Here is a 120,860-nt window from a genome sequence, read left to right as displayed (position 1 = left end):
GTAAAAATGTGATGATAGCAGTCACAGCCATTCCACATAAAAAAGAAGTGGGATTCCATCATATATGGCTGTGGCCATAACCTTGATTTTTTTTTACCCCACCTGCAGAGATCCTTGAATGTGGATTTGGCTGTTCTCACCACTTGTGAAATGAAGGTACTGTTGCTGCAGGCATGAAAGCATCCCTGGAGCACATCTTTATACCCGGTGTACATTTTTTTTCTTGTATGTTTTAACACTTATTAAAATTCTTTTAATCATTTAATCCGGGGTTTTTTTTGGTGAAAATTCAAAAACAAATGGGAGAAGTCAACCTGTACGTCAAAAGTAACTTGACGCTCACAACCAAAAGCTGTGGTAAAGCCCAGCGGTCTCTTTAATATGCAGACATTTCCCCCTATCTTTTCTTTTCTTTTTTTTTGGCAAATCATACAGTCATTCTTGACTGATACATCACATAAAAATTCTGTTCCCTTTAAAACCTGGAAATCAGGAAAACAAAAATCCTGCCATGGTACAACTACCTGTAAAATGGAACTGGTTCAGATAATCTTCACAATGAGAATACTTTTGAATAAAAAAGGAAAAGCTTTTTGTTCATTTATTCATCTTTTGTATGTCTGGATTGTATGTCTGGACTGAGGATGGGAGATTTCCAGAGATTTAGAAAAAGAGAAGCCATGAGTATCTCCTCTGGTAAGATCATTTCTATGCATGGATATGATTCATCAGCTTTCTTGGACAAGCCCCACTGAACTGAATGGGAAACTGTTGCACAACTTCCGTTAAACATAAAATAGAGGCGAGAACAATTTTCAGGCTGGCTGGGATCCTAATAATCATTAAGACACAGCTTTCCAAGAAACTGATTTGCAGTGTTACATTGTTTTGGCAAAGTTACAAATCATCTTAAGTTCACTTTGGATAACTTGGAGGCACAGATATCTGGGCTCAAAATCTGTTAAGGCATATACCAAAACCAAACGTGTAACTAATCCTCACCTTAATCTTCAGATAATAAATCTTAAATGGGATGAGGAGTACCACTTTAAAAATCTATGTTGCATTTTGATCTCTGGCACAAAGCAGTGTAGCTATCACAATTCAAAGTTAGGTTGCCTTGGCAAAGTTCTCCTTCAAATTCAGAATATTCCCACAAAAATGTAATTTACCTATACTACAGCTAAGGAAAAAAATGTCATGTTTAAATTCTTTATTATGGAAATTTAAAAATACAGAGGTCTCTCCAGATGATGGCCTTAGTTGAGCTTGTCACTTCATAGTTTTTGATTCTCCCCTCTTCTGATGCTTCCAAAATTCTTCCAAAGATCCATAATTATGAACAATTCCACCTCCCACAGCATATTTAACCTCTTCTGTTCTTTCCTTCCAACCTATTTTTAAAAAAAAAATAGAAGAAAAAAATCCACTTGAAGTGGAAAGGTTTGCTTATTCCCATTTTAAGAGAAGAGATATTGTCATACACCAGATATGGGACTTAGTTACCACTTCCATTCAAGAAAAAAATGTTTGGTAGGCCTGGGCTCTGACTTTTTCTGACCTCACTCAATCAATCACAAGGCCACACAGCCCCTTTCTACTCCTTCATGATCGAGTGAAGCTAAAGAAAATTTTCACCTGCTTTAAGTGTCTCATTAACTTTAATGCATGGATTTCTTCTGACAGACATGATTGCTTTGCAGGCCCGCAAAGAAGCTTGAAAAATGGCAGCTTCTTTAACAAATAGCAGGCTTCTTACAAGAGGTTCAAAGCACTTTTTCTAAATTCTTTTCCAAGTATACACTGCTTTCATGTGGAGTCCTCACTGAAGAACTGGCTATGAGATCCCTGGGCATCAAGGTCAATTGTGATGATAAAGATAAAAAGCCAAGGCTACTAGCTACTTTCTGCCCATTTTGTTATCTGCTTGCCATCACTTCTTCCTCGTCTCCATTCAGAACTGGGAGGAAAGCTTTGTAAACTGAGTGAAAGGTTTGCCATTTCAAATGCTACACGGAGATTCAGCTCCTATAATGGCAGTCTTCCTAGCTCAGGGGTAGGCAACCTTGGCTCTTTTATGACTTGTGGACTTCAACTCCCAGAATTCCTGACGTTGCCTACCCTTGTCCTAGCTGAAGGATCCGGTAAAATTGGTTAACGCCATTTATATATAATACCTCAAGTTCCATTCTTAAAAGCTCAAAGAAGGTGAAATAAACAATAATTCATTTGCATTATGTGTCATTTTTCTCCTACAGTGCCAATTTTAGAGTTAGTTTTGACATTCCAACATGAAATATTTATAACGGTATCAGCTGCAACAATGTCACATTTAAAGAAAAATACATTCTTTTCAAATATTAGTTTGAACTAAATATGACATAAATGAAGAAGTGACAGCTGATCCATGAGTTTTGGGAGGTAACATGATAACTATTGCAAAAATGAATTCTTATGAATCCCCTGGTAGCATGAAACAATTGTATGTTTCAAATTTCCACTGGGTGTTGGAAATACAAAAAAAATGTAATACATGTTGATATGTGTGCCCTATATTTAAGAATGCTTCCAACCCAAACTGATTTTTCATGATCCTGTTGTTGCACCTGGAAATTGCAAAGTTGTTACTATCATCCCTTCTTGATGATAGTCTACAACATATGCTCATATATCCTTATCAAAGCAGACAAGCTTAACTAATTGCAGAGTTGCTAGCTCAATGACTCGATAGCTTATACATGTTTTCAATATTATGTGGCCACAGAGAATCATTGTGGTAAAAAAAATAAACCAAGACAAAAAAGAAATCATTTTTACCATGAAAAGACTGGGGATGCAAACTAACCTTTTCATTTGCCAAAGAACAATGTAATCCAACAAAAAAGAGCTTAAATTCCTCTGTGTATGCATTTGCACGTGAATTTCCACTCCAATTTTTCTCAGGGCAGTGCAAATGATTTTATACTGCATAATTTTAGTACCACTCTGAACTATAATGTTTGTAAATAAAAATTAAAAACAAACCTAGTCAGAAATAAACTGACAAAATGTACATTCTTCTGTTAAAAAAGTAAATAAAATAACACTATTTAAATTGTGAATTATCTGTAAGACATACATTACAATTACATAGATACATATCAATACAGCACATTTAATCTGCCCAAAATGATTACAAAGCCTGTATGGATGCTGTGAGATACATATACATATACATATCTCACAATGATTATAGCATTCATAATTGCACTAGGCCTACTTTTTTAAATTTACAAGATTTCATGATTAGGGAACAAAAGCAACCCAAGTTTTAATCAATTTTAATATAAAGAATTAAGGGTCAATAGAAATTTTATTAGTAATATGTTGTAGATTATCCATGAAGCATTATTTTAAGAATGTTACACTGGGAATCTGGTCCTTGTGCTGATAATACTAATGCTTGGCAGATTGCTCCTACACTTGAGGTTTAGTTGTAATTTATCGCATTCATTGTCTCCTCTGTGCCCCAAAGTGTAATGCAGATAATTTATTTTAACCCTACAACTGCAAAAATCACCTTTTAGAAAAATTAGTTGAATTTCGTATTTTCTACCTCATGTGTACAATTTTCCAAACTGACAATTTTTATTTACAGTTGTTTTACACAAAACTTTAAAAATCTGATTTCATCCAAAAGAGAGAGGCAGAGAGACAATGTCCACCAAAACAGGTATAGTGGATTCCCCCCCGCTCCCATTCTATTATTAAAACATACATTTACTCAGAAGTCATTCTTCTGAATCCACTGGACTTGTTCTCAAACAATTATATATAGGTTTAGCCTTCCATTTTGTCATTTCACACACAAATATAGCTTTTATGTACATTTTCTCTCTTTTCTCTCTCTCTCTTTTAGCTATTTTGTCTTTTTCCATTAAAAGTGCCTTAGTAAAGAAGGAAAATAAGAACAGTGTCCAATCTTATAGCACTTTATACAGTATTCAAACTGTTTTTGAATTTGGCCATATGCATATGTATGTAGCACCATTTTTTACTTATAATGTTATGGGGGAAAGCTTGGCGTTGAGAAATGGAATGCTTTTTAGTACAAAGAGGAAACAAAAAAAAATCTCTTTTCTTTAATATTTGGCAGTTGTCTGGAAGAGATTCTCAATCAGTTAACTTGGCATCTTAAATCACCATCTTACATTTTGCAGTCACTATGTTTATAAGAAGAAAAGAGCCAAATCTGGCCAATACTTTCTGCACAATTTTTAAAAATCTGAAACTGGGATGAGAAATCTAGATAGTCTGCTTAATTTAAAAAACAGTCATTCCAGGCTATAGTATTTCCAAGGTATATATTTGGCATCTGTGATTAAAGAACCAAAAAAAAAGGGGGGGGGAGATTTTTTTTAAAGGTTGGTTTTAGAAGAGAGTAAATAGATCAAAAAGCTAATCTGCTTCAAAAACGTTCTCAGTAATTTGTTGCTGTGTTCTACATAGTTTGTTGAATTTCTATGGTACTGTTATGGATAAAAATCTATAATATTCCCAATGAACAACATTCCTTCAGTGCAAAGATGATACCAAAAGGTAGGTATACTTTACATCTGCCAAAAATTAAACAAAATCAGAACACCAGATTTGATCCCTCACAAAAGCAGTTTCCTATGGCTTAAATTCTAGTGATGGGGTTCCCCCCCCCAAAAAAAAACCAATCTAAAAAGGAAACCTGAAAATGAAATTTGTGGGGATAGGTATTGTACCTGAAAAAAATAAATCAAGACAGACACAGGCAGAGACAATAGGAGGGAGAGCCCAACTTGATTTTGCTTCAGTCACAACAACAACAAAAAATCAACCCAAACCCCTATCATTTTGTGAGTGCACAACTGAGAATTTAGAACACACTAAGTCACAAAAGTTTGACTTAAAAAAGAGGAAATGAGCTGTGAATGTAGTTCAGCATCTTTTGTTTCTTTTCCTCTGTAAAGTTTAAATAAAATTGTAATATTTACTACAAACTCTGCAAATATTAACAGAGTCCAGGCCAGCAATAAATTAGTATTACGCAGATCGTTTTCACAGATAGTACAGTCCCTCTTGAATATCTTCCAATTGCCCGAAGTGGGTGGGTGGAGATCTAAGAGGCACAGTTAGACCAAGTTGTACTCCTTCAGGTTTAACTGTAAGATAGTGTCCTTGACGGCAGCAAAGACAAAGCGGATATTCTCTGTGTCTGTAGCACACGTGAAATGGGAGTAGATAATTTTTTCACTCTCAGGATTCAGGTCAACAAACATCTTCAAGATAAATTCTCTTGCTGCCTGCGCATCTCGCTGAGGTCCTGTTACACCAGAAAAGAAGTATATTGAATTTATCTTCAAAAAAATAAAGGTAGTCCTTGACTTACAACTATTTGGTTAGTAACCACTGGAATTCATGACGGCATTTTAAAAAATGACTTGTGAACATTTTTCAGTTTATGACATTGTAGTAACCCATGGTCATGTGATAAAAATTTGGACGCTTGGCAATTGGTATGTATTCATGATGGCTGCATTGACCCAGGGTCATGTGATCACCTTTTGCAACATTCTGACAAGCAAAGACAATGGGAAAGCCAGACTCACTTAATGACTGCAGTGATTCCCTTAACAATTATGGCAAGAAAGGTTATAAAATGGGGCAAAGCTCACTTAACAACTGTCTTGCTTAGCAACAGAATTTTTGGACTCACTCTGCTCATAAGTCAAGGAATACCTGTAAATGGCTATTATTACACTGTGGTGATATCTAAGGAAGAAATGAGGACTGAATATTGAAGGATGGAAGAGAGGTTGTGGACTGAAAAATGATACATCCCAACATCTTACTCAACAATCATGGTAACTTGGAGAACTGACATTTAACCTTTTAAACTAAAGATGGTTAAAAACAAGCCAAAAGCAAGAATTTCATAGTACATTAAGATGGGAGCTACTATACTGGCATCTTTAAACAAATAGAAAGAATATACACAGAGAAATGATTGAGAAAGAAGACAGAGGTTTCATTTTAAAACAAGATTACAGTGACTGTCACTGGGAGATGGATGAGTATTCAGCCTGACCTCAATACCTGGGAAGATTCTGGAAAAGATAATCAAACAACAAATCAGCGAACACCTTGATACGAACAAAGTTATCACTAAAAGCCAACATGGGTTTGTCAAAAACAGATCATGCCAGACAAATCTTATTGCATTCTTTGACCAAGTGAGAAAACTAGTGGACCAGAGGAATGCTGTAGATATAATTTACTTGGACTTCAGTAAGGCATTTTATAAAGTAGATCACAACCTACTACTTGATACGATAGAAAATTGTGGGTTAGATAGCATCACCACCAGATGGATTCGTAGCTGGCTGACAGGCCGTACTCAGCGTGTGGTCCTCAATGGAACTGTATCTACATGGAAGGAAGCGTGTACTGGGGTGCCCCAGGGCTCTGTTCTGGGCCCAGTGCTCTTCAACATCTTCATCAACGATTTGGATGAGGGGATAGATGGGGAACTCATCAAATTTGCAAACGACACCAAGCTGGCAGGAATAGCCAATACTCCAGAAGATAGGCTTAAGATACAGGAGGATCTGGACAGACTCGAACACTGGGCACTATCTAACAAAATGAAATTCAATTGTGAAAAAAGTAAGGTTCTACATTTAGGCAGGAAAAATCAAATGCACAGGTATAGTATAGGTGGTACCTTGCTCAATAGTAGCAACTGTGACAGAGTTCTCGGAGTCCTAGTGGACAATCACTTAAATATGAGCCAGCAGTGTGCTGCAGTTGCCAAAAAAGCCAACACAGTGCTAGGCTGCATTAACAGAAGGATAGAATCCAGATCGCGTTAAGTACTAATACCACTTTACAATGCCTTGGTAAGGCCACACCTGGAATACTGCATCCAGTTTTGGTCACCACGATGTAAAAAAGATGTCGAGACTCTAGAAAGAGTACAGAGAAAAGCAACAAAGATGATTGGGGGACTGGAGGCTAAAACATATAGGGAACGGTTGCTGGAATTGGGTATGTGTAGTTTAATGAAGAGAAGGACGAGGGGTGACATGATAGCAGTGTTCCAATATCTCAGGGGCTGCCACAAAGAAGAGGGAGTCAAGCTATTCTCCAAAGCAACCTAGAATTAAGGAGAAACTTCCTGACAGTTAGAACAATTAACCAGTGGAACAACCTGCCTCCAGAAGTGGTGAATGCTCCAACACTAGAAGTTTTTAAGAGACTGGCCAGCCACTTGTCTGAAATGGTATAGGGTTTCCTGCCTGAGCAGGGGGTTGGACTAGATGACCTCCAAGGTCCCTTCCAACTTATTTATTATTATTATTATTATTATTATTATTATTATTATTATTATTATTATTATTATTATTATTATTATTATTATTATTATTATTATTATTGGCAATACAGCCATTGGGAAAGAAACATGTGAGCTTTCAAAGGTAGAGGGAAAAGTGAAGGGAAAAACCCTTCTCTTTGCTTCAATTATTGGTACATTTTTCAGCAGGTGCACTCTCTCTCTCTCCACTTCTCAATAAGTAGAGGTACAAGGCATAGAATGTATAATTATCAATTTAACAAACACATCCTTTTAGTAAGACACGCAAGTCTCCCTGCACTGCCTCTGAATTTGACTTACCGGTACCCTATTCTGTTAATCCCATGAGATTAGGAAGAATGACAAATATGGTAAACTCCATCACTTCAGTTATGTACACAGGCACAACCAGACAGTTTTATTAAACAAAACATCCTCCAGTCATATGGATAGAATTTCTTCCTCCTCAAATCTTATTCAGGTGAACTGAAGACACAAACCATGGTATGTTCAAGGGCTGTTTTTCTGGTTAACAAATAACAACTGACGCTCTGAACGTGTAGTTAAGAATGCACCATTTAATTAGAAGTATGGGCATGGTGGCCATAATATTACAGAACTACAGAAGGCAAGCTTGTTCTCACTTATCCACTCTATAATGTTGTCTTATTGCTGTCATACTTAATTCATACTTAATTCATATAAATGGAATTAAAATAAAATAAAAATAAAAATAAATACTACTTGCACACAACGTCTTATTAAAAACAAACAAACTTACCATCATACTCCGGGAAATAGTCAACTAGATGTGAATACATTATTTTCTCCTCTAAAAGGTCTTTCTTATTTAAGAATAGAATGACTGAAGAATTCTGGAACCAGGGATATGTGATAATTGTCCTAAATAGTGCTTTGCTTTCCTCCATTCGATTCTGGAAGAGCAAAAAATAGTCAATTAACATTAACGTACCTATAGCGATTGTTTCAAAAGCATAATCTGTGCGTATGTTTTTGTTTTGTTTTCTTGGATAGATGCACACAATTCATATAATTGATAGATATATAGGCATATGTATAGATACACATATATGAATGGATGAATCTGGAGTTCTGTTTAAATTCCAAGGTTCAATTCATCCAATGAATTAGAAAATAACTGGAGGTTTGCATTCTTTCTCATCTTGCCGTTTAGCATAACTCTTCCGTTTCTTGTTTAGTATTAATCATAGGCTGAAGTGATTTCAAAAACAGTTTACTACAGAATGTTTTTTCCCCAAGTCAAAAACTTCTGGGAAGAAATGGTGAACTGTTCTGCCTAAAATGGATGACTCCAACAAAATGAAGACCCAGTAGTTCCTCTTCAAACAAGGAAAGGACCCAGGATCATCCACAAATGCTCCTTATAGTTGCTCCTCACAAAGAGGCTGCAAGATATGCTTAGAGCTCTGAGAGACTCACCTTACTCAAACTGCAGTCATGATCTTTGAAAGGACACTGGACAAATATACTTCCTTTTTACATCACTTTTGGAAATGGTTGTTATTGCTTTTCTAATCACTTTTGGAAATTGTTTTTTAACTGCTTTTCAGCTAGTAGAAACCTTTGGATTGACAGGTTTTACAGCACTGGGAAGGTTTCCTTCAAACCTTAGTAAAATAATTTTAAATAAGATTTTGGAATTAGTTTTAAGAATCCTTCCCACAAGAAAATTCTTTTATTTTAAATTATCTTTAAAAAAAATGATAGGATGAGACTTCGAAAGTGGACACTAGAGGGAATCAGAAAAGAGCTAAAGATTAAAGGAGAGTAACTCTTAAATGTGATTTACAGTACTAATGTAGAATGAAGCATAACATTGGACATGTTGAAGGATATTTTTGAACAACTGACCCAAAAGATAATTTTAAGACTGTCTATGTTGGGTGTGAAAGATAAGGTCCACACATGAAGGTCCAATTAAATGGATTCATTGCTACTTGTGCCTAGGTATAGGAATATTCTGAATTAGCACCTGGTAGTAGTTAGTTAGAGGGACATGGTGGCTCAGTGGGTTAGGACGCTGAGCTTGTTGATCAGAAGGTTGGCAGTTTGGCGGGTCGAATCCCGAGTGCCACGTAACAGAGTAAGCGCCTGTTACTCGTCCCAGCTTCTGCCAACCTAGCAGTTCAAAAGCACGTAAAAATGCAAGTAGAAAAATAGGGACCACTCCGGTGGGAAGGTAACAGTGTTCCGTGCGCCTTTGGCGTCTAGTCATGCCGGCCACATGACCACGGAGACGTCCTCGGACAAGCGCTGGCTCTTTGGCTTTGAAACAGAGATGGGCACCGGCCCCTAGAGTCGGAAACGACTAGCACGCATGTGCGGGGGAACCTTTTAGTAGTTAGTTAAGGGTCAACAGAATTCAAGTGGGGTTGTTTGACTTAGTTTACTTATGGCTATGTAGATTCGAGGCTGATCCCACTTTTAACTTTGCCCCCAGTGTTTGCCATTCCTTCCTCTACACTCTATCTTTAGAGATAGACTGTGTATAGAAAATGTTAAGGGATGTATAAATAAATAAATAAAAATCAAAAACAAAAAAACAAAATGGGATTTACACCAGACCTGAAATGAAGAGGTTTTAAGGATTTTTTTGTAGATAAGTGATGGGATAGGGAAAGAAAAGATCATCCCAATAAATATTAAATGCTCCCTGAAGGATGTTCTTTTCTATTTTTGACTGAACCCTATGGTCCCCCACTTTTCTTCTAATAGTTTATAAATGAAGAAATATCCTATCTTTAAACACTGTATTATTCCAGTCAGGGATTATTGCAGTTAGACAGCTGCAAGGTTCTAACAGCATAAATGGAAGAATCAAAATTAGTAAATGCACATATACACATAAATATATTTTGTGCCTTAGTCTGTTCCTTAGTCTATCCTTCTAGATAGGCCTTTTAATATTTGTTGGCAATAGTTCCATTACAATAATTTCATAATGCATCTAAACGTCTCTATCATCTATTAGTCATTAGACCATCTGTTTTTTTTCTCTTGATCAGGATTACCCATTTAATTAGCAATACCAAGAACAGAAGCACAATTCTTTGTACACAAGACTGTTCTTTAGTTCTTTGCTTTCATACATTTTAGATAGAAGTTGCTTTGATGCTATTCCCTGTTCATTTCTTCAGACACAGCAGCTTTTGTGAACATATGCTCTGCTGGTCTAGATACTTGCATACATACCTCCTAAAAAGTTATCCAAAATTCCTGGATTTAAAACTACTCCAAATTCATATTTTTGAATACTCGGTGCCTTCTTTATACATTTCTACCTTTTCATCTTTACAAAATAAAACTGTAGGTGTGGGGCTTTAGAATAGTGGAGAGCTTATCTGCAAATACCAACAAATACTTTATTATACAATGGAATCTTCCAAATTAAGATATTTAATCTTTGCCAATCAGCAAATTACGACCCCCATGTTTTTCATCCTAAACTAAAATAAAACTCTCTCTCTCTCCTCACAGTTATAGTTAGACAATGTAAAACTTTATTTTATGCTGAACCACACAAGTAGGGCATTCTTGTGTGCTGCCATTATGTTAAAAATGTGAGCACTAATTGCAGAGCATTGCAGAGATAACCAGTTTTCAAAAGATAGTTTAACCTAATGGTATTTTTTTTGAGACAGTTTCTATATACATTACTTTGCCTTAGCTGACTTGAGGTATCCTCAGTAGCAGTTTCAGGTAGGTAACTATTTATTTATTTCATTGTTAACAAGAATACTAAAATTCCATTAGGCAGACTATGCAAATACACCAAGTACCTAAAACTTCTGGAACATGTAGCAGAGTGGAATCAATATTTTACCGTAACTTTAATGGCAAGGCCAAGTTTAATCCTTGTGATCCTAACACTTGCAGCTTTTTTGATAATGAGTAGAAAACTACTGCAAAAAATAAGTATATCTACTGTGTAACAATCCTGGTTTGAAAGATAATTTATCATGCTTTTCTTCTTAAAGAAGAAAACTGTTATATTTTATTTTTGATCCTCTAAAAATATTAGGAAGATTTATGGGTGTTTTGACTCAATGTTGAAATGTTTTGTGGATTTCTCAGGAACATTTGTCTTCATATTGGGCGCTAAGATTTAAGTGCGTATCTTTATGTTTGGGAGCCTGTCAAAACATCTGATGATACCTACCATATGACAGATACTGCCTCATTGAGTTGGTCACAAATTATTTCAATTCCTTTTTATTTGAAACACTATTCAAGGCAGATTGCTGATAACTCTATCCTTATAGCTGAAAATGCAAGCTCTAGTACTAAACTCAAAAAGCACAGTGGGGAAAAACAGACTAAATTTAAATGTAAACAAGACCAAGCTAATGACAACAGGTAGCACAATCAGCTTTAGAATAGACAATGAAGACATCAAAATGGTGGCTAGCTTCTGCATTTTAGGATCTATTATCACTAGTATAGGAACAAGTGGTCAAGAAATACGCTGATCCAGGCTAGCCCTTGATAGACCAGCCACGAAAGCCTTGGAAAATGTATTCAAATACCTGATGTGTTTTTATATCTACCAAGATCAGAATCATACAAGCCAAGGTATATCCTGTGATACTCTATGGAAGCAAAAGATGAACTTTAAGAAGCAGGATAGGAAGAGTATCGATATTTTTAAACTTTTGTGTTGGAGAAGACTCCTGGACAGCCAACAAAACAAACTGATGGATCTTCAAACAAATCAACCCTTCAAGGCACAAATTGCCAGGGTCAAATTATCCTACTTTGTACAGATTATGCTAAGGCCAGCTCTCTGGAAAAGGTTGTAATGCTAGGAAAAATAAGAGAGGAAGAGAATGGCCAACAGGAAGATGGATAGATTAAATTTCACTGGCGATGACTACACTATTGGGAGCCTCGAAAGAACAGGCTAGGGATAGATTGTCATGAGAAAAATCTATCCATGTGGTCAACAGGAGTCGAAAATGACTTGATGGCATATAATCAATCAGGACAGATCAATATTACTGTACATTCAGTAAATGTGGCATCTATTGTAAATATTTTTGTTACAAACTGAATGAAAAAATAATACTGTATGGAAAATGGATAGGATGGAATGGAATAATGTGATACTGCACACATGGGGGAGGTTTTTTCAAGTAATCTTATTCAAGATTATAATTACTATAGTAAAAATGAATGCACATTATAAAAAAGAAAGGAAAACAGAACAAGTAAAAGTTACAAAGGGAAAAAATAAGAAAGACATAAAGAACAGAAAGAAAAAAGAAAGAAAAATATTAGAATAAGAAAAATTTCCTTTCTGTCAGTTTTTGGTCCTAGTGAAAGTTACCCTGAAGTCTATACTTCCCGTTCTCACAGATTTTAGGCAAGAAAGTATCTAAACATATAAATTATTCCAGGAAACTTGAATTACATACAAGCATAAAAATAATAAATAAACACAGACAAATGCAAACACCACATGCCAGATATCAAATCCTGTTTAGAGTCAATCCCAGCTTTCAGTCTTTGGATACTGTCTTCCATCCAAATAGAACAGGGAAGTCCTTGAAGCTTTCCAGAAACTTATGAAAGATGAGGCCAATTGGATTCCCATTGGGAGTTCCAACTAGTTGAGGCAGCCAATCAGAATGGCTACCTTTGAAGCCAGTCAGAGGGTACAATCTGGAGTAAGTTGACCCTATTTGATCTAACTGAATGGATAGATTTATACAGATTTTTGTCAAGGAAAGTCCCATGTAGAGGTCATTATAGGAATCAAAACAGGTGTGACTATGGCATGAATTACTGTGAGCATTCTGATCCAGGAAATTGCTGCAAAAGATGTAGCTGTATAAAAATCCTCCTATCCACAACTGCCAGCTATTCCTTGAGCAGGAACTTGAATTTAGTAGAATTCCTAAATTGCAGATTCTAAACTCACTTAGAAACAGAGACTAAACTTCCCTGGAATAATCTCAAACTCACTTTGTCTTGGAGAAATTCAGCTGAAGATTCTTCCTATCCATCCAAATCTTGACCTACTCTAAGCACTGGGTCGGCACTTGTACCACATCATCAGTTTATATTTTATCTTGTCTAGGGGCAAGATGTATAATTGTGTATCATGCACATGTTCATAATACTAAACCAAAGGAAATCTCCACAAGTTCAAGATGGAGGAAAACCACTGAAAACAGCACTCTCTCTTCAATCCCTTGAAGACAAACCAAAAGGGTGACATGGCCAATGGAATCAAAAACCACCAAGAGGTTAAGCAATGGCCATGGGGGTTGCACTGTCCTGATTGTGATCTCTCACAACCATAACTGATGTAGATTCTGTGTTGTTACCCAGACTGAGTGCCATGGATACAAATTAACTGCTTTCTCTAGTCTAGGATCCTTTGCATCTTATGGGATGAACAGAACTGAATATGACTGTCTCAAAATCACTAAGTGAAATACATGAAGACTTAATCATCTCTGGTGAAAATCTCATGCTACAAGTACATTGATTTCCATATGAAAAAGGCATAGCATTTTATAGACAATTCTGGGTTAAATTATAAAGGAAGAGATTAAAATAGATAAAAAGAAAAGAAATGGAGGAAAATATAAATATTTACAATTAGCCATTCTACCCAAAGGCTTGTGGAGCCCTCTAGTGTTCACACAGTGGATAAATGAAATACATCTAGTTGACTTGCAATTTAATGAGGCAGAAGGACTTATGGAACTGCATCTGTGGAATGCTAAAAATTCATGTAAAATAAAATAAAATTGGTTTGGAGAGATTTGCAGATAAAAATGTATTATGAATTGATATATCAAAATTTCATATGCTTGTTTTCAGCTTTGCTTTAAATTGTTGTTTTGGAAAATTTTTTAAAATGGAAACATCTCCCCAAATATTTGTTTTAATTTATAATTTGTACGATGGTCCATGTCTGATATTTGCCATTTTTTTCATTGATGTGCACATTAAAATTAGGCATAATACACATAAAATCTCACTCATCTTTCTTTTGCAGATCAGAATATTTCTTGATATGGTCATTTAAAGTCACCCAATGCAAAATACTTTTAAACATATTTTTCTATTTTGGATAAAAGCTATAAAGAAAGTATCTTCCCCAAAACTACAGGAATGCATCCCAGTCCTATATGGAGAGTAAATGTTTCTTTAAAACACAAGATAAAGAAAAAACTTGGGAGTATATATTCACTTAAATGAGAATAGGAATTTGTATACTGTATATTCACTTATTGACTAAAATATAACAAATTTCTCAGTTAGAAAGTAAAATAGATAAGTGAATCCTCAAAAGGTCACACATTTCCTAATGTACTTTATTAAAGAGTTTGAGGTTTACAGTTTATTTGGCAATAAATTATTCCATCAGCCTTACTAAATATAAAGCAGAGAGACAGATACAGAAAATTGACATTATCTAATTTGTGATGTAGTTATTTCCAAGCAATGGTGCACATAGTTTTGGAATTTTGGGTATCAAAACTAATAGGGCAAGCTATTATACACAAAAAATATGGGCAGCAAATCTCACATTCACTTGGACCAATGATGTTAGCTAGTTGTATAATAAAAAACCTGCAAGCAATAACCATGCTCAGAAAATACCATGAACACAATTCAACCAGGAGCTAGATACATTCCCTTCTATTGGAAGTACATGTTTTTATTGTCACCGTTATCCTAATCACTTATTCAATTTGGACTTTATGCAGACAAAGTATGTTGTTTATCACTGAACACTGAGCTGTTCCCAGGAAATAGAAGATTTCCATTTGATTGTGGCAGGTAAAAAAATGTAGAGTGAGAAGAAGGGTATGTGGCTGTTTAGATGGCAATATACCGTATTTTCCGGCATATAAGACGACTTTTTAACCCATGAAAATCGTCTCAAAAGTTGGGGGTCGTCTTATACGCCAGGTCGTCTTATACGCCGGAAAATACTATTCACCTCTCTGATCTGCAGTCCCTGGCAACGTGCTCCGAAGCCGCCTCCCAGCCAGCATGTCACCGCCAAACTTCCCAGCCCACACCGCATCTAGGCACTGCAGCCCGGATGGGTCCGGTCCCGGTCAAGGACGCCGCGGAACCCGCTGGCACTGGGCGAGACTCGGCAGAGTTGTCCTGCGCGCGTGCGCGCTGGCCAGCTGCCGGGCGTCGGTGTGTCAATCACTCATCAGATCGGGGGAGGGGACGGAACGACTTGGAGCTGAGCCGCCGCTGTTGCCGTCGCCACCGGGGTTTGGATGGGAGGGAGAAGCCTCCTCTTCGCGAGCCTCCCCTGCCTCCGAGCCAGGCCGGCGATCGCTGGAGGGACGGACGCAGCGTTGGACGGTCGGAAGAAGCAGCCGACGCGCGGAAGGCAGGCTCACGACGAGTCGAGGTGGGCCTGTGTCTGTGGCGTGCAGGGATGGCGGGGGTGGCTCCCATAGTGAGGGAGGCGTGTCCATGGGGAGACGGGTGAGGCCCGTGCGGCGTGCTACGAAGAGGGGCCCCGCTGAATGTCGCGCCCGTAGGCCACGACAGACAGTAGGAAGGGAGCACCTTTGCTCCTGCCGAGGCACCGCCTGACCCGCGCCGACTGGAAGAATTGCTTGCCTGGTCACGGAGTGCAGAACAGCGGTACTTGGCACCCCTCTTGCCCGCAGAACATGCAGCGGCCCTCGCCAGCCAGCCTCGGCATGGCCGCCCCAAGCCCGGCTCTTTAGCGCGTCTTCCGGGCCCGCCTGGCCAACCGTCTCCTGGGCGGGGCTTGGCTCCAGACGCGGCGGCTGCTCCGTCTGCAAATGCTATCTCAAAGCCGAATCACGCTTGGCCGTGCAGACTGCCGAAAGGCGGGGACTCAGAGTTCCCGTGGTGGTTGCGGCTTCTGGTGTGCTGTTTGCAGAGTCTGGCCTGGAAGAGCGCGTGGCTTTGCACCATTTGCATCAGACGGGGCTGAATCTGAATCGGGCTTGTGTCGGACACTTGGCAACTGGCATGTAAGTATTTTCCGGCGTATAAGACGAAAAACCTTGAAAATCTTCTCAAGTCAGGGGTCGTCTTATACGCCGGGTCGTCTTATACGCCGGAAAATACGGTAACTATTACGTCTCCAGTATAGCTCTTAGCATATTTGCAGGATCTTAGCATCCTTTCTCCAATGTCTATGTTCTCCCACATCTAAAGAGGCAGGTTCACCATTCCCAATATAAAAGAATTTTAAAATCTTCCTATGAAGACCCAATCAATCTAGAATAGCAGTTCTAAGTAATGTCAATCAAATATGCTTCCTGTGTCATTAAAAAAGAGGTTTTCACAGGCTAAAAATGCTACAGAAGTCAGAAAGCAGTAAGGTCATGAGTCATAAAAGAGCCGAGGTTGCCTACCCCTGCACTAGACCAAAGCGGTTCTCAATTTTAGTTCCATAAATATCTCATTCCAATAGATTTGCATTTTAAATGACATTTTGGGATAAATTGTGTCAACAGAAAAATTTCAGAGTGGAGAAACAAAAGAAACTGATGAGAAATGTAAATACTAGGGTTCTGAAGTGCTCCAGATGTGATGCAGAAGAAGTGCTTTGGAATAGGCAAGAATATCAACACAGGAACTTTTTAAAGCAACTGCTATTATTTGCAGGATCTTGCAGCTTCCCTGCAGAAACTATGCAATCCTAGAGAACAAAATTCTACTTTAATGATAGGTGCTTACAGCCTATTTAGTACCACCTCTTCCAAACTAAATCCAGAATTTTCACTCTCTTAATATTATGCCTGAATTAGGGGTCTGAATGCTCTCATTCCCAGGTTCTAAAAAACATTTTCGGAAACAGAAGCTAGTCTTCTTCAATTATGACCGAGTCTCATAATTGATACATGATTAAACAAAGCTCTATTGTACTACTTTGTTCTTTTGGTTACGTTTTAAGAGGATGAACAACTAGCAATAGTTTTCCTTATTGCTTTCTGACTTCTGTAGCATTTTTAGCCTGTGAAAACCTCTTTTTTTAATGACACAGGAAGCATATTTGATTGAATTTTAACATATAAGCCATCTCTAATCTGCCTAGCAAGGAAAGTTAACAAATTTCCAACTTGGAATTTTATGCATGTTTCCGTTTATTTTTAACGGTATTAACAATAAAGTCTATATAATTATTCAGGCTTGAAGGATTATTAGTACAGGAATATTTCCCCAAGCTGTGAAGAGAAGAGTGTGAGACCTTTGACCTTTTCAATTAGCACTTGCCAAAGCAAAGGGCAGGTCACGTGGCAAAAGACTGTCGGTTCTTCCACAGAGCAGCATTAAAGTGCCATTATCCCATGTAGGAGTTGGAAGAAAAGTACTATGCTAATTTAGAAAAGTACTCACATACCACAGTCCTCAATCCATTTAAAGTGGGAGGGGACAAGAGGGTAGGGTGAAGTGGGGAGCACCTCCTTCACTGCCAGTTACTATTTGTAGAGCCATTGCCCCATATTGCCTCACCCCTGCCCTTCTCTGGAGTTGCTGGAGAAATGAGAGAAGAGGAATGAGGTCTGCTATCAGTTCAGAGGGTGATCATTTTGTGTAATCAGAGAACTGAGGGGAAAGGAGCCATTTCCCTCCTCTCTCCTCATCCCTTCTTTTGCTACTCAAGGCAGGAAGAGAGAGAGAGAGAGAGAGAGAGAGAATGAGCAAGTGATAATACAGCACTTATGAGGAACGTAGAAATGGAGAAGAGAGCTCAGAGTTCCACTAGGCCTAAGAATGAACAGGGGTCCAAAGTCATATAATAGATATCTATTAATTTTGGGGTTATTCTGCTTAGAGCTTAACTATCCTCTACACTTACTAAAGGAGTTATAAATAAAAATATAATTTTGGAGAAGCAGAATGTTTTAGAGAATAGGAAATATTAGTTAATGTCCAAAAGATTGAAGTAGAACCATATGGACCAATGTCTCTGAGACCAGTATTTCAAAACCAGGATGAAATCACAGAATTTTTTTTTTCCTGGCACTAGGTCAGTCATAGAATACTACCACAGTTATATGAGAGATTTTTGTGAAAGCAATTATTGCCTTAACTACAAAAATACTTCTGGATGGCATTTGATAATGGCCTACCTCATTGTCTGACTCCACAAGTACTTGATCATATTCGCTAAGAGCTACTAGAAACATAATGGAGGTGACATTTTCAAAACAGTGTATCCATTTTCTTCGTTCCGATCGCTGTCCCCCCACATCCACCATTCTGAAATAGGAGCAAAATTCACAGAAGTTAAAACAATGTACAAATACTAGAATGGTTAGGGAAATGTTTTCATTATTATATTATTTATATGCTATGTCTCAAAGATCATGACAATAGAGTGAATACATCTACACTTCAGCATTCTGCAAATGCCACAAGCCTACTGTTGATTTCATAATATTCTTTATCCTCAGAGACTTTGTACTTATGGCTCTAGGAAGTTAGAAATTCTTGTTTTCCTTATATGATTCTCTGACAGGTGCTTTGCTCTTCCAATTTTTTTTCCAAATGTAAGGGTCATATAGACTAAGAAAGCCAAACAACATCTTTACTAACAAAAATGACCCTCTTTTTATTTTGCTTCACGACTACAGTTAATGAAACTCAAAATAAAAAAAAAACTTCAAAAAAGGTTCTTCAGAATACTGTATACATTTGTATGGAACAAGAACCATTTGTCAAACTTTGTATTTCAACAAATCTACAAATGAATTTCAACAAATCTACAAAGTAGCAAGTTTATATAGCCGCTACCATTACACAAGTTAAACACAACACCTTTAAAAATGAGTGTAATTATTTAAATTTGAACAGGAAGGTTTTATGCTCAATAAGGGCAAGAGTCCAATATTTTCCAGAGTAACTGTAATAGTAATAATCTTCTATGTATAATGACATAATAATAAAATAGGGGAATTCTTATAAGGACATGTATATTATTTTTCCAGTTTACGTTCTTACATAAGATGAAGCAGAATTAATAGCTAGGATTTTTATTAGAATTGGTGGACTTATAAATATATAAAATACCATTTGTCTGCAATTATATTCTATATTCATACCTTACCACACAAAAAGGGAGTGGGAGAAAAGAATACATTTCTAAAAAAGCATTTTCTATTGGTACAATTATTTAAATATATATTTTTTCTCCTGTTTATGACTTAACACAATACTCTGTTTTGCATTTTCCATTTTTGATCAGTGTAAAATATTGATCTAAACAATGAACATCTCAGGGGTTGAATTGTTTTAGCTGAATTGCTACTACTAACCCAAAAGAAGGAAGGGAGTGGGAGAAAAGAATACATTTCCAGCATAGCATTTTCTATTGGTACAATTTTTTAAATATATTTTTATGCTCCTGGTAGGAAACTTCTTTCCCCCAAAACAAACTCCTCTAAAGTAGCACTTTAAAGATTAAAAAACCCTTTTATCTACCTGAAAATAACACTTTGTAAGTCAAATGGGTATTCAATGATTCCTGTAGTTGGAACCCGAACTCTAAGAACATCTTGTTGAGTGGGTAGATATCCAGAGGTTGCTATGCGGTCCAAATCGTTAAGATAACTATAGATAGAAGAGAAAAATCAGGAGTGAAAGATAATGCCCCACTGACAGAAGGAATTATATAAAGATAAAAAAGCCAAAGAGTTTAGATAGGGCACACTTGGGGAAAAAAAACTCTTGAAAACAGAATTTTATAGAAGAATCAAAAAAATGTCTATATAGATTTTGTAATTTTTACACTAGAATTTTTACTAGAATTTTTCATGATCTATAGAATGTTCAAAGTATTAAGGGCAACAATTTAAAAAACATTATCTTGTCCTGGTTGTACAAATTATGTTCAATGTGAAAGAGATGTGGACTGGTTAAGATTCAAAATCAAACGCACATAAAGTGAATTGGATCAAAGTGCTGAATGCAATATAGAATAGTTGTTTGCTACAGAGTAAAGTTCTGCCTTAAACATAGAAGTTTTGTCTGTTCTCTTTCTATAAATGTACATCTAGCAGTGGCATTAACAAATAAGCTTAGTTATTGTTAGAACAGGTTCACTGATGAATTGCAATTCATTAATGAATTTAATACCACCTAATTATGGCTCTTGAGATGGTTCACCATCAACTGGCTCAATGCAAATATAGTATGACAAATGATCACTGAACTGTAGTCCTCAACTTACAACCACAATTGAGCCCAAAATTTACGTTGCTAAGTAAAACATTTGTTAATTGAGTTTTGCTCCATTTTACCACTTTTTTTTAAAGTGAATTATTGTATTTGTTAAGTTAGTAACGTTGTTAAGTGAATTCTGGCTTCCCCATTGACTTTGCTTGTGAGAAGATCACAAAAGCCGATCACATGATCTGGGACACTGCAACTGTCATAAATATGAATTTTGATCATGTGACCAAGGGGATGCTGCAATGGTCATAAGTGTGAAAAATGGTCATAGGTCACTTTTTTCAGTGCCGTTGTAACTTTGAACAGTCACTAAATGAACTGTTGTAAGTTGAGGACTGCCTGTAGGTAAGTAATATGATTTTCTCCCCAATTTCCATGCTATTCTATATAGCATCATTTCATTTTTACTGGCTTTTATGGAACTATGATCTTATATTACCTGCCTCTCGGCAGATCACTTACGTAACAAAACAACAACATTTAGAATAACATCTCAAGTATTCTATACCAGGGCTTTTCAACCTTTTCACCCATTGGTACCACTTTTAGGATAAGGCAATATCCAAGTACCACCAGTCACCCAGCAAGAAAAAATGATATTACTGGTAGTCCTCGACAATTCACTTAGTGACTGTTTGAAGTTACAACGGCACTGAAAACGTGACTTATGACCATTTTTCACACTTATGACTGTTGCAGCATCCCCAGGGTTATGTGATTTACATTCAGATGCTTGGCAACTGATTCATACCTATGACGGTCTGTGTCCCAGGGCCATGTGATCAACTTTTGCAACTTTTTGACAAGCAAAGTCAATGGCTGGGGGTGGGGAACGTGTCCAGCTCATCACTCAGGTTGCAGGGTGCCTGTGTGTGCGTGGGAAATCTGTGGGTCTCTGGTGGGGGGGGACTGGGGTGGGTGCCTTCCTTCCCTCCCTCTCTCCCATTGTCCCTACATTTCTTCCTTCCTTCCTTCCCTCTTTGTCCCTTCCTTCGTTTTCTCCCTCTCCCTTTCTTCTTTCCTTTCTTTCTTCCTTCCCTCCCTCTCCCACTGTCCCTCCTTCTTGTTTACTTTCTTCCTTCCCTCCTTCTTTGTCCCTTCCTTCCTCCCTCCCTCCTTTCCTTCCCTCTTTGTCCCTTCCCTCCTTCCCTCCCATTGTTCCTACCTTTCTTCTTTCCTTCCTTCCTTCCTTCCCTCCCTCTTTGTCCCTTTCTTTTGCAAGCAGGAAATCTTGCACAAGAATTGCAGCCGGGGATTTCTCCCCCACACACACACTCTTTCCCTGGCTTGCCCCCACATCTGGGGTTTCCTTCCTGGCAGTCCGGGTCCTGTGAGAGGGCAAGCGGGAACGAAGCAGCCCTCAGGTCTGTGCTGCAGAAAAGCCGCAAGTACTGGTGTCGCCTGGGCTCCTGCCCAGCTCACTTGCTTGTGGGGAAGGCGGCGGCAACGGTTGTGTCGAACCCTGAGAGGGGGGTGTCCAGTTCTCGCTTTTCCCCTTTGCAAAACGGGCTTCAATTGAGGTGTGCTCTGACTTTGGGCACCGTTCCTGGGGAATCCTCTCTGCTCCCCCCAAAAGTAGGGCTTTTATTCACTTTTTGCGCTGCCGCGCTTTGCATGACTCACCCTTTCACAGCATGAAAAGCTCCCCTCAAAACTGAGCAGGGGCACCGCTGCCTCTTTCAGGCATCTCTCTGCGGCCGGAGTGCGTGGCTGCCCCCATAGAGCGTCCTGGGCATGGCATGGAAAGGGTTAAAGCCCCGTGAAGCTTCTCCACATGTTCAAGGCGCCCCAGGTGAACACGGAGCTCCACTAATGGAAAGGGGGGCGGCCCCCCGATGCTCCCCCCACAAGATGAAGTGAAGCGGCACGCTTGTGACGAGGAGACCGAAGCAGGGCGGGAGGAAGCTTGATGTAAGTAAAGATCACCTTCAGGCAGGCAGAGCCAAGACTGGCTTGCGCTGAGAGCCACCGCCAGCCTCTCGCCTTTCTGGGTGGTCCAACCTGCTGCACCCTTCCTGGGTCCCTCGTCGGAGGTACCCACGTCTCATACCCCTGCTTTCCTGAACACGGCATGCCAGGGGCTGGCATGCACACCGTCCTGGGCGAAGCCCACTCTCTCCGGGGCCCTGCCGGCTGGCTGGTAAACACACTTCCCCCGCAACCCCCCCTCCGCTCCCTCCAGGAAGACACGGCAGTCCCACCTCGCCATGGTCACTCCTTTGGCCCTGGGGAGTGTCCTCCAGGAGGAAATAAAGTCGCGCCCATGCACTGGCCTTGCTGCATCAACCCCGTGCGCCCACCTCGGGAAGAGGAGAGGGAGAAAAGTCTCGAGCCCCAGGAGGCACCGTGAAGGGTATCACAAGCTCGTGGGGGGGAAGGAAAAGAAGATGGAAGGCCGCAACAGAGAGAGAGAGAAGGGGGAAAAGAAGGAGGGGGTGGTTGTGAGGTTGGCTCTCAGGGCCGCGACGCGAGCGGTCTCAAACACCTACCTACCGAGGGAGTGGATGGCTCTGTCCCCTTACTTGTGAAGTAAGAAGAGGGGGGAAAGGGTGACACGGATCCCGCACGAGAAGAAGTCAATTAGGTTGCTGCACAACGAGTCCCGGGGAAGGCGGGGCCTTGCTCTGCGCCTGAGCTCTTTGTGCGCCTTCGGTAGGGTTCCTGCAGGCCGCTGCCAAGCAGCATGTTTTCTGCAAGCGAGCTGGGAAGGAGCGGAGCAGGGGGGGAGGAAGGCGATGCCGCATACCACCAGCCAGGTGCTTGCGTACCACCAGTGGTACGTGTACCACCGGTTGAAAAGCCCTGTTCTATACTGTTATTTTTCCATTTAAAAAGGAGCACACTTGATCCTAGCAGCTTGCCAGAACTTTATAGCCAAGATCAGCTCTGCTTTTCTACAGTGTCCATATCTGTACTGTACCTAGACAAATCTTGACATTCCTGAAGCCATTTGCTCTTATTAGAGTTATCCTTGCAGCCCCATGATGAATTAAGATGTCTGCTCTACATTTAAATAAGGGCATGGTCTCTGTAAATGCTAGATTTCGGCATTATCTTTTTAACTTTTGGCTAATGTTAATTTCTTTCCCATGGGTCTGCTCAATCTGATTCTTAGAGAGACTTTCAAATCAACTTTGTTAAAAAAATATTGGCAAGCTTTACTCCCTGAGACTCTTAAGGAAAGATTTATTCTTTCAAAGATTGAAAGATTAGGCTTCCCAAATACCGGATGTATCCTTAAGTAGTGTATTTGGGACAGTGACCTTCAAAACAAAATGTGGTTCCCAGTTTCGCAACACAAGGGGTCTTTCCAAGTGAGTGACATACAGATGGGAGGTTGAACAACTGACCCTGTGGTAGAGCTGGAACAATCTGGAGCTGAACAGACTTAAAACTGTAGAGATGAAAATGGATTTTAGGAGGAACCCTCCTATTCTACCACCTCTTACAATATTAGACAACAGAGGATCAAGTGTAGAGACCTTGAGGTTTCTGGGTTCTATGATCTCCCAGGACTTGAAATAACACCTAATGTTAGAACCATCATTAAAAAGATACAACAGAAAATGTTTTTCCTGCGTTAACTCAGAAAGTTTAGACTGCCCCAGGAGCTGTTGATAGTGTCATTTGTACTTATGTAACTGCCTGGTTTGGCATAGCAATCAAATAGGACGGGTAAAGACTTCAATGAATAGTTAGGATTGCAGAAAAAAAAACCCATTGCAATCAGCCTGCCTTCCGACAAAGACCTGCACGGGTCAGAAAGTGGACTAAGAACTTATCTACGGACCCCTCATATCCTGGACATAAACTGTTTCAACTTCTTTCCTTTGATGCTGCGATAAGGCACTGCCTGCCAAAACAACTGGACTCCAAGACAGATTTTTCCCTTTTGCCATCACTCTGCCGAACACCTAATTACCACAGTACTGTCTTAAGTGTAGTATGGCTGCATTATTATTATCTTCCTCATCTTTCCTACTACCTTCTTCTATTAGCATCTTATATTACCTTGTTATTTGTATGTACACTGAGAGCTTATGAACTGGAGACAAATTCCTTGTGTGTCCAATCACACTTGTCAATAACTCTTCTTTTCTTCTATGCTGTGCTATCCTATGCTATACTCTGGCTGGTTTTATCCGATTACTGGTCTTAACTCTTAATAAAGGTTTGACTGACTGAATTGAAGCAATTTTCATTACACTGATTCCATGGTTTTTTTTGTTTTTTTAACCAGGATCCTCATGTTCCTCAGGTATCTTAGTATAACACGTATACGGGTTTTTGATTGGGAGCTTGGCTACATTAAAATGTTTTATGATATTCTATGTTTTTATTATTTTGTGTGGTCAGCTGCCTAGGGTCACAAGGTATAAGGAATATGAAAATGGAGAAGTCATCCAGAAGCTTTAAGATGGGCAGTGAAGAAATGTGTACTAAGCCCAAGGAGGTAGAAAAACATTTTAAAAAAAGATTGATACTGGCTTTCCCAATTCTATTAGATAAGAGCGAGGGAACAGAAATCACAGGGGGACTTGCAAGATTGTGTTAGTATAGTACTGTAGAAAAGAGCCCTGGTAGTGCAGTGGTTAGAATGGAGTATTGCAGGCTAATTCTGCTGACTGCCAGGGGTTCAATCGACTGCTAGAAGGTTGACTCAGCCTTCTGAGATCGGTGAAATGAGGACACAGATTGTTGGGGACAATACAAGTAGTCCTCGATTTACAACAGTTCATTTAGTGACTCTTCCAAGTTACAACGCCACTGAAAAAAGTAACAATGTGACCGTTTTTCACATTTATGAACATTGCAGCATCTCCATGGTCACATGGATCAAAATTCAGATGCTCGGCAACTGATTCATACTTATGACAGTTGCAGTGTCCTGGGGTCACGTGATCTCCTCTTGTGACCTTCTGATAAGCAAAGTCAATAGGAATGCCAGATTCACTTAATAATCGTGTGACTAACTTAACAACTGCAGTTATTCACTTAACAAGTGTGGCAAGAATGATCATAAAATGGGACAAAATTCATTTAACAACCGTCTCACTTAGCAACATAAATTTTGGGCTCAACTGTGGTCGAAAGTCGAGGACTACCTGAATGCTGACATTGTAAGCCACTCAGAGAGTGCTGTAAACCATTATGAAGTGGTATGTAAGTCTAAGTGTTATTGCTATAGTTTGTTTCAACAAAGTATAGTTCTAGTCTTTCTGTGAAGTCAGTTCCTTGATTGGTCTATCTTGTAGTACTAACACAAAGGTGAGATGGATTGTTGTAAACATGAAATTAAAAAAAAACAAGTGAAACAAACAAATAATGGAATCTACACTGCAGGAAAAGACATATGGGAGCAATTGTAACTCTTGATATCTTATAGATATCTACTATATTTATGTATTTCTCACATATTAATCATAAACAACATACAATACAGGAAGTAATAAAAATGTTCCAATCACCTACAACACTGTTCCCCCCATTCCATCACTTTTGATATAAAATCTTTCTACATAGAACAGGAATTGGACAAATTACACTGCAAAAAAATTATACAAAACAGCCATGCATGACAAAGTACACAGAGGACAAAGTAACTAAGTTATATACTGGCAAAATTGGGATATTAAATAAAATGATTACTAAGCATAAATCTAAAATTAAACATCAGTAAATGGATGACCATTTGGACTATTTCAATTAATAAGAGGTATTTTCAGAGAAAGCTAGGAGGTGGCTGGCCCCCAAGATTTTGCTGTATTGATTTGTGTAACTTTTCCAGATACAAATTTTCATATTTTGTATCAGAAACTGATCTACATAGTGTATCTTGTCCTTTTCCTTTGGCATGTCTCCTTTTTGCTATGAGTGTCTTATACATGACACCAGCTTCACTTTCCTGAGCCTATTTCATTATGAATTCAGGTGGATCAAGATGGAACAGATCAACAGTATCCAATTATTCACTCGAGATGAGTCAACTAAAAATATGCTTCCGGCTCATCATAACTGCATCAATTGTGTTATTTTTGTAACTGATGCCCAGATTGATCTCCATCCTCAATCCAATTCAGCTGCCAAGCAGGGTGACACATAATACAGTCTTCTCCCTGTTAAATGAAATCACAGGGAGCTATATTTATCCTCAGGAAACTAATGTATATGGGCATAAGTCTAACTGCTAAATTTCAATTCTGATCTAAGTGAAAGAAAGAAATACAAAGATGGAGACAGAACACACAGATCTACTGGTAAGTCAATGAATGCATCGTCTCAAATTAGCATATCTTTTAAAATAATTTAACTTTAGCATTAAAATATTTATTTATCTAAACTGAAACTGGATTCATGAATATGAATCTTCACTATTAAAGAGCCATATAGCTATATTAAATTGCTGAAAATGAAGCGTTTGGATCAAGAACCTATTTTTTCTTTTTTCCTATCTCAATTTTAGATAATTCCTTTTGCAGACACGAATGCTTCCTTGGAATTGGATAGTCTTGCCCGGCTTTTAAAGTATTTCTAGCAAAATGATTACTGCCTTATTTAAGAAGTTTTCAAGCTCTGGGTTACATTCTAGGTAGCTGCAAGCAACTGGCAGATCGTTGTTTAAAGCTGACCAGGTTTCTGCAGGAAAAGTGAGCCCAATGTCAACCCTCGTTTCCACTTTGTCTTAATAAGGCTGCAATAAACTTGCTCGGGAAAAACAAGAGCAGGGGGCATTCTAAGAAATGGTTAACCCCACTAGTGCTGTAATTGGTTTTGGTAGCTTTCATCATGGCATCTGGAGTATATCTATAGGCCAGGGGTAGGCAACCTTGGCTCTTTTATGACTCGTGGACTTCAACTCCCAGAATTCCTGAGCCAGGCTCAGGAATTCTGGGAATTGAAGTCCACGAGGCATAAAAGAGCCAAGGCTGCCTACCCCCGTGGTGTTGGAATTTCTGTAGAACTGTGTTAGTGAAGTACAATGTTTTATCCAGTATTTTAAATTTATATTATTTCAAAATAGGGAAATATGGGAGCTTTTTTATATTTTTACTGAAGAACCACAGCATTTAATATTACAGACAGATATAAACTAACCCTATACCAGCATAAAACTAAGCCAGGAAAAAAAGAAAAGAAAAAGAAATAATTATACTGTGGGAATACAGAATTATTTGTATAGTGAAGCCGTGATTTAATGGACTTGGGGAAAGCCCATTGTTCCTCATGGTCTGTATAATAAAGCATGTGTCATCACAGTAATTTAAATAATTTGTGTGATGACAACATAATGTAAAAGATAGATAACTGACACAATGACATCATCACATAAAATGATAAAGAAAAGCTAAAAACGGCTTATTATGGTCTGCCATTCTACCCTTTAAATTTTCTAATTGTGTTTTGTTTAAATTATTTTCTGAAAAGGATTAAATTATTAAATAATTTATTAAATAAATTGTTATGTCAGAGTTCCATTGAGATTCACTAAGTTCCAACTCTTAACTCCCAAGTTTTTAATTTCTTTCTAAAGTACCAGTATTTATCAAATATTATTTTTTAAAAAAATCAATGAAGTATACTGCTAAAAGTTTCACCATTTCTCAAATATTTCAGTGAAATTTACTGGTACGATTTCTGAATAACTTGCTCTATCTGAAATTAAATGGGGACTTGTTTCCATTCCATCTACAATACATTCTGCGGTAACCAATTTATTACCTATGATTGGGACACTAACTAGTAAGGCAATCTATCTTCCCATTCTTCAGAGAATTGAACAAATTTCTCCTCTTACTGAGTATTGCATGATTAAGAATTGGAATATAAAGAGGCAGATTAGAGGTCAATATGTGTTTCTATATTATTCAAGGTTCTAAGGACAATTTTAAATACTGTATGAACTTATCATTGACATAGTGGGCATTGAGTTTCAGCAGACTCAAAGAGACAGTGGAGGATAGGGGGACCTGGTGTGCTATGGTTTATGGAGTCATGAAGAGTCAGACATAACTTAGTGTCTGAATAACAAATGAACTTATACTGGTAGTTATTAAGAAAACTGTGACAGTTCAGTTGGTTCCTTTGTATATTTGGTGGATGATGAATAAGCTCACTATGACAAATCTATCAAATTGGTTGATAGGAGTAAATCTATGCTAAGAAAATACAATGAAAATTACAGGTCTTTCAGTTAGCTTTTTTTTCCTTCCAGTTAGTGTTTGGCAAGAAACAATATACCACTTTGTTGTTGTTGTTAGTTGCGAAGTCATGTCCGACCCATCGCGACCCCATGGACAATGTTCCTCCAGGCCTTCCTGTCCTCTACCATCTTCTGCAGTCCATTTAAGCTCACACCTACTGCTTCAGTGACTCCATCCAGCCACCTCATTCTCTGTCGTCCCCTTCTTCTCTTGCCCTCAATCTTTCCCAGCATTAGGCTCTTCTCCAGTGAGTCCTTCCTTCTCATTAGGTGGCCAAAGTATTTGAGTTTCAACTTTAGAATCTGGCCTTCTAAAGAGCAGTCAGGGTTGATCTCCTCTAGGACTGACCGGTTTGATCGCCTTGCAGTCCAAGGGACTCGCAGGAGTCTTCTCCAGCACCATAGTTCAAAGGCCTCAATATACCACTAACCTGAATGAAGTTACTGGTTTTATTCATGGGAGAAGGCTGCACAAATACATTTAGCATTTTAGGGGTTGAAGTATTGCAAAGTTTGAGTAACTGCCTTACTGTTTTGAAAACTGTCTATTCTGAATCATAGTTACTCCCAGAAAAATCTGGATAGACTTACAGCCAAAATGGATGCTAGCAATTTTCTATTTTTAGGTTATGCGCATATTATACAATTGTGGAACTACAGTATGTCAACTTTTGTTTTTATTTTAATACTGAATAAATTACAGATAGAGGTTCCTTTGAAATTACTGACAGTCAGCTCTCCTTCATAATACAAACCTACGACTTGCAATGGGAATTTACCATTATTTACATAAAAATAGGTACCAATCTGTTCAACTAGTCTTTTTCTTGAAGCATGCAGATATACCACTTAAGACAGTGCACTTTACAAAAAGGACAACTGTTTAAAATGTATCTTATAAAAAGAAACAGGCCCCCCACTATACATATAATTCCTATTTTATAAGCTCATAAAATTGTTTAATGAGCCCAATAAAACTGAATAGGACTCATTATGAGGAACAGTTAAAGCATTTAACCACAGAACTAAAAAAATAGAATAGGGAAAATGAAAGAAATGATGAGAAGCTTTTAGCACCTTTGAACATGACATTTTTCTGGACCAAGTTCAAGCTTAAGGAGTGGGAAGTACAATGGATCTAGTCAGTAACTGGGAGGAGAAAAATCTAGCCCATCCACCGCTTCTTTGTGGAATCTCTTAGGGCTTACTTTTCTTTTTTCTTTTTATTCTTATTTAACATTTATATTAAGCCAGCAGGAAGTCATTCATTGGTATGGGGTCAGGTATCATTATTATGCTAATGAAACTCATCAACACATCACTATAGGATGACTAAGCAGTGTTCCGGCATCTGAGGGGCTGCCACATGGCAGAGGGGGTCAGGTTGTTCACCACAGCACCAGAGGGAAGGGCGAGAAACAATGGTTGGAAACTGACCAAAGAGAGAAGCAACCTGGAATTAAGGAGAAACTTCCTGACAGTGAGGACAATCAACCAGTGGAACAGCTTACCCCCAGAAATCATGGGTGCTCCATAATTTTTAAGAAGAGACTAGACAATCACCTGTCTGAGATGGTATAGATTCTTTTGCTTGAGCAGGGGGCTGGACTAGAAGACCTCCAAGGTCCCTTCCAGCTGTACTGTATTGGTTCTTTCCCAGTACTGGAGGCTGTGGGGGTGGGGATGGGGGAGAAAATGCTTCAGTCCAATACATGATCAAATGGCTGTGGGTTTGAAGTGTCCTAATTCTGGAGATTTTCTTCTTTCAGTTCAGGATTGGATTGCATTTCCCAGTCAGAGACGGTATGCAGTTTAGGTGGTCCTTTTGGGACTGTTGGCTCTTGTTGAAGACCAGACAGCAGCAATGGCCAAGAGAGCCTCTTTCAATAAACTATTATGTGCTCAATTGTGCTGTTCCTAATTTAGTTGGCCTTTGAACTGTGGTGCTGGAGAAGACTCCTGCGAGTCCCTTGGACTGCAAGGCAATCAAACCAGTCAGTCCTAGAGGAGATCAACCCTGACTGCTCTTTAGAAGGCCAGATTCTAAAGTTGAAACTCAAATACTTTGGCCACCTAATGAGAAGGAAGGACTCACTGGAGAAGAGCCTAATGCTGGGAAAGATTGAGGGCAAGAGAAGAAGGGGACGACAGAGAATGAGGTGGCTGGATGGAGTCACTGAAGCAGTAGGCGTGAGACTAAATGCAATTTCTTTTCAATAACTGTATGCCACCAAACATTAATGATGAGTTTAAATGGTTAAAATATTTTTTATGATAACAATCTACAATATTTCCCAACAAAATATGGTAAATAAGGGATTAGTGGATCAGGAGAAGCAAGGACCATGTGCTTCTGTGATACACATCTTTCAAAGGTGACTAAAACCATCTCACTAATGAGAATTTCCAGGAAAAAACATTACAGTGCATTACTGTAAATATAAATTATGCAAAATAAATAGGTCATTTCTGAATTACAGAAATCCACAATTTTCTATGTGTCTCAGAATGAAAGTCATGATATTTTGGTAGCATAACAAAAGAGATTTAGAAGCCTCAATCCCCTTTTCCCATTTTGCCATATATCTATAGTTGTTTTTCAGGCAAGTTACATTGGCTTCTTGTAGGCTTTTTGGTTATGTTTCAAGATCCTAGTTATCAATAAAACCCTTAATGACATAGGGCTGATTTATTTGTTGGATCACCTCTCTCCAACTGTTTCTGTTTGCTTCATGAGGTCCACCAGGATAGGTGTATTTTGGGTCCTCTTCTTGAAAAATGTCACTTAATTAATCTCCTTTTATGTTTTGGTGCCTGCCTTTTGGAACAGTACACCCGGTGAGATTTGGCTGGCTGTAGTATGCAACAACTATTGAAATCTGATCCTGCTGATGTATGCATTACTGGGGTTTTAGTGTATCAAAAGCCACTCTTAATTTATGCTCTTTTGTTTTCTGGATGCATTAAACCATACATATAAGTACGAAAGAACCACTAATGGACTGCACATTCCTAGAATAATAGCCTTTTTTGTTACCTAATCATCAAGCAGTGCAAATTGCTTGATAAAACTACTCAACTCTGGACACAACTGGCTTGTGATCAAATTTGAAATTATATAATTATAGGTTAAAATAAATACACTATGTGACTATAATGCACAATGTAAAATTGAACCCAGAGTGCAGAGTGGCTAGGGTTAGGGTAATTAAAAGAGGAGTGCACTGTCCCAGTAATCCTACTGCACTGGACAACGTTAAGGAGATATTGCACCTCATACCCATCATTTCACTTGGTTTGCCTTGAACATCCTGTCCAACCATAACACTAAGAATCAAGATCTCAGACACTGTCATCCACTGTCTCACACTTCTCAGCTGTTCTTCATTATCATTTTTGTTACACTTTTCCCCCCCAATTTGATGATGCTGAATGTGACTACAGAATTCTCAGCCAGCTTGGCCATGCTATCATGGCCATTCTGTTATCAAACCAAATTCCTACTAAATGGTTTTAGAGCTTTTTTAAAAAAATATTTTCCTTCTAAATTTGAGTGAGTCAAGACTTTCCTAGACATGTTGAAACCACACATTTCATTTTAATCACCAGGCACTCAACTACCTGAACTTGCTGTTAGAAAGAATATAAAACATATACGTATAAAACAGATCCGTTTTGTATGTACAATTTTTCAACTACAATTTGCTGCAAATGAAAAACAGTATTCAAGGTAATACATTACTTGTATTCTCTATTCTGTACATACTGTGTATAAGAAATCCTACACAGCATTTTAGGATGCAAGTATGAGGGGCAAGACCAAAATAACCAAGCATGTATTTATTTTTTAGTGCTGTTTAACTAATTCAGCTGAGTTTTTGAAGGCTAGAAAGTGTAACAGACAAATAAATATATTTTGCAAATTTTGCCAAATAAACCTTCTGAGCTTTTATATCCAGACATCTTGGTCTAGGTTCAAAATGTTCATGTTCATACACAGCCATTTGCCTTATCAGTCAGATTCTGTCAGTTTTGACTGCCAATTCTACTTCTTGGTCATATGAAGAGGAACCTCTGGAAAATATACCGTATTATCTCCAAAGGAAGTAACCCTATCTTCTTTATTCCAGAAATTCTGAAAAATAAGATATTATTTCTCTTCTTGCCCTACAATCATGTATTGTTTTCCCACACATAGCAACAAGTGTGAACCAAAGTTCTTTTGCCGCAATATTCAATGCATGAACATCATCTCTTAGTCTAGCTTTCACTGGGTAAGGAAAAACAAGAAGAGAAGAGAAAACAATGCATGTTTCTTTAACATCTTTGGAGAAAAGGTAGGAGACATACATACATACATACATACATGATTATACAAGACTCAGAATGAGAACTTCATTATTTGAAAAACAGATTATTTCTTATTTTTTGAAGGGTAACAACATAATTTTATAATAATGAAATAATTCCCTGTTGTTACAGCTATTGTAGCTTGCGAAAAATAGAAAACTCTTGATTTTTAATGAGATAAAAGAAAGATAACTAGATAAAAGATGATAAAAAACTGGGTTCTGGAAAGAAAAGGATAAGTAAGGTGGCATATTTATGTATGCCAGCTATACTAACAGCATGATAATCATTTGACAAGAAGGTTTAGGATAATACTATCACCATCAAAGCATTTCAAAAAGCATCTCATACTTGCAATATACATCTAAGTAATATCTGATTAATTCAGCATGTTGAAGCACCAGTTAAAAGTTACATTAACTAGCTTTCGAAATTGAGATGAGAAAATCAATATTAATGTGTGTACATTTATATGCATTTTAAAATTACATTGCTAAAACATCTAAACTTACTATTTAGTAGAATCTGACAACTGATATTCCCGTCGTCTGTCATAGCATTCTTGAATACCAGGATCGTTCCATAAGCTCTTTATTGCATCTACATAGGGGTTCTCAAATGAGGACACTTTCTCTATATCAACTTCTCGAACTAGTTGTGCATTGACCTATTGAAATAAAAAAAGAAAATCAATACATATTTGTCATATAAAATATACACAGACCAATTTTTTATTGAATTCTCAGTTCAAGAACTGATTTGCGGGTAAGGAATATATTATTATAGCCTTATAGCAATACATTTTCACTATAGATAGGAAATGAAAGTAGGGCAGTCTTTTTCTAGAAATGCAGTGAGATTTTTTTTCATGGTTTTGATCAGCCATTTTAATTAATTAATTTCCTAATTCCTTTTTTGCATCATAGGTCAACTCCCTTGAGACCTGCTGGCTCTAAAAAAACAAAACAAAAAACCCCCTAATTTTCAACAAAAAATTACCTCAAAATAGTTTTAATCTGGACAGGGAAGTAAATGGGAGACCCAGAAGCAGCTGTTATATTATATTAACAGAAAAATTCCTAATAATTCCCTTTTTCTATGGAAAACTGGACCCAAATATTGAATATGCATTGTTAAATTTTTGTATACCTCCTTAGGATTCCAAATTTACATACCCCCAAAGTGCATATTTTCTTTCCAATACTATGTGATTTTTAATTTTAATTTTGCACATGTGCTTCTCATTTCAATGAAAAACAATGCATTTTGGAGAAACTGAATTTAAACATAAAACAACTTACATAATTTAAACTTGCATCTGAGTACAAAGGGAGAGTTCATTAAATGGGGTTTCAAAGCTATCTCTGCTAGTCTTTTACAGCAGTGGTCTCCAGCCTTTCTGGCTTTGCAAAGTGGTGGGTGAGAGGGGATGATTCTGCGTGAGGAGCTCCATTTGCGCACTTGCACAAATTGAGCTGCGCACGTTCACTTCTCCCACAACCCAGTTTTAAATGGGCCACAGCCTAGGGATTGGGACCCCTATTTTACAGTATGCCCCTAAAACACCTCCCCCCCTGAATCACACTAGACAACACAATCAATATTATTATTATTATTATTCCTGCTACTATGCTTTGCTTTGTACTGTTGCTGCTACATTTTGATATTTATTCCACCTTCAACAGCTAAATGAAAAATGGGATAGAAAATAAATAAATCCATCCACCAGTAGCCATGAGTTTAGGAAGATGCCTCAAGCCATAGTCCTGTTCAAGAGCCTTGGTGGAGCAGTGGGCTAATGCCTCCTTAAGTAACACCAGCTGCCTGCAATTAGTGCAGGTTCGAGTCCCACCAGGCTCAAGGTTGACTCAGCCTTCCATCCTTCTGAGGTAGGTAAAATGAGGACCCAGATTGTTGGGGGCAATAAGCTGACTTTGTAATAATGCCGCTTGGGGGGGGGGGGCAAAAGCCCTAACAAGCAGGCATATACATAGAATGAAGGCTACTGCTAAGCTTGTAAGCCGCCCTGAGTCTTCAGAGAAGGGCGGGATATAAATGGAATTAAAATAAATAAATAAAATAAATTTAAGAGTACCGTAGTGCTTCACCATGCAAAGAAGAAAATGGGTCTAACAAACCACCACAATTAACAGCTACTCTACTATATGTTGTTCAGGTTCAACCTTACTGTAGCTTGTTTCATCCTATCTGGACCCTATTACAGGTATCTCTCAACTTACAACCATTCATTTAGTGACCATTCGAAGTTACACTGGCACTGAAAAAAGTGACATCATTGGATTTCACACTTATGACTGATCATGGTCATGTGATCTAAATTTGGGTGCTTTGCAACTGGTATGTATTTATGATCAATATTTGTTACCTTCACAGATGGCTTCTGACAAGCAAAGTCAATGGGGGAAGCCAGATTCGCTTAACGACCCATGATTCACTTAACAACTGCAGTGATTCACTCAACCATGGCAAAAAAGTTTGTAAACTGGGATGCAATTCACTTAACTGCCTTGCTTAGCAATGGAAATCTAGGGCTAAGTTGTGGTCATAAGTTGAGGACTATCTGTATATTAAATCAAAATCAAATTAACCATGATACAGCACTACATGTGATGTTTTTACTTAAAGAAAGTTAGAGATACACCTACAGTCCTCAGATATAATAGCAAACCATTGCTTGGAGCTTATAAATGAGCTTTCTTACTGCTGCATCTTCACTATCCTACTTTCTTTTGACCAGAATCTCTTTTCTGCAGCTTCAAAGTCAGCACTTGGACCGCCTTTAATTTCAAGAGTATTGTTTAAATTTCTATGGAGATTCTCAGTTATCCAGGTCATAGTTATCCCAAAGATGCTTTTACACGAGGCAACTGAACTTTCTTGTTTTTCTTTGAAGATGTTTTGCTTCTCATTCAAGAAGCTTCTTCAGCTCTGACTGGATGCTTCTTCTTTCCATTCCCCACCATCCAGTCAGAGCCTGAAAAAGCTTCTTGGATGAGAAGCGAAACATCTTCAAAGAAGTCCAGTAGCCTTGTGAAAAAGCATCTTTGGGATATTTTTTAAAATTCTATAAAATATGGAGGACTGCAGTGGGATGATTAGGTCAAAAATATTTTTAATATCTATAGAGAACCCCAAGTTTCTGAGTGTGTTTTTTATATGCTGCATTTATATCCTAGTTTATATTATTAATTGCAAAATAATCTCTAGAGAAATGGCAGCAGGGGTGAGGAATGGGAAGGATTGGAAGGTAAGAAAATGGAAGACATATAGCAGGTCATGTCCCAGCCCATAGAAATCACAGACATAGGTAAGCTTTACTAAAAAGCTTTTCAAACAGAACTCTAATAGAAAAAAAGGTTGAAGAAAAAAATCGGTGATCCTCACATCCAAAATACCCAGCCCACAAACCCAATCGTAAACAAGGTAGTAGAAGGTCAAACAAATGTGGTACGGGGGTCCAAGGTCATTACTGGAGAATGCAGGGTAAGGAGTTAACGAACACAGTGGTGAGGTAAACTGAGTTGCTGCCAATGGATCTGTGAGGCGCGCAGTGCCCTTTATATAGAGCTGGTGTCACCAGGATTTATCCCTTTGGCAGGGTGGGATCTTTCTGGCTCTTTCTGCTGAGCATTTGTTCAGCACTCCTCTCCTCATGGCAGGGAGTGGGAGGTGATGTTAGCTCCTCCTCTTTGTGTTCAGAGGCTAGTGATAGCTGTCAGTCTTGGTTGCTAGGTCACACTGCTTTCCTGGCCTGCTACTCTTCCAGCTGAATTCTCTCAGGCTGATGACTCTCCTTTAACTTCTCTTCCTGGCTGAGTTGGTTATGCCACAGCAATAGTAGCTTGGGATAGGGTGAGAAGAAAATAACCATGGAGGGAACAAAGGATGGCTATTTATGCTACAAAAATATAATATCAGAATCTTGGGATGGAGTTTGAGGGTGGGCTGCATGCCACCAATGAATTGCAGGCAATGTGCACCTATATGCACATAGTATGTAGATAGTATGTACATTTCTATTTGGACCACCAACAAAATGCATGTACCTGCTTCACAAAATTGCATTCTTTGTGAAGGTGTCTTCTGAATGTTTTGCACAATCCCAGTTTCCAGTATCTTGAGTGTATATATCCTGTGTGGATTGCTTATCTACTAGTGCAGGGGTCCCAACCCCCGGTCCATGGACCAGTACCAGGCTGCGGCATGCCAGCAATCGATCTGCACAAACAAGCAAAGCACCATCCGCGAGATGCAGGCAGCACACAAAACCATGCACCCTCTGGTCCGCAGAAAAACCTCTCTCCACCGAACCAGTCCCTGGTGCCCAAAAGGTTGGGGACCTCTGTACTAGTATGTCACATTTTTTTATTATTCTTTATCTCCAAAAATACAAAACAAATAAATAAAACTAACAGATATCGGACACTAATAATGAAAACAAAACATACATATGTGGAAACAACCCCCCAGATATCAAATACATCATAGCCAACTAACATTAAACATAAAAAATCTACCCTAGCTGAATGCTAACAAATGCATCAAAAATCTAATGTATTTTCCTCCACTTACATAAAAGGTCTACAAATGTGTAATAATCTTGGAAAATTGCTCTTTAACTATTTCTAAGTGACCTTTGGAATAACAGATTTGAAAATGCCAGGTGAATCTAATCCTCTATGAAAGAAAATTTTAATTACAAAATTAAGCATTTAAAGAATCTAAAAAACAGCAAAAAGCTAAACAAGATTTTGATCCTAAAAAGTTAGAAAGAGACTAAGGATCCAGATAAAACTGGAATATTGAAACTTTTACAATAAAATTTGAAATTATGAAACTAACAATAATATTTTGGAATTAATTGTAAAGTACAAACAGCTTCTTATGTGAAATAGATCCTATTTTAGTTTTTCCAAAACATAATACAAAGAATTCCATGATTTCAAAAACTGGACACTAGAGAGGAATGATGATTCTGAATAACACTTTTAAAGAAAAGAATCAGAAACAGTAGCCATAATACAAATAATGGTAATGATGTCTGCTTCTATGAATAGACTATAAAGCCATTGAAGACATGTTAGATACAGAACATTTTTTTCCTGTTAAGATAAAGATGGCATCGTAAGTGGATTTACAACTGATAGGTGAAAATAATGATTTAGAAAAAATGTCTCAATGGCTCTACAAAAAAAATATAAATGACAAACAATGAGAGTGACCTGGATAATATTTTTCTACTGGATTTACAATAGAAGCTTGTTAAACCTTGAAGAACTTTGTGCAATGGAACAAGGAAGAAATGAAGAGAAATCAAATCTTATGACTGTTAGTTGTAAAAGGAAACAATATAATTTTGGTTTATTTGATCAAGATTAAAATAAGATACTGTTTGTTATTATGTCTGGCTATTCTGCTAACATCAGGACTGAAAGGATGTTTTCTATGGCTTTCTTCATAGAGAAGAGATGGGATATGTAGTGGAGAGATAAATAACTTACAGAGGGTGAAGAGTTACTAAATTTGTTTATACTTGTGATGAAGAATATATACATACATATAAACATATAGATAGGGAAGGTAGATATAGTCTTCTTTTCCTTTTTTTGTCTTGCACGTTTTACTTTTCCCTATTTTCTTTTCTTTGTTTAGTTTATATTAAATTTTAATATTATAATCAAAATTCTTAATAAAATTATATATAGGCACACACACAGAGAGAGGGAGAGGGAGAGAGAGGGAGGGAGGGAGAAAGAGAAGAGCGGGAGAGAGAAGAGAGAGAGGGAGGGAGGGAGAGAGAGAGAGAAAGAGAGAGAGAGAGGGGGGGGGGTTTCTTCTCCTGCCCTGAAAATTAAATTCTGGAGACAACAGTTGTCCCCAACAAGGTATTTTCCAAGTGTGGACACTGAAAATATTTCTACAAACAATTGAGATCACATGTGTAATTTATTTATTTATCTAACATGATTCTTAAACACACCTTGTCTAAATCTTGACTTGTGTAAAGCAGTAAATGCTTGCTAATTATTTTCACACACCTTTCAATGAAGATATTAGCTCAACCAGCTGAAGTGCTAATTTAATTGCTTGAAATAATTATAGTCTGTACACATATCAACTCTCTTCTTATATATGTAACTCAGAAAGGATCCTGTAAAGAAAATCCTGGACAAAAAATATGGATACCTAGATCCAAAAATAAGATATCAGATCAAGAAATATGATTATGAAGTGATGAATATAAAAGCCAAAAGTTTCAGACAATATGTACACACCATCTAAAATTCATTGTCCACAGGACACAGCTGTATATATTTCACACACAGTTTTTTTTCCACTGGAGTATTAGGATAAAGGATGTCCCCAGCACAGGCTTTCAAATTCATGAAGGGGGGGGGGAAGACAGGACAGCCCATTATAGACAGTAGTCTGAGCTTTAGGGGGGGGGGGAAGCCTTCTTCAGGCAAGGCAAATGAAATAACAATTACAGAAAAATTGCTAAATTATTTGATAACATTATAAGCCTGCAGGGACTTAGTTCAGGAGTCACCAGAAGTCAACAACTATAAGGCAAGAAAAGAAAAAAGAAAAAGGCAGATAAAATACAACACTAATTTTCTACTTCCACCAGACCAAATAAAAAAGAAGCAAAAACAATAAAAACAAAACCCTCTGAATAATTCCAAATCATACTGTTAAGGAATTTTGCTTTAGTAAAACTTAAATATAGCACCCACATTTTCACGGTTGCCAGATCTGTGACTCATGTAGACATGCACAAATATTAGGAGAAAGAACTCATGCTTGTAAACTTCACTTTAAATATGTCATTATTTATGTAAAAATTAACTAGGTTATATTGCTTTGTACATTTTCTGCTGGAACATTTATTTTGTTTAATGCTTCTTTTTAAACAAAATTATCACTATTTTACTCTATTAACAATGATAAATAGTGGCAAAAAGAAAAGCTATGACTAGAAAGGGTACAGAGAAGAGCAACAAAGATGATTAGGGGGCTGGAGGCTAAAACATATAGGGAACGGTTGCTGGAATTGGGTATGTGTAGTTTAATGAAGAGAAGGGTGAGGGGTGACAGGATAGCAGTGTTCCAATATCTCAGGGGCTGCCACAAAGAAGAGGGAGTCAAGCTATTCTCCAAAGCACCTGAAAGCAGGACAAGAAGCAACGGATGGAAACTAGTCAAGGAGAGAAGCAACCTAGAACTAAGGAGAAACTTCCTGACAGTTAGAACAATTAACCAGTGGAACAACCTGCCTCCAGAGGTGGTGAATGCTCCAACACTGGAGGTTTTTAAGAAGAGACTGGACAGCCATTTGCCTGAAATGGTATAAGGTTTCCTGCCTGAGCAGGGGGTTGGACTAGATGACCTCCAAGGTCCCTTCCAACTATTATTATTATTATTATTATTATTATTATTATTATTATTATTATTATTATTATTATTATTATTATTATTATTATTATATTATATAATCTGAATTAACAGTAGAATATAGATAACATTTAAATTAAAAATATCTAGAGATTTATACCACAGATAAAATAAGTCTAAAATATTAACCAGATTATTTAAAAGCCCTATTTTATTGCCTTTGATTACAAGGCTAACATATCTAAGCTGCAGAAACCCAGGGTCAAAATCAGCTTAATCAAGTACTCTTAGTTATGTCTTTGCTGACATCAAGATTGTCTACATTTTGGCAACCCAGATTTCAATAGCCATCCCTATTTTTAAAAAAGACTAATTAAACAGCACATATGAGAATTCACTGCTACAAATCAGGTGTAGATTTTTCTTTTGAGTCTTGTATTATAGTATCTTGGCTATTCCCCAAGGATACTTAAGATACTCATCTTGCTAAAGCTATACAGGAAACAGAATGGTAAGTGTTACGGAGATCAAGCAAATTCATCTCGAATTCAGTGGAAGATTATAAATTAATGGAACTTGACTCGTCAGATTGGCATGCGCACGCACGCACGCACGCACACACACACACACACACACACACACACTCTTCCAAATGAAGAAGAAGATGTCTACAAAGGAATCTTTCCTTCATATGTGATGGTCCAGTGATCTCTTTTGGTGTAAACTTTATAGGCCCATAAGTATCATTATTAAATAAGAAATTAAATGCTCCCCAGAGCTAGGGTTACTGTACAGGATAAAACCTTAAGCTTAATAACAAAGAATATTTTTTTCTCAGCAGCTAAAATAATGATGTTTCAATGTTAGAAAATCTTAGATAATTTAACGATTGAAATATATTATAGATTAATAGTAAATAATAATAGTAGTATTAAAAATAGATTAACAAGTCCTTTTCAACTGTTATGTTAGAAAAAGCTTATAGAACAAGTTAAAATGAAATATTAGTGATAGGAACCACAATTTTATTCAGCCTGAGATGATTTTTTATCTTACCTTAATTGCAACAGATCTATAATCAACAATACTTTTGATATACAGTAAATACTAACAAGTATATTGTCTTTCTATTTCTTTTTTGGTGGATTTTACATATTTTGGGTGAGTCACTTTGGTATAGTGGTTAAGGCATCAGGCTAGAACCTGGCAAACTTTGAGTTCTTAGGCACAAAGCCAGCTGGGTGATCTTGGGCTACTCACTTCTCTCAGCCCTACAAAGAAGTCAATAGCAAATCACTTGAGAAACCTTACCAAGAAAACTGCAGTGACTTAATGTCCAGGCAGTCCCCAAGAATTGGATTCGTATGAACAGAAGAAAAATAATATTTTTAAAATGTGCATCATGGGTTCAGGTTATTCAGTTATTTGATAATGTCTGTTAATCACAGTTCAATTTAAAAAGTAACTAAAATATGTACATAGGTTCAAACAATATAAACAAATGTTCCAACTTCTGAATCTCATTTTACCGAATATTTTCTAAAATTCCCAATATAACATTTAAAAACACCCAGTTTGCAAGAACACATGTTTATTATTTCAAAGCTAGTATAAATATTTGATAATAATTTCAGATGTTACTTAAAGCTTCTTACAAAGATGAGGTTTTGTCTCTGGAACTAAACTTCCAGGACCTTTAATGAATACGATATTCAGAGGCAGCAATGCTATCACAATTAATGAATTTAAATAATACCTTGAACACTGTGCCATTCTGAAGCATGGGGGGTATGTACGCTGGGGTAGAGAGGATGGGGTAAAAATTGGCAAAATGGCAGATAATTCATTGAGTTGTAAACACTGCCTCTTTTTGTTGGTGGGTCACTGAAGTATGCATAGTCAAAAGGATCAGAGTTTGTATCACAATGCTGTCTACCATCCTGCTGATTTACAACCCTTTGTGCAGATTCTATTGCACTTAAGCATCTCAAATGTTAAAATCTGCTCTTACAATTAAGCTCTTTCAGGATTTCTAAGGTCCTTTTATTGGCTATCTGCTGTTTGGTTTGGGGTCTTTGGTCTCCAGTGAGATACCTTTTTCTTTAGTACATTGTTTTCTTTCAGTTTTTATCTGTAAACTGCCAAGAGCTGAAATTGAAATGATATGAATTAAATAAAACATCGAATTGAATAGGATGCTGGGGAGGTATCTAAGGACATGTCTCCAGGCACACTAGGGATGCTAATCATCACTACTTTTCATTGTAAAGGGATCAAACTGGATACAATATTTTTTGATAAACCTTGGAGGATTGAAGACTGGTATATAAATACATGCCCTGTGATAAGACTGGGGGGGAATAATGAAAAATTCAACCATCCTTTTCAGCAAAGAACTAGAAAATTCAGCAACTCTTTAGAAAAAAGGACAAAGAAAGCTTTTTCACAGCTATGAATAATATCATTCCCAGTTGAACTGGTCCTTATTGTTGTTTTCTTGACAATAATATGGAAATGGTTACCATCTTGCTATTTTCAGTTTCTTATTGTCTTTTTAATTTTCCAAGTTTATTCTATGTCTCAAGCCTTTTGTGGTACCTTTCAATTCAGGTACTAACTAGATCTGATCATTCTTAATTTGACAAAATCAGCCAATATCTGTTAAATGAATCAATCAGACTTGGCTAGCAGCTTAGACATTTGCTTAAAATAGTGTGAAGAAATAAAAATAGGAAGAATAGAATAGAAACAAAACTACTACTGTGCTTAAACCCCTTTTTAAAAATTACCACCACTTTAGACCATCTCATTAATTAGGATTAAATAGCCAATCATGCCTAAATACCCTAGACCTCATTAAACCATGATTGGCCTCTTGGTTTCATCCAAACTAAAGAGTACTTATAAAGCAAATGCATAGCGCTTCTACTAATGATCCAGAAAGCAGGTTTGTTTAGTTTAAGAAATTAGGTTCAATTTTCAGTGGAAATTGCATTTGTGCAACTAAAACAGTGCTCTATTTTAATATTTAATGTTTTTTTTCTAGATTGACAGCATGAACAGTAATAAGACTAGATAGGATTGAAAGTAAAATTAAGAAAAAAAAATGAAAAGTATAAAAACAGTTCTGGACTTGTCTTTTAAATAATTATTTAGGATGAAATGCAAAATATCTACAATGACTCACTTTTTCATTGTCATCATTAAGAATCAACCGTTCCAGTCAATCAAAGTTTATTATTATTTTGAATGGGGATCTATAAATACATACAAGTTCCAGTAAATGACTTCCAACATTTCTTGCCCTAGACCAGGGGTCGGCAACCTCGGCTCTTTTATGACTCGTGGACTTCAACTCCCAGAATTCCTGAGCCAGCTACGCTGGCTCAGGAATTCTGGGAGTTGAAGTCCACGAGTCATAAAAGAGCCGAGGTTGCCGACCCCTGCCCTAGACTAATTCCTTCGCATATAATAGCACATTTGAAAAGGTACATTTTCTAATTACTGTGTGGTGAAATTACATGATTGTATCCCTGTCCATTATCTAATAGTACTGTAAAAAACTTTTACACATATGATAGCACTATACAATGTTTTAACATTGACAGTGAGTTTTATATTAACAATTGTTAAAATTATTATAGTTAATGTTTGGCAAACATCTATTTTGATGACAACTGATCAACAGGAAAAGAAGTTACGTGATAAATTAATAGCTGTAAATTATTATGGGATAGAAAAATAAGCTCTGTACAAAATGTTTTAAAAATGTTTGCTTCCTATTTTGGATCTGTATACATATATAGTGAAATAATGATTTTGTTATGCATTAAAAATTTTGTTTCTAAAATTATCAAATTGTTTTTTATAAGAGCTCAACACTTATAAAATAGAATACGGTCCATTGAAAAAACTCCATAATGGATCTAATATTCAAATAAGCATCAATAGGATGCAATTGTTAACCTGTAACTGGAAAAAGGTTCTAAAGTGTAACAAGATGGCCAGTTTGGAATTAGCAAAAATAGTGCTGGGAAAAAACTGATTTATGTAAGAGACAAAACACATGCTGTACTTCCAAAAGTATCTGACAGTATAAGATTAATGGACCACAATATTCAGAAAAGTGTGTGATGTCTAATGCTGACACAAATAAAAAATATATTGTAGTCTATTCTAAATAAAAATTGCTCATATTTTAGATTGGCGATTAAGCCCAGTGTGTCATTTCTATATTTGTTAGTACTAGTATTAGAAATTTTCCTTGTTTAGGAAGAATTTGTGTCATCTTTTTTTTACTCTAGGTAACAACAATACATTTGTTCCCACCAATTCTGTTATCTTGTCTTCTGCATATTATAGATGAACATTCATGTCAATATATATTAGAAATACTGTAAATAATAGGTAAAAGTTAAAGAAGGCCCTGCGGATTTTACTCTGCTACTCATTGCTGACTGTGCTCATCTCTGTTTCAAGGCCACTGAACCAGCACTGTCCGAAAGACATTTCTGCAGTCAAGTGGCCAGTATGACATCATGGAGTACTTTCCCACCAAAATGGTACCTATTTATCTACTCTCATTTGCATGCTTTTGAACTGCTAGGCTGGCAGGAGCTGAACAAAACAGGAGCTCACCCCGTTATGTGGCGCTTGAGTCTTGAACCTGGGCTGTTGCCTTTTCAGCTGACAAGCCCAGCATCTTAACCACTGAGCCACAACACCCTGTAAACAATATTTTATTTTTATTTTTATTTTAATTCCATTTATATCCCGCCCTTCTCCATAGTGTAATAATTTCCTGGGCAACTCAGGAGAAAATGTCTTCGTAACCACTTAAGCCCTTTTTAGTAGCATTGCACTACATTCTAACAGTCGTGGTAGCTGTGCCCAGATTCATGACTCTTCTTGCCCTGCAATAATGTTAACTCAAAACATATAATGAAATAATAGTATGAGGATAAAACACCAGCATATCTTCTAATCAGGAAAGACATTAAAAGCAACCTTCTCCTTCCTTTATGGCATGGCACTGATATGTTTCTCTTTATCTTACAAAAACTATTGTAAATTCATCTTCAGGCATGGAAGACGGAATGGGAAGGGGATTGATGTGGTACTAAAAAGTGTTTTAACTAATTGTACTGTTATGATGCAAACCCTGTCTCTTTTACATATCCACTGAGACCATGTATGGCTACGTGAAAGGGGTAAAGTCTGCAGGGTTATGATTATTTTGATGAAAACATCAGGCCCGGCACATGGCTGTATTTAGGAGCTATTCATTGCTACTTGATTTTCATGTTTATCTTTTATTACTTTCATCTAGGCTGTTGTCCTAGAGTATGAATTTTTTTTTAGATATTATTTCTAGTAATCCCAAAGGAGAATACTATCCCAAAATCATGCCCCAGCTGATCATCCATAGATTATCTACTTGTTCCAGACAGAATTATTCTTCTTTCTTATTTGTTACCAAGACTAATTTATATGAAATTATTAATAAGCACATGGTGTTCTGCAATTATTCTTGGCAGTTTGCGTCATCAAAAATTAGGTTACTGCTTATATAATATTTATTAACGTATTTCAATGATTTAGACCTTTAGATACAGGAAGAAAATATATTTGTGTATTTTAAAATGAAACTACCTTTCATATATATGTTGTCTCTCATGTTTCTATATGATTTCTATGCCTCACTTTTAGAATTGTCTTGCAACTGAGGTTAATCAGCTGGAAAAACTCTTTAGCTGGTTTAACAAAGCTGATGAAAAATAAAGCCTCAAGCAGAAAAGAGGAAGATAATGGAGAAGATATTTGAGAAGGATCTGCAGGGAGTAGTATGTGATCCTGCAGATAGAAGGCTGGCCTTGGGGAAAATGATAGCTTTCAAGGTTGTCAACCTTAACAAGTAAGTTCTAAGATGAAAGCTAAGTATCATAAATCCTAGTGAGGCACAGTCATTCATTTTTTCAGATCTAATTCACAGATATTGATGGTACAAGATTAAGAGATCTAATCAGATAAAAAACACTTTGGGGATAAGCTTAAGCTGCAATATGTCTCCTTTTAAAAATCTGGTATTTTATGTTACAAGTAACAAAAGGAATGAATAATTAATTTTTGTTTATGCTTCATGTGGATGAAAGTGTTTCTTGACAAATCTCTCTCTAGTGGGCAATGTAAATGGCACTTCAGTTTCTAATAGAGAACATTCATCCAATAAATCTTCCACAAGATTTCTTTCTCGCTGCATTTTGCTTAATTAATATGTTATGCTTAAATTTCAGTAAAAATGCTATAGGTTTTGGCCATATATTGTGTCAGAACCACATGTTCTCTTTGTTAATGATGAATAAATTAATAAAATTGCTGCATGCAAGAAGATAAGCTACAAAAGCATTTTTTTGCATCTTGCACCCAGAACCAGATACACAATACTCTACTAAAAATTGAAAAATGTAAAAAAAATACACATCATGGTAACAGAGGAAAGGCTATAATAGAATTTTTGATTTGTGTCAAAGAGAAAGCAGAACCCCTTGTTCCATTTCTGCTCTAACAAATAATAGATTTAATTTTTAATATAGCAAGTTTCTTGCCTTCAAGTTGCAAATATTGGCTTGCAAGTATATAGTTGAACAGGATTTCCTATGTTCACATAAGACTGTCATGTTCTGACTAACTTCATATTCCTCCCCAATGATTATATATGTAAGATGCAGATTTTCAATTTGTATGGTTTACAATTGGATGTCCAACGTACAGCGTGTTCTAATTTTTCTCATGCTACACACAACATGTCATAGACATGCACTGTGCCACAAAAGTATGCTAAATACTCTAAACTGCAAAAGGAAACAATTAACCTTAAAGCCTTTTTTTAAGCATTTAGCAGGACTCATTGGGAACTATGTTATTTTTAAACTCTATGAAATTTTATGTTCCCACTGTAAAGCCTGAGAACTTTGTAAGTCTTGATTAGAATGCCAGGTAGAACAGAGTAGACCCTATTATGAATATTATTATAGAGAGATAAAATTGGAAGAATTTCTTTTGGCTTTATGTAATTGCCTTGTTGAACAATGGTTTCTACACTAGTCTCTGAATAATTGATTCCATAAGTATAAAACACTGCCAACTCTTCAAAACTACTACAAAAACATATGAAAGTTTAGAAGAAAAAGGCCAATGGCTGAAAGTATAGTTTTGAAAATCTCGGTATAGTTATCTTTAAAAGAATTAGCTGTGTATTTTGTAATTTCAAAAGAAATTCAAGAATTGCACTATAGTACACTTAAGTGGAAATAATTATTTTCAAAGGCTTTGCTCTATGTCAAAGGGTCCCCAACCCCCAGGTCACGGCCCACTACTGGGCTGTGGCCTATCTGGAACTGGGCTGTGCGAGTGGTGGGCCAACGTGCATGCGCACAGCTCGTCTTGTGCAAGTGGCAGGCCGGCGTGCATGCACACAAATGTACAGTGCAACTTGCAAAACTTGAGCTGTGTGCACATATCACTGGTCCGCTGCTCGTGCAGCAAGGTTTTCCTCCCTCCCAGCCGAGTCACCAAGCTGCAAAAGTTGGGGACTGCTGCTCTATGTGAGAAGAATTTTGCGATAACTGGAGAAAATGATCCCCCCCACCACACACAGACAGGCAGACAGGGTATTCCTATGTAATGTGTCTAGCATCCCTAGCATGGGGCTTTGATAACAATATACATTTAAAGCCAATCCCATATTTTAAGTATTGGTAGTCCATGTACTCACCTTGGTAGGTGATTTATGCAAGAAAAGAGATTGGAAGTGGGGGGGGGATGCAACTCAAATAAACTTCCAGGACTTCAGTACCATTGACCATGGTAGCCTTCAGGGACTCTTGGAAGAGTTGAGTACTGGGGGCAGTTTTATTGTCGTTCTGTCCTGTACTATAAAGTTGAGTTCAAAAGGTGGTGTCTGAGGTCCATTGTTCAGCACTCGGGTTACTGATCTTTGCAGTCCCTACATAGTTCTGTATCTTTTCTGCTATCTAACAGTGACATTGCTGGGAGAGATCATTGAGAATTTTGGAATGAGGTGTATTCAGAATGCTAATAAGAGAACTACAGCTTCCTACTCTCGAATTCCAAAGAAGCATTTGGCATCCTTGAATTTTGGCCGAGCTTGTAAATGGCTTGATGAGAAGAGAACAAGATGAAATTATATTCAGAGAAAACAGAAGTGCTATTGGTAAAGAGGAAATTGGACTTGAGAATTGAGGTGAATCCTGTTTTGGATGGGGTTGCATCCGCCAAAAATAAGTTTAGTTTAGGAGTGCTCCTTGACTTCCAGCTGTTGCTGGATTTGCAGCTGTGACAAGAGGCACATTTGTACAACTATAGTTAATATGCTAACTGTGGTCACTACATAGCTGACTTGGTGATACTGTAGTTATCTATGCCTTGATTACAACCTATCATTGCTACTGTAACATGTTTTTTGTGGGGCTGTTGGAAATACTCTAAAGTTGCAATTGGTATGTATCGTGGGAGCTAACCAGTGCAAGACCCAGGGATCATACAATGTTTGCACTAAAAGACCTGTATTGGCTTTCAATTGCCTAGTGGGCATAAGCTTAGCCTGAATTAGATTGTACTCCAGGATAATGAGAAAATAGATGACTTAATTGATTGCTCAGCTACTTAATTCCTCTGTGAGAAAATGCTTGTGCTAGTTCTGCACATTATGTCCTTTAGTGTCCTTCAAGTTGAGCTTGATAGGATCTTCAAGAAATCCAGGGGCCTTTAAAAAAATATAGGTAGTCCTTGATTTACAACCACAATTGAGCCCAAAATTTCTGTTGTTAAGTGAGACATTTGTTAAGTGAATTCTGCTCCACGTTATGACATTTCTTGCCAGAGTTGCTAAGAGGATCACTGCAGTTTATAACTTAGTAAAACAGTTGTTAAGTGAATCTGGCTTCCCCATTGATTTTGCTTGTCCAAAGGTGATCGCATGAGCTTGGGACACAGCAACAGTCATATGAACCAGTTGCCAAGGATTTGAATTGTGATCACATGATCATGGGGAGGCTACAAAGATTGTAAGTGTGAAAACTGATCATAAGTCACTTTTTTCAGTGCTATTGTAACTTTGAATGGTCACTAAATGAACTGTTATAAGTCAAGTCAAAGGACTACCTGTAAAAGGAAAACCTTTCTGGAAGAAGACGGTGACAAAATATTTCCATATTGTTTCCAAGAGAATGACATGGGCTTGACCATAGTTACCAGAAATCAAGCTTAGCTTGAAGGACACTGAAGGACACAGTGTGCAGAAGTACTGGCCAGGTCCGAGCTAATTTCGTTTTGTCAGTTCAACCAGTCAGAGAATGCTGCCCCTACCTGAGCTTGTCTAATACAGACATGTCAAACCTGAATAACTTGCATATTAAATTTAGGCTTGGCATATAAAATATCAAGGCCAATGATATAGATGGGAGGAAATGCATTCTTTAAATGTGTCAGTGGGGACTGGTTTAGGTGTATCCATATACTGCAATTTTGGAAGAATTACATATGCCATTCAGTAATTCAGGGTGTGAACAAAACTCAATTCAGTAATGGGTCGGAGGTTAAATAGAGGATTTGCCTTTCGATTTCTATTTTGAAGATCTCTAACCTGTGTTTCACACCTTTTCAATTTAAAACTCTTGTCTTTTTGCTCTCTTATAAGGGACAGAGCTTAACTAGCTAGGTGTTAAAACAAGTTTAAGATCAAATCTTAATTGTTATCATGATTCATTGCTGTCTCCTAGAAACTAATCAAATTTATCTGTGTAAGATTAAAGTAGATGGCCTCAAGACATGTAGCAATATAATTCAGTTATTAGACTGAAACTACTATCCCCAACTCAGATATTCTTATTGCATGCCCAGAGAGATAATAAATCTTCAGGAAATATCAAATTAGCAATATTCAGCCAGAAGTCAGAACCCTTTCACATTGCTACCCAAATCTTTAGAAACATTTGGAAGGGGTATCTTTAGTCTTTATTTCAGCCAATTTGAAATGATGAGATCAAGCAACAAAAATTGGTTTGCTTCAGGTTCTGAACTAAGGAAAAAAAATCATTCATCCTCACTCTAGAGCAGGGGTGTCAAACTCAATTTCATTGAGGGCCGCATCAGCATTGCGGTTGCTTTCAGGGGGGCGGGTGGGCGTGGCCTGGGTGGGCATGGCCTACTGGGTGGGCATGGCTAGAGTGTGTATGGCTTACTGGGTGGGCGTGGCCAGCTCTACATCATTCGCATCAAGGGTGCCTATGGGGGCCTGGGCAGGAGTGGGACAGATCTGAGGGTCTCTGGGCCAGGGCCAAGGCAGTGGGGGCCGTTCCCTCACTGTTTCCAGGATGGCTTCGCGGGACGCATGAAACCACTTCGCGGGCCGGATCTGGCCCCCGGGCCTTGTGTTTGACATGTCTGCTCTAGAGGACTGGACAAGAAAAGCACGGGGCTAAAGACAACTTCACATTTTGTCAATTTTGCACCTGTTCTTTTCATCTTGGTTACTTGGGGATGAAGGGTAGCAGCAAAGCCATCGGGGGTAGCTTTCCTCTTACAGAAGAACCTCAAGGGAAGCCAAATGAAGATATGAGGCAAGAATTCCCCTAATGAGAGAAGGGAGCTACAGCATCTCAAAAACAAAACAAACAACTTAAAAGTAAATAGATTCCTCCCCACCCTTTCAAACTAGGCTGGAAATAAATCAGCTTAGTTTTCCCACTCATTTGACATCATGGGAATATAGAGGCCCAGAGCTGCTTTCAAATTGGCACAGAATCCTCACGTGGAAGGGTCCTTAGAGAGAAGCAGCAAGAGAGACTGTATCTGGGAAATAGACAATTAAAATTATTATCCCCATATCAGGATCCAAGACAATCGCAGGCCTCTGGGTAAAGTGAATGGTGAATTTCAAATGTGAAATGTACTGTTTAACAGAGTTGTAAGAATTGAGCACTTGACCTTCTGGTGCAAAGGGATCAGCTTTAAAAGAGTTTTCTCTCAGTACTTGATAGATGCTATTCCCGACTAGGCAGAGAATTTTTCTGACGCAGAATTTACTAAATATGGAGCACACATATACCATCTTTGTATTCTGTATTTTTCCTGTTCATCAAGTAGTCTTTATTGCTACATATCTAACTCTACAAGATCTGTGATACAATTAGAGGTAGTCTTTGATTTACAACAGTTCATTTAGTGACAGTCGAAGTTACAATGGCAGTGAAAAAAGTGACATGCCAGTTTTTCCACACTTATAACCATTGTAGCCTCCCCATGGTCACATGATCAAAATTCAGACGCTTGGGAACTGACTCATATTCATAACGGTTCCAGAGTTATGCAAACACCTTTTGCAAACTTCTGACAAGAAAGTCAATGGGGAAGCCAGATCTGCTCAACAGCTGTGTTACTAACTTAACAGCTCCAGTGATTCACTTAACAACTGTGGCAAGAAAGGATGTAAAATGGAGCAAAACTCACTTAACAACTGTCTCATTTAGCAACAGAAATGTTGAACTGAATTATGGTTGTAAGTTGAGGATTACCTGTATTTTACAACCTGTTCAGACCAGTGTGTGCATATGTACACATGCATATAATCAAACCTCTGAAAAAGGCAAGGCATATGCTTGGGGAAATGCCACACTCTAAGAAATTTCTGAAAAGAAACAAATAAATGTTGCTATTTAACTAGGGTTGGATTTTGCCTAAGAGGATTGTGTATGTATGTATTTGTTGCACAGAGGATAGAAAAATATGGCATAAGCAGAGATATAAATTATATATAAAGGAACAAAATCTGTTTTCTAAACTGCAAGATCTTTTTTTTTTTGCTAGAGTGGGTAAATGTCTGTTGAATGTCTAAATCTATATTCTTTCATCATCTATTAATGCTGCATTTTGTATTAAAGGGCTGAGAGATCTCCCAGCTTGGCTGGCTACTCTGACCTAAAAGCTAGTCCAAGCTTGCCAGCAATCACATGAAACTGGACTTTCTTTTGAGGACAAAATCTCTATTGTTTGTAAAAGGGATTATTCTAATAGTCCTGGTAGGAGCAATTGAGGTGAAAAAACCCCCAAATATTCTCTCTAGGTCATGTACTGCTAATAGGTATAGGGTATAAAAGGGAAAATGAAACAAGATTATTTCTGTTGCAGTTATATTTTAGACAAAACAGAAGCCACTTTCAGTACACTACCTTCTTACTATTAATTTGTGACCTCATTCAAGAATATCCTTGTAGTGAATTACTTTTTCTCACGTTTATTGTCCTCATATTACAAATGTATGGATTAAATATGCAACTGTAACTGCTAAAATATAACTCTTTTCAGTAATATATAAGTCTCTACAATAAGGAATTCTCTCGCTAACCCTACCTTTAATGGGAACCAGCTATCTAAAATGGAACGTCATCTCCCAATTTTAAGGAATCATAATTACATTATGGTACAGTTAAATTAAAGAATTTCAACTAAAGTTAAGTGCATCTTCTAAGACAATCATGCAAGTCCTTTTATCATCTGAACACCAATGCAATTTTTCGGTGAAGCAGTTGTTGGCATAAGATACATATTAAAAGGGTCCTTTTCAAGAGCCTATTACCAAGTCAATGGACAGAAATTGCACCTAAAAAAAAATCGTACTTGGTTGAAGATGCACACATGCTTGTGCGTGTGCACGCGCACACGCACACACACACACACATCATACAGACATTCTCTGTGAACAAAAGATAATTTATTTTATGTCATCTGGAGCAAGTTGATTTGAAGAAAGAAACTATATACAGTAAATACTGCCGTTTTAACGTTATCTACTGTCAAATGGACAAGCCACCAGACACAGTGCTGAATCACATAGTGTCATCAATGTACAAGGAGCACAGGAAGCCCAACAGGAAGACAGAAAAGAAGGATGCACAACTAGATTTGACTTAAAACTACAGAAGGGCCAAAACGAGGCAACAGAGTTATTTTGGGAAGGTGAGAGGAAAAAGCAGAAAGATGGCTAAGTTGCTTGCTTACAGAATTCTTTAAAAATGTCCTTTTAAATAAAAACAAGATAGGGAGAAAAAAGTGTTTAATTAATTGCCTAAAATGACAACAGACATTGCATCTTGCTGATTGAAATTTATGAAACAGAATAAGGGGGAGGGGGGACTCAATAGTAAAATGTATCTTATAAGGAGAAAAAACTTGTTCTCAGCTTCTTGATTTCCTATGTATGTCCCAGACAGCCACCATTTCATATTAGCACATATATTTTTCATGACCATCGTAACTGTGAACAGTCAATAAACAAAGACTATCTGTACTTATATACTACCTGTATAATAGCACTTATACCATACAACCTACACAATTATTGCCCTGCAGCATGACCCACATTAATTGAAGCTTCAGCTCACAAACAGTGCTTTCTTCCAGCTATTTTCCCACACCTATCATTCTTGTCCAGTGCCTTTCTTATAATGGGTCTGATATATTGTAGAAAAGTGATCTGCGGATCCTTTGTTTTTACCCTGGGTTTCCTATCATATGGAAATGTATTAGAATTATGTGTTTTCCCAGAAGTAATCATCCAATGAAAATCACCCTGGAAAAATACATATTATTCTAATACATTTCCTCCACTATCTGTCTAATCATGGTCTGATGGATACTAAAATCTTTTGTGATAGTTTTGTAGCTCTTTCCAACCTTGCAACCGTCAAGTACCCTTTTTGGAGGTCTTCCTGAGTACTTCTACAAAGTGGTCTCCAATGGAGCAATCAATACATTCTTTATTTTTTTTTTAGGAGAAGGCCTTTCAGTTTCAAATCTGATTGCTGTCTCATTTATTAGAACACTTGATTTAACTGACTCCCTTAGGAAAGTTGATTATCCTACAGTGAATGTTAGATCAACATACTACACAGCACTACTGGGAATACTGTTTGTTTAATCAGAAGTTCCTTTATTAACTTAGATGAAGTTCTGATCATATTGTGAAATGACAGTACTGTGGGATTATCAATAGCAACACATGGTTCACTTCCTCTCACTGTTGCTGAGCACAGTATTTTTCTAATATGGAATCAATCTTTTCTTGATGATAATTTTGGAAAAGAGGAAAACAACAAATGTTCACGTCCATAGTACACACAGAAATGATGAGTAACACCATGCCATAAATATGTCAGGGATCTTAGTATCTGCATATAGTATCTGCATCTGGATTATCTATCTATCTATCTATCTATCTATCTATCTATCTATCTATCTATCTATCTATCTATCTATCTATCTATCTATCTATCTATCTATCTATCATCTATCTATCTCTCACACACACAAGCAACGTACTTGTCTCCTAGAAAAGACAGACATGGTCCAAGACAAAGACATCCACAAAAGGTGAGATCTTGTAAGCATGTGAGAGAAATAAATTCAAAACTTTCTTAAACATTTCAGGTAAGTCGAGATAAAGAGGGAAAAGAAAAAAAACATCACCTGTGCAATCTGTACAAGACTAAAAGTCTCCGCAAAATGGCAAAAGGCTATCTAATTTCTCACATTTCAGCAGTAAATTTGAGGTTCACCAAAAGCACAGGGGACATGACTAAAGCTCCCGACAGCCCCTTAGCTTTGGGATGATGTTCCTGATGATGATAAAAAACAGTGGAGACTTTCAAACCTGCTGGTTCTTCATTCACTATCCAAAGAATGACACTGCTATACCATCCTGATGCGGTGTCAGCAGCTAGCCCTTTTCCATTCCTTCATTTAAATAAGAAGGGACACAATTTCTTCAGCCTAATGTAAAAACCTACCTGTTCTCTCTGATGTACAAGAAGACATTTCTGATCATCTGTCTACTGCCTTTGTGAAACTCTGGAGCCATCCTTATCTCTATGCACATTACAGCTCAAAATAAAACAAAAAGAGAGAAAGAAGTTCCTTATGAAATAAGCTACTACAAATCCCATAAGAAACTATTCCAGTGCTTTTCAGGGACAATAGTTCTCTTTCAAGGGGCAGGTGTAGCCATACATTTCTTCTTAAATGGTTACAAATGATCCGGAAGGAGATTTTAACAGTGCTTTCCTCTTTCCTTTTTTATAAAACAACAACAAAACCATTATTTTAAGCTTCTTTTGAATCAGCTACAATGACACTTTCTAAGCATCAGACAAAATATAAACTGGTCTGTTGAGGGTTGTTTTTTTAAATATAAGCAACAAATCAAGATAAACGTAAAAATGCAGAACAAAAAAGCAAGAACAAAAGCAAAGCAAATGCAAAATTAAAAAAAATCCAAAAGATGTATCTCCTTCACTTCCACCACTGTCAGCGTTCCAGCTGTTTCTTATCCACTGAATTAGGCTGCAGTCCTAAACATGCTTCTTTGGAATGAAGCCTCACTAGGCTATGTTATATAATTTTTTTAAATAGTGTACAGTATTAGGAGTTCACTACAATCTGGATTCATTATGGAAAACAAATAATCAGTAACTCTTTGTTATTTTATAGTGAGACTGCTCTCGTGACAGTAAAGGTTAAATTTGTATATATTCCTGGAACTCTTTGAGCCACCTTCTTTAACCTATCAGTTCTATGCATCTCTCATCTGGCATCTCTTCTGTTCAAGATTTGGGATGGACAATATTTCAGAGGCTGCAGGGCCACAACTCATCTGTTTCACTTTCTGAAGAACTGTAAAGGCCATCTGGTAAGGCTGTGTGGTAATGACATGGCCGTGTGTGTGTGTGTGTGTGTGTGTGTTTTAAAAACCAATTCTGTTACCACCCTTAAAGCCTGAAAGATCCAAAATGGTGCCACCACATTTGTCAACTAAATGGTTGAATTTTAATGGTGTGACTTTGGGTGATGTATGCAGTTCACTACCTTTCTACCTAGTTCTAGGCCGTTCATGAGTGCAGACATGACATTTTTCATACAAACATGTTCCCCTGATAATGAACAGGTCAGGGCATTCAGTTCACATTTTCTTATTGCTAAATGCATATTTTGCAAACACATATTTCTCCCTCAGAGCATATGAACCTTTGTCCCTTTGTTTCATGGTGTTTTACCAATCTCATGAGCCAGCCCTGTATTTCCTCTATGTGACCAAGGTCAAGAATTGCTTTGCTCATTCAGTGAGATGTTGTACCCAAATAATACCCTACAAAGTGAGAAATGCTATATAGTGATTATCTAAAGCAGAGGTCTTCAAACTTGGCCCTTTTATGGCTTGTGGACTTCAACTCCCAGAATTCCTCAGCCACGCTCGCTGGCTGAGGAATTCTGGGAGTTGAAGTCCACAAGTCATAAAAGGGCCTAGTTTGAAGACCCCTGATCTAAAGCGAGAGCCAAAAGTAAATCCCCCCCAACACATGCTCTCATTTCATCCCAGAAGAAACTGAAAACCACCAAAGTGTTACTGCATAATGTTTTGTTTTCAGAAAGCAAATGCTACATTTTTCCTAATTTCCTAAGATTTGACCAATCACACATGCACCTACTGTAATTGCTTTTACAATGGATATCTCTGAACATATGAATTGCTAAAAGACACCTAGTGATCAATTAAATAAAGCAGATATATTTAAAAGAAGCTGTACTGCTAATGAGTGTACAACACTTAGAATATAGACTGCATATAACAATACTAATGGCAATCACAAAAAGATTTTGTTTTGTTGAAATTCTTCTAAGCTATATCGTCATCAGCTTATTTTAACAATTGGACTAAAAAAAATAACAACATGGGATAAATCAAATGGTGTTGATTTGATTTCTCCTCCCATCTTCTTTTTTCTTTACATAGGAATTCTAAGGACCCAAATATATGCATAATATTTTGACATTTATTACCCTTCCTCTTGGTCAAAAGCTTATTAACAAAATCAGGACTTTTCCTAGGGATTTAGGTAATCAGCACCAGTATTATTATATAGAAACTATTCCCAGGTCAGCCTATAAAGATTCACGTACTTCATCTATGCCGCCAGTTTATAGTACCATCTACCTGAAATAGCAATAGCATTTAGGCTTATATGCCGCCCCATGGCACTTTACGGCACTCTCTGGGCAGTATATAATAAGCATAATAAAAATGCCTCTTGAGCAAGCCCCTTATATTCCATTTTTCACCCCCTCCTCTCTAATCTGCTCTTTTGCCTTTGCTTCTTCAAGCTGTTTCCAGAATATATTCTCAGATACTTCTGGGATGCCATACATCAGGATTGAGCAACTTGTTTTCTGTTTAAAAGTAATAGTTCCCAGCAAAATTATTTGTTGGAAGTTGCATCATATGTCAAGGCAAACGCCAAAGGGAACAGGACCCCTCTCTGCTCTCTCAGATCCTTTTCACTTCTTCTCTCTTTTGGAGACACTCTTTTCGTTCTTTTCCTCCTCTTAACCATAGCACACTGCAAACAGCTGGCGCCAGAAGTCTGCATTCATCCCTAACAGAGGGCTTCTTAAAAAGGCCAAGGGTTGCAGGGGGTCCAGTCTGCCTCAGCAGTAATAACGTTGTTCTCACAAAAAAGAGTGGAATGTGGACACCGTGCCATTTCTGATTTCTTTTTGACCGTTCTTATTTTCTGTTCTCCAACCCCATTCCATTTGCAAGAGAATCAATCATCCAGCAAATCAGAATTACATTTAATGACAATGGAAAGGTGCTCCGCTTTTGCCATTTACTATCTTCAGCAGCTGACAAGTGATATTTTAGTTAGCCTCATGGCAGGAGGGGGTAAACTTTTCCTTTCGCTAAAGTGTTGGCATATAAGCCTCCAATATTTTTCAAAGTTAACATTTCTCTCTTTCCTTCAAACTCAATTACAAATAGTCCTCAACTTATGACCACATTTGAGCCTAAAATTTCTGTTGCTAAGCAAGACAGTTGGTAAGCGAATTTTGTCCCATTTTATGACTTTTCTTGACTCAGTTCTTAAGTGAATCACTGCAGTTGTTAAGTTACTAGCACGGTTGTTAAGTGAATCTGGCTTCCCCACTGACTGCTTGTCAGAAGGTCGAAAAAGGTGATCACATGACCCCAGGATATCGCAACTGTCATAAATAGGAGTCGGTTGCCAAGCGTCTGAATTTTGATCATGTGGCCATTGGGATGCTGCAATGGTTGTAAGTGTGAAAAACGATCATAAACCACTTTTTCTAGTGCTATTGTAACTTTGAACAGTCACTAAATGAAATGTTGTAAGTTGAGGACTACCTGTATTTAGAATTCTGAAAATTGTTCTGAATAACTAGCAGGAAATGCCCATAATTGTTTCTTCCGCAGATTCTTAAAAGATCAGAAAAACAAAATAAAAAAAATAGACACAATTTTTCCAAGCACATTTCAGCAGAAATTTAGGGGAGATACTAGGCGGAATCAAGACAAGCTTCTGAATACAATCCAAACTGTTTCTCCATGACCTTATCATCAATGAGCAGATTTCATGCTGCCTAAGGGCAAAATTCTTGATGTGCTTCCATGCAGCTTATATTTGTTAAGTTATTTTTTAAGCTGTGTTCCTTCAATCACAGATTGGTTGTTTCTAATTTCCTCAATCTTTGGCATACTATGATACCATAAACTGTGAAACTGGCACCACTTCTTGAATCTTTTTATATTAAGTAAACACTAGACATTCCCCTTTTGGGGGAGCTATTCTTATGGCCTGCAGAAGTCATTCTGGATAAGAAGATAGCAAAAGACTCATTCACCTTTTTCCTACTTGCTGGAGATAAATGACAATACTTAAAGACTTAAAAATTAAGATTTCCTTCCAGACACTCATTCTATGAAATCCTGTTCTGTTTGATAGATCTAGTTTATACAGATCTCCTAATTTTTCACCCAGGTGGTAAAAATATTTGGGTACTACAGTATAGCAATTTAGCATACAAATCGGAGATCATATGATTCAATATGACTCTACAGAAAAAGATTTCTTTACATACAAAGCAAGCATGTTAAGCTTAGATAAGGAGAGAGAGATAAGGATTATTTTCTGTGTGAAAGGAAGAGTGATTAGTCATGTGATTTCCCGTTTAATACATATGCATATTATTATTATATTATTATTATTGAAAAACCAATGAAGATTAAAAAATCCAACAGAATAGTACTTAACAGAGACTTAATATTTTTATCAACATGCTTTAAATGTCACAGGATGTATCTTTCTATTACTTTCCACACTAGATGATAGAGTCTTTTGTTCTTCAGAACTGTGAATCTATAAATTCAAAGTCATCCAATTCAGTTCCCAGATTAATAATGGAAAATATTTTCCGGTATATTTAAAGCGGAGAGCCTACCTTATTATGCTCATAATTATATGGGATTCTGAGTGTATCCATAGCTCTGATCATGGACTGCATTGCTGTAAATATATTCTGATACACAAGCTTTGTGAACCCTCTTTTGTCTTCATCAGAATATCCTGAACCGTGAATGATTCTCATTTGTTTGATAAATGTGCTTTTGCCACTTTCTCCTGTACCTGCAAAACATTTGAAAATAGATGCATCATTAGATTACAATGGTTGTAGAAAAAGCATCAGCTCCACAGCTTTACTTGCCTAATTTAAGAATTATACTGATAAAATAATATAAACCCTAACAATTAACTTATTCTATTTCACAATACTAGGTTAATGAATTAAATCAAATCTAAAACCTTGTCACATTAAGCGTTACTTAATCTCTACCTCGTTGTCATATGAAAAAAAAGAAATAATTTGAACCTAACAATGAAACATTTTATATACAGTGTAAATCTCATTTTCCAAGTGAGAATACTCTGTCATTAATAATCAAGTAATTAGCTACTTCATCATGGTACCACTAGAACCTTAGGTGATAATGAAATACAAAAAAATATCCATATCATCACAAAATAGCTTTAGACCCCCCCCAGTGAATTTTAAAAATATTTTGCTCAAAAATCCCCAACTATGTTCACACTTTAGAATTAAGTTTTACATTTTTGTTACATTGCATTTGAAAGTATTTATGTGCCCTTGCCCCTTTCCTATAAGGGACTCAAGTAAACATCCTTTTCTACAACAAAACATTTTACAAACATACGAAGTGTAGAAGACGCTATTTAGATGACATAACAGCAGAGAGGCAATGCTTCTATTTTGGTGTCACAATGAACAAGCTCATGCTCTAAAAAATAAATAAGCTAATATTCATCCCGATTTCACTCTAGATCAGAGGTCTCCAACCTTTTTGTTTTGGCGGCCCAGAAAGGGAGGCAGGCACTGCTACATGCGTGCATGCAAATGGGCCACACGCGTGTGCATGTAAAATGACCCCGTGTGCATGCATGTGTACAAACAGCTGCATGCAAGCTCATGTGCAAATGGGGCTACATGGGTGCGAGTGCTGCGAATGGGGTGGCGTTATCACTGGCAGAATGCTATGGGTAGCACTTGTACCAGTGGGACGCTTGGGGGTGGGGCAGCGCTAGCGCTGACAGGATGCTCAGAGCAATGCTAGCGCCGGTGGGATGCTTGGAGCAGTGCTAGTGCCAATGGGACGTTTGGGGGTAGCGTTAGCACCAGCAGGATATTCAGGATGGTGCTAGTCCCGGCGGGACACTTGGGGGCAGCGCAGCAGTAGCGGGTTGCTTGGGGTGGCGGAATGCTGGTGAGACGCTCGGGGTGGCGCTCGTGCTGATGGGTTGCTTGGGGTGGTGTGGTGCTAGAACCAGTGGGATGCTCAGGGCGGCGCAAGGACAAGTGTGGGGTAGTGAGTGCCGGCACATGTGTGCATGCACTGGCCATCCCTTCACACAGCCTGGTGGCCAAGGGGCTGCGGCCCGGTAGTGGGCTATGGCCCACAGGTTGGGAAGCCCTGCTCTAGATGTTTAAAGTAGATGCCCCAAAGGAAAACAATTCTATACATCAGCCATTTAACTATATTTTTTTATATCCAGGATGAAAATTCAAAAAATAAGAACATCCAAAATTTGATTTAAGGACATCTAAATTGTGACCAGGCAGATAGCAGGAAAAAGAAATTTATCCCCACATGAAATGAGTGACTTTTAGCAATTCTGCAGTTTATGTACCCTCAACATTATTTTGATATGATATGCTATGGTGTGATATATGATACGGTACGATATATATGATGTTATATAATATTATGTTAGGCCTGGGAGTTCAGAAGGTGTTATCAGGCAAAGAGTAGTTTTTTTAAAAAAAGTGAACAAAGTATAATTTCTGTAGTTCTCTAGATTCTATCCAAAACGTACTACTCATAAAGACATTATGACTAAACTGGTTACACAGCAAGCAGTGGCAAATCCATCTAAGGGAAAAATATGAAATATACTCAATGTGAACAAAGATATACACTTGCATGAGTGGCAGGCTGGCACACATGTACATGCATGTGCAGCTCAACCTGCTGAGCTGCTGCTCACACAAGTCTAGCTAAGTGCGCGTGCTGCCCTCCTACGTATACGGCCTGGTTTTTTGTTTTTGTTTTTTTATTAAAAAGTTTTATAAAGATTACAATATTATCCCCTCCCCAACCCACCCTTAAACCCCCCCTCCCCCTCTTCCCAGAGCTGAATACAGGGTTACAAATATAATAATCATAATCTAACTAACATTAACCAACTATATAAATAACCAAATTCATAATGTGCTTTAACTCCCCTATAACATAAATACAAATAAGATAAAAGTATCCAAGTTATTAAACAATACTAATACTAAAAATAATAATAATACCATATAATTAGAGCTAATAATAAAAAAATAAAAATTTCCACTATCATAAACTATAACAATCTAAAATTTACTCATAAGCTAAATGGAACTTTTTAGTCCCATATTTATTCTGAATATAATCTATCCATCTTCTCCAAACTGAAATGTATCTTTCTTGTGAATGATCCTTCAAATAAGCAGAAATCTTAGCCATTTCTGCTAAATTTGACACTTTAAGCATCCATTCCTCTATAGTAGGCAAGCAATCCTTCTTCCAATATTGCCCTACCAATAACCTTGCAGCTGTTATCAAGTTCAACGTCAAATAGATTTCTTTAGTATCACAATCTGTGATAACACCCGGTAAGAATAATTGTGGAGTGAACTTTAACTTTCTCTTGAAAATCTTTTGAATGTTCTACCAAATTTTAATCTAAAAAGCTTTTATATTTCTACAAGTCCACCAAATATGAAAATAAGTAGCATCCAAACTACCACATCTCCAACATTTGGGCTGTAAATTAGGATACATACAAGACAACTTTTTAGGATCCAGATGCCATCTATAAAACATCTTACAAAAATTTTCTCTTAAATTTTGGGCCTGGGTAAATTTTACATTTCTAACCCAAATTACCTCCCATATATCCAATGGAATCAGTTCTTGAATATTTTGAGCCCACTTTACCATGCAATCCTTAACTAATTCCATTTCCGAATCCAATTCTATTAAAGCATTATAAATTCTCTTTATATGCGCTTGATTTTGATCTTTAATCTGTTTTACCAAATTTTCATCCATTAATGTAATACCAACCTTCTGATCTAACTTCCACCTAACTTGCAATTGAGTATACTAGAACCAAGACTGTACAATATTTCCTTGTTTTAACTCAACTAACGACCTTAATTGCCAATCATTTTGAACAGGCCGTGGCCCTGGGGTTGGGGACCCCTGCCTTATATGATTCAGAGAGAATCAGAAGTAGACTTCAAATGTTTCTATCACAAATGCTCAGATTTTTACACCTCTTAACATTACATGTTAGCAACCAGCTACTTTCAGAAAATTGAGTCTTAAGACTAATTACAAATATACTACAATACCTTCAAAAGGTAAATCTACATAGTATTTATTGTCAATTCAGTATTTTAGCTGGGTTTCAATTTTCTCTGAACAAGTTGCACAATTAATAAGTCAAACTAATCATAACAATTACAGAACATGATTCTTAATGTTATTTTTCAAGATCTCACGAACTGTCTAATAAGGAATTATTAACCGTCTCGTTTGCAATTCAGCCAAGATGAGCCACGTATGTCACATGTAGGTAATGCTAGCTGTTGATAGATTACAACCAGCTTTCTTCCTTATAGTGAAGGATGCTTGAATGGAATGCAAAAAGCATTCAAACACATTGCTGATTTGCAAAGCAATACAACATAAAAGATAGAAACTTTGGTTGTTGTGATCTAAAAGAACCATTCCAACAAGTGAACTTAATTTGCCCAAAATTCAGAGATCCATTAATCAACCAGAGCTGCAAAGATTTTCAGGGTTGATAGAGTAGCTCACTCAAGTTAATAGAATTTACTTCTTTCATAAGATTGCACTGTAAGTCTCTCAATGTATTTGTAAACCTGAAGAGAAAATTTGGAAAATCCAATTTTGATGGTCATTGTTTATTTTGAACATTAGTGAATAATGCCAAGCTTGCACAATATACAATCATTTTTTCAATTCTGGAAGGGAAAAATGGTACAATTATTTCGCATATGCTATTTTCTTTGTTCCATATTCTAAAAGTTATTTAAAACTTCAATAGATCTGAGGACTTCCGGTTTTGTGTGGTAGTGACCGGTTGTGGGCTTGTGGATTCTCTGCACCCTTGTGACTAATTTTGCCCTGCCTGGGGACCCTAAATGGGTCTAAGTTGCTCCGGAGAGGCGAGGAAGAAAGAAGGGTGCTCCAGTGATTTTGGAATGGTGGTGGCCGTTCTGTTCGACTTGGGGAAAGCCTTCTAACCCGACAGGAGAAAGGCGGCTGTATTGCATCAACCAGCCCAAGCTACTAGCAACCGAAGTCCAAAAGCACTAACCAGCACAACTGTAAACAGCGTGCTTGAAACTGGGTGAGGAATTCGATCTTCCCTTTTCTATTCTGCATTTAATTTCCTGGAAAATATCCCCAAGAAGCAAAATACCTCCGAAAGGGAAGGAGGGGGATTTCTGTCCCACCCTTATACTAACGGAAGCGGCGAATTAACCTTTTTATGGAGGATCAAAATATATGGAAGTGAAATAATAAAACCTGAAATTTAAAACTTAAATCTGGATAAATTTAAAATTGTTTTAACGGTTAAGACTCATTTTAAAGATAATTGTTTATTTTGGAAATTGAAAAACAAATAGTTGCTAACACCTAGTGGTGGATGAAGACTATGGCAGCTATGACTTTAATGTAAGACTTGGGAAAAACTCATCTGTGTTTGTGACCTTCAAAGTTTTAACAACAAAGAACAGCTGTGACAAAAAAAGGACAATAATCTGGGCTGTAGACAAAGAGAGAATTATAAATTTCAGGAAAAAAACTTTTTTTGAACTATTTGGATTACAAATATCTATTTAATTGGGACTCTAAAGCTATTTGCAGAGAAAAGAAAGGAAGAGAAAACTCAAATTCTTGGTCATCATGGATAAGAGACATGTAGAAAGAACATATCAAGAAAACATAAATACTTCACAGGAGGAGATATACAGTATACTGCAACTAATTCAAACAACAATGACTATAAACTGCAAAGAAATCCAAAATAACTTTGAAAATATAAGTCAATCTATTTCTAAGTTAACTCTACAACAAAAAAATCCCAGAAAACAACAACAGAGCAGATAACACAGATAAATGGATATAGAATTGAGAATAGAGACTTAAAGATGGAACTTAACAAAACAAGGAAACATGATTTAATCCTAGTGGAAAAATATTCACAAGAATTGGAAAAAACAATTTATCCCTTAAGACTACAAAGTAAATCTGAGGACAAGAAAACAGATTGGATAAAATGGACTGTAGAGATGTCAGGAACATCGGAGAGAAAGAAAATGATAAGAGAACTGGAGAGAAAGAAAAAGATTTTCAACAAACGTGGAAAGGCAGAAGTCCCGTACAAAGACACTTCACCTGATTTACTTTTTATATCTACAGCAACATTTACGAACATACGGAAAAACTTTTTGATTCAGCAAAATACACTGATTAAGAAAGACACTGGGCAAAGAAAAAAGACTAAAGTGGAAACCAAGAAAATAGATGATGGGGACTTACCAGAGAGAATACTTAAAAAAAGAAACATTTGTTTGACTATGGTTAAATAGAAAAGTTTTGGAATATATATGTCATTCTAAGAGGGATGAATTCCCTAAATAATATAGTATGCTTTTTCCCCTTTTATGTACTCTTTCTTGATATGAGTAATATAAAAAAGTTGAAATGACTTAGATAAAAGAAATGTTTTAGATACTTAAATGTGATTAAATTTTAAAAAATATAATGGATAAAAATGTTTTGAATAAGAGTTAAAGGAATAGATCAGACATGTCAAACTCGTGACGTCACAAGACATATCAGGACTGTTTTGCCATGGCTGGCAATGGGGTGGGCATGGCTTCTGGATGACACGTCCGGCCCACGGGCTGGCAGTTTGAAACCCCTGGATTAGATGACTAGATGTATTAAATGGAATGTTTAAAGATTAAACATATTTTTAATTAGGGTTAAAGCTTCCTGTCAGCTCAGCCACGGCTTCTGTTATGCTACAAAGATCGCGGAGCTCCTTTTTAGAGCCGGCGCTCAAGGTTTTTGGTGTCTGGGTCAGGAATGGGGTTCTGTCCCATCTCGGGGATCTCCTCAAAGGCTGCCAAGCAAGGCAGCCGTTTAATGGTGTTTTCCCAGAGCCCAACTCCCGGATGTAGAAGAATGAGTCGTATGGCGCTTCTCTGTATTAGATCTTAATAAAGGTAAAGGTTCCCCCGCACATGCGTGCTAGTCGTTTCCGACTCTAGGGGCCCGTGCTCATCTCCGTTTCAAAGCAGAAGAGCCAGCGCTTGTCCGAGGACGTCTCCATGGTCATGTGGCTAGCATGACTAGACGCCAAATGCACACGGAGCGCTGTTACCTTCCCACCGTAGTGGTCCCTATTTTTCTACTTGCATTTTTATGTGCTTTCGAACTGCTAGGTTGGCAGAAGCTGGGACGAGTAACAGGCGCTCACTCTGTTACACGGCACTCGGGATTCGACCCACCAGACTGCCGACCATCTGATCGACAAGCTCAGCGTCCTAACCCACTGAGCCACCGCATCCCTTTAGATCTTAATAGGTTCCTCTTAAAAGTTTACCCCGCTCACCCACATCCACCAAACCAAGATGTTTTTATTCAAGAATAGTTTTATTTGACCTGCCCTGCTATTTCTTTAAGGAGATTGTACATATGTATGTTTCTTTTTAATAATAATAATTAGGGTTAAAAAGAATAAGAAATTTAGGAAATAAATATATATTAGCTTAGGAAGGATATATATTAAGTACTGTGTTATTTTTTATGTTTCTTTACTATTGCTCTCCTTTTTTCATTTCCTTAAGAAATGTAAAAGTGTGAGAAGGTTCATATGGAAAAATAGAATTAAATTTTTTAAATGTAATTAATTTTTGAGAAAATCTTAACCAGTAAGAATACCTAGAATTTGATAGCAGAAACAAATTAAAACAAGGACTGTTAACAGGATCTATGATAAGGCAACCAGAATGATTGGATAGAAAAGAAATATTATATTGATGTGATTATTTTTAGGAATATTGGGAAAATATATATTTAATTGTTATCTATCAAAACAATAAGAATTGTATTAACTCAATGTTTGCAAAAGAGGATATTTTGGGAAAAGAGGAAATCAACTAAAACCATTATGTGGATTACGGATTATAGAAATCAATTGTTAATGATTGTTTTACAAATGTAACCCAGACAATACACTGTTCACCAATTATTACCGTAAGTGATTTATGTTTAAAAAATATATCAATGAAATATATTACAAAAAATAAAAATAAAAGTAAAACCTCAATAGATCTGGGGTTCTGTTCTTTGATTTTTTTTTGCATTAAAATTCTATGCCAACAGAAATCACCATGCTTTCTACAAGAATTAAAATAAATAAAATAAAGTATAAATCCTGTAAAATGATAACTTTGGGATACTGTTATATACTTTGGAATTCCAGCTTATTTTAACATTAAACTGCTATTGTAAATATTTGTAAACTCTCAGAGACAGTGAGATGGGTGGTATATAAATGTGATTAATAACATAAAAATAGTTGACCCAATATAACCTGCCTTTTTGTTTTAAGATGGAGTAAAGGGAAACTCTGGCTGGTTTTCTTTGATAATGTCTCTGGTCTAAAGTTCATCAACAATAAATTGCAGCAAACTTTGTTCCATCTATCTAAAGACGAAGTGTCAGTAAAGATAAAGGAGTTGTTGATTAACTTACTTCTTCAAGTTCATTAATAGGCATGAAAACTCTAAGTAGCCTATTACATATACAACGGCAGAAAACTTCTGTTGAACCTTTATGCTTTCTATATGCTAGATGAAACTTGTAGAGTTCACTGAATTGAGTTTTGCTTTGCAATGGTCATACAGTGAATTCAGTCTTAGTGGTCTGTCATGACCACTTCCATTTCACCAATGTCATTGGATCTATTCAGACTAATCAGTTAAACAAAACAAAAATGACCTCAAATGTTACAGTCAACCTAAAAACTCAGCCCAGCATCTGCCAAAGCACTTCAGGGAAATGGCTACCCAGCCTCTTTTTGAAGATCACTACTTACTTGCCTTTTTCCATTCTTAATGACTCTACTTCCCAGTAGTTTTAACCCATTACTTTGATCCTGGCCCCAGAGGAAACAAAAAACAAGCCCATTCTCCTCTTTGTAACAACCCTTTAGATATCTGAAGGCTACTATAATCTCTCTCTCTCTCACTCACTCTCACTCTCTCTCTCTCTCTCTGTGTTCTCTTTTCTGCAAGCTGAACTTAATTAAACTGTTCCTCATAGGACTTCATTTCCAGTTCCCTTACCAACTCAGTCCAATTTGTTGATGTCCTTTCAGACTGCAGTGCCCAGAGTCAGACACAGTATTCCAAGTGGGTTTTGACCAAGGCAGTGTAAATAGAACAATTACTTCCTGACTCTTATGTTCCTGTTAGTACATCCCAAAATAGCACGGACAGTTTTAACAGCCACATGATACTATGGGCCTATATTCAACTGTTCTTCTACCATGTTAGAACATCTAGATGCTTTTCATATGTACTACTCTTAAGGCAGTTCTCCTGTATCCTATACTTGTGCTTTTCATTTTTCCCTGTTAAAACTTCATTCTGCTTGGGCCCACTGATGTTTATCTAGAACAGGGCTTTTGAACCTTTTCACCCATTGTACCACTTTTAGGATATGGCAGCATCCGAGTACCACCAGTCACCTAGCACAGGGCTTTTCAACCAGTGGTATGGGTACCACCTATGGTACATTGGCACCTGGCAGGTGGTATGCGACCATCCTAGAAAAGTGGTAGCAGGGGAGGGGAATGAGCTGAACTGGTGGCAGCACTGCACAAGCCTGAACGAGAGATGGCTGGAGCTGCAGGGCTGTCAGGGCTCAGCGGAAGCACCAGGATCAGCGCCAGGCTCCAGCTGGAGCTCGGCACTGATCCTGGTGCTTCTGAGCCCAGAAGCGCCAATCAGCTGGAATGTTGTAGCACCTCCAGGGTCTTGTGATTTACATTCAGATGCTTGGCAACTGATTCATATTTATGATGGTCACAGTGTCCCAGGGTCATGTGAAGTGGCCAAAACCTGTTGCAACCACCCAGCAGATGGGGGGGAATAAAAACCAAACTCCCCCCCACCCCACCCCCACTGCCAATCCTCAACAGAAATGCTCACAACAATGAAAACCTCGGACAGGAGGAAGAGCGCCGCCGGGCGGGCAGGCAGGTGTCTTGCTCGACTGTGCCTTGGGGGGCACTTTTTTCAGTGCCATGTAACTTTGAATAGTCACTAAGCGAACTGTTTTAAATCAAGGACTACCTGTACTTCATCACTTTTTTTTCTTTTTTTTCTTTTGGTCATCAAGTTTTTGACACCTTGCTAGGCAACTGGTGGTACTCGGATTTTGCCATACCCTAAAAGTGGTACAATGGGTGAAAAGGTTGAAAAGCCCTGACCTAGCAAGGTGTCAAAAACTTGATGACCAAAAAAAAAGGGAAAAAGGGATGAAGTACAGGTAGTCCTCAACTTACAACAGTTCTCTTAAGTGACTGTTCGAAGTTACAATTGCACTGAAAAAAGTGCCCCCCCCAAGCCACAGCCGAGCAAGACACCTGCCTGCCCGCCCGGCGGTGCTTTTCCTCCTGTCCGAGGTTTTCATTGTTGTGAGCATTTCTGTTGAGGATTGGCAGTGGGGGTGGGTTGGGGTGTGTGTTTTTTATTCCCCCCCTCTGCTGGGTGGTTGCAGCAGGTTTTGGTCAATTCACATGACCCTGGGACACTGTGACCGTCATAAATATGAATCAGTTGCCAAGCATCTGAATGTAAATCACAAGACCCTGGAGGTGCTGCAACATTCCAGCTGATCGGCGCTTCTTTTGGGCTCAGAAGCGCCAGGATCAGCGCCGAGCTCCACCTGGAGCCTGGCGCTAATCCTGGCGCTTCCGCTGAGCCCTGACAGCCCTGCATCTCCAGCCATCACTTGCTCAGGCTTGTGCAGTGCTGCCACCAGTTCAGCTCATTCCCCTCCCCCGCTACTTTTTTAGGATGGTCGCATACCACCTGCCAGGTGCCAATGCACCACAGGTGGTACCCGTACCACTGGTTGAAAAGCCCTGATCTAGAATGTTTTTAGAAGTAGAACTATTGTGGAAAACAAAGCAAAGATACTACTAATAGTAATGGGTCCTTAGGGAAAAATCCCAAAATATCTGAGCATCAGTTTTGTCAGCATTGACAAAATCACCACCAGTCAACTGCTTTGCTTAGAAAAATTTATATTCACTTTAATACCAACAAAGAACATCTGCCTATCCCAGGTCCTTGAGAAGGAGTTCATAGGTTGATAATAATGCTAAAAACAATTTAAATATTTAGCTATGCCACCAACCGTAACAGCATTTTTTTAATTATATGATATCAGGGCAATGCATATGGCACTTGTCTCAATCTTCCAATAAAAACTGAAGTAAAATCATTAACAAATAACCTTTGGTTTTGATTATTAGTCAATAATGAATCCATGTAGGAAGTATTATCATCTAGCCCATATTTTTTACTATTTTGATCATGAAAATATAATAAGACTTCGCTGAGGTTAAGGTATACTGTATTCATGGCTTTTCCCTGATCTAGTAGTTCTATTGAGGGGGAAAAATAAGGTATTTTGCCAGGACTTGTTTGTGAGAAACTTATGCTTGCTCTTATTAACTTTGAATTCCTATAAAAGTGTTCATAAACTTAATAATCTGCTGAAGAACCTTGTCCTGTGCAGGTGTCAAACTGATAGGTCAGTAATTTCCTGCGTTCTCCTCTTTCCCTTTTTTTGAATACAGAGGCAACATTTACATTCTTCCATTCTTCTGAAACTTCACCAGTTCATCCCTAGTTGTCAAAGCATATAGTAATATAGTATAGCATATAATAATATATAGCAATATGGTATAGTACTATATTTCACTACTCTGGATTGTATTCAGCCACAATTTTTCCAAATTTCTTTCCCTCCGGAGTCATGGTCCTGGATTTTGGACATATTTTCTAAGTCCATTTGAGATACCGTGGTTCAAAAATTATTGCCCTATGATGCATGCTTTGCCCAATTAAAGATCACACATACATATGCATACATATATAGATATAGAGTTGGTGTGAGCGAGTAAGTGGCTATATAAATTTTCTCAATAAATAACTAAAATACACACATGCATATGCACACACAACCCATAAAGGCAGTGCACAACTCAATGGAATGTATGAGATGCATTTATCTCTCCCTGGGTTTATGTGATATGGTTAAGAGTACAGAAGGTGATACAGTATTATGGTGGGGGGAGGAGGGAAGCTGTTTCTCCAAAACGAAGAGGAGAAAGATGGACTTAACATAAAAGGAAGGATTTTGTAAAAAGTCTGTTTCCTGGGAACTTGAATACATTAGTAGTACTATTATGCCAAGTACTCTAACAGACAAAATACTCCAAAGGCAAAGATCCAACATCAAATTCCATTCCATTTTAACAACAAACCACAATTTCTAACAGGCAAACACCATTCTTAGAACTTCGCTGTCTTTTTCCTTCCAAACAGCAGGTATCATTTTACAAAATTTTGCCAGCGAAACAAATTAAGTTATCATTCTTCTTACACACAATGTTCTACAACATCAAGTTGACAATAATGCTTGTTTCATTTCCAGTTCTTTCCCAACAGTTAGCACCCAGTTGCTACAAGAAGTGAGACAAACACTGATTTATTTTGCTGCAAAGCATTTAATAAAATGCATGAAAACACTAGTCATTTGTAACAGCAAGAATATTGTTAAGCTGTAATACAAAATGGCTAATTAGATGCAGACAGTGTTGCACTAATAGAAGTCCAACTTACATACACTTACACACACACAGAGTATCCTAACTAAATTTCAACAAGCTCCACCCATATTTAATTATTAATACGTAAATAAAGCCATAATATAACTTTTTCCATCGGGGCAAGCCAAAAGATGTACAGCACACTTAAATACATCTTAGCAGTTTCTGTTTCTCCAACAACTTCAGAAAAGTTACATGTTTGATTGCTTCCATCCTTTCGTCTTATATGTACCGGTACATGTTTAACGTTTTATCTGCTAGATATATTTACTACTTTTATCACTTTTAAAAGTTTATTAAATGAAGATATGGGGCCATGCTTAAGAGTTTAAGGCAGAGGAAAAGATTTTGTCAAACACAGATCTCCAGCTCCTATCTGTATTATTAAAACCTTAACAAAACAAAAAAACACAAGCAGACTGATAAGACGTCCCCATTGCTTCTGGCAATGTATCTATGCTGTTGGATAGCCCGTGTTTTTGGAAGATCAGGATGCTAGTTGTGGCTTTTCAAATTTTGATCAACTGTGCTGTAAATCTTCAGAAGAAAATCTGACACTCTAAATGTTGTGATACTGGCCAGACATGTAACTTGCAAACTTACAGTACAGTAATTTTTGTTATTTTTAGTTCAAAAAAATACTTCTGAATGTTCAGAATTAGCTGCTAGTACCAGGGTTTTTCAAAATGACACATTTGGTGTTAGTCAAAATCCCATCTGTGTATTAGGATGAGCTCTCCTTTGCAAAGTACTTACCGGTAGTATAAACAATAAACAAAAAATATAGGCGCAAATCAGAAGTATTCTCCATAGCTAACTACCACAGTGAATAACCAATCAGTGTAAAAATACAGTCAACAGTTTACTTATTTACAGTTTTTATGCTCTGCTCTATGCCATTTTAATCCCAGCAGTTCACACCACATAAATAAAACAACAGAAGTTTAAAAACTCTTAAATATTTAAAGATCAATTAAATTTTTAATAACACAAAACCAGTGTACCTCAGCTGACAGTACCTAACACAAGCAGGTGAATCCAACTGCTTTTAGGCCAAAAATTCCATAAAACCATTAGTACTTTTTCAAAAGCAGGGTAATCGGCATCTTAATGTCTGAGAGAAGACTTTTTCAGAGAGTAGATGCCATCACCAAAATGTTTGCCTCCAAACTTCCCCAAAAGCTATCTCGTGAAGGTAGGTAGCCATACCTCTGCTCCCCATTGAAGTTAACATGATTCAACTTGAAAAAGACAGTCATGGAGATACCTGAAAGCCAAACCATGCATGGTCTTACAGGTTAAAACAAGCAGTTTTAACTGTAACTTTTCTTTATCCAAACAGAATCTGTTTGCCTGTCTATCTCTCTTCCCTCCCTCCCTCCCTCCATTATATTTAAGAACTGGCCATTTCCCTCACAGAGGTACCCTTGGGCAGTGTACAATGTTGAATTTAATACTTTATTTCGCCAAGTGTGATTAGACACACAAGGAATTTGTCTCGGGTGTGGAAGCTCTCATTCTACATGCAAAACAACAGCATCATAATCATAATACCAATAACAGCGGGGAGTAAAAAAAGATAATAAGAACGAAAAATAGTAATACTACAGCCATACTACATGTGTAAATACACACAGACATTAGACAGCACTGTGAGAATTAGGGGTTTGGCAGAGTGATGGCATGAGGAAAAAAAGAACTAAATTGTATCTAATTGTTTTGGCCTGCAATGCCCTGTGGCGAGGTCCCAAAGAAAGGAGTTGAAATAGCTTATGTCCAGGATGTGAGGGGTCTGCAGATATTTTCTCAGCCCTCTTTCTGACCCACACAATACACAAGTCTTCTGTTGAAGGCAGGCTGGTTGCAATGTTCGTTCTGCAGTCTTAACTATCCTATAGCTATTCTATAACTAATTGTAATAAAAGATAAAAGCATAAAAAACAGTACGTAAAAATTTAAAAGTGGCAAGAAATGTTAAAAATTGATTAAAAACCTGGGGGAGGACTTTCAGGGGGTTAACCAGCCACATGGCTGCATGCTCCTTTGCACACCCCAAGCAAGGCCACTGAGCCATGTTTTACATCTTTATGGGAGGCCAAGGGAGTGCAGGCCTGTCTCACTTCTGGGGGGAGAGTGTTCTACAGGGTGGGGACAAAGGCAGCCATCAGAATTCTTTGGCTGATGGGGTCCTGTCTGACCGGGTGGCACAGGCTGATGTAATCTGGGCCAATGCCATTAAGGCTTTATAGGTCATAATCAAGGTCTTGAATTGGACTTGGAAGCAGACCAGCATCCAATGCAGCTCGCATAGCATAAGTGCTATGGATTGCCTGGGTGCCAGGATTGCCTGTACAGCACATCTGGTACCAGTTGAAGCTTCTGGATAATCTTCAAGGGTAACTCCATGTAGAGTACATTGCCTCAGTCACTCATACTCCCGTCATCTCCCATCTGAACTGTGGAATGTGCTCTACCTGGGGCTACCCTTGAAAACTATCCAGAAGTTTCAGCTGGTCCAAAGTTTGGCTACACAGACAGCTGTTAGATTAACTGGAATTAGAAATCTCTTTAAAACATCAACACTCTTTCACAGAAGTCAATACTGTATAATATCTGAGTTTAAAAATACAACAATACTATATATGTCATTTAGTTGTAATGAAATATGGTTATTTATCAACAAATTTCTGGGTCAAAATTCTATGGAATCTTGATAAGTTTTACATCTATGATAGAGTTATTTTAAAAATAAATCATAAACCTGACCCAAATTAGTTGACTAAGAGTGATCAAGGACCTAATTTCTGCAGCAGCAACAGAATTTGCATATGGTAATATAAGCTATTGTTTGGAATTTGTCTACTCTGCATCCTCACTGAAAGTCCATCTATTGAATAATGCACACAAGAACATCAAGAATAAAATTGGATGAAGCCTAGAAATAATCTAAAACCAGCTTCATTAAAAATGGCCTTCTACAAGTTTATTTATTCCATTTGTACATCACTAATTTTGCCAGGAAGTACCAGAGGTTTACAACAATAAATCATACAGTTAAATAAGCTTTGTGTCCTCCAGATGTGTTTGACGGTAACCTAGATTCCTAGCTATTCACCATAGTTACAGCATATTCAGTCCAATACATCTGGAAGGCACTAGTTTGGGGAAGATGCAATCCCCTACTTCCAATACTTCTTAAAAAGAACTATTTCTCTTACACAGTGAAAACTTTCATGGAAGAATTTAACATACACACATCAAAGTAGACATTTATGGAACTGAAGTATTTGCACAACTGCCAGTACTAAGATTCTAACTCTGATTAAATGCTAGAACTTTACAAAATTTTATTTTAGATTAAATGAGAACTGGAAAGCTTTTCAAGGATATGCTATGGTGGCTGCTTTCAATAGTTTTGCATATTTATTTATTCATTTATTTGCTACCTTTAACTCTCCATTTTACCTCAAGAGTTCGTGCTAGTTTCAAAGATATTTCATTTTACAGCCACAACTACAATGCTGTGAGGTTGATTGTGCTGAGAGAATGGGATCTCCAGTAAGTTTCAAAGGCTGAAAATGGACTTGAACCCAGAATATGATGATCCTAGTCCAACATCTTAAGTATTATATAAATACATAACAAAAATATTCTAACCAATAACTGCATGAGCAGTAATCCATCAGTAAAAGGAATGAAGCTATGGAAAATTAACCATCAATCAGACTTTTGCAGAATAATTTTTTGCAAGATGGTCCCCTAGGCTACCCAGTATCATGCCATGTGTTATATAGCAATATAATTGTTGGGAATAAAATCCTAAATGAAATATAGTAGATTTCAATTCTTTTTTACTTCCCAAAATCAGCAAGTATAACCTGATGAACCATGAAGTGTGATTCTGTACTATATTAAAATTAAAACAGCAAATAGTCTGACTGTGTAATAAGATGAATATCCTTTCAGTGACACAGAACTAACATTCCAATAGATTTAAAGATAAGGAATTTCAGCTGCTTCTGATTTCCCCCCCTCTGTTTGAAGTAATCAATTCATGCATCCCATTTCTTCACAAGCCGACTCTCCTTCCTTTCTCTTTCTATGGTATAACCCAGAGGTCCCCAACTTTTTGGGCACCAGAGACCAGTTATGTGGAGAGAGGTTTTCCCACAGACTGTAGAGTGTGTGGTTTTGTGTGCTGCTTTCATCTCATGGATGGGGGTTGCTTGTTTGTGTGGACTGGTTGCTGGCATGCCACAGCCTGGTACCATTCCACGGACCGGGGGTTGGGGACTCCTGGTATAACCTCTCACCTGGCATAAAACTGGCTAGAAAATGCTGCTATGCATATTAAATAACTTCCCTCTCTATTCTTGTGGAATGAGGAGTGGAGGGGAAAAAAAACTGGGTCAAACACTGACAAAAGCAGTTTGTTCGGCTACCCAGTGAACCCATCTAATTGGCCAGCAATGCGCTTCCAATACAAGGGATAAGAAATCAATTTCAGAGCTAAACAATTTCCATGGCTTTTTCCACAGCAGATTAAACTGTTACCTGAAAAAATCATGAATTTTTATTAAAATCTGCAAGACAAAATGGGAACTTGAAAAGTACTGGTATATTTTTAATGAAAAAACATTTGCCAATGCTATGTAAGTCTATATTCAAATTATTAGTTAATTATGAAACCTATGCATTTCCGAGATCAGCAGTGCATAGATACAGAAGAATATCGTTTTTGGATCAGTCAATAATATATTAAACAGGCCATGGAGAGGAACTTAATATACTTTACTAAGTCTTAGGAAGTATATAGTGATATTTTGAGATGCAATATCACATACTGGTATATTATTCATAGATACACACAAACACACACGCATACCCAAAATATATGTTGTAATATTAGAAGGACAGTATTAGTAAATATAATTATAAACAAATAATTATACTATAATCAATATAAAATAATAATTATGTAATATTTATGATGTATATGCGATCGTGAAGCATGACTGACATTTTCAGTAAAACTAGTTTTTAAAAGCATACTCTTTCAGGACTATACCTCTATTTTACTAAACAACATTCGATATATAAAATACAGAAAACCAAACATTAAAAAGTAAAAAAAACACCTCTGAAATCTTCTTGAACTAGAGCAGTTATTTTTGAAAATATTAATTGAGTAAGCAATTCAGTTTGTTAAACAACATTAACTGTGAGAACTTATTACAAATGTCAACTATTTAGCACAAACGTAAGTCTGCCACATTTTAAGAAAGCAGAAACCACATCCCCAGTTAAAAAATAAAAGCCCCTCCTTCCTAATTTGATCCCAATAATCAATTTGATGTATCCTGCAATGAAATATTGCTTCTGAAATTTATGTGAAACGGAAAGAACATGTGTTAGGGCTTTGAACTTTTTGAACTTCATTCCTAAACATCTGTTTAGTTAATATAAATTATAGATATATTGAAACTTTTCCCATGAGTAAATCACTTAAATATTTTATAAAGGCCAAGCAATACACAATACAATACACAATGATGATATACTGGTACACAATATTTATTTTCAACTTAGAACTGATTATCACCATAAATTTTTCAACATAGTGATTACATCATGTTTATTTCTGTATCAAGTACAGCTGATATAGCAACAATGACTATCTAGAAGAAAAGGATCTAGCTACTGTCATCTATACTTTTGCAACTTAAAGATCAATTTCTGTAGCACAATACTCTTAAAAGTCATTTAAAAGCTACTGTTAGTAGCTTTTACTGCTACTGCAAAATAAATCTCATATCCACCCAGCTGTGGGAAGGCAAAGCATATTTAAATAGTAGTAGGTAGGTTGTGGCAATTCAAGAAGAGGTTTACACACTTGTACCATACCAATATATTGACACACATACAATGTGGATGCAATTTCTTTTACTTTGTCCAGGATCTACTACTATGTGGTTGTATTTCTAGTGATGCCATTTCTTGTACACAACCATCCAAAGTAAGCCTCCTTTGGCTTGTTCAATTTCTCTGTTCCTTCCTTCCCTTTCTCCCTCCCTCCATTTTTACAATGTGCTCTAATTTTCTACTTTGTTTAAAAAAGACAATATTTTCAAGCTCGTTTTTTCTCTTCTTCATTAATCCCTCCCACAAATAATTTACTATCTTCTATTTTTTACTTGCGTAAATACTAACATTAAGATATATGTTAAAATATCATTTTAATTAACATGTTTATTGATATATTTGTATTTACTACATTAAAAAGTAATATATCATTAGGCATATTTATCCGCTGTCTTTTGTCCTTGTAAACAAACTCTCCCCGTCTCTTTTTGAGAGTACAGTACATGTGCATGTACACAGGACAGAATATGACAGGAGTTATTCCTTCATAAATGTTGAAGCTAGCTTGTAAACAATTTCATCCTCTTTTGGTGAAAAGCAAACATTTCATGGGCACTTTTAACAGCCTAGATTGTGCAGGAGTATAATTCTGAATAGCAGCGATAGGGTTATATTGGAGTTGGTTTTTCCCTAACTAGAAGCACTAGGGCATCTCTGTGACCTGCTGCCCAGTATCAATAGACAGGGAGCCCCCAGGATGAGGAGGACCCCTCTGCCTCTAGCCATAAGGGAGTGGAGACCGTCCAACTCCATCTGACTGCGTAGCAAACTTGTTGGTTGACTCTGGGAAATGCCAAGTGAGGGTGGAGGAAGTGAGTCTGCAACCATTCCCATGGCAACGTGCCTGGAATGTCTTTGCATGTAGGTGGGTTCTGCTGGGGGAGGGGGTACGGAGGAATGCAGAGGTAATACTGCTTAAGAAATGCAAGAATCATGAGCAAATCTGTTAATAGACAGCAACGTCTGTCCTGGGAAAGGAGGAAGTGTGAGAAAAGAGACTTAAAATAACCACATACTGATTCTGCATGGTATGGGGGGGGGGGAAGAGAATTGTCAGACTTTCAAGATCCTGTTGATAATGCTTGCAGCAACAGAGTTCAAGCCCTCTTTGTGGTGTCTCTTTCCTGACCTGGCCTACCTTGAAGGGTTCACAAAACTCTTTCGAACTTGGTTTGTCTTGGTGGACTACTGCTCCTTTTATATGATTTAACATGATGGTCCCGGGATTGCATGCATCTCATGAATAGTTTTGTTTCATCTCTGAAGTTGCTACCCAGTGAATTTTTACTGCAGCATTTCTCAACCTTGCCATCTTGAAGATGTGTGGAATTGTATCAGCTGAAGTCCATACAGTTTAAAGTTGACAAGGTTGGGAAATACAGTGTTAAATTATCAGAGCAACAAAATTATTAAATGTATGGGGAAGAACCATGTTAACTGGATTTAATAAATTTCAGTTTAATTTATTTTAATTGTATCTTTTAAATTAATTAATTAAAGTATCTCTATAGCTGCCCAGATCACACAATATGAAAATACTGCGGTCCTGGCTTCACTCATTTTTTGGAGACTCGTATATCATTCAAAGGCTCTAGTCAACCTTTAGCCTTAAAAAGGTTGTGTATCACTGCTCTGAAACACATGCAACTCAGTTAACTAAGATCAACACAAAAGGAGGAAGGCGTTTTTCCACAACAGCATCAAAGCTTTAAAAATAGTCGCTGAAGACTGGCCCATATACTGTCTTAACAACATTTTAAAAACTATGGCAATCTTATTTAAGAAAACTTTTGGTCGCAGAGCTGATAGTTCAGCAATAGTGTAGCTGGTAAACAAAGTCTGGATATGATTATAACTGATAGCAATAACAACAATTAACCCTTAATATGGTGATTTCTGGAAACAAAAAACGATTTGAAATTTTCAATTTCTAGATGGTCCATAGACACTACTTTTGTGACAAACCAATATCCTTTGTTTAAATAATGCATCCACAATGTGATAATAATTTGATGAAAAATAATGTCATGCCAAATTTTCTATATTTATTTATTTTTATTCGATTTATATACCGCCCTTTCCTGAAGGACTCAGGGCGGTTTACAGGGTATTTAAAACAAGGAATACAAAAGTTAAAAACAATTAGAGCTATTTGAGGAATATTTTTTGCACTAGATCAAGTTGTAGAGAGAGGGTAATGTGATAATGTTTATTATTATATAACGCCTAAATCAGGCCTGAAACCACTTCAGATACATAGGATAGACCCATCTTGAAATTCTGGTGCAAAATTATATTGAATTAAAATTGCTTATGAGCAGGAATTTGTTCAACAGAACAAATTAAAAGGAATTTAATTTCTATATAAAATTTATTCCTATTTCTTCCATGATTTCTTTTCATGATAATATCATTGAATTTGCTATTTAAGAACATTTTCCTATTATTGTATTTAAACAATCAAGAATTGGATTTTTTTTATCTTTCTAATGCAAATATCTATATATATATATTTCCACAAAACATAGTGTAACCTTCTAAATACCCCTGCATGTTATGTCTTATGGGACAATAAACACTCTGGAAATGTCAGATTTAAAATACTATATTCTATTTGATATTGGCCTTTAATATTTGCAAATACAGTAGTTCTTGACTTATGACCATAACAGCATAAAATTATGGCCATAAATTTTGTCATTAAACATGTCACCACTAACCCTGCTGGATTTTATGATCCTTTTTGTGGTAGTTGTTAAGCAAATGCTGTGGTCATTAAGTGAACATGCAGTTAAGCGAGTTTGTTTTCCTCAATAAGTTTTTTTTTGTTGCCAAAAACATCAGAAACCCACAAAAACAATGAAAATTGTGACCACATGACCACGGGATGCTGCAAATGGCTGTAATGTGATCAAACAGCTAAATTAAGACAGATAACTAGAGAAGAGGATAGAAAGACATTACTTCATTGACTACTGAAGATTCCTTGGATATTGGAATGGGACAACTTGCCACAGCCAACTCACCACACCAAATTGCTGTGGGACAACTCGCCACGGCTAACTCACCATGGGACAACTAACTACAGGACAATTTAACAATTCAATTTAATTATTCAAAATAAATAAAAAAATATTTTAATTTTTGTGATTCATATTTCATTCTGCCCCTCCTTTTGCATTGTTTAATGATTCTATTCCACCATTTCTTTGATATTAGTGTAACTCTTGTCCCACAGCGAATTGTCCTGCGGCAAGTTGGCGATGGCAAGTTGTCCTGTGGAGAATTGACTGTGGCAAGTTGGCTGTGATAAATTGTCATAGACCACTTGGATAGATATTGCCAGAATGGATACCTCAGAAAGTCTAATCAATCTTTTTAAGAACCTTCTAAATGAACAAGAAACTAAAATAAAGCTGAATTTGAAGAAACAATGTTCAGAATATAGAAAAAAACCCTGAAACAAGAATGTACAGTGTTCCTAAATTTGTTTAACTTGTATATGTGTTAGGATCCTTCAACTCAATTTTGATTCCTCGTAACAACCTGAATAGGTCCATGCATTTTTTGGCAATATTTTTGAAAGTAGTTTGCCTTCTCCCTGTGCTCAGAGGAAATGTTTGAGTGTGTACTTGCTGCTAAATTATCCATCTTTGTTAACCATGTGTGCAATGTAATTTCATTAATTTATGTACTGCAAGACCTCTTATTTCAAATTTCCAATGACAAAGATCTGCACTAATACATTTTCCTTCCTAGCATATACTGGCTAGATATTACAGGGAACATTTCCTACAATTTCACAGATAAATTCGACAGCATTCTGTGATTTCTTCCCTCAAATATATTAGTTACATAGAATACAGGTGGAGGTGGGAACCATATACAGTAAATTCATGAATTATAACATTCTGATTTGATTATATGCTGGTCTACGTCAACTTTTAGCAGCTACATAAATAGAATAGCTTCTGATTTAGCAGATTTCAAAAGCGAATTCTCATTAAATATTGCCAGATAAATTAGTGTTCCATTAAAAAGCTATTCTTCGGTAAAGGGTCAAAAAAGAGGCACACTCCAGTTGGCATGTTTAGTAACCAATCATGGTTTCCAGGAGTTAGTAAGCCTCAGCTTTCTGTTTTCTGTAGCACTTCCTTTTGTATGACCTGCCAAGTAAAGCTTTTTCAAACATGGATCAAAGTGGAATCTTTCCTGTTTGAGTACTTAGACCAATCCCACTGTTTTAAATCAAGCAACTACAGTATGTTACAGTTCGTCATCTGATACCACCCGCTGTGCTGCTGTGAAAACAATGATCTCTGCTTCCTATTCCATAGATGAAAAATCTTCAAAACCCTGTCACCAATTTCAATTTCTAGATGTCACTTGCCGTTTCATTTTTGTGGATTTCTAGCTCATAGAATAATAATTTGTTTTTCAGCAAAACCTCCAAACAGTAACTATAAACTACTTCACTGTTTACAGGGTAAAACAGCAAATCGGCACCAAGGAAGCAAAATAAAGTAGCATGCCAAAACATAACTAAATATAATAAACAGTAGACTAATACTAATAATAAAAAGCTTGCCAAGCTATTCCATCTCTTTTACATGGACAATCTGAAGCTGAAAGAAAAAACACAATCTGAAATAGAATTGTTACTCCACACCATTAGTATATGCAGCCAAATTGGGCAAATGTACTATCCTTACCATCAACAGGGGAGGAAAAGTGAAAACGAGAGGAATCAAGATGTTCAATGGAAATAATATCAAGAGTTTGAATGAAGATGATCACTTCAAATACTTGGTCATCCTTCAAGCTGACAAGATCAAGTATACTGAATCACACTGTAATCACACAGACTGATTACAAACAACATTGTAACAAAGTAGTAATATTGGTGCATTGGAAGTTCTGCAAAAAATACCATTTGCCTGCAAGCAAGAAACTGGTGGGACCACAAAATAGATGAAGTAATAGAACATTAAGAAGCAAAAGTTCTCTGGGGCTTTAAAAGTAAAACAGACAAGCACCTGCCACATAACACCCCAGACTTAATAAGATACAAGTCTGGATAGTAGACATGGCAGTGCCTGGAGACAGCAAAATACTGTAGAAGAGAAAGAACTGAAGAAAATCACAAAATACAAAGATCTGCAAATAGAAACAGAACAATTATAGTAAAAGAAAGACAAAGATAGTGTCAATAGTAATACTGAAGGTGTCTTGGATGCAATCCCAAAACATCTGAAGCAGTAGTTGAACACCATCAACATTAACAAAATCACCATCAATTAGTTGCAAAAGGCAGTTTTACTTAGAACAATCTGCAATGATACCTTTAACACCATCAAACAACACTTGTCTGCCCCAAGTCTTTGGGAGATTCAATAAGGGGGTAAAAATGCCAAATCCAGTCTAAACATCTGGCTCACTGTGTGATCAACCACAATAAGCATAACAATGTGACAATCAATCAAAAGTTAATGCATAATAGGAATTATACTTCATCGTTAAAAATGTGTGATAAAATAAATTCTGCAATGGCTACAATATAGAAACTAATTTCATAACAAATAATTAATAAAATATTAACAAATTAATATTTTTCCTATAAATGCAGACCCCCTCCTTCCAAATGATACATTAATTCCAAAGTCTGTGCAAGGTATACCATGCTAAATTTCATTCAAGACATCTAAATATTTAATAAAAGTATTAATTTTTCTTCTCCCTGACCCAATAGGACCTGGCAGGACTTGAATAAAAAATGCCTACTGTGCAGAATATACATCAACTTTATGATTTGATTTCAACTGATCTTCAGTTATCTGCTCTGTTAGCACTATGTATCATCAAGATATAATTTCATTAAAGACAAGCCTAAATTATATAGAAGCATTCCCTTTATCTAAAAAAATATGCTTAGTTCATGAAACCTGTATTATTTTAAAGTGCTGACTGTTTCCACCCACCCCATCTCATAAAGGATCGCATTTTGCAACTTTTAATATTTAACATTAACCTTATAGTTTAATGCAGGAGTGTCCAACCTTGGCAACTTCAAGACTCGTGGACTTCAATTCCCAGAATTCTCCAGACAGCTGGGGAATTCTGGATGCTGAAGTATACAACTGGAGTTGGTAGTGGTGCATACAACCAAAATCTCTCCCTAATACACGGCTGTCAAACTCACCCCGCCACATGATGTATCGCGACTTTTTTTGCATTGCCAGAGCTGGGATGGGTGCGGCCTCCATATGATGCCACCGGCCCATGGGCCGTCAGTTTGACAACCCTGCCCTAATATCACCTATATGTTTTCTTGGGGCAGAGTTCCAGAATGACAACTATCACTGCAGCCCTTCACCGAACTGGTATTTATGGCAGAGTGGCTAGACCAGGAGTAGGCAACCTTGGCTCTTTTATGACTCATGGACTTCAACTCCCAGAATTCCTGAGCCAGCTAGATGGAAGCTTCTCCTCAGTGCAAAACACATGAAAGCCTGTTTGGAGTTTGCAAAAATGCACCTGGAGGACTCTCAGACTGTAAAGAACAAGATTCTATGCTCTGATGAAACCAAGATTGACCTGTTTGGCCACAATTCTAAATGTTACTTCTGGAGAAAACCAGGCGCTGCTCATCATCTGCCCAATATCATCCCAACAGGGAAGCAGGGTGGTGGTGGCAGCATCATGCTGTAGGGATGTTTTTTAGCAGCAGGGATTGGGAGATTGGTCAGGAAGGAAAGCTGAATGGAGCAAAGTACAGGGATATCCTCAATGAAAACCTGTTCCATAGCGCTGAGGACATCAGACTGGGCCAAAGGTTCATTTTTCAAGATGACAACAATCCTAAGCACACAGCCAAGACAACTCTGTAAATATCCTAGAGTAGCTTAGCCACAGCCCTGACTTGAACCCTACTGAATATCTCTGGAGGGGCCTGAAAATGGCTGTCCACCGACAGTTGCCATCCAACCTGACTGAGCTTGAGAGGTTTTGCAAGGAATGGCAGAAAATCCCCCAATCCAGGTGTGCAGTTTGTCGCGTCATACCCCAAAAGATTTGAGGGTGTGATTGTTGCCAAAGGTGCTTCAACAAAGTCCTGAGTGAAGGGTCTGAATAGTTATGTCAATGTGGTAAGTTCTTTCTTATTAATAAAGCTAAATAGACATACAGAGCGTGCAAAATTATTAGGGAAGTATTTTGACCATATCATTATTTTCACGCATATTTTCCACCTCCAAGCTGTATAAACTTGAATGCTTAGTGGATATAAGCATATCAGGTGATGTGTATTTGTGTAATGAGGCAACAAGGTCACAAGAAACATGTTGAGAAAAAAAGATACACATTAACTGCCAAACGTGAAGCTACCAGGAACCCATTCTCCTCCAGTGCTGTCATATTCCAGAACTGCAACCTACCTGGAGTTCCCAGAAGTACAGGGTGTTCAGTGCTCAGAGACATGGTCAAGGTAAGGAAAGCTGAAATCTGACTACCACTGAACAAGACACGCAAGTTGAAACGGCAACACTGGGCTAAGAAATATCTGCACACAGGTTTTTCAAAGGTTCTATGGACTGATGAGATGAAAGTGACTCTTGATGGACCAGATGGATGCGCCTATGCACTTCAACTCAGACGCCAGCAAGTTGGAAGTGGGGTACTGGTATGGCCTGGTATTATTAAAGATGAGGTAGTTGGACCTTTTTGGGTTGAAGGTGGACTCAAAATCAACTTCCAAATCTACTGCCAGTTTTTAGAAGACACTTTCTTCAAGCAGTGGTATAGGAAAGTCAGCATCTTTCAGGAAGACCATGATTTTTATGTAGGACAATGCTCCATCGGATGCATTGAAGAACTCCACTGCGTGGCTAGTCAGTAAAGGCCTCAAATATGAAAGAATAATGACAGGACCCCCTTCCTCACCTGACCTAAACCCTATTGAGAACTTAAAGGGGAGATTTACAGTGAAGGAAAACAATACACCTCTCTGAACAGTTTCTGGGAGGCTGTGGTTGCTGCTGCACAAAACATTGATCATCAACAGATCAAGAAACTGACAAGACTCCATGAATGAAAAGCTTATGATTGTTATTGAAAAGAAGGGTGGCTATAACGGTCACTGATTTTTGTTGTTGTTGAAATGTCAGAAATGTTAATTGTACATTTTGAGTTATTATTCTCACTTTAACAGATACAAATAAATGAGATGGGCAATTTTTCATTTTTAATTTAATTGCATAATAATTCTGCACACTAATTATTGCCCAATAATTGTGCATTCATAGATATAAGATAGATATAAACTACAACATCACTTTTACTATCTTAAATATTCAGGTTTGAGGTTTATTAACATTTTGGATTGACTGAGAGCACTGTAGTTGTTCAGTAAGAAAATTAATCCTCCAAAATACAACTTGCCTAATAATTGTGCCCACAGTGTAACTATATCTATAAAAATATATTAATAAACAATAATGCTATAGAATTTACATAGCCATTTTACGTTTTTCACTATTACACCTTTTCACTTTTAAGATGATGCAACGTAACAGTGTTTTATGTGGAAATAAACCAAATGTAGGATAAGGAATGGCAGGAGCTGAGGGCAGATTGATAAGATGGATCAGCCTAGTGTCTCCGTGTAGCCACTAGTGAACTAACTCCATTCCCCCTTTGAACCCCAAGTACTGACTGCTAGTTGAAAAGATTCCTGTGCATAGGCCTTTAGCAATAAATAAGATTAAAATTTCACGTGTGGACCTAGTCTTTTGTTCCTGACATTTACCAATTTTCCAAACATTTTACTGAGAATATTAGGAAGTATTTGCATAGGATACGTATGTGTGCCCACGCATGTATAGGATACGTATGTGTACCCACGCATTCTTAATGCAGTTTCCCTGCAAATGTGTTTTGAACATAACAGTCCAGCCAGATCAAACCAAATGTCCTCTAATCCAATATACTGTTCCTTATAGGGACCAACCAAATATTTCTAATCAAATCAAAATATAAAAGCAATTGATAACAACACAGGAAATATAACCTAACATTCTATTATTTATTCAACAGTGTCTAATGCAAACAAAGTTAGAAAAATTAATACACTTGGGTGATATCTTTGCAAATGAACAATTGTTTTGTTCTCTTACTGACATCTATTACTTTAATGTACAGTAATTAGAATATGACATTTATACGTGTGTAAGGGTAAAAGTAACTATTTACTAGTTATTACTAGCCCTGGAAGGTACTGCTCTCAGTGTCTACTCAGACCATTTTAAGAAAGAAAATGCTAAGAACATTATAATACCATCTGATCACAACATTTTATGTAAGGACTTGTATCGATATAAAGAAGTGTTGCAAAATAATTCATGTATTTTTTAAATTTAACATTTTATTATTTGGTGAAATCAAAAGATGTTGTAAATATCTACTATTATTCCCTAAGTGCCATAAAATTTTAAAAAAATGGAACAGAATATTCTAGGTCTATCACTGATTTTATTTCATGGTTTGGTAGTTTTTACTTGATTATTTGGTAATACAGGGCAGGCTATTTTTGTTTTATCATAGTTTTTAAAGCTTTACAGGTAGTCCTCTACTTACAACAGTTAATTTACCGACCATTCGAATTTACAATGGCACTATAAAAATGATTTATGACTGTTTTTCACACTTACAACCATTGTAACATCTCCATTGTCATGTGATCAAAATTCAGTTGTTTCGCAAATGACTCATATTTATTGTAGTACAGTGCCCTGGGGTCATGTAATCACCTTTGTGACCTTCTGCCAAATAAAGTCAACGGGGAAGCTGGTTTACTTAACAACCGTTACTTACTTAATAAGTGAAGTTAACTATGGTGGCAAAAAGATCGTAAAATTCAATTAACAATAGTTTCAGTTTGCAATAGAAATTTTGGATTCAATTGTGGTCATAAGTTGAGGAGTACCTGCATTTACAAAAAAAAGGAAATTTAGAAATTGTAGTCTATATATCTGGGGTTCAAGAGGTTGGAAAAGAGCTGATTTACAGAGCTTTTGAAATGAGCCATTAACTGTTGTTTCTGAAGGCTGGGTCATTATTGTATTATTTGGGAAGGAATCAATGTGAAATTATGAAGTCAATAATAAAGGCCAAATATCTTTCTGCTTGTAAACCAAAAGTTATGGAACTGGAAGATGTACTGTAGATATCTCCTAAATTGACAATATTGGTTACCAGAAAGAATTGAGGCAATAAATCAAAGAATTTGGTTGAGAAATCTTTTTTATTTTCATCAATACAAAAAGTATCCTGAATGTGTCCAATAATCCAATGGCAAAAACCTGCATTAATATAGTCTTCAACAATGTTTGAGTCTAATTATATTTTAGCAATAGCACTTACCGTATATACTTGAGTATAAGCCGAATTTTTCAGCCCACTTTTTGGGCTGAAAAATTCCACTTCGGCTTATACTCCAGTCAACAAAAAAACTTACCGAGGACTTGTGCGCGGCCGAGGCTTTGGTGCTTCCGGGATCGCGCGCACCTCTCCCAAGCCACCGCAGTCCGAGACCTGCAGGTCTCCGTTCCTCCGCGCCCTGCCTGCCTGCTTCTTTCAGCTGTCTGCCCATCAGCTGTCCATAGGGATGCTGCAAAGCTCTCCTTCTCTAGGCCTTGGACTCCCTCCTGGCTGAAGAGTAGATGAACCAAGCCAGCAAGGAGACAAAATGTTTCTGCAGCTGTTTTTCCTCTGAAGGTTTTTTTTGTTGTTTTTTTTTTAAAGTAATCTCCGAAGGTTATGCCAGAAAATGGAGGACGCTGGGTCTTTGCAAGCTTTAGCTGTCCGCCTGGCTGCCTGAAGGCCGCCCTTTTCAGGCAGTCTGACAGACAGCTAAAACTTGCAAAGACCCAGCGTCCTCCATTTTCTGGCACAACTTTTAGGGATTTATTATTATTATTCCTACTACTACTATTACTACTACTACTACTTCAGGAGTAAAAAGTTGCAGAAAAAAATTCTCTCCTTACTAGCTTAGTTCCTCTACTCTTCCATCTGGAGCCAAGGTAAGATTTTAAAAAGGGATATTGGTTGGAAGGCAGAGGGAGAGTTTAGTTTTAGCATCTAAAAAAAGGGGGGGGGGAAATCAGCGAGTACATCCCAACCAGCTTTTTATGTTTTTGTTATTGAAGAAATATGGGGGAGGGGGAGGGGTTCTGGGGTGGGTTGGGGAGGGGATAATATTGTAACTTCAATAAAAATTTTCAATAAAAAAAAAAGAAATATGGCTTTCTGGGGGAAGGTGGGGAGGGCGTTAAGGAAGGAAAGGGTTTTTGGAAGCTCGTCCTGAAGCTGCCTTTTGTGCAAGGGGCCTTTTCTCAAAGCCTAGAGAGGCAGCTTTGTTGCCTCCCCGTAGACAGCTGATGGGCGAACACCAAAAGCTCCAAAAGGCTAGGGAACTAGTCCCAGAACACCTTGGTAGGAGGAAGGGCAGAGGCAGAATTGGGAAAGAGGTAAGACAGGGTTTTCCTTCCCAGATGTTTCTCTTTGGCAAGACAGCCAGCTGTGCTGAAGCCCAGTATCTGGGGGTGGGGGAGACCTGAGGCAGGCGGGCTGGTGCTTGCATTAGGCCTCCCAGGATCCCAGAGGCTTGCAGAGCGCGGATCCAGCCTCCGAGGCATGCAGAACGGCGGATCGGCTTATACTCGAGTCAACAACTTTTCCCAGTTTTTGGGGGTGAAATTGGGGGTCTCGGCTTATACTCGAGTCGGCTTATACTCAAGTATATACGGTAGATTTTTATACTGCTCCATAGTGCTTTACAGCACTCTCTGAGTGGTTTACAGTATCAGTATATTTTCCCCAACAATCTGGGTTCTCATTTTACAGACCTTGGAAGGATGGAAGGCTAAGTCAACTTTGAGCTGGTCAGGATCGAATTCCTGGCTACGGGCACAATTTGCCTGCAATACCAAATACTAACCACTACACCCCCATGGCTCTGAACTGACATATTTCATCCAGAAATGTTACAACCAGAAATGTAAAGAAATCAAATAACTTATTTACTTCTTAGTTTGTAGGGTTTTCTAGCCTAATTTTTTGTTTTGCTTGGTACTTGGCATCCTACAAAATTAGGTTTGATGGCAGCAGACCCCTAAATATTGCTGTCTGGAAGTTAATATTAGCTTTTAAATCCCTTGAAATTAGGGACTTTACTATCCAAGAACCTGATTGCCATCTTCTTCTTCTTCTTCTAATATTATTATTATTATTACAGTATCTCACCTGATTTTTAAAAATTTCCTAAGATATCTTCCAAAAGTCACAAATATTCACTGAAACCCATTTGTCCAGACATGTAAGACAAAGTTTTTTTCTTATGCTGTTTTCTAGTACAAAATGTACTTCATCCAAGGAATCTCCTGGTAGTAAGACATGCCACTAATGTTCCCTTTTCAGTAATCTTTAAATTCTACTATTCTAAATTCATGGTTTTATTTCAAATTATTTATGCAATGGTTTGGTGCTCTTAGCAAAAAGATGTTCCAAAATATTAATAAATTAAGTATTCAGATTATTGGATTTATATAATGCATTTTAAATGGGACCCTAATGATGTTTTTCACATTAAAGATCTACCCCAGTTCAGCTTCAACAAAGATCTATTACTGTGTAAGCTGCTCTCAGACCATCCTTCTTGGATTTTTAATATTTCAGTTGGGACTCTGCAGACCGCTGTCATCTCTGAAACATTAGCCACGTTTTTCCATTTATTTTGTCCTGAATTTCAAACCGACTTTTCTTATGTTCTTGCCTACTGGAAGATTTGCATATTAATTTGCAAACTCTATTTGGCTTAATAAAGGCCAAAGGCCATTAGTATCATGAATTGCTTTTTTAAAAAACGGAACCATTAAATAAAACATTTATTTTAAGTTCAATAGCCTTTACTTCCAAGAAACTGATACATATTTTATAAAAACTTCATTTCAAGTTATGGTTCCATGTATATATAATCTGTTGGGTGCAGCACCACCTGACTTTGGTTGATCTGAAAAAACTTAAAAGCAGAACCTGTTAGTATTCTACCAGGAAATCCCAGGGCTATAGGCTAATCTGGGGAGTAAAAATAATTTAAGATGACAATATAGTACAACATAACTTCCATACTGTTGTCAAGGAAAAAAAACGGGTGTTCACATAATCATCATGAGTAGAATCTGACTAAATAAAATCATCATTATTTTTACAATGGAGAGTATTATAGACTCAATAAAATGGCTTTCCCTTGTTTTTATGATCTATGTTCCTTCTGAATGTGGAGCAGGATATAAATAGAGAAAGTCTTTTTCTAAAGTGTTGTTCCAACTCCACATTTTAGTCAATAGTTCTGCTATTTCTTGGTAGCTTCCCATCCAATTAATGACTAGGTTTGATCCTGCTTAACTTGTTAAGCCTGCCCAGGGTCAGTTAGGTGCTACCATTTAGCTTCAGTAAGTCATAAGAGAAGACAAATGTTAGAAACAAATGATAAATGAATATACTTTTATTAAGTGATAACTGGAATATAGGTCTTCTACTGAATAAAATCCATATGTCAAATACAGCAGAGAAATAACATTAAAGGTAATTTTTGGCTTACTCTCTAATCCCAGAACATATACTTGGAATTGAGGGAAGCCTTTAATTTCTACAAAGTTTGTTCTCATATTAACATGAATCATTCTGATACATAGGCTAAAAACAGTGAATATTGTATGTTGTGATTTAAAGAGTAAATCCAGCAGTCCAAAATGTTTTCAGATGTTTGATGAAACCCTCAAGAAAAAAAATCAAATTTTCTGTTCTTCACAAAAAAATCTTACTGAAATTTCTGAGTTTTTAAAGGAGCCCATTATAGTTCTAAATTTACTTGCAACTCCATTTGTGTAACTACCAGTTTGCTGACAATAGTTTTAATCTAACAATTTTTAGAAAGCTTAATTGGAAAGCTCTGTACACACATAATTGAAATTTTCATCGAAAAATTGGTGGATTTGAACAGTGCATTTGTTAGTTTTTAGAAAAAAAACCAAGAAAACTGTAATATCTTATAAGAATTTGCCATCATCCACCCGTTCTATGACCCATTCCTATTTTTTCTCCCAAAGAGTGGCGACCAATATATTTGTAAATGAGGCACACTATTATAGTCAAGTTTTTAACTAGCATACAATATGGATATTATTCTAACAGACAAACAAAACTCCTTATGTTCACAATGAATACAAAAAGTCTACTATTTATATATCAAATCATCTGGGATTTATTAATAAAAACCAGATACTCAGAGACATCTGACTTTGTTATAAGACATCCCTGACATATATATGGTATGGGTTAATTTCTCAGCTATGGGTAAACACTCATAAGGAAGATACCAAGTATCTAAATGCACTTTCCACACATCCCCTTTTCCTCCAATCTGAAATTGTACTTAAAAGACTGTATTTTTAAAAATTCAGCAACCTAGGAACAAGTATCTGATAATGTTGATCTGCCTTCCCGAACTTGGCATCCTCCAAACACATTGGGATTATAATGTCCAAAATCCCCAGATGCCCAACTAATTTTGAGAGTTGTAGTGTCATCACAACTGAAGGTGTCAGCTCTGAGAAGGCTGGTGTGGACTACTAAAGAGTAGGGTAGAGCAGTAACTTGCCTCAAAGGTGTTAATATTCTACCTGGATCTTCTTATGGCAATACAAAGAGAAGTACAACTTATTTATTTCAAGTCAGCTTACTCCTGACAAGCCTGAGCCAATGGAGCCCAAAGAGCAAAGATCCTTTTCTTTGCACTATTATATTCTTTTTCTACCCATAACAATATGAACTACACAGCAGAACTTACATAAGAAAAAAGACATCTATGTTGCTGAGCAGCCCCGGAATGCAGTTTGTTTTCTGAGCTCTTTGCCAATTTTAATTTTTCTTAATGGAAAACGTCCCTAAGACTGAAGAATTAGTTTTGCGTACAAAACAGAGGCAGGCTTCAATAAAGCCATGAGCTCTTTGTGAGGTTCACACATGGCAGTCAATTTTATAATACCACGCCTTCCAAGCAAACAGTACTGCAGACATTTTTCCCCCCAAGCCATTATTCCTAGTCATAGCCTCCCCTTTGAATTAATTAAGGTGCCAACAGCAGGACATACAGACCCTCACCAAATGGACAAGTACTTTTTTCTCCCATGTGTCTTTAATTTAGGTGGCTTGAACCCCCCAAAAGGCAAGGGCTCCACCTGTTCCTATTCTCACACAGATCTAGCTTACCAATTATAGGAGTCCCTGATCCAAAGCTTTCACCTTTCTGTACCAATAAAAGATTCCCAGTTCACAGCCAGCCTCTGGCAGAAGGCTGGATCCAGACCTTTGCTTGCCTTCCACCCCACCTGTGTTCAGATCCTGATGCCTTTCAAAGAAAAACCAGGGCACATATTGCCCTTTGCTCCAGGGCAAAGACTCCAGCCTCCCTGAAACAGGAGCACGTATTCAGAATCCTGTCCTCATCAATCCTAGAAGGAAACTCCTTCAGTCCAGCTCTTTATTTCGGGTCAACCTTAGCAAAGGCGGGGGGGGGGGGGGTTGCGTTTTCCCTTCTTGCTCTCTTCGCATTCCCACAAACAGGCGTTTGCCGCCCATCTCTCTGCCTGAATGAAGCTCGGCATCTTCTTGCTCTACTTCTCCTCTCTCCCTTTTCACCCGACCTCTCCTTTTTCTCTCCATTTTCGGGAAGGCGTCCACGCCACACACGAAACAACCCCACAGCAAACACAAGCAGCCATTCGACTCGCTGCTTGCTCGGAAGGGCAGGAGGAGACGGCGGGCAAATATGCCAGGAGAAGAAAGGGCCGAGACGGCTAGCTAGGCAAAGCAGCCCGGCATCCGCACACCTCGCTCCTACTACGTCCAGGATAACGCATCTCCTTATGGATGGAGGTGGCACAGTCCCGTTGGGGGGGGGGGGGAGAAAGAAAAAGGAAAAAAAAAGGAAGCGGGAAGGGGTTGCAATTCTCCCTTACGGTCCCTCGTCACCCTGTCGTTTGAACACACCTTTCACGCCAACAGACCCCAAGCTCTGATTTCCTTACAGCAGCAGCTGGCTTGGCTACCGCCACGATGTGCACAACTGCCCGGGAATAAATCCAAAGAACCCGGGGCCACTATTCTTGGGAGAGCTCTCGCGTGCACATACACACGCGCGCGCATCAGCACACCCAGGATTCACCCCCTTTTTTTCCTATAGGTAGACCTTAAGCTCCTCAGGCGCATTTATATGCAGTCTCCCTCTTTCGTCTGGGACGAAGCCAGATTGGCCCGAAGGGAGGAGGAGGCGGGGGGGAAAGGGAGCAAAGCGGTTTGCCCCAAATGGGGCGACGGGAGCCCTCCGGCTAAGCCTTACCCAGCAGCAGCAGCTTGAGTTCTCGGCGAGCGTCCCGCTTGTCTCGGCGGAGCTGCCTCTCAATCTCATCGTTGATCCGCCTGGCTTCCTTGGCTTCCTCGCTCAGGCAGCACGCCATGATGGACTCCAGAGTCATTCTTCCGAGCTGGTTCAGGCGCAGCCCCCCCACCCCCACCCCCCGAAAAGACACAGACCCCGAGCCACGAAGCCGCGAGCGCCAGAAAGCCCTCCCGCTCCTCAGTCGGAGCGCCCCTCCCGTCGCCAAGCGCGAGCGAAGGCAAAGGCGAGGAGCCCCGGGGAGAAAGAGAACCCTGGCTGCTAACACGCCGAGACGCCCGGGCACATCCGAGACGTGCCCCCCCCCCGCCTCCGCCCCAGGCAGGTGTCCCCCACCTACGCCGCCTCCCCGCCCCCCCAAGCCTGCCTTTGGAAACCCTTCGCCCGCTTCCAAGTCCTCTCCCTTCAATCCTGCGCCAAACCGCGGAGAAACATCCGCCCAGGCAGAAGCAGCAGCAGCAGCAGCAGCAAGCGCGCTAACCGGCAGAAAGCAAAAGCGTCCTGCTTGCAAACAACCCCGCTTTCTTACCCCTCCCTTTTATTCCTGCGCTTGCCGCCGCCGCCGCCGCCGCCTCTCGGCTCCCTCCTCGACCCACCCTGGCAAATCGCGCGGCTCTTCCCTTCTCCGCCTGGAAGCCCTAGCTAGCGACTGCGCCCGAAGCCGCCCTCCGCTCCGAACCCGTCCATTTCCTTCGCTTTCTCCCCGCTTTCCCTCGCCCCCCTTCCCTCCCCCCGCCCGGCTGCCTTTTCCCGAACGCGGCCGCCAAGCGTCCGCGCAGGAGACGCGGCTTCTCCCCTGGCCCCGAGAAACCTCCGGACTGCTAGGAAAGTCAACTTCCCTCGCTCGGAGCCTGAGGGCGAAGAAAGAGGGAGAGAGAGGGAGGGAGAGAGAGGGCTGCGCTTGCTTGTCCTCGAAGGCGGCGGCGGCGGCGACAGCCAGGGAGGGCCAGCTCTTCCTTTCTCGGTTCCGCCTTTCCTTTGGTGTAAGAAACGGGGGTGGGTACCACGGGAGGCGGTGGGGGGGGAAAGAGGCAGAGACTGGTGCATATACTGTGCAACCAGACTGATTCAGTGGCTCAGCTCTCCGGGCGTGGTAAGGCAGGAATATGGCGGATCTTTCCTCTTGCTTTCTGTTCTGCGCGCGCCCCCCTCCTCCTCCTCCTCCTCCCCCCCCGAAATGAAATCCCAGGGAAGTGGAAGCTTCACACCCGCCGCTTCGCACTGCAGCGCCCGCAGTCAGAGAGGGAGGACCGAGCCTTTTCTTCCCCCCCCCCCGCGAGGGGCTGCGAGTAGTGCGTTAATGTGAGCGTTGTCGTTAAATCTCTAGGGCGGGGGGGGGGCTGCCGCTTGAGAAAACGGAAAACCTTCAGAATTTTACAGTTTTACATTCTCGCCTCCCCTTCCTCAGTTCTGCATTTCTTGCTCTGCCCCTTTCCACGGTATCTTACTGTATGGCAAGCCTTCGCTTTCTCTCTCTCTCTCTCTCTCTCTCTCTTTTTTAAAAGGATCCAGGACGCTGTTTTGGAGAAAGGAGGCTTAATGGATCAGGTGAAGCTGAGATGAATTGCGTGAAGATAAACCCGGTTCTTCAGAAATATTATGTCTGAGATTAGATGAGAGTCACCAAGGGAATTGCATGCTTGCTGCCTGCTATTATTTTTATGTTTGTTAGATTTATTTATTTATTTATTTTTATTTTTATTACATTTATATCCCGCCCTTCTCTGAAGACTCAGGGCTGCTTACAAGCTTAGCAGTAGCCTTTCATTCTATGTATATGCCTGCTTGTTAGGGCTTTCACACACACCCCAAGCGGCATTATATCCTACCTTTCCTGCTCGAGACAGTATACTGTATACTGTATACTGTATACTGTATACTGGCTACTTCTAGTGAGATTTCCTCACAACAACCCTGTGAAGTAGAAAACAGAGTGACCGTCCTAAAGTTACCTGGTTTGAGCATACTGTTATTCCACGAAATGGGAATAACAGTAATTGAACTGCATTGGTTCATTATTTATTATGTTTCCGGTGAGTAAAACAGAGTTTAATGATCTTTAAATCACTCCACTTACCAGACTGTGAAAGTTTAAGCTAGACGTTTCCATATCTGCTTCCTTCTAGGGCGACTGCCTCTGAAGACCAAAATAAGTCACTAATTTACCCTCTATGCACTTAAGATAGGTTCTTGTGTAAAAAAAAAGTTGACACATGAATTACTACTGGGTGGACTTAATCTGCTTTATTTTTTTCTCTTGGAAACTAGAATCCTGAAAATGATTGAATGTAGAAAATCAGAATATACAAATGTTTACTTGAAGATTATGGCTTCAGAAAGAGTTGTAGCTGTTTCCAAAATCTTGGTCTGCAACAATTAGAGACATTAAAATCTGAAGAGCCACCACATAGTCAACACTTAAATGTTACAGTATAGGCACAGCAGTCAAAAAGATTTGGCACCCTTATGCGAGAAAGTGATTCTCACAGAGAGCCAATTTTTGCAAGTGAATTACACCATTATTTTCATGTGAAGATGCAATGCAGATGGGTCCATGAAATGTGAAGGAGTTGAGCTCAATTTGAAGGATATTTTTTACCTTCACGTCTTTCATGGCTTTCCAGATGTTATATAATTATAATGAGAAAACTGGACTCAGTTAATTTAACAATTTCATAACTTTATTTGGTTTAGAAGTAAGATAAACATGAGAGGAACATGTATTTACAAAATGTATGAAACAGGACATGCAAGATTTTTTATTTTGTACCTATAAGAAATTGATCAAGCTTCCCTTGATTTGTGCGGTTGCTGGGCAACATCAGTGCAGAGCTGCCACTTTAGGCCTGTTCTCTAAGTGACCTGCTGCTATTCTTAGACTCTAGAGTTAGTCCATAGTTTAAAATCTTGGGTTTTTTTGTAAGAAAGAAAAGTGCCCAACACCAATACATTTTTTGAAAGAACAAGATTAAGAAAACACTTGCATAATTTCAGGATGACATTACAACCTGAATCTATGAGAATTTCTACGACTACCTGCCAAAATGATTTTATTAAAATAAATTTACTGCCATGCAGTTAGAGAATCAATTTGGATATAAAGATCCACTGACAAAAGTTCAACAGAGATCACAAGTTTACATTTTGTTCTTTCATGTTCAAGTACCATATTTAAGTATGAACCATTCCCACATTATGACAGAGGAAAGTTTCAACAAATCTAGGCTTCATCAATCATAGATGAATTGTAAGAAATGGAAACATAAGCAATGCAGCAGTCAGTGGTGATAAAACAGTAGTAGAATAGTACCAATTGAACAGTGATAAAAGTATCTTCTGTATCAAATTGTGGATTTTTGATTCAAGTTATGAAAATATTTTCTATTTTTGTTTAGAAAAAGTATGGCTTACTATACATACGCATATAAAAATTTGAGTATCTTGTAAAAAGCTTTAAAAAACAGATGGTTTATTATAGACCTCTTAAAAGGGGCACAGAAGATTATATCCTCATTGCTGTTCTGACAACTGCAGCTTGGTTCCTGGTCATTAGTTCTGCTGGTGGGAGCTGATGAGAGCAGGATACCAACAAATATGTAAAGAAAACCTGTACTATTTTAAAATTTGTTACATATTTTTATAGATTGGTTGGCTAAAGTCCACTGATTTATTCACAAGAAGAGAAAACATATGCATTCCATATTATCCAGAATCTAGATTCATCAGAGTTTGGTCTTAAAAGAACAATCTAATGATAACGTATGCAAATATTTAACCAATATTGTTAAGTTCTTCCTTTTTATTGAAGTATCAGTTCTAAGGCATCTTCTCTAAACTGGTGGCCTCCAAATTAATATCTGCAGGGAGATTGGATTGAGATTTATACATACATATATTATTCCTTTATCTAATAGTTTTGATTTTCAACTAGTGTTGGTGCTTTTGTTTGCGATAGCAACTTAATGCGGGATATTTATGAGCAGCACTTATTTTCATTGTAAAAAAAAAATAAAACATCTCTTAGTGATCTTAGCAGCAGATAGCTGTAAGAAACAACTAGTTTGGTGTACTTTCTCTAGTGGGATAGTAACCATATTTAGCTTTGTTCAAAAGAAATGTGATTTGTACAAGGTTCCTAATGGGATGAATCCAAAAAAGTCTGTCTGGATTCAGCTTTGTTGTGTAGTTCTTTTCTATGAAACCCGTTGTGTCCTGTTTTTACATTTATTTCCTATATTTACCATTCTTCCTCTACTCATTTTCTTCATTTTCTGTTCCAGATAGAAAGCCTTGATGCCTTTTTTACTTCATGCACCTCCTAGGTACCATGCAAACTGATTGTAAAGTATTATTCCTGTAGTTATCTTCATTAAGAGTATTAAGTTTTTTTCAGGGGACTCATAAATGTGTTTTCACACAGTATTGGCAACTATCATGTAATAGCTTGTTGTTTAGAAACAGCCTTACCATTTATGCCAAGACTAACTCTTCCTTGAGGGTCAGCTTGGGACTGCATGGCCTCCATGACAACCATAGAGATATCTCCACTAATAACTAGCCAGATACGTGAGGCCAGGCACACTCTGGATTTGTTTTTTTCCACTTCCCGGCAAGAGCTGTAAGACATTCTTTTTGGACTGATTTGTACCACTTAAGGGTAAAAGGCTAATGTGAGGTGTAGATTAATATATTCATATTACACAGGAGATTTGCCCTTTTTTAAAAAAAAATATTTGTTTTAAGGGTATTGCTTTTCATGCAAAGTTTTTTAGATATGATGGGAACATACAATGATGCCTCTTTTCTTTATATTATGTCGCTTTCCCTCCAATTTGTCAAAGCCATTGAGCTTTATATTGTTAAACACCAAGTATATTGTGAGCTCAATTACACTAACTCTCTAAGACTGTGTAACAAGGGCATCCTCCCAAGGAAGAATAATTGTGTTTTGGTACAGTTGATGGACATACATATTCATTTTCAAGATTCACTAATGCGACATTTACTTAATAATTTTCAAACTTTTTCTTAGGGTTGACATGGCTAGAATTGTTTAAGCATGGCTTGCTGAATATGTCACAAGTAGGTGGGTAGGTGGGTTCACATCACCCGCTAAGCTGTAATAGTTGGGTTCACAGGTTATAGTTTAGCATTGATATGTGAACTTAGCCATTACCTTTTAATGAAGGAGTTCAGTGGAATCAGAAAGAATAGGTGCACAAATGTTTGTGATCCCTCAGTTACAGGAACATGAATACCCATATCTGCATTGGTCTCCGATAGAAGGGGAATATGTATTCTTTTTAGTGGTACAGAATGGAAGGCAAGTTAGCCCACATGTTTCTTCATTAAGAAACTAAACTATAGAAATAATGGTTTGTCATAATTAAGTGAATCACTGTGTGCATGTTAAGTGAAGACATCATGTAGTCACTATTTGCAATCTACCAACTTTCCCAACCTTGAATGGTCCCTAAAGAAGTGGTCATTAAATGAGGACCACCTGGACTTGGTTATTAATCTACTGATAACATCAGTTGGTGCTTCTGAAAGATTTGGGCTATTGCCTACTTTTCTGTTTTCCCATTTGATTTTTATTCATATGGGTTTCAAAACTGGTTGGTTCTGCACATTATAGTACCTAAACCATAATGTGGTCTATTTGATTATAGAACATAATGGCTAAACAGAACCAACTAATGGCCTAAAGATGGAGGTGTTTTTTAAACTATTATTTCAGATAAGACGATCCAAGCCTATATTACTTACCCTAACTGAACTCACAAGTAAAGTGTAGCCTACTAGACTAATCTGGAAAAAGTGTCCTCATCTCCACTCCACTTTGTTATGCTCTGACACTAGACTAGAATAGGGACTACTTTGTGAGATAGGTTTCTGGAATTTTTCTCTTTATTCATAAGATCTATATTCTGCTTTTCTCAAATATATATCCATTCAAGACAGTTTATTAAACTAAATCACAATAAGGAATTACAACTTAATTGTTATTAATCTAGTAAGCAAAAATTCTGCTGAATGAAGCCTGCTTTTGTGTGCCAGGAAAAGCAAATAACAGGGAACATCTTTTAGTAGGACAACCTATTAAAATATAAATATAAATATAAATTAAGATATGGGGAGAGTTCTAAGTTTGGTTTCAACTAGTTGTGTTTCTTCTTTAGATGGGACATAGGGAAAGCCTTTACCGCTTCACATAAAGAATAGATAGATTGTGCTGAAAAGCGGTAGGCTTTTAGGAAGAACTAAATTTGTTCTTTATTGTTCTAAATATCTCCATAATTGAAATGCAAAAGGTAATTGTGGAATGTACAAATACAAGTAGTTCTTACAGGCAGTCATCTACTTACGGTCCATACTTAGGATCTCAGATCAGAGGGGCATGTGAATCCTGCAGCCTGTACCAAGGATTTCCTTTCTGTGCATGGAGAGGAGGGGAAATCCTTTGGCAGGCTGCAGGAACAGAGCTAACCCACACCCATTCCAGCAGCTCCACAAAGGATTTCCCCTCCATGCATGGGAACCCTCAGGCAGGCTGTACTCACTAACAGCCAGGAGGATTTCAGGTGCAGAACTGAAATTCTTTAATGGGCAGGCCCTTCATTCTGGCCACTTAATGACTGTCCTGGGAGTTTGCTTAATGACCACAACTGGGAGTGCCAGGTGTGTAAACTTACTTAACAACTGCTTCACTCAGTGCCCGTGATTCTGGTCTCAATATTGGTCATAATTACTAGAATACAAAGCACCAAACTGAGCTCATGTGAATGAATTTTACATAAAAAAGAAAACAATAGTTCAACATTATCAATTGTAACATCTTTTTCAAAAAAAAGGTCATAATTAATGAACAATAAATTCTGAGAAAGGTTTCTACTCAGACCTTTAAGAAATCTGGGCTAAAAGTAGGCAGTAAGATGTTTATAGTAGAGGAGCTGCAGCTAGTCATGAGATTGCTTACAAAAGGTCCCAAATGGTGATTTTCCATAGTTGCATAATTCCATCAATTTAGTGCTATAATGTGAAAATGAAAGCATAAAACACACAGGAAGTAACCCTATAACGATAAGGTACTTTCTGTGTTGTGCTGGAAGTCACATTGTACTGCTGGCTCAGACACAGCTGTTCATTGAAATGAAACACGAAGTAGAAAGACAAGCAACAGAAAAACCCGTGAACTTGACGAAGGCTACAATACAGGTAGTCCTCGGCTTACAACAGTTCATTTAGTGACCACTTGTTACGACTCCACTGAATAAAGTGACTTAATGACCATTTTTGACAGTTAACAACCTTTGCAGCATTCCCATGGTCATGTGATCAGATGCTTGGCAACTGGTTCATAGTTATGACAGTTGCAGTGTCCCAGTGTGTGTGTGTGTGTGTGTGTGTGATGTGATCACCTTTTGCGATCTTATGAGCAAAGTCAGTGAGGAAGCCAGGTTCGCTTAACAGCTAGATTGCTAACTTAATAACTTCAGAGATTCACTCAAAAACTGGCAAGGCATGTCATAAAATAGGGCAAAACTCACTTAACAAATGTCTCACTTAACAACAGAAATTTTGGGCTCAATTGTGGTTGTAAGTCAAGGACTACTGGTATATACAGAACTTAGCATGTTAAACCAAAAGGATTTGCCATAGAACACTGTTTTTCAAATTTAGCAACTTTATGATGTGTGGACTCCATAGTTGGGAAATTCTGGGAGATGAAGTCCACATATCTTAAAAGCTGCCAAGTTTGAAAAACATTGCACTAAACCAGGGGTAGGCAACCTTGGCTCTTTTATGACTTGTGGACTTCAACTCCCAGAATTCCTGATCCAGTCATAAAAGAGCCAAGGTTGCTTACCCCTGCACTAGAGTAAGGTAGGTACACTAAAGTTCCACTGAACACAGTGAGCACTTAGTCATGACAGTGATTTATGTAGAAATTAGATAATTAGTTTATATTCAATGCAATAAATTTAGACATGTCTAAAATGGCAGAGGGATAGCTTTAAGCCGTATATCCATTATTTGTATTGAATGTAGCTCAGATATGAATATCTCTGCTTAGTTCACCATGCATTTTAAAACTGATTCGTAAAAGAAGTAGATACAGAGGGAGCAAATGACCAATGGCTTTGTATACTATTTCATTTGGATGAACTAAATATGTTGCAATTAAATACACATATGGTTTAGGTGATTATCCCATCTCAGCATAGAGATTCTAATAATAATAGTGTCTAACAATATTAAAAACATGCCAACAATGTAATACACAAGATGACTACACCTTGAATTGTACATGAAACCTTCGGCAAACCCAAAACTTGGGCTTCTGGACTAGTTGCTGCTTCTGAATGCTCTTCAAGGGCAGCCCCATGTAGAGCACATAGCTATCATCCAACTGGGAAGTGATTAAGGCTGTAGAAAATGCAACAAGAAGAATAAACAAAGGATAACAATACACTGATTCATATAAAGATAATCTATAGCCCCAGAATTACCTGTGATACCCATGAATCTCTTTTATGGCCCATGGTTATTGTAACTAGCAAAATCAGTGCAGTTTTTTGAAGCAAGAAGCACACAAAAGATCATGACATTATTTGCAGGTAGTTCTCATTTAAGATCTACTCAGTCAGCAACTGCTCGTAGTTACAACAGCACTGAATAAGGGGTACTTAGGACAGGTCCTGGTAGTTGCACTCTTACAGTAGTGGCCAAAATTTAGAAACCTTTTGGGAAAAGTGTTCAGTAGAAATGCCATCCTTGGTTAAGTTTCCACCAATTTTTCTTCTAATTTCTTTATAACTGTAGCCTTGTTCACTTAATAATATTTTACATCGCTTTCTGGGCAACCAGTCAACTCTTTGCACCATTACTTTAATTTTATTACGTTTTACAAGCTCACTAAATGAAAGAACAAAAAAACCCAACCAACTTGATAGCGATCACATAACACACTGACAAATGTCCTCCTCTCAATTTCAATATAAGACATTAATAACTGAATCCTACTGTGATCTGATTGGCTCATTGCCAAAACAAGATTACACCTGATAGGCTCTCTAAACACTCATGCTCATTGGCTACAATCAGATGAAGGAAAGCTACCTGATATCAACCTAAGCAAGTTGTGCTTCCTTTTTCTGGTTATTTGGCTATAACTTTTCATAGAATACAGTAGAGATAATTGAACAAACTTTGTTGCATTATATTCTTGATTAAATTATCTTTCCATTGATATATAATTGTATGGTACTACTCCCCCCCAAAAGTGGTGTTATTAGCCATCAAATCTCAAATGTACACTTTCCCCAGAAGGTTTCCACAATTTTGGCCACTACTGTACGTGCCCATTTTGGCTAGACACATAATAAAATATTGGCTTTTATTTATGATGGGGTTGATAGCTTTGAAAAAAATCAGAGATAAGGGTTTCTTGAACATAGAGAAGTATTTATAGGTAAGATAACTTCATTGCATGGTCAGACTACTTATACTTTTCTGATTGCTATTGCAGCACCTATAATTCACTTTCCTATACTTGAGAGGCAATATGTTATCTAGTACTTCAGCCATGAAGCAGACATGTGAAACATGACCCCTCTACTCTTTTTTGTAGCTTTGTAGATGTCTCCACTTGCACTGTCAAATTATAATGGCACAACTGCCAAAAATAGGAGTTTTCCACCTAAAATATGATAAGATTACTGAAAGTTGTGGAATAGACCCGAATCTCCCCAACTATTAACCAAAAGCTAAGAAAGCAACTCTTGTAAATCTGATACGCATTAAATCGCCCTGCCCTCCATACATTTCTGAAGCATATTGCTTCCTGGAGACATTTTTCGTTTATTGAATAAAAACTCTTATACATGCCTTGGTAAAAGCTAGCCAAATTCCATTGTAATCATCCATGTATAAGCTAGATCTATAGGAAATTCATTCATTAACTGTAAATAACACTAGGTTTTCAATCTACTCAGTAATTAGGTCATAAACTTGTCTTTCTAATTGCCAATTATAAGAGCACAGAGAATCCATTTTCATCATCCAGTGATCAGTTTCCATATAGTAAGTAAAAGAAATGTGTGTGTGTCTGAAAATATTAAACTTTGTCTCAAAGTCACATTTATACGTATCACTAATTCTTCCCAGAATACAGTAACATTACCACATTGCAAAAACGTGTTTTAATGAAGTGTTATTTTGATGCATTTCCAATAGCATGATGATATACCGGTAATTCCTTTTCTGTACAAACAAAATGGAGCCTAATAATGCTGATGTATTTGTTGTTTAAGCTGCCAAATAAGACCTCATGAGGTTCAGGGAATTCCCCAATGGAAAACAGGTATCTCCAGTTTGTTATTCTGGTCACTCTTTAAAATTTGCATACAAACTTTATTGATCACAGATAATTATAAAACTGTGGGTTTTTTTGATTTCATAAGATATACTGTTCTGATACTAGAAGAGGCTGCAAAATGCTGCTGATGCAAATCAAGATGTCATTAAATGTTAATGTAAACAATACTAGTGGGAGTAACCAGCACTTTTAACGTAGCAAATAATAAAAAATTATTCTTATCATTCGTTCACTAATGTAAATATACAAGGGTTCCAGCATCTATCATACCATTTTTTTTAGTGAACTTTAATTTAGGGACTATTTCTATTACCAGCAATTTAGTATAAGAAAAGGCATTAAAGCACAGGTTCTCTGAAATAATATACTGAAGTTTTAGTGATAAAATAGTAAATCTATTTTAAACCCAAAAGAGGCCAATTAATTAAAAGTATTATGGATGGGAAATTTGCAGTAAGTGGAGGTGTCCAAAATTTCTCAAAAGGTATACATAATGTTCTAATTCAAGATCCCATATTTAACTCATAATTGCATCTTTTTTCAAAGATATATTCAGAACTGAAGAATAAAAATTAATAAAACACTGTTAGGTTTTTGAGTATATTTGTATATGAAAAATATGTTATTATATATATTATTCAACACATATATAATGTATCCAGAAAAAACTATGTGCTGGTAGCCGTGAAGCACTCCCCATCAGTTCACAGATCATCAGACAGACTGTTTCCTTTAAACCTATTTGTTCTGTGAATATTTCTTTCAATTTTTCTTTGAATCTTTTCAGTCCTTTCTCATAAAGCCATACAATTTTGATAATTGCTTTTTTTCATTGCTTTTTTTTCATGAGCTCAACCAATGATAGCTATCATTTTTACAATGGTATTTCTAAGCATAACATACATTGATCATATTTAAAGACAATATTTTAAATATTGACAAAGCAGTTACATTAATGTATGGTCATTTGGGCAAGCCTATAAATGTCCGCAATCTACAAATGTCATTTCCCGTTTTGATGCTACTGCTTACAGAATTTTTTCCTTCTTGATGCGTGTGTGTATGCGTACACAGTATATAGTTTATGTCAGAGTATATTAATAATTACAGTGCTGGACTATGAGTAAAAAAAAGTCTTCCTTAGGCACAGAAGCTGGCTACGTGATTTAGTCAGTCTCTCTTAATTTTAGACTGGGAAATCAAAAACACCTGTGTACCAACCCACATTGGACCAATTGTAGATAATGGTCTTTAAAGTTCAAATGACAGCTCTTTATCCTGGAGTAGATTGATCTGGATTGCCCTTGGGGGGGGCGTTCTTTAGGTGTTTTGAGGTGGATATTTTTTGGGTGGTTATATTTGTTCTGGGTGTTCAGGGTTTTTCTTTCTGATACTGCTTTTTATTTCCTAATGATGTACACCAAGAGTTTTCTAGTACAGGGCTTTTCAACTTTTTCACTCATTGTACCACTTCTAGGATATGGCAACATCCGAGTACCACCAGTCGCAAGGTGTCAAAAACTTGACCCAAAAAAAAAGAGGAAAAATGTGATGAAGTACAGGTAGTCCTGGACTTAGAATAGTTCACTTAGTGACTGTTTGAAGTTACAATGGCACTGAAAAAAGTGCCCCCCAAGCCACAGCAGAGCAAGATGCCTGCCTGCCCACCTGGCGGCGCTCTTCCTCCTGTCCAAGGTTTTCATTGTTGTGAGCATTTCCGTTGAGGATTGGCAGCGGGGATGGGGTGGGGTGTGTTTCGTTTTTATTCCCTCTGTCTGTTGGGTGGTTGCAGCAGGTTTTGGTCACTTCACATGATCCTGGGACACTGTGACCATAAATATGAATCATTTGCCAAGCATCTGAATGTAAATCACAAGACCCTGGAGATGCTGCAAAATTCCAGCTGATCGGCGCTTCTTCTGGGCTCAGCAGAAGCGCCAGGATCAGCGTCGAGCTCCAGCTGGAGCCTGGTGCTGATCCTGGCGCTTCTGCTGAGCCCTGACAGCCCCGAAGAAGTGTTGATCCTGGCGCTTCCGCTCAGCCCTGACAGCCCTAACCATCTCACTCAGGTTTGTGCGGTGCTGCCATTCCCCTCCCCACTACCACTTTTCTAGGATGGTTGTGTACCACCTGCCAGGTGCCAATGTACCACAGGTGGTACCCGTACCACTGGTTGAAAAGCCCTGTTCTAGTATAGGGCAGCCTCAAAACTTAAACAAATAAACAATATACAGTATATGAATCTATTTCTGTATAGATACCAAAGGTAACGTTTTTGCATCTGTTTTAATTTCTACATGCATACACCAGTATTTTACATTGCAATTGTTCAATATGCTAGTATGCCCTTCTTTCTTTAATCCTGCATATAATGGATACTTACTAATAAATAGGAGCAGTTCCATTAAATCTAGCCATGGTATTGAATAATCCAATTGCAATAAATGAGATTATTCACAACAGACAGCCTTATATTTAGCCATAAATGAATCCCTTTGAAATTTACAAGGTAATGTCTCACATTTTTCTACTAACTCTGTTTAATTTCTTCAGAATGTATCTGAGTTTCATGAGACCAAATATTGTTTTACTTTTGAATGATAAAATGTCCCTTAAATTTGGCTCAACTTCTGATGATTGCATGGTTGCAACCATATAGATATTTTTGTAAAAATACAGAAGTACATAGTTGAATTCTCTAGGTTTTTTGTTTTTACATTCCAGTCTAGGTTCTAGCTATGGAATATTCTGAGAGTTTCCCATCCTGTTTAACTTCTCCAAAGTGAGCCAAAGTTGGCTGGAAGTCCTTCCCTTAGACATATCACAAAATGTGTGTGCTTTCTGTATTCCAGTCTAAGACATGATTTACATGAATTAGGAAGAGCAATCCTTAGAAAATGATACAGCAATTATTCCATATGTTTTATTTCATTTTTTATTCCATATAATAAATGTGAAGTGAAAGTGCAGGTTTAATTCTAAATGAAAGGGCTAAAATATATGTCAGAATGTATAAATTAGCAATATCTAATATGTGGGCATGTATGAAAATTAGGAATATGTGTATTAATGAGAGATAAAAGCTATGTTCTAGTGAGTCAGAATAATAGAAGCACCAGAGATGAATGTTGGAAAAATGTGTTCATATTTCTCAATGAATTCATCCAAAAGGGAAAAAAATATTCTGATAAGTGAAATGAATGGATAGCTGGAAACAAGGTAAAAGAGTTCAGAAAAGGTGATCGGACCATTTGGAGATCCATGAATGAATGGAAAGGGACTGTTTAATGAATATCTAGTTAGAAAAATATCTTGTTTATAACAAAAGTCTGAGAATTGGTGAAGAATGCAGAGATGGAGAACAATTCTGAATAAGAAACAAACTATTTTGGGTAGGATTAAAAGTGATTATTTTTTTCTTTGAAAATAACATGAAAAATGGGAGGGGGAAAGAAAAGTGAAAGTAGGATGGCAACCAGAATAAATGGAAAATGGTCGTAAGGAAAGATAATCTGAAAATAACTTGGAACAGTGTGAAAAAAAGTTTGCAGAATTGTGCTAACTGGGAAATATGCTTAGTAAATTATTAAAGAATGAATGAAAAAATTGCACATTTGAGAATGTGAAAAACGAATATGAGAGAACGTATAATGCATATAGGGAGAAAAAGTAAAGAGTCAAAGGGAATAAGAAATACGTGAGATTACAAAAGGCAGAGAAAATGCATAGTAATTTTAATAAAAGTAAAAGATTGTTTTAGAAATGAATGAAGGGATAAACAAGATGCATCCAGCATTAAATGGAATTAAAAATAAAAGTGATGACATAATTTGAGATACTGGAAGAAGTAATTTATAGATGTTTATGGGAATGGTCAATGTTATATTGAAGAGTGCAATTGAAACCCCCCCCCAGTAAATATTAGTGTCCCCAAAAATGGATGAAAAAAGGTCTTAAATACTGAGAGGATATTGCACAATAGTAAGGCTGCAGATGGAGTAAAATTTTACATATGAATATGAGGATGAATGGTTGTGTCACTTGTTTAATGTTGCGTTAAGATACATTTGTGCTTGATATTTGAAAGATTTCCATTATTGTTTTGCTTTGTAAAGAAAAAGCTAGCAAGAGAGACTACAAAAAGCAATTTTTTAAGATTGCCTGGTAAGGTATTCAGCAGAATTCTGACTCAAAGACTGACAACAATAAACTTTTTGGACTTGTACTATGGCTTCATATCAGGCATGGGGTTTGCAGACCAGAGTTTTGTCCATTATCAAAAATATTCATATGGAGGAATTTTTACTGGACATTTGTGGATTTAGAGAAAACCCAAGTGTGAAAGTGAATACGTTTAAATTAAGGCTTGGCACAAATAAGCAGTTGAAAACTGGTTGCTAAATGTGAGAAAGGTGATTTATGGTAGAAACATGAATTAAATAGAATGATTTAAAAATGATTCTGTGTTGAGCAGGGAGAATGATAAGGATGTTCCCTTGATTGTTTAATATATTTCTGCGTCAGTGAAAAGGAATGCTTTCAGTGACATTAAAACATACATTATTTATTATTATTATTTTATTATTTATTGAATTTTTATACCGCCCTTCTCCCGAAGGACTCAGGGCGGTGAACAGGGCATATAAATAGACATACAAAAGTTAAAAAAAGATTAAATAATTGCCCAATTAAAACAATCAGAATATAAAACCCATTAAAACCCTTACGTTCCCCCATCAGGCCAGGCCAGCTTGTTCGAATAAATGGGTCTTTAACCCGCGCCGGAAGGAGCGAAGATCCGGTGCCATCCGGAGCTCAACCGGCAGTTGGTTCCATAAAGCCGGGGCGCCCACAGAGAAGGCCCTCCCCCTGGGGGCCACCAGCCGGCATTCTCTGACCGGAGGCACCCTGAGGAGGCCCTCTCTGTGGGAACGCACAGGGCGGAGGGGAGTCGACGCCGGCAGCAGGTGGTCCCCGAGGTATTCCGGACCCATGCCATGTAAGGACTTAAAAACCATCACCAAGACCTTGAACCTCACCCGGAAGACAACTGGTAGCCAATGCAGCTCACGGAGCAAAGGTGTAACATGGGAGTACCGGGAAACTCCCAAGACAACTCTCGCGGCCGCATTCTGTACCAGTTGGAGCCTCCGAGTGGTCTTCAAGGGAAGCCCCATGTAAAGAGCATTGCAGTAGTCCAGACGAGAGGTCACGAGCGCATGAGTGACCGTACACAGGGCATCCCGGTCCAGATAGGGCCGCAACTGACGCACCAGGCGAACCTGAGCGAAAGCCCCCCTAGTCACGGCTACTATGTGATCTAGAGTAAGCTGTGAATCTAGGAGGACTCCCAAGTTGCGAGCCCTATCCACGGGGGGGGGGTAAAAACTCACCCCCCATAGAAAGAGATGGAACATTTTGAATGTCCCGGGATGCCGGAATGTACAGCCACTCAGTCTTGTCAGGGTTGAGCTGAAGTCTGTTCCTCCCCATCCAGACCCGAACCGCCTCCAGGCAACGGGACATCACAGCGAGGGCATCACTGGGGTGGTTTGGGGTTGAAATGAAAAGTTGGGTATCATCGGCGTATTGATGATACCCAACTCCAAAACCACGAATGATCTCACCCAGCGGTTTCATGTAGATGTTAAACAGGAGAGGCGAGAGGACCGATCCCTGAGGAACTCCACAATCGAGAGCCCTTGGGGTCGACCTCTGCCCCCCTGCCAACACCGACTGCGAGCGTCCCAGGAGATAGGAGGAGAACCACTGAAGAACTGTGCCTCCCACTCCCAGTCCCCTGAGACGCCGCATCAGGATACCATGGTCGATGGTATCGAAAGCCACCGAGAGGTCTAATAGGACTAGGACAGAGGAATGTCCTCTGTCCCGAGCCCTCCAGAGATCATTCACCAGAGCGACCAATGCCGTCTCCGTGCTGTACCCGGGCCTGAAGCCCGATTGGGACGGGTCTAGATAATCCGCTTCATCCAGAACCAGAGGGAGCTGATGCGCCACCACACTCTCAACAACCTTCGCAAGAAAGCGAAGGTTGGAGACTGGACGAAAGTTGTTTAACACAGCTGGGTCCAAGGCAGGCTTCTTGAGGAGAGGTCTCACCACCGCCTCCTTCAAGACGGTGGGGAAATTACCCTCACTCAAAGAAGCAGATATAACTGCCTGGAACCAGCCTCGTGTCCTCTCCCTAGCTGCATAAGCCAGCCAAGAAGGGCACGGGTCCAATCAACATGTGGTGGAGCTCAACCTCCCCATAATCCTGTCCACTTCCTCAGGGGTCACAGAATCAAACTCCTCCCAGATAACATTGACAAGACCGCCCGTGTCCTGATCGTTGGACTCTGCCCAGCTGGAGTCCAAGCCGGTCCGGTCCGAATCCGAGCGATTAGTTGAGGATGTGAAGGTATATTTATTTATGTATGCAGATAATACTGTGTCGTTGGCTGAGAACCCAAATGCTTTGCAGTGAATGTTAGATTCCTTGTATGGTGCAACTTTGAGTCTGAAAACTAATGTAATCATAATAGCTTTGTTTGATTAGAAAAGTGATGAATGATTGAAAGGTTTTCATCAATTGTAGAAACAAGAAAAAGTTGATGAATTTGTGCACTTTATGCACAATGAATTTGTGCACCTCCTCTATAGATGGGAGAAAATGGATGGAAAAATGTTAAGATGTGTGTATGTGTTTTGAGCTAATAACTTTCAGCCCACCTCTGCTCACAGGGTTGTTGTTGTAGGGAAATTAGAAGAGAAAGGAGTATTAACGCATGTCTCCTGCTTTGAATTTCATATAAAGTAATGAAGGTGGGATAAAAATCAAATCCTGATAGAAAGATAGCGAGTAATCTATGGTCTGTTGTGAGGAACAACTGCTTTTGTTTCTACTTTTAGGTAGATCTTACATAGCAATCATAATTGGGACCAGGAATTCTGTTGCTAAGCAACATAATCGCTAAGTGAAACATCAGGTGACTTGCCATTCAGTCATTGGGAGTCATCAGGTTGCTAAATGAGATGTCATGTGATCAAAACTTGCGACTTTACTACGGGCTTCTCCATTGACTCTGCTTATCAGAAGCTGATTGTGAAGTGTTCAAATGACAATCACATGGCCATGGGGATACTGCAATCCCCCTCTCTTGCAAAGTGCTCAAATATTGTTCATATCGCTGCAGGGATGCTGCAATGGTTGCAAATATAATGACCAATTCTAAAGTTACTTTTTTGGTGGTATCATAAAATTTGAACAGTTGCTAAACAGAGCAGTCGTTAAGCGAGGTCTTCCTGTTCTTTGTAAAGTGAAAGTTTGGTGTGTCAGGAGAAACATAGTAAATTGAGTGCAATTTGAATGGGGCCTTAAGAAAAGTGCACGATAAGGTATAGAATCAAGTTAATTGTTCAGCCTTGATTATTGTCTATTTTAGGGCATTATAGGCCTAGTTACTTTGCCTTTATCAAATTAATGCTCTTTGAATCTGTTAGATCAGTTCCCACATTTGCAGCCAGGATTTCAGAGAACTGATTGGAAATTATTGAAACTACATAGTTCATCTGGAAATTATCAACTAGAATACAATTTTTTAATGTGTGAATTGGCTGATTGCATCCAGGAAGATATGCCCAGACAGCACCTTTGATCTGAGCACTTGGTTTGGTTGGTTGACTGCCAAATAAATTGGAATTTGTTGACACATATCATAAGGTCCTGTAGAGCTTGGTTATTTGAATCAGAACAGACTTACAAGAAAAATGTAGATTGGGTTGAGGTGAATTCACAGTAACAGCAGGAAGGAAACATTCATTTGTAAACTTGTGCTAATATATGTGTGCTGAAAATACCATCCATTTTAGTGAATCACATAATGAGATATGCTAGAAATATGCAGTCTTGATTTTTCAAAGTTTATTCTGAAGATAACAGAATATTTGTTTTGTTTGTGGATCCAGACAGAGAAAATACAACTTTCTTGTGAGTGCCTCTCAGTGGATTTAATGATTGGAGCTAGACTTGATGATACTGGATGATAAATGTATTTCCAAAGCCAGAAGAATTGTACAAACTGAAAAGCATTGCCCTTCCTCTGTAATTGTAAGTGACAAGATAACCATTGTTTTAGTCACCAGTTGAAATGGAATGTGGTTGATAGAGATTGGAGAACAAGCTCCACTGTCTGTATTGTTAAAGTCAAACTACTTTTTAGTTTAGTAAGACTAATTGGCTTTATTATTACACTCTTAAGTACTTTCATTCATTTTCCCCTTTGCCTGCAGTATTTGGAATCATTCGTTTAATTCTACCTATGTTTTATGACCGTGATTAAATAATAAAGTTTTTATTACATAATAATAAAAATGTTCTTCATGTGACACATTTGATTTAAAAATTATAGTAAATAATATTTTGGGTTTGCTGTTTAACAGTTAATTTGGAAGAATTTGATATTAATATGAATCTCTGAGTGTTAATATCATGTCTGTGTGCCCATGATCAAGGTAGATTTTCCTAATCCAAAGCTCTCTAGATGTGTCTCAGAAAACAGCTCCTATTTAATGGATTGTGTAGTTCTGTGAGCTGCAGTTCCAGCACATTTAGATGACAGCAGATTGGAGATGGACGGACTATTTATATGGATCCTGCAAAAAAAATTATCAGGTTTGATAGGCCATCCTTATCAAAACTGATTCTCCCATGTTTGAAAACATTAGAACTGATACAATCTGAGGAATGTTTGAATTTTTGGAAGGAGAATAAAGAGTGATACTATATAACAGACATGTCAAACACAAGGCCCGGGGGCCGGATCAGGCCCGCGAAGTGGTTTCATGTGGCCCGCGAAGCCATCCTGGAAACAGGGAACGGCCCCCACTGCCTTGGCCCTGGCCCAGAGACCCTCAGATCTGTCCCACTCCTGCCCAGGCCCCCATAGGCACCCTTGATGTGAACGATGTAGAGTTGGCCACGCCCACCCAGTAGGCCATACGCACTCTAGCCACGCCCACCCAGTAGGCCACGCCCACCCCAGCCATACCTATCCGGCCCCCTGAGGGCAACCGCAAGGCTGATGCGGCCCTCAATGAAATTGAGTTTGACACCCCTGCTATATAAGATGCTGAAAGGCGATTATCCCCCATAACTGATTTTCCTTTGCAATGCTTAGTATTGAGCTGAATGCATCCATATATCTGATTAATAACTGGATTATACATTTCAAAAGTGCACATGGGTGGGGTTACATTACTGAATCCTACAAAAGTCACGAATGCTAAAAAGGGGTAGATTAATGTTTTCTTTGAAATGCTGTTTATCTGCTTGGAAGCAATTTTTAAGCATGGGCAGATTACCCTAATCATAAGTGAACCTCCTATATGTTTTTTTGTATGTTTTGATTTTTAATTCCCTGTAAACCGCCCTGAGTCCTCAGGGAAAGGGCGGTATACAAATGCAACTAAATAAATAAATAAATAAATATTTCAAAACATCAGAGCTCATTTGTTCTAAGGAAATGAGTAACAGTGTAGAAGACATAGAATTAGGTGCTTTTTTGTTGCAAATTAAGGCACACTATTAGTGACATAAAGTATGAAATCTTTTGCTTTGGGAGAAAGTGTTTTACTTAGGAACTACATAAAATATGTATTATCTATTATTTCATTTTTATGCTTGAAATGCTGATTAACAATGTTATATGATAAAATTCTACATAAATATCTTCTATTTTCCTAAAAACTGCAACTAAAGGCCTCTTCTTCTATCCCTTTCTTTTGCATTTCTTACATCTTTGTGCTTTCTGAAGAAAATTCACCAAGGTTTTCCATTGATGAATTCACAACATAACCTAAAGCAAAAGTTATTCTCTAATTTTTTTATCACTGAAGAGACTGATAACACAACTTTTAAACTGAACAAATTAGAAAGACAAATTGTAGGATCCTATGAATGGAATCACAAATGTGGTTTAGCAGGCTTATGTTCAGAATGGAATGCATTTTGTAAATAATAAGGCATATAATATTTTGCACTTTTATTCATTTAGTGAAGAGCTTCACAGTACTCGCCACAAATTCACTTACCTTAAAACTGATGAAATTTCCAGGTACAGTGTTGTGTATTTACAGAAAATGTTTTAATAAAGTAGCCTCTTTAAGTCTAACACCCTCCTGTTAGTTTTTTTCAGTTTTCATCAACCTCAGCAACTTTAAGGTGGACTACAACTCCCAATTTTTCATCTTTTTATTCAAGTATGTCACCTTTATATACTGTTTGAGTAAAGATATTTATATGCCTGCAGAAAAAAAAACTTTACATGAAGTAATGTACTTAATTTTCCTCATAAGAAATTTGCATTTATCTTTCAAATGGATGGTTTAAATTAGCAGTAACAATATTATACAAATAACAATTCCTTATTCTATTTGCCCTTATTTTGTTTTAACTGTGGCCAACTCTATTTTCTGTAAGCAGTTAAGTACTGTTGTAGCTGGGTATTTTGGTTCATACATTAAATGGTTGTTTTTTAATTGGTTAATTTGGCATACACTGAGGAAAAGACTACATATAAATGCAGTAATACATTAATAAGCCTTCAGATGGAGAAAAGGGTGCAGACAGTGTTGTTATTTATTATAACTTCAGTTTCTAAGGCCAGTCAAAAGTGAATGTCTGTGTGGCTTATGCTTCCTGGGTCCTATAATATGATGTAAAAAAAGCAGGGAACAGTGAAAAACTGTTGTATGGATGGTTCAACATAATTGCATATTAAGATGCTCTAAAAATTTCAAATATGTTACCTGAAGCTTTCTTCCATTAGTCCAGAACACTGGCTGTACTACAATAGCTCTTGAGTTAACAACCATTTGTTCAGCACCTGTTTGAAGTTACAGAGGTGCTGAATAAAGGGACTTACAGTAGTTATGACTGTTATAGTGTTTCCGTAGTCATATGATCCACCTACACTTACAACGGCAGCCCGTCTACACTTGCAACCACAGAGGGGCTTCGGCTCATTTATTTTTCCCCTCTATGCCCTTTTTTAGTCCCTGCTTCCCTAGCTGACTTTTGCTGTCTTTTTGTTCCTGCTGATAACCAAGAATGCCTGCCCCTGCTGGTTGCATGAGGGTTCCTTCCCAAAGTCGTGCATTGTGGTTTTCTTGTCAGACCTGGGGAAGATGGCTTCATGTGGCCAGTAGCTGCCTTATGAAGAGTCAGAGTGGGCACGCTTTGTCAGCAACAGAAACAAGAAGATGGTGAAGATCAGTTGTGGTGGTAAAGCACAGGGCATCAGGGGTCTCAGAGTAGATGGTGATGTGGGTGGCTGGGACTGGGCTGGGGCAACTGAGGTTTGCAGGATGGCTGGGTCTTCTTGCAGCACTGTGTGTTGCGCTGCTGAAGTGGCTGACACTTTCCAAGAAACTATGGCTTTGTGCAGCAGTGTTGGGGCTTCCCAGACACAGAGGATTTGCACTACGCTGCTCGGCTCGCTGAGCTTTCCAGGGACAGCTGCTGCTTTGTGCTACATTGCAGCTCAGAGACTTCTTGCAGCCCTACAACCACAGTGTGCCAAGAACCCCGAGCTGCAGCATGGCAAGCAGGCTTGGAATCATGCGGCTTGAAGGCTGCTTGCCTCTCTGCAAAGCAGGATGCAGGGAAGCCAAAAGAGCAGAGAGGGTGTGTGTGTGTGGTGGAAAGCAATAGGCAGTTGGGTGAGTTGAAAGGGAGACATTCCCTTACCTGGGAAGAACTGAAGCTCAAGGCCGGGAGAGACCAAGTCCAAAATAGCTTGGCTTGGGGTGAGTCCTTGGCTAACAACCAGTGGTATTTAACAACCAGTGGTATGGCAATGGGGAGTGCTGAAATTGCTGTTGTTAAGTGAGGGTTTAGGATTGCATTGCATAGAGACAGAAATTACGGTTCAAGTAATTTAACTTTAACTAGAACAACAAATCAGACTAGTCCTGTATCTTTAATTGGAAGAACAAATCAGGCAGCTAGACCTAGACAAGTAGTTACATTTTACTATTCTGTGACCAAAGAACTGCCATCAGTAGCCAAGATAATATACCACCCCCTACAGGTGAAGATTCTTTATATTTATATTTTATCTTTTCACCTGCCTTTGCAGACAAAATGTTATATTTGTGACCCTAAAATAAGTACAGAATGAAAAAATGGATAAAGGAAAAGATAAAATACATATCTTCTTAACATGCAATCATGAGGCACAAACTAATGAAGCTTCCACCAAAAGGTATGATAGATTAGTGTTACAAATAAGTGACATTTGGATCTAGATAATATATTTCATCCTAATAGTGCAAATATTAAAGCCTTGGATATGTTTTCGCTATTAGCCTACTACACAAATTGTCACAGCATGTACTGCTGGCTAGGGGCTGATGAGCTAGATCAGACATATTGAACAAGGCCCGCAGGCCAAATCCGGCCTGCTATGTGGTTGCGTCTGGCCCGCAGACCTGCTCTGGAAACAGCGAAGGACCAGCCCGTGGCACCTCGGCCCAGCCCAGGCCGACCGGGCACTGATTTACAACCTGGTTGCGTCCATCAAAGCCAGAATGTGCTCAGCCTTAGATCCAAGGGGCAGCTGTGGAACCAAAGACGGGCGCCCCTGCCCCGCCCCACCCCCTGGGTGCATGCATAAGAGGCTGCGAACAGGTGGAGCTGGCATCCCTGCTGGCTGTCTTGCCATGCAGGTTGACTTCACCCAGAACGCTGGCACTGGCCGCCTCCTGTGCACACACCAAGGGGGCGGGGCAGAGGCGACGGGGCAGCTCGCTGGTTCCAGGGCTGCCCCATGGATCTAAGGCTGAGCACGTTCTGGCTTTGATGGACGCAACCAGGTTGTAGATCAGTGCCATCCCCCCTCCCGCCAGCTCCTCCATGACCTCCTTGTTGACCTAGCCTCGCAGCCACACTGCTTCCCTTTTACTGGGACCGGCCCCGCCTGCGTGGGATAGCAACGGCCAGTGGCAGCATGGACAGGGAGGGAGGGAGGGAGGGAGGGAGGAAGGAAGAAAGGAGAGGCAACTTGGTTGGAGATGCCCAGTTCACGCAGTTCTGCTTCAATCCTGGATCCATTGAGACTTGGGCTCAAAGGAGAAAGCAATTTTGCGTTCTCTTTTGTCACAGACAGGATTTTATTGGCAATCCAAGTTAACATTGGTATTCTTGAATTGTGAACTCTTAGGAAAATATCCCCTCCTTGTGTGTTGCAAACAGCCATTTCTAGTGGGGAAAACAGGAAAAAGCAGAGTGGGGAAAAATATTTTCCTTTGCTATATTTCCAGTCTGAATTAGACCATGTCAGGGTCCCTACAGGAGAGCTCTTTTAAGGATTATGTACTAATAGGAAAGCAGCTAACTTACCTCTGTTCCTAAATGCTAAAGCTGTTGCATATAACAGAGGCGCTGTGATCTATCACAGCCACCATTTTAACAGTTTTGCTGTACTGCCGTCTGTGGATGCCCCCACTAAACGCAGGCATGGGATAAACTCAGCCTGATTTGTTCTCAGTCTTTTAAATGGCCATAGACTACTAGCAAAAGTGGCATTTGATCACAAAGCAAGGAGGCATCGAGAAATGGTTCCCCTTTTGCATTTGAGCATCCAAGAAGGGACAGGAAAGGAGAAAGGGAAAGAGGAAAGACAAACAAAAAGAAGGAAAGAGGAGAAGGAAGAAGGAAGGAAAAAGAAGAAAAGGGGGAAGAAAGGAAGGAAGGAAAGATGGAAGATTATAATGAGAGGGAGGAAGGATCTGAGGGAAGTCCTGCCTTAACACTTGGCCACGAGCAGCTCTGCTGCCCGTTCACCATCCCCTTGTCCCCTCCTCCTGACCTCTCCTGGTGGTCTCCCATCCTATCGCTGAGGATGCTTTGGTTACAAAGCTGGGTCTCCTTGCGAGGAGAGGGAGTGGGCCTCCCACTGACACACACATTTTGCCCTCCTGCACACACCATGAGCAACTTGGCCAAAGAGAGCAAGACAATGAGTAGCAACCTTGAGGTAAGTGCAGCCAGGTGCCCCCTTGGAAAAGGCTGGACTGGGCGCTTGCCCTCCATTGCCCAGGGCTTCGGGCAGTCTGCATCACTGGGGGTCCTCTGCATGGCCTGAGAGGGACAGCAAGGCTTCTCTGGTGGACAAGGGTATAGTGCTTACCCTGGTCTCACCTTCCTTGGCTGGAGAAAATGGATCCCGCCAGCCCCGCCTGGGCCACCACAGGCACCTCCTGACCAGAGCGATGTTGAGCTGGCCATGCCCACCCTGGCCACACTCACCCCCGCTATGCCCACCCTGGCCCCCCAAATTCATCCACAACCCTGATGCAGCCCTCAATGAAATACGAGTTTGACACCCCTGAGCTAGATCTATCAGATAAGGATTGCAAAAATCTGAAGTTATACTGTAATTGCCACAGATAGTCCTTGACAGCAATTGAGAGCAAGATTGCCGTTCCTAATTAATTTGATTGTAAAATGTGACTGCTTTGCAATCCAGACTGTCCGAATTGCTATTGTTAAGTGAATGCCCCAGTCATTAGTTGAAGCAACTTCCTGCTTATTGTTGTTAGCTGCGAAGTCGTGTCCGACCCATCGCGACCCCATGGACAACGTTCCTCCAGGCCTTCCTGTCCTCTACCATCTTCTGGAGTCCATTTAGGCTCACACCTACTCCTTCAGTGACTCCATCCAGCCACCTCATTCTCTGTTGTCCCCTTCCTTCTGTTGCCCTCAACCTTTCCCAGCATTAGGCTCTTCTCCAGCGAGTCCTTCCTTCTCATTAGGTGGCCAAAGTGAGTTTCAACTTCAGGATCTGGCCTTCTAAAGAGCAGTCAGGGTTGATCTCCTCTAGGACTGACCGGTTTGATCGCTTTGCAGTCCAAGGGACTTGCAGGAGTCTTCTCCAGCACCATAGTTCAAAGGCCTCAATTCTTTGGCACTCAGCCTTTCTTATCGTCCAACTTTCGCAGCCATACATTGCAACTGGGAAGACCATAGCCTTTACTATACGCGCTTTTGTTGGCAGGGTGATGTCTCTGCTTCCTGCTAGCTTCCCACAATCAAGTCAGTGGGGAAGCCATTAGGAAGTTGCAAGTCCAAGGCCCTGCCAGATGGGGAAGGAAATAAGGAGGTGCTTGGGGATGTGTGGGAAAGTTGGGGAAAAGAACTGCTTGGCTTTTCAGTCCCAGACCCAAGATGCTTCTGAATGAAGCCTCTTCATTCTGGAGCTGAAAATTTTCCATAGCTAAAAAGTCTGCTTGGATTTCAGCACAGAACAATTTTAGCCAGCCCCAGAGTTGAGAGGGAAGCCTCTTGACTCAGGTTGGCTGAAAAAATTCTGTGCTGAAATCCAAGTAGAATTTTGGAATGGGGTGTTTTCAGCCAGGTCAGAGTCAAGGATAGCCTTCTCGTCTGGGGACTAGCTGAAAAAGCTCCATGCTGAAATCCATGAGGGTGGCTGAAAATTCCCAGTGCCAAAATCGTTTTTCAGTTAGGCCATGGAGAGGAATGGGAGTCCCCTCAGCAGGCAGCAACAGCCTGCAACCTTCCTTGCCAGCTTCCCTATTGACTTTCTGTGGAAACTGGCAGGGAAGATTGAAAATGGTATCACATGATCATGGGATACTTGGCAACCAGTTGTAAATGTGAATGGGTTGCCAAATACCCAAATCAAAATCATGTGACCCCAGGAGTGCTGCAACAGCTACTTCAGGAATCTGTCATAAATCATTGCATCATTGCAACTTTGAACAGTCTCTGAACAAATGGTTGTATGTCAAGGACTGCCTCTATGTAAATGAAGATAGAATGAACAACAGACCTGATATATTACATAACAATTGTGCATAACGTACTCTAATCTTCTAAACTGAACTGGGTAGGAGAGTCTATATATTTAAATCTTTAATATATTTTAAAATATAAAACAGTAGAGTGAATGTGGGCCAAAATT

The 120,860-nt window shown here is 38.3% G+C and overlaps 1 protein-coding gene across 1 annotated transcript; it reads right to left on the bottom strand.

The window, feature by feature from the left end:
• Positions 1-1,300: 1,300 nt before the first annotated feature.
• LOC308663155 (guanine nucleotide-binding protein G(q) subunit alpha) lies at positions 1,301-94,572 on the bottom strand (the record flags this gene model as incomplete). The annotated part of the gene is made up of 7 exons (XM_081319367.1): positions 1,301-5,332; positions 8,145-8,298; positions 18,505-18,634; positions 19,856-19,984; positions 33,668-33,822; positions 59,940-60,124; positions 94,437-94,572. The coding sequence occupies 7 exons, from the start codon at positions 94,570-94,572 to the stop codon at positions 5,142-5,144; spliced, it is 1,080 nt and encodes a 359-aa protein (XP_081175493.1). The 3' UTR covers positions 1,301-5,141.
• Positions 94,573-120,860: the final 26,288 nt, after the last annotated feature.

The sequence above is a fragment of the Vipera berus genome, assembly GCF_964194415.1.
Source record: "Vipera berus genome assembly, chromosome: 2".
Classification (NCBI taxonomy): domain Eukaryota; kingdom Metazoa; phylum Chordata; class Lepidosauria; order Squamata; family Viperidae; genus Vipera; species Vipera berus.
The sequence above is the reverse complement of the archived record's forward strand: the minus strand, read 5'-3'. Positions and strand labels throughout refer to the sequence as shown.